At 54.1% G+C, this 139,342-nt stretch overlaps 3 protein-coding genes and 2 long non-coding RNA genes across 12 annotated transcripts; 3 read left to right on the top strand and 2 right to left on the bottom strand.

Moving 5' to 3' along the window:
- Window positions 1-21,833: 21,833 nt before the first annotated feature.
- Window positions 21,834-23,674, bottom strand: CEBPB (CCAAT enhancer binding protein beta). The gene has a single exon (XM_044748432.2). The coding sequence runs from the start codon at window positions 23,471-23,473 to the stop codon at window positions 22,430-22,432; it is 1,044 nt and encodes a 347-aa protein (XP_044604367.1). The 5' UTR covers window positions 23,474-23,674; the 3' UTR covers window positions 21,834-22,429.
- Window positions 23,675-39,043: 15,369 nt separating this feature from the next.
- On the bottom strand, window positions 39,044-54,487 carry LOC106825701 (uncharacterized). 3 transcript variants are annotated; one of them, XR_006514151.2, is made up of 4 exons: window positions 54,003-54,487; window positions 50,841-50,962; window positions 45,349-45,524; window positions 39,044-39,498 (listed from the first exon to the last, which is right to left on the bottom strand). It is a non-coding gene; the product is annotated as an uncharacterized lncRNA (long non-coding RNA). The 3 variants fall into 3 exon arrangements; XR_011494677.1 differs by lacking the exons at window positions 39,044-39,498; window positions 45,349-45,524 and adding an exon at window positions 49,949-50,375; XR_006514150.2 differs by lacking the exons at window positions 39,044-39,498; window positions 45,349-45,524 and adding an exon at window positions 49,949-50,241.
- Window positions 39,408-45,348, top strand: LOC106825696 (uncharacterized). 3 transcript variants are annotated; one of them, XR_011494676.1, is made up of 5 exons: window positions 39,408-39,500; window positions 39,906-40,032; window positions 42,652-42,732; window positions 43,015-43,042; window positions 44,821-45,348. It is a non-coding gene; the product is annotated as an uncharacterized lncRNA (long non-coding RNA). The 3 variants fall into 3 exon arrangements; XR_011494675.1 differs by lacking the exon at window positions 39,408-39,500 and adding an exon at window positions 40,747-40,879 and having other exon boundaries at window positions 39,836-40,032; window positions 44,821-45,347; XR_011494674.1 differs by lacking the exon at window positions 39,408-39,500 and having other exon boundaries at window positions 39,836-40,032.
- A 92-nt stretch (window positions 54,488-54,579) lies between the features above and the next one.
- On the top strand, window positions 54,580-77,996 carry PEDS1 (plasmanylethanolamine desaturase 1). The gene is made up of 6 exons (XM_014832655.3): window positions 54,580-54,863; window positions 62,738-62,857; window positions 71,518-71,609; window positions 72,825-72,969; window positions 74,363-74,575; window positions 76,589-77,996. Exons 1-6 carry the CDS (start codon window positions 54,740-54,742, stop codon window positions 76,708-76,710), a joined length of 816 nt encoding a protein of 271 aa, XP_014688141.1. The 5' UTR covers window positions 54,580-54,739; the 3' UTR covers window positions 76,711-77,996.
- Window positions 77,997-87,039: 9,043 nt separating this feature from the next.
- On the top strand, window positions 87,040-115,701 carry UBE2V1 (ubiquitin conjugating enzyme E2 V1). 4 transcript variants are annotated; one of them, XM_044748542.2, is made up of 4 exons: window positions 87,040-87,170; window positions 103,110-103,258; window positions 112,573-112,698; window positions 113,941-115,701. In XM_044748542.2, exons 1-4 carry the CDS (start codon window positions 87,149-87,151, stop codon window positions 114,085-114,087), a joined length of 444 nt encoding a protein of 147 aa, XP_044604477.1. In that variant the 5' UTR covers window positions 87,040-87,148; the 3' UTR covers window positions 114,088-115,701. The 4 variants fall into 4 exon arrangements, with proteins under 4 accessions (XP_044604477.1, XP_044604474.2, XP_044604476.1 ...); XM_044748541.2 differs by lacking the exon at window positions 87,040-87,170 and adding an exon at window positions 87,400-87,578; XM_044748539.2 differs by lacking the exons at window positions 87,040-87,170; window positions 103,110-103,258 and adding an exon at window positions 87,396-87,578.
- Window positions 115,702-139,342: the final 23,641 nt, after the last annotated feature.

Here is a 139,342-nt window from a genome sequence, read left to right as displayed (position 1 = left end):
TAGGGTTTCCAGGCAGCCGGCATACCTCCCTCGCCCCGGCCCTGCCCCACTGGCCCTGTGGGGCACGGACGGGACACAAGCTTCAGACCCCTCCAGCACGTGTGCCCTGTCACCAGGGCCACGATTCCCACCACCACTCCAGGCCATTTATAGGCCAAAGGAGGCCACGGGGTCAATGACAATCCCAGAGTGATGGGTGCCACGGGACAGTCCCGTGAAAGAGGGTCATTTACCCCATCCAGCAGAGGCGGACGCCAAGCCAGAGAGAAGGGGACAGGGACGTCACTCCCACCATGACGGGCCTGACTGTTCAAGGCACTGACGCAAGGCCTTCCTGGCAAAATGTCTGTCTCTCCCCGTCCCTGTCTCCCTCCTCCCTCTTTCCCTCCGCGTCTCTCGGCCTCTCCGCTGCGTCTCTGTCTCTCCCTTGGATCTCTGGCCCAGGCCCCTTTTCCGCACACACACCCTCGGCCGCCTACCTCCTCTCTGCTCCTGGCTCTATAAATATTTACTGAGGTGAAGGGGTCTGGCCACCTTCTGTGCTCGAAACCCTCACGCAGCCCCACCTCCCTTCCCACAGCCGCCACCCAAAGACCCCCCCCCCAGGAGGGAAGGCAGGTGGGGGTCCACAGCCTCAGGGATGCCGGGAACGCCGGCACAGGGGTCCACAACCCTGGCCCCAGCTGGATCCCCTCTTACTGGGGAGGGCAGACTCCACCCACGGCACCCTGAGGGCGAATGCTGATTGGCCCAAGTCAAACGTCACCCTCTCCCTCCCCTCGCAGCGATTGGCTGAGGCTGGACAAGGAATGCGACTATGGCAGCGAGGTGAGGAAGTCTGCCAAGGGACTTCTGGGAACAGTTTCTTCCTAAGGGGACACTTGAGGGCCTTTTCTTGCCTTGGCCATGGCTGTGTAAGGAAGAGATGGCAGGAGCTTTGGCAGCTGTCATGGAGCTATGAGGAGCTAGGCTGGGAGGAGATGGCAGAATCACCAGATGGAAAGAACCTGGGGCCTCAGTGATGCCCAGCCCCGACAACCTCCAATTCGCCCAGCCATTATTCATTCAGTCATTCAACAAGTATTTATTGACCACCTACTGTGCTAAGCGTTGTGTTGGGCACTGGGGACGCAGCCAGGAGCAGTCGATATGATCCCTGCCTTGTATTCTGGGGTAGAGGACAGACCTCAGACGCATAATCATCTGAGCAAGTGTCAAACAACGGCCACAATGAGGCCTGCGAGGAGAGCTCCCTGGAGATGAGACCAGAAGGGGAGCCGGGGAGGCGTCCCTGGGGCTGTGTCTCAGGCCCGGGTGCCCAGCAGAGCCTGAAACGAAGGCTGGAATGCAGGTGACTCACTGAGGAATGCTTGCAGAGAAAAGGAGAGAGCGATGCAGGGCAGGGCCTGGGCCAGGGCTAAGCTAGGATGTGTCTCAGCGGCGTCCAGCTTCAGCCTGACCCCACGGGGAGCTCTGGCATGTGAATGGCGCTGCGGAGTTGATCCCACCTGGAACCAAGAGGGTGGAGGTTTGTTCCCCTGATTTAATCTGTCATTGGCTGTGTCTGCCTCTGATGTGGGGGTGAGAGGACCTCCAGGATGAGGCAGTCCTGTTCAGTGAGGCAACTCTCCAGAAAAGGGCTCCAGCCAGGAGCACTGAGCTGCCGACACTGCATGGCAGCTGGGAGCTGGGAGCTGGGTGCAGGGTCCAGTGTAAGGGAATCTGAGTGGGTCACCACAGCACCCACCACAGGAGGTCCCCCTCCTCTGAGATCTGGGCACTAAGTGAAGAGGAGAGAGGAAAGCATTCTAGTAGAAGAAACAGCATGTACAAAGGCCCTGAGGCAGGCATGAGTCAGACTCACTGAAAGGAAACCAAAGCAGCATTAACAGAGGGAATGAGGGAGAGAGTGGGGGTGGTTAGGAGAGAGGGCAGCCATCTTGCAGCACCTGCAGGCCATGATTCAGAGGTGAATCCATATTCTGAGGGCGGTGTGTGTCAGGGGAGACTGCTGAGCCAGGTGGGATGGCGATCCTGCTCACACCATGTAAGGCTCCATCTGGCAGCGCATGGAAAGTCGACATGGGGCTGAGACTAGGAACAGGAGACCACCTGGAGGCTGTTGAGATCGTGCAGGTGGATCCCAAGCCTGAGCGGTGGGGAGGGAGGGTGCTGGGAAGGGCCAGGGCCAGGCAAGGCTTCAGGAGGTGACGACAGCGGCAGTTATCGATCACTCCCCGTGAGTCAGGCGCGGCTCCAAGCCCGTCACAGACAGTAACTTATTTAAGCTCATCCGTGTGAAGGAAGAACTTATTACCCCTGCTGCACAATGAGGAAACTGAGGCATGGTGGGATCGACACCCTAGAAATGGCTCAAACCCTCACTTGCCAGAACTTTCTGTCCCGCCCCACTGTGCCCCAGGACACTTGTAAACCTCAGGCATCCAGGGCACCTTGGGGCAGGTCAGGCACCTGGACCCCCTCCACCCCCAGATGGGGACATGTGGGAATCCACCATGTCACCAGTCACTTTCTCATTTCTCCCTCCTGGAGACATCAGTGTGGTTATCATGTCAAGGTCTCCAGCCACAGACCCCATTTCCACCCAGTTCCTCGTGCTCTCCTCTGGGGCGGGACCCTACCCCCGACCCCGTGTGACCCAGCAACCCAGAGGCAGGCAGGGACTTGCCCGAGGCCACCCTGCATGTCCCAGGCGCAGGTGCCTGCAGCTGAGGCGAGGTCACTGGGGCCTGTGCTGTTATCTGTGGCCGGAGGCAAGGGGTCCGGTGGGACACCTGGGGCCAGTGATACCGTGGCCTGTGGTCCCGGGCTCCGTGAGGACAGGCGGGCCATGACCAGCCCGGAGATTATCGAGAGCAGATTCTGGCCAGTGATTCATTACGACATCACAGCCATGGCTGCCCCGCAGGGTCTGCAGACTCTGAGGCAGGATCTTCCGGGACTGGGACCGGGGGAGGGGTGGGGATGGTGCGGGGAGACCCCGGGTCAGCAGAAGGCCCTTCCTCGGAGGCATCCACACCGCAAAAAATGTCTGGGCCACTTCGTGATGGTCACTGGCTCACTCGTGGAGCCCGGGCTGTGCATCAGGCCCTGTGGGACACAGTGGTGACCAGCAGACATGGTGCCTGTCCTCAGGGAGCTGACACTTGTGTGGAGGAAGCAGGCAGTGAATAAGGAATCCCATTAAGAGAATGGAGAATGCAGAGTGCTGGGAAGGAGAGGTTCACGGGGCTGCAGGGGTGTGTACCAGGGAGGCCTCCCCACTGCGGGGACTTTGAGCTGAGGCCTAAAAGATGCACAGGGGAGGGCTCTGGGAGGAGGTGGAGGAAGAGCATATGGGAGGGGTTACAGCATATGCAAAGGTCCTGCAGTAGGCCAAGTGCGGAATGCTTGGAGGTAAAAGGGCAGAAAGGGAGAGCCAGAGTGATGAGGTAGGAGCAAGAACAGATCAGCAGGTCCCCCTAGGCCGAGGTAAGGAGCTAGGATTTTAGCTTACAGGCCATGGGGAGCCATGGAAGGCTTTCGGCAGAGGTTGACGTAGAATTGATCAGACTGGAGTCCAGTGCATCAGCTACACAGGGTGGCCTGGAGGGGCCTGAGTGACTACAGGTTCTAAGACCTGAGAGTCGAGGCCTCCTGGGTCTCCCCCTTTCCAATAGTCAGCACCCCAGTAGTCAGCAGGCAGAGGCCTGGCTGGGCAATCCCAGGCACACCATGGCCCCCGGCTGCCCACCCTCACCTGGACCTCCCAGGGAACATTCCAAGCAGCGATTATCTTAGTTCTGAGCACTAATTAGCCCGGTTCCACCTCAGGCCTTCCTAGCTCTGCTCCGAGGGGGCCCCAGGGAGGCCGCCTCTGGGTCCGAGATCCTGAGGAGCCACTGCAGGGGCAAGAAGTCAGGAGCCTGAGCTGGCTCCTAGGTCCACTCAGAACTGTAGCTGCCACCCGGAGGTGTGGGACACGCCCTGCTGGGGACGCCTCCCGCACCCTCTGCCCCCGCCCCCGCCCCTCCCCGGCGTTCCTGCCCCTAGCCACTACCCGCCCCCCTCCCCAGGAGCTCACTGCCTCCTACCCTGCTCTGGTCTCTGCCTCTCTCAGCCTGAATCCGGCTCCGTGTGTGTCTCTCTTTCTCTTCCCCTCTCTCGGTCCTTGTCTCTCTCTCTCTCTCTGCCTCTGTCCCTCTGTCTCCTCATCTCCCTGCCGCCCCACCCCCGGGCTCAATGCCCAGCCTTCCTCCCCTCCCCCCAGCCCGGGTCGGGGGCTGCTTTTCTGCTCCCAGCCCCTCGGGGGTAAGGCGTGGGGGTGAGTGTCCCTGAGCAACCTCCAGGTGGAGGAGTGAAGACGGTGCCCACACCGCTCCAACCCTGCCGGTTTTTCCAGCTCAGCCCCGCCCCGGACTGGGCCACCCCCTCCCGGGGACCCACCCTCCCTGAGCCAAGCAGGGCTAAGGCAAGGTGAGGCCTGAACGGGAGCGTCCTGGGAAACGGAAGCCAAAGAAGGATTAAGGGCCCGGGCCCTCTGCACCCGTCCAGGCTCCATTTACATAGGGGGAAACTGAGGCTCAGAGAGGGCTTAGGGTCGCATAGCTAATTACAGTCAGAATTCGAACCCAGGACTTAGGAGACTCAGCCATAACCAAGGGTCTCCCTCCCGCTCCCGGCCCCCCAGTCTCCTTGCCCAGAGGCCACGCTGGTCCCAGTGTCTTATGTGTCCTTCCAGAATTGTCCGTGCATTTCCATATTCCTCTCCATGAATGTTCTAACACAAGTGGAGGAACAATAGGCCTCGTCCTGCACCTGCTTCTGCGCTTAACCACATCGTGGAGGTCTGGTCTTATCAGAGCCTTCTTCCTTATTTCCAACTCCCGCTGGGTCCTCCAGGGAGGGGACCAGCCCCGGAGGACTGAACCAGCCCCCCAACCATGAACGTCCCGGTTCTTTCTAGTCTCTTTTTTATGTAGAAAATGTCGCAGTGACCCCCAAGCCCCTAACACACAGGCACATACGTGCACCCACACACACGTGCTCACACATGCGTGCACACGCCAGGCTGCTGGCCTGCAGGGTCCAGTGGCCCTGGAAGGTGGCGGTGAGCCCTGCCCAGGCCGAGCTCAGGATCACAGAGCGGAGCTGGTTCAAACCGCAGGTTTCGGGGCCTGCTCTACTCGAAGCGGAAATGTGGGCCAAGGAACCCCGGAATCTGCATTTTTAACAAACGCCCCCAGAGAGGGAGTCAGAGCCGGGTGCCATGGCAAAACGGGGGGCTGTCCAGCTAGATTTTCAAGCGGTGTTTGCAGCTCCCAGGGCTCCAGGGGGCCGCCCCCCATCTCAGCAGCTCCCTGTTGTTCCGTTCACGTGCTGAGGCTCCAGAAGAAGTCGGGGGGCAAATAAAAAAGGTTACACAGTGAAATAACAGCGATAACGAAGCTGAAAAAGCAACAGATGGGGAAACAGAGGCAAAGAGAGGCCATAGGACAAGCCCGAGACTCCACGGCCTTGGTGTTAACATGCAGCAAGGCTGAACTTGAACCCAGGCCTCCTAACTCGCAGGCCAGTTTTCTATTGCATTCCGTCCCACCCTGGGCAGTCTCCCGTCAGTCAGCCGGCGCTCCTCCACCCCCACCTGCCCCTCCCCCCCCTCACTGCTCACGCCGTCATCCAGCCCACCCCCACCCGCCTAAGTCCATGCACCCGTCTGTCCATCCATCTCTCTGTCCCTAGACACAACCACTCACCCAACACCCATCCTCCACCCTCATGCAGGATTCAGGGCACCTACTATGCGCCGGGTGCCATGCCAAGCGCTGAGAACACAGCACCAACATGACAGCCCTGTTCCCACCCCGGAGCTCAGCGCCTGTGGGAGGGACCCACCGCAGCAGATAACCACACAGCTGTGCCCCCAAACGGGGGTCCTGGCTGTGAATACTGTGCACAGGAATGGAGAGGAGCAAATGGGGCTCTGGGGAGCCCTCTCCTCTGAGAATTAAGTAATGAGCAGGACTGAATCTGGTAAAAAGGAAAGGGAAAGGCGTTCGTTGAGGAGGGAACAGCGTGGGCAAAGCGTGGAAGGAGGAATGGCAAGTTGCAGGAATGAGAGAAAGTGGGGGGAGGGTTGAGGTGCAGGTGTGAGCAAGGACACTGGCCGTGCTGAGGACCTGTCTGATTGGAGCCCCAGCGACAGGGAGAGGGGAAGATCAGAGGGGCCAAGGGGCGGGGTAGGTGCCACAGAGCAGAGGCCACCAAGCCAGCAACCAGGCTCCCGGAAGCCCACGTGGGAGACCGTCTGGGGAGCTCCCCTCAGGACCGGGTCCTGCCCCCTGCCTCTCTCCCCGGGGGAACCAGCCCCGGCCTGCCCTCCTGGCCGGTGGGAACGCTGTCTCCCTGGCCCCCCGCCAGCTCCCAGCTCCCTGCCTGCCCCAGCCTGGCTGCCGCCTCCCACTCACCTGCCATCCTGCCCCACTGCAGGGGCCACCCCCTTCCTGCCCAGCTCATCTCGGGGCACCAAGCCCTCCATGAGGGGAGGCTGGGCATCACCCACCCCCAGGAACCTCATGAGAGCTTGGCAGGTCACTCCGTCCAACGCCTCCCTCTGCATACCCTCTGCACTGACCCGATGCTGCTTAGTGAGTGCCTACTGTGTACGAGGCACTGGGCTTAGCATTTCCCACCGGGTTCTTTCCTTTTGTGCTCTCTGCTCCCAGCTGCCACCACCCCTTAACCCCAGGAGGAAGAAGTCGAAGCAAATCCGTCCTCTGCTCAGAACCCCACCGACCCACTGCCACATATACACGCCACCTTCTTCATCTCCTCTCCTCCTTCTCTCCCCTGGCTCACAACAGTCCCCGACACCGGCCTCCCAGAACGGAGAGAGCACGATCCCACCTCAGGGCCTTTGCACTTGCTGTTCCCTCTTTCTCCAGACATCCCCATGGCCCTCTCCCTTAATATCCTTCCACATCTTTGCTTAAATATCGCTTTTTCTCAGTGAGGCTTTCCCTGACCTCTGTAGTTAAACGCAACATTGCACGCACACACACACACACACACACACACACACACACACTTCTTCTCTCCTTCCTTATCTTATTTTTCTCCACAGCCCTTCCCATCTGACCAACTGTATCCCCCACAGTGAGAATGGAAACTCCATGGAGACAGGCTCTGGGGCTGTCTTATTTCCTGCTGTATTCGCAGGCTGAGCACCATGCCTGACACACAGTAGGGGCTCAGTGAAGTCATTCGTGGAGCCCATCTTTGAGAGTCTTCTCTGTGCCAGGCTCAGGGTCACAGACACAGCAGAGAACAAAATGGAAACACTGTGGGACGCGGCCTCAGAGGCCCCGGGTCCAGGACGGCACGCAGCCACTTCCCGCCCGTGGGACCTCAGAACAATCCTGGAGGGCTGCGGGGCAGCCGGCCCCCGTGCCGCCCCACTGGCTCCCTCCATGCACCCTGGGCCATTCAGTGTCGTTATTCTTCTCGGGCAAGTGCTGGGCACGGTTATGGCTGATGGATACGGTCGTGCTCTTAGAAGTTTCACAAGGAACTCCCGTTGACCAAAACCCACCTCAACCGGACCCTCAGTTACCCAGAACCGGGTTTTGTGGCTGTTTGTTTGTTTTTGTCCTTTGCTTCCCTTGGTTCATTTACCAGCCATTTATTTTCTGGGCACCGAGCATGTGGATGTCACGGAGGGTCCTGGACCCTGACGTCCAGGCAGGACTGACACACAGGGACTCAAATAAGGAGAGAGACGGGCTGGCAAACGGGGAGGGGGCGTGAAGCCACAGGAAGGCACACTCCCTTCGTGGGCGTGGGTGGGGGGTGGTGAAAAGGGACCCGCTCTTCTGGACTCAGGTTATAGTTCCGTAAAAAGTTTGTTTTAAAAAGTATAACAGAAAAAAAAGAAAGGCAGGAAGGCAAAGACGCGTAGGCACAGAGATGAAGGTAAAGCAAACGCCTGCAGGTTGCACCCAGATCGTAAAACCGCCCTCGGCTGGTGAGGGGGGAGGTCCCGGCCGCGGTCCCAGATCGCCTGCAGCCTGATCAGAAATGTCTTCATGTTTAAAAAGAACCGATGTATTACTAGCATCCTTTTAAATCAAAAGTCAATCGTAAAAAAGGCCAAAAGGCCAGCCAGGGCATCAAAGGGCAGCTCCACCACGTGCTCCGGGGCCACACTCGGGCCTGGCCAGTCCTACTTCCCGGGTCTCAGCCCTGCTCGGCCGCCGATGGAAGCCAGGCCCAGAGGCCTGGCTCCTCTTTGGCTGCCTGTGGCCTTGCACAAGGCACGGCTTCCCACTTGCCAGGGGAGGAAGGTGAGGTCAGCGAGGTCCCCGGCGGGGACAGGGACACTCAAAGAATGTTCCTGAACGTCTAAGGGGTGACCTCACCAGGTGCCACCACCCTGCCCAGGGCCAGCGACCTGAAAATGCAGAGGCCCTCACTCTGAAGTCATCAGAACTTCGGGACGCAAGAGCACAGCATTAAGCCGGGAGGGGGGCCCCGTGCGGCGGCCCAGGTCGCGACCCAGGAAGCCATCCCGGGTCCTGCCTCAGCTCTCCAAGACCTTTTCCAAACCCAGAATGGAAATTAAGTTCCTTTCTCCAGAACTTTCCATTCCGTGCTGGCTGCTTTAACACGCTGGTGTTTTGAGGTCTGAGGGCAAAAACAGGCCGTCCCCCATCCCACAAGCAGCAATAACAACAGCAGGTATTATTACTGAGCGCTTAGTATGCGCGGGCGTTGTGGCGAGTTTTGCACACAATTAACTCCTCCACTCTGCCCACTGACGCTGTTGTAGATGCTCTCAAGGGCAGGCTCTGGAAGTGGAAACTGAGGCACAGAGTGGGGAGCCGCTCACTCTAGGTCACATAGCCAGATGAGGGCAGAGCTGGGATCTGCACCCAAGCCTGTGGGGCTCCGCAGCCCACGCGCTGGCCCAGGAAAGAAGGTAAAGGCCACAGGAGGCGGGCGGAGGCTGGCAGAGCCACCCCAGGCCAGGGAACGAGGCTCCGGGGAGGGGAGCAGCCGGCTGGCCGCCCTCTGTCCCACTGCCTCCCCTCCCCACTTGGAGCCCCGAGCTCTGGGCTGGAAAGGGCTTTGCCAGGCGGTGGTTTCACCATCCCTCGCCAAGCCCCGGGGAGCTTCTGGGAGCTGAACAGGGCTATCCAGCCCGGGGAGTACAGGCCAGAGCACTGGGTGAAGAGTATGCCCCAGGGTCACCCAGGTTCAAATCCTGCCTCTGCTACCCACCACTGTGTGACCTCAGACAAGGTAATCCCCCTCTCTGACCTCTTGCGTCCTTTTTGGGTTTTCCTTTTGAACCTCAGGTACAAAGGGCCGAGTTATCCAACACCTCAATTCACAATGTGTCATCATCATTGTCCACACAAGGCTCCACTCTGGTTTTACATATTTATTCCCTTTGACCCCACTCCCTACTCCCTGCCCACCTTATTCTCCTAAGTTTGGTGTGTATCTTTAGTTAATTTTTTTTAATTTTTTACCTTGATTTTGAGTTAAACTTTTGTACCATAAAGTGCAGAAAGAGAACTCATCTCGGTGAATTTTGTTCTCAATGAATACTTAGAGATGTGTAAATCCACGTGACCGTTGCCCCGGTCCAGACAGGACCTCGGCAGCAGCCTAGACGGCTCCCCCACGCCCCTCCCCAGGCTATAACTCCTCTACCCACAACAGGAGCCACCGTCGTGACTTCGAGTTTCGTCTGACCTGTTCTGGAACGTCCCGTCAGAGGAACCGCACAGTCTGTGGTTTTCCGTGTCTGGCTTCGGGGCCCCAGCGTCGTGCTTTTCAGCCTCATCCATTGTGTGCGGGAATCGATCGCCACGCCGTGTTGTCGCCGAATAGCATCCCATTTATAGCCGTTCTACGATTCTCACTTGCTCAAAGACGTTTGCGTTGTTTCTAGTTTGGAGCTCTCGTCAATAAAACTGCTTTGGAGATGCTTACAGATCTTTCCGTGACATATATTTTCATTTTTCCTGGGTTTATTGAAGGTCAGATGTTTGGATTTGTTTCTTAATTTATTTGGGTATAACTTTTGAGCTTACAGAAAACTTACAAGGGTTACAAGGAACTCCAGGATATCCTTCGCCCAGATTGCTTATATTTTGTCCCACTTACTTCATCATTTCCCCTCTATATTTCTCTCTTGTCCTAAATTATTCGCGAGTCAGTTGGAGACCCGGTGGCCTTTGATCCCTGAACCCTCCAGCGCATATCTCCGGACCCCCCATTGCCCACAGAGGACTGTTATCAGACTCAGGACCCATCGGAACAGCACCGCCATCGAACCCACGGGCCTTATTCAACATTCTGTGCTTGTCCCCACAAAGGTCTTTATGACTGTTTTCGGGCCCAGGATCACACCGGCTCCCTTCTGTCACATTCAGGCCTCTCAGCAGCTCCTCCGTCTCTCCTGGATGCTCACGACCGTCACACTTCTGAGGACGAGGGGCCAGCTGCTCTGCCGTGTGCCCCTTCTTTGGGTTTGTCTGTTTCCTCGTAGACTCGGGCGGTGCATCCTTGCAGGGGTGGGACAGGAGCGAGGCTGTATTCTTCCTGCGTGTCCCGTCGGGTGGCATACAATTGTGGTTTGTCCCGTTGCTGGAAAATGGGCATGAGAAAAGCCCTCCCACCTCACAGAGCCCAACAAGGATCAAATGAGATGCAGCCCAGGGCCTGCTTTTGTAATGACCCTCTCTCCTGCCCCAGGAGGGAGGGTCTGGCACGGGGGAGAAGAACAGATACAGGCTGTCCCCGCCCAGACCTGTCCCCTGGGCCCAGATCCTCGTCCTGCCTCCTGCAGCCTGCAACCAGGATGCGAAGAGAGACAGGAATGCACCAGAGCCTAGAATTCTAGTCAGACCGGGCTGGGGGCCCTGGATGCTGGCTCAGCCTGACCCTCTAACTGAGTGATGGGGACCCGAGGGCCACACGGGGAGCCACTCACCCTGCGGGGTTCAGCCTGGCTGCTGCACCCTCCACACCAGGGGTTTTCAGCTCAGGGGGTTCTGCCCCCCCAAGCCACTTGGCAATGTCTGGGGACATTTTTGGTTGTCACAACTGAGGGGTGGGGATGCCACTGGCATCTAGTGGGTGGAGGCCAGGGATGCTGCAACGCGCAGGACAGCGCCCCACAACACAGAATGATCCCGTCCCAACGCCAACAGTTCCGAGGCTGAGGAGGCCTGGTCCACGCTGGACACGCAAGAGCAGGTGACAGGCAAGACCCCGGCCAACCCACGCTGCCGCTTCCTCCCAGGGCCCAAGTGGCTGCAAGGAAAAGGCAGTTCGCACCTTCAGCAGCATCTAGGGCTTAAGAAGGGGGGTCCCCGGGATTGCACAAATGGGGTTCTCCTGCCCGAGTCTTTTCTTCTGAGTCCACAAGGGTTCAAGCCAGTGCTGTTAGAGAAGCTTTGAGGATGTCACGACCTCTGGGGAGCTGGGGGTGGGGGCTGACAGGGCATCAGGAACCCGGGCCTGGGATGCAGGGGTTGGAGGACCTTGAAACACCCTTGGCAGCCAGACTGCTGGGCGGGGCGGTTACACCCCAAGATCCTGTCTTCTTTTCTGGGCTCTGATTTTACAAAACTTGAGTTTCCAGGTGGTTCTAGCTGCAGGCAGGAAGAGATGACTAACCCCAACACATACCGATTCTCGGTAAATGATTTGTTGAAAAACCATCTTGTGATCATAGCTGATATTTATTGAGCATTTCCCATCTGCCAGGCACTACCCTAGCACCCGCCATACCTCTTCATTTCATCTCGCCACACCCTATGAGACAGCTACTGTTATTGCCATCCTCATTTTGCGGAAGAGGAAACTGAGGCACAGAGAAGTTAAGCCACTTGCCCAAAATCACAAGCTGTAAAGAGGAACCTGAGTGAATGAAGGAAGGAAGGAATACCAGTCCCCACCTAGATTAGCATTTTCCCTTCAAATGTTACTGAATCAAAAGTCTGCTTACAACTCTTCTTGGGGCCTAACAACCCCAGCTCACGCCCCCTGAGTCCCCGGCCCTCTCCAGGTCAGCCCCTCCCCCTGTCACAGCCTTAGGAGGACCGTGTCCCCAAACCTGGGCCCAAAGGAGAGACAGCCACAGAGCCCTGGGGCCATGATGTAATGGACCCTTTTGTTTATCAAAGACTTACTTTCCACAAGCCCTACAGCGCACACCAGTCAGGCATGCGAGCAGACCCGCTGCCCAGAGGAAACTGAGGCTCAGAGGGGAGGTCACTTATTCCAGATCAAACATCTAAGTGACAGAGCTGGGATGGGAACCCAGCCCACCTGACCCTTGTGAGCCCGACAAGGGGACAGAACAGCAACAAAGGGCGACGAGGAGAAACTGCCTGACACCGGCAGGGGGATCGTGGAGAGTCAACCTCAGCCCATCCCTCCATCAGTCTCTCCCCAAACTCTGGCTCAGTGTGCAGACCACCTTACCCGTGACAGAGGCCCATTCAGTGACATTGGTCATGGCAGCGTTTGTGGCTCCAAGGACTTGAAGGATCAGTGTCCATCGCATGCGGAATCGTTCATTAAATGAGGCAGATACACACAGAGGAACACGGTGCATCAGAGGAAAAAGCAATGAATTAGAGGGACACAGAGCAACACGGCGGCAGCCCTAAACACAGCCTTCCAGGAACGTGTGCTCTCCTTGTGCAGGATGCCACCTAATCAATATGGCTGTCCATCACAGTATCATGTGAGCTAGAAAAGGTTGGCAACAACCTAAATGTCCATCAAAAGGGGACTGGTTAAATAATTATGGCACAGCAATGCAATGGAATATTGTCTGAGCCTCAGAGAGAGCAAGGCAGCTCTGCGGGACTGACGTGAGCAAGCTCTAAGACACGTCATTCAATGAAAAGGCAAAGTGCAGACCGTGTGCAAAAGCACTACAGCGTGTGATGTGTGTAAATGTCACATGCGTGTCTGCTCACACGGACCACCTGAAACAGGAAAACTGCTGACAGCTGTGGGACCTCTGCAGAATGGACCTGGGAGCTTGAGGGCCCGAGTAGGAAGGAGACCAACTTTTCACTGTAAACCCTTTCAAACCTTTGAATTTTGAACAATGAGTATATATTATATATTCAAATTGAGTAAAAAATTAAAAAGAAAAATGCATGGAGGCCGCGGGAGAGTTGAACTGAGATTATCCACAAGAAGGGCGGCAGGTGGGAGGGCAGAGCAGGACGCAGAGGGGATGGGCAGGGTGTGTGCGGAGCAGGAAAGTGGTCCCATCCAGGGGATTGGTCAAATAAGTAAATATATTCAGAATAATGGGAGCCAATTTTCTCACTGTCAGAGTTCCAGATATGGGAAGAGAGAAGATGAGAATAAAGTCTGTGGTGCTCAGTTGGAACTGGAGTTATCAGTGTAAACTCAGTTTTCTAGACACGTGATAGCTGCATACATACATACACACACAGATAATTGTTAGATACAAAAATAATACAGATATAAACACGCGTCTCTGTGCACACACACACAGTCCTTAGCTCTGGCCACGGAGAGGGCCTGGGAGCAGTGACAACCCAGTAGCAATGAGCACACTTCATGCCAAGACCTCGGTTTCTAAACACCATCCTCCACTCCAGAGAGGCAGGGCTGCTGGGCGAAGTGGCTGATTCCAGGGCCGAGGCAGGGACAGCACTGGGTGAGCCCCGAGAAGCACATGCCCGAAAGTAAGAAAAAGCTGGAAGAGTGATGGCAACATGTCAAAAGGGCACGGAAGCCAGCTGGGGGGCTCCCAGTGGCCATATATGGGAAAACATGAGCATATAAATAATTAATAATAATACGCCACAACCCATTGAATAAAATAGAAAACCATGAGTCCATTCTGATAAAAATAGATGAATCATTAGAAGTTTGTTGAGGAACGGGATATTTACATGGTTTCAAAGTACCTCCCAGGAAACACCTGCTATTGCAAAGGGGGAAAGGTAACCTTACAGACTGACGTCTGGCAGGTGGCTCTTCAATCAAGAGATCCAAGCCAGCACCATCATTCTCATTGCAAGGAAAAACATTGTAACTATGGGACCCGACCATGCTAACTAAACTTACTGAGGTAATTTCATAACATATACAATATCAATCATTATGTTGCACACCTTAAACTTATACAATGTTACACACCAATTCTATCTCAATAAATCTGTAGAAAAAAAAAGCGAACACTAGCAACGATGGGACAAAGAGAAGAGCACATCACTTCTGTGATTTACCTGCCAAGATGCATCACCTGAATCTAATCATTGGGAAACAACAGACGAGCCCAAAGTGAGGGACACACTACAGAATAGCCAGCCCGTCACCCTCAAAAGTGCCGAGGTCATGAACGTCACGGAAGACAGGAGCTGTTCCGGGTTAAAGGAGACTCAAGAGATACGGCAACCAAATGCAACACGTGGTCCTGACCTGTACCCTTTGACTGCACATCATTAGGGCAATTGAAGCCTGAATGGGTCTGAGCAGGGAGTGGTAACGGATCGTGTTAATTTCCTGATTTCCGTGGTTATACTGTGGGCGTAGACAGCCCTTGCTTGTAGGAACTGTATATCAAAGTATTAGGGAGCGATGAGGCAAGAGGTCAGCGTTTTATTCTCAAATAATTCAGGGGGGAAATGTTCTTTGTACTGCTTTTTTGACTTTTCTATAAATTTGAGATCTTTTTCAAAATAAAAAATGCTATAGACTGAATGTTTGTGTCCTCCAAAATTCATGCCTTGGAAGAACCCAGTGTGAGGGCATGAGGAGGCGAGGCTTGGGGAGCACTTAGCTCCTGAGGGTGGAGCCCTCATGCACGGGATTAGCGCCCGTATAGAGGAGACCCCAGAGAGCTCCCCCGGCCCTTCCGCCGAGTGAGGACACAGCATCTGTGAGGCAGGAGGCAGGCCCTCACCAGACGCAAGTCTGCGAGCAAGTTGATCCTGGAGGTCTCGGCACCCAGAAGTGCGGAACAGCAACTTCTGTTGTTTATGAGCTTCCCAGCCCACGGCAGCCTGAACGGACTGAGACACAAAGTTTTCTTTAAAACAGAAAAAAAGTAAGAAATCGAATAAGATCCAGGGTTGAACACCATTAACTGGAATTGAAAACACATACTCACAGCATTTCCTATGACTCAGCAAGGCCCTCCTGGGTATGTGCCCGACTGAAACATGTGTGTGTGTGTTCACCAAAAGACATGTGTTCTAGAATGTTCATCACAGCCCAATTCTAAACCTAAAAGCTGGAAACAACCTAAATGTCCCTCAGTAAAAAAAAAAAACGGGTAAACGTTGTGGTCTGTCCACGCAGTGGACTTCTATTCAGCAACAAAAGGAACGAACTCTGATACGCACAACAACCTGAATGAATGTTATAGTCACAATATTACGTAAAAGAAGTGTGACTGCAATTATGCAAAGTGCAGAAACAGGCAAAATGAACATTTGCTGTTAGAAATCAGAATGACGACTACCCTTAAGTGGGGGGGTGGGCTGGCTAGAAGGGGCATGAGGGGCTCCTGGGGTGCCGATTGGTTTGTTTCTTGATCTGGATGCCGGTCACATGCATGGGTCCACACGAGGCAAAGCCACCGAGCTGGAGACCTCTGCTGTGTGCGCTCTCCTGTGTGTGTGTATTTCACTAAGAAGAAAATACCTAGAAGAAAGAGATGCGTGTGCAAGGACAGGTACCAACCACACTGGGCGGGGGCTATGAAAAGTGGGTGGAATGGACGTGGGGAGCCGAGATGAAGGGGGAAAATAAACCAAATGCAATTCAGGCCTTGCAAGGACTGACGGCAGCCCGTCCTGGGAACCAGGAAGCACGATCGGCTGATGGGTGACCTGGGCAGCTTACTCAAGCCAGGCATCAGTCGTCACGTGCCTGATGGGGCCGGCCCCCAAACTCACCTCGCTCACCCCCCGGGGACTGGTGAGGGACATATGGACAACGGGGCCCCTTTCCCTCCTGTGGCCAAACACCCAGACTCCTGCCCCAGCTCTGTCTCCTCCACAGCCTACCGACCCCCACCCACCTGCTTCTCCCAGGAGCCTTCCTCCTCCTGCTATCTCCGTCCCCACCAGGACACCAGGGACCCAGGAGGCACGGATCTGGTGACACCTATAAAAATAAAAGCTCCCAGCCTCCAGACTCACTGTGCAGAGATCCCAGCTGGGCCCGCCCCAGGCAGGCTGGCAAAGGCGACTCCCAGGCCTGGCAGGCCGGGGGCCGGGCGCAGCAGGTGGTGGCAGTGGCCGCGTGAGGTTACCCGGGGTGGTGTGGGGTGTGTGGTCCTAGCACGCTGGTGCTACGTGGGTCACATGTGGAGGGCGGGGAGCAGGATTTGATCTCACTGGGGTTAGCAGAAGAGATTCCATCCATTCCAAGGGCCTGGTTCAAGCCTGTCCTGATGCACACTGAGATTTCAGAGTCTCAGGGGAGAAACCTGAGGACAGGCGGAAAATTTTCATGGCAGAACATCTTCAGGCATGACCTCTGTAATTAAAATGAATTGAAAGAAGTCCTTCCACCATATCTGAGGGCAATTATTCTTCCTAAGCAAAGAGCAAGCCCCTCGTTCTGCACCATGTGCAGTAGTGTCAGTGGAACGTTCTCAGACGAGGAAGCACTGGGACATCACTAAGAAATGCAGGTCACAAAACAGCTCACACAGGTTGATTCCGTTTTGGCAAATGTATCAGTTAGAAATAGATTCAGCTGCCAGTAACAGGAAGCCAAAATGACAGAGGCCTCAATAAGCAGAGATTTATTTTTCTATCATGTAAACAAGTCCAGAGAAGGCACAGAGCAAGCAAGGCAAGGACTGGGGTGGCTATTCCACCACCGTGAAGAAGCCAAGTGCCTTTATCTACTGGTTTCACCACCCTCAGTATGCACCTTCCATGCTTCAGTGTTTGCCTCATGGTTCAAGATAGTTCCCAAAGATCCAGCCATCACATCTGAGTTCCAGGAAGGAAGTAGAAAGAGGCAGGGGGAGTGTTGCAAAGGAGGGAGGCAAAAGAGAAGGTACCTCATAGCTTAATCAGCCCCCTTTAAAGAGTTTTCCTGGAAACCTCACCTATAACTTCTATTTATATCTCATTGGTCATCCCTGGCTACAAGAGAAGCTGGGAAATGTAGTCTCTTAGTAGAGCACTTGCCCCCAGCATTAGAGGGAGGGTTCGCCAACGCAGAGCATGAGTACAGGAAGGAAATAAAAAGCACGCAAAATGCCACTACCCAGAAATAAACCCTGTTAACACTTGCTGTGTGCCGTGGGCAAGTCGCTTTACCTCTCTGCGCCTCAGTTTCCTTGTTCATAAAATAGAACAGTAATAGTACCTGCCGCATAAGGTTGTTGTGAGGATTAAATGAGTTAATCCGTGCAACACACTGAGGACACGCCAGCACACAGTCAGTATTAGCCCTCCCACCACAATCAAGCATCCCATGGGAAATCAAATAGAGAGAAAACCCCCTCCTAGGGCCCAGCCTCCTGCCTGCCCCCAGGGCCCCCCACCCCGCCCTGGAGGCCGCAGGGAGGCGGGCACCTCCCCCGCCCCCACCCCAGCAGCCTGGCTCGCTGCCTCCTGTGCCCTCTCCCCTGCAATCTCGGCTTCCCGGCGCACTCTCCCTCTCTTGGCTCGGGCCCCTGCCCCGCTCCTGGCGCATCCTTCCCCTCATTCCTGCCTGGTGAGCAGCTCCCAGGGCTCCAGGCCCTGGGTCAGAGGCTCCTCACCCACAAGGCCCCTGGGCGCAGGCAGGCAGCCCCCCTGTGCCCTTCACCCACTGCCCTTGGCCTCCTCCCAACGCCGAGGGGCCTGTTTCTCCCCAGCGACAGACTCGTCAAGGGCTCCCCAGGTGCCAGGCCCTGGTGGGGTCACCCACTCATTCATCCTCAAAGCGGCCTCTCGGAGCCTCAGCCTGGCCTCCACGGCCCTCAGAAGGACCTGCCACCTCTCTGTCCCCCTCTCCCCACTGCGCCCCAGCCGCCTCCACTCTAGCCGTGTGGTCCCCTCACCCCGTCCCCAGCACAGCGAGCTCAGCCTGCCAGCTCCAGGCCTTTGCACCTGCTGCCCCTTGTGCCTGGAATGCCCTCTGAACCACCCCCCAGCGCCCAACACCACCGCCTCCACTCTGTTTTCCTGAAGGCCTTTATCGCAATCTGAAGTTGGCTTGCCGGCGTCTCCTGCCCCAGAACATCAGCTCCAGGAGCCAGGGACCATTGCGGGCCCAGAGGAGGCCCTCGCCTGACTAGGTGAATGGCAGCCCAGGCCCAAAGACGCCAAGCTCTTGCCGGCGGCCATCAGCAAGGAACGGACTAAGCTCGGAGCGTTCCTCTTGCCCTGGGGTCTTACCCTCGGTGGGTGCAAACTCGAGCCTCACCGGTGTGTCCCCCACAGTGCAGTGGCTGGCGGGCAGGAAGGTGGTGGGCTCAGGGCTCAGGGCTCAGACACACACAGATTCAGTACCAACGTGCCTACTTCCTGGGCAGGGGGCATCCCTCTCGGAGCCTCAGGACACACTCGGTGAAATGGGACTCCTACCTCTTGGCCTCAGAGGACACCCAGGAGGGGCTCCGACCCTGACAAGCTGGGGCCCCTGAGTGCCACCCACCCTGGCCTCTCCCACCCCTGCTCGTGGGCACAGCCAACACCAGGCTGAAAACCCCAAGGAGAGGGGGCCCACCAGCAACCCGGGGCTGCTGCGTCTCCATCCGCAGTCACCCAGCAGGTCAGCCAGGCTGAGAAAGGCTTTGGGGTGGGGGTCGGGGAGCAGGACAGGAAAACAGAGCAGATGAGATGTCAGGGCCACGGGCTGAGGCAGGAGGCAGCCTCTCAGGTTCAGACATAAGGTGCAAATTCATTACATTAGTCGCTTGCCAGCTGTGGGGCCAGTGACTTTGTCTCTCTCTGCCTCAGTTTCCCCAACTAGGGAAGGAGTGATAAGCAGTCCCAGAGCCATGGGTTATTTGAGGGATAACAGACACAGAAAGCACACACGAGAGCAGCTGCTGGACAGAGAGGGCCGGATGACCAGACGCCCGGCCCTCACACCTCACCTGCTCAGATGCCGCCTCCCAGGAGGCCCTCCTGCCTTCCGGCGCCTCCCTGCCCCACTTCCCTTCCTTCAGAGCCCTTGTCCCCACCTATCATCATCTTGTTCCAGTTACTGGACCCTGAGTGTCTGTCTCTCCCCACAAATTGTCACCTCCATCTTGGTCACCACATGTCCCCAGCACCCAGAATAGGGCCCGGCATACAACAGGTGCTCAATAAATACTTGTCAAATAAATGAAAAAAATACCTGGCCCAGACAAACAAACGTCTCAGACACCAGGACAAACAGTCCCAGGGAGGTACGGACAGGACTCTGGCGGAGGACGACATATGCTTCAGGGGTTTTGATGGGGAAGTCCCTCTTCTCTTTCTTACCCAAATTTCCACTATTCTTAGCTGTGCAACCTTACACAGGTCACTTCCCCCTCTGTGAGCCTGTTCGCTTGGCAGGAAAATGCCAATAACGAAAGCCTTGGAGCTGAGGGGCCGATGACCCTGGCGAGACCCCCAGCGCTGTCCGCCCTGCAGTGTCTCCAGCTTCAGTTTCTCACACCACTTTTCTCTTTGGTAAAATCACCAGGCCATGGGGCCACAGCATAAGATCATGCGGTGTGAATGTGTCTTGTCAACTCTCCCATTCCGAGCACACACTGCTTGGGGTTCCCGGCCAGCCTCAGTGGTCACCCCGCTGAATGAGTCTGTGGTTAACACCCCCAGCCTTCTGGGGAAAACGGAAGGATCCAGCAGGTCCATCTGGGCCAAGGCCTTGGAGTGGGGCTTTCTTCGTGCATGATACACACTGCACTTGCATCCAGTATTGCCACTCTTCCTCGAGGCTGTCTCTGGCCCCTGGGCCCCCTGGTGCCCCTTCGCCCCCTCTAACTCTCGTTTCCCAACTTCTGAACGGTCTGGGCCCTGCTCCCTGCAAGCTGTCAGCCCTCCCAGCCTAGTGACCCATGGGCTGGGTGTCCCCTCACCAGTGATGTCTCCCCACATCTTCGGGCACAGCTCTGTCCCCAGTGCCCCCACAGCAGGCCACCCCGACTGCCACCAGAGCCCTCAACCTGTCACCATTTCCCCAGCCTTCCTCAGGGACAGTCACACGGGCTTGGGTGCAAATCCTCTTTCTGTTGCATCCAAATTGTGACACAGTGTGCAAGTCACTTAACTCGGGTGCTGGGGGTGCCTGAACTTGGGGCCGGGCATGGAGCCCCCCCAGCAGGGCCCAGGATGGGGGCAGGGGCCGGATTACAAACCGGACTCCGGGCCCCAAGCTCTCCCCGGAGACTCAGGAGTCGGACCAGACTCTACCCCAAACCCTGATCCCTCTTCTGGGGGCTCAGTCCACGCTTGTAAAGTGGGCGTAACACCTTCCACGAGGTGCTGACGCAGATTCAAGCGGGATGTGAGTGTGTGGAGGGTGGCACTCGGGGCAGGCTCCGAGGCAGCACCAGGGGAGGGGAGCACGGGGGTTGCTGTTTGGCCAGCTGCTCCCGGCTCACCTCCTTTGGGATCTCCCCAAAATGGGTGAGCGGCAGCCACGAGCCAACTCTCGGCGACAAAGAGGAGAGCGGGGACTGGAGAGACTCCTTCCTAAACTGTGGCCCTCCCCACGCCCCGAAGGGCACGGCCACCTCGCTCCCCAGGTCGGGCCCCAGCCTGGGCCCTTCAGGTAAATCTACGGGCGGTTGAGCCGATGTGCTGTCGCTGGTACTGGACCGACTCCCAGCGAAAAATAACAAGAGCAAAGGCTTATATAACACCTCCTGCGTGCCAGGCACCGCGGCCGCCGTGCGTGGATCCACCAGCCCCTCCGTCTGCACCCTCAACTCTCAGGAATGCCGTCCAGGGCGGGAATGGCGGTGGGGGTGCAGCGCCGGGGGGCGGGGAGGGGAAAGCCTCACCGGGAGCCGTGTCTGTCACAGGGAATCAGGGGCAGTGGCCCCGGGTTCAAATCTGAGCTCAGCCACCCTGAGCAAGCCGGTGAGGCTGGGCCTCGTGTCCACATCTGGACAGGGGGGACAAGCGGTAACTGTCCTACCCTAAGGAAAGGGAGTACCGTTCCTCCACCTCCCTCCACCTGGCCCAGCTCTTCCCTCCTCCACGGGCCAGGGACACACACGCCAGCCAGGGACACACAAACACAAGCTCGCCCACACACCCAGGCTCCTCTCTTAAAATACACATATACACACACACAATGCACTTTTTAAACAGCCCGCCCCACTACACTTACCAAAAGAATCTGCCTCAACTTGGGCAGGACGGAAACCTGTACCCCTCCTCCTACATAATCGGGCCTGCCTGACTGGTCCCCACACACTATGCAGAGGTCGCAGACCTTCAGGGCCCCCTGAACCCAAGTCCAGCACTCAGGTCCAGCCAGAGACCCCGGATCGTTCCCCAAACAGGGCTCCCAGTCACTCCTCCCCAGCACCCAGGGGCGCTGAGTCACCGGGTAAGCCTGACCCAGCGCTCCTCCGCCCCTCCCCCATCCTGGCTCCCCCATCTCCAAGCACAGACCCTGGGGGGAGTAGCAGAGGAGGAGAACCAGCTGTAACACCCCCGCCCCACCCCCACCAAAAAAGCCAAAAATACCAGCAGCTCACGCACACACACAACAACCCCCGGCACACCAGCAAAGCAAAAATAAAACCATATCCATCCAAAACAGAGAAAAAAATCAAAAGCCAACTACTGCCCCCAAAAGGCTTTTTAACCATTCTCAAAAAAAAAAAAAAGTTTATTAAAAGTGTTCTTAATGCTTGAAACGGAAAAGATTCCCAAATATACAGACGCCTCTTTTCTCATAGAAATAGATTATTTTTTTATAATACAAAAAAAGACCAAAAAAAAAACAACAACAATAAAAACAACACAACAGCAACAACCCCGTAGGAACATCTTTAAGCGATTGCTCAGGGCCCGGCTGACAGTTACACGTGGGTTGCGTCAGTCCCGTGTACACACGCGTTCAGCCATGTTTAAACCGATTGCATCAACTTTGAAACCGGCCCGCCCGCCGGCGCCCGGAGAGGCAGGGGGAGAGGCTGAGAGTTTATCGTCCGTCCGGACGTGGACGTCTCTTCTTTAAATAACACCACGGGCGGGCGCCCCATCTGCACTGCGGTTGGTTCGGACAAAAATATAGATAGATATATAATAAAATATTAAAATTACCGACGAGCTCCCCGCGCCGCCAAGTGCCCAGTGCCAAAGTTTGCCGGCGCCACCAGGGCCGGGGCGGGCGCGCGGGCGCAGCCCGGGAGCGCGGAGGCCGGCGGCAGGGGCCGCGCGCGGGGGCCGCGCTAGCAGTGGCCGGAGGAGGCGAGCAGGGGCTCGGGCAGCTGCTTGAACAAGTTCCGCAGGGTGCTGAGCTCGCGCGACAGCTGCTCCACCTTCTTCTGCAGCCGCTCGTTCTCGGCCGTGAGCTCCAGGACCTTGTGCTGCGTCTCCAGGTTGCGCATCTTGGCCTTGTCGCGGCTCTTGCGCACGGCGATGTTGTTGCGCTCGCGCCGGATCTTGTACTCGTCGCTGTGCTTGTCCACGGTCTTCTTGGCCTTGCTCTTGACCTGCGAGGGCGCGGGCGCCGCCCCCGCGTAGCAGGCGGCCGGGGGCGCCTTGGCGTCGGCGGGGCTCGGCGTGCCGGGCGGGCTGGACGACGAGGACGTGGACAGGCTCCCGCTGCTCCCGCTCGGCACCGCCTGGTAGCCGAGGTAGGCGCGCAGCGCGTACGGAAAGCCCGCCGCCATGCCCGCGGCGCCGCCGCCCGGCGCTCCGGCCTCCTCCTTCCGCTTGCAGTCCGCGGGCTCGAAGCCCGGCTCCGCCTTGAGCTCGGCGGGCGGCGGCGGCGGCGGCGGCGGCGGCGGCGGGTGCAGCGGCGCGAAGCAGCCGGGGTGCAGCGCGCCCTTGGCGGCCCCCAGGCGGCCCAGGCTCACGTAGCCGTACTCGGCCGCCTTCTTGCAGTTCTTGCCCCCGTAGTCGTCGGAGAAGAGGTCGGAGAGGAAGTCGTGGTGCTGCCCGGAGGAGGCGGGCGCGGGGGCGGGCGCGGGCGGAGCCGCCTCGAAGGTGTCCGTGGCCGTGGCCGGCGCCGGGGCCTGCGGCGCGCCCAGCGTCTCCAGGTACGGGCTGAAGTCGATGGCGCGCTCGTGGTCGCCGATGCTACCCAGCTCGCCGGCGGGGGGGCGCGGCCCGGGTCTGGCCGCGGGGGGCGCCACGGGGGCCGCCTTGCCGCCGTACGCAGCAGCCAAGCAGTCCGCCTCGTAGTAGAAGTTGGCCACTTCCATGGATTTAAAGGCAGGCGGCGGCGGCAGGGGCAGACATGCTGGGTCCCAGGCCACCAGGCGTTGCATGAACGCGGGTGCCCGGGGAGGGGGCCTGGGGCTGCCCGCTCCGGCCGGCCCGCGGGTGGCGCGGCCTCCCGGCTCCGGACTGTCGCCGCTGGGTCTCTGCTGCTGCCGCCGCCGCTGCTGCCGGGGTGGCCGCTATCAGTGCGGGGGCTGGCGGCTGGACCCTCGAGTGGGTCCCCTTCCCGGTCCCGTGCGCGGCTCTGACTCGCTAAAGTTTCTCCCGAGCCCGGTTATTTATAAGGCGGACCATGGCAACGGCTGCGTCACGCCTGGCTGACGCCCCGGTCCCTCCCGCCGCCGCCGGGACGGGGAGGCCACGGCCGTGGCGGCCCGAGACCCCCGGGGGAGGGGCGGCGGGGCGCGGCGGCCAGACCTGAGACCTGGGACGCGCCCTCCGGAGTCCCCCGGCCCCGGGGGGCGGCCTCACGCCCCCGGCCCACCCCCACCCGGCGGCCCCGGGACTGGGAGCGAGAAGGGGCGGTGCGACCCCGCCCCCGGACCGCCCCCTCCGGGCTGGAGGCGGTCCTGGAAGGGCGGGGAGTCGGGGAGGGGGCGCTGCGGTCGCCTTCTCCGACCCTAAACGCGGCCGCGGCCCGCCCTCTGCTGGAGGAGGCGGTGGCTTCAGGATCGGCGGCGCCCAGCCCCGACGCCCCACGGAGGGGGCGCCCCGCCGCCGGATCCTGGACACCCCAACCCCCAGCTCTGGCTCCCGGGGGGTGACCCATCTCCACGGCCCCTCCCCGGCGCGGCCCCGCCCCTAAACTTGTCCCATTCCCCAGCTGCTGGAAGGAGGGCATTCCGCGCCTGTGGCGACTTCCCTCGGTGCGAGACGGGGTGGGAGGGCAGGTTAGGGACGCGCGGGGGCCTCTGCCCGGGTTGGCCGCGCCCCTCCCCTAGCCCCGCCCACCGCACCTGCCCGCCCCCTTAGGCCACACCTGGGTCCTCTCCAGCCCCACCCCGATCTGACCTGGGGCGCCAGGACGGTGGAAGGGGGCCCGGGGTGCTCCGCTCTGCCACCCTGTGTGACCGTGGGCGAGTCACTCCGCTTCTCTGAGCTTCGGTCCATGAAGGCGGCGTTACTGTTAGCGGTTGCGTTGCTGTCTGCACCACAGACCCACACATGAGGCTGAAGTTTTAAGTCCACTCTGGGAGGCACGTCAGAAAGAAGGGCCCCCCAGAGGGTACAGAGAGGCTCAGAGGGGGCATAGCACACCCGAGGTCACATGGCCTCGTGTCGCCCATTAATCTCAAAAGAAAAGCACTCGTCTGGACACCCTAAGACCTATTCGCCAACCCGAGGCCAAAACACCTGTTTGTGAGGCTGGCGCAGGAGAGCGGGGGCCTTGCCCATTTTTACCGCCTCCCGGCCTGGACCCAGGGCTCACTTTCCACCCTGCCGGGAGGGTGCTATCACTGGCGCGGTGTCACCGACGGGAAGGTGGGCGATGGCCCACCCTGGATTTGAACCTAGGCTCTCCCCGCTGGGTGGCTTCAAGCCTCCCCTTGCACTCCCGGGCGCCATTCCTGGGCCATTTGGGCAGCTCCTTGGGGCCCCGCTCCCACCACTCCTGGCCCAGGCCGCCCAGGCAGGAGCTCCCAGCCTGCCTGGGGCTGACCCCTGACCCACTGACCCCAGCCCTGGCCCTGGTGGGCAGGCGGGCATTGCTCAACCTTCGGTGTTATCTGCTGAGCTGGGGTGACCTCCGCCCCGGAGAGTTGGAGAAATGACCGCTCCGAGCGCCCTTGGGGGTGGGGGGCAGGGAGGGACGGGATGGAACCGTCCTGGCCTGCTGGCTCTCTGCGCCTTCCCGGCAGCCTCTGGGCCAGGGAGGGATCCGAGGCCCCAGGGCCACCCAGCCAGGCCTTCCAAGCTGCAAAGTGGGACACTCAGGGCTGAGCTGGAGGGCCCCCGCCTCCCGGAGGCGCTCCCTGCCCCACCTGCTGGTGAGCTTCCTTCCCAGCCCGCGTCTCCAGCTCCCATCCTCCTGGTTGTCTTGTGACCTGGGTCTCCCCGCAGACTGCTCGCTCCGTGAGGACGGGCCCTCGAACGCTGGAGCTCCCGGGCTGGGCATGCCTAACATTTACCAGTGAATGAGGCATTTGCTGTTCCCTCTGGACTGAGAACACTGTTCCCCCAGCTCTGCCCAAGGCAGAACCTCCTTTGGGCTCAGCCCAAAGGTTACCTCCTCCAAGAAGGCCCCCTGACTTCTCCATTGGAAGTCCCAGGCCTCAGTCACTCCTTTCACATCCTCCTGCTTTATTCCCTTCACATTCTCATTACAATCGAAATTATCTCATTTACTCCTCTTGCTTTCTGTCTCTGTTGCCCCCTCCCCATGGCAGACCCACCAGGCAGGGATTTTTGTCATTTTTCTTCACTGCTCTTCTCCTCGTGCCTGGCATACAGATGGTGCTCAATGAATGGAGGAGGCTGAGGAGAAGGCAAGGTTCCCCCATTAGCTGGGCTGTGTGACTTCAGGCAAGATGGCTGCCCTCTCTGAGCCTCAGCACCCCCTCACCTCTCAGGATTCTGGGGAGATGCAGTGAGACCTGGGGAGTCTGAAGCTTATTGGAGAATTTGCTGTGTGTCCTCAAGCCAATCTTCCACCCTCTCTGAACCACATTTTAAGCTCTTTGCATGTATTAACTCATTGACTCCTCCTGATAATTTGTAGGAAGCAGGTCCTATTATTATCTCCACTTGACAAATGAGGAAACTGAGGCCCAGCAGGGCTGTGTGTGCCTGCTTAGGGTCACAGTAAAGGGGTGAGAAGATTGAAGTCTTGCCTGACCTTCCCCGTTGGGTTTGCAATAAATCATAGCAGGTGTGGCGACATGAACCCCGTTTTCTGAGTGGAAACACTGGAGCCCAGAGAAGGGTGGCCCGGGGGTCACACAGCGAGTCAAGGGGCAGCCCAGCGCCTGGGGACCAGCCCCAGGGACCAGACTCGGCCCCATCAGGCCATCTCGCCCTGCTGGCCGCTCGGGTGGGGCTCGCCCGCCGGACCCTGCGCCTCTGCTCCCCCCATCAGCCTGGCGGTGAAATCGTGGCGGTTGCCACCCGGTGCCACCCCGGGTGCCCCGCAGGCAGGTGCGCGGTGACGTCAGCCTTGTTTTTCCAGGGCTCCTTGCTCAACAGGCCGGGCCTGCCGCCCCGCCGGCGCTCCGCGTTCGCCCGGGAGGGGACGACGGCCGCCGAGGCCTGTGGCCAGTGGCCCTGCAGGCGGCGGGGCGCAGACGCCGGGCCCTCCTGCAGCCACCACGACGACCTCCCCCGTGACCGTCCCGCGTGGGCGGCCGCGGGCACCTGGGCGCGCCGGTCTCCATCCGCAGCCAGCAGCCAGATCCAACCCACGGGCGGCGCAGTGCGACCCCGGGGTGTTCCGCTTTGTTTTTTTTTTTTACTGAATTTATTGCCAACATTTAAAAATCAGGAGGCTTCACACCAAAATTCAACTTCCCAGCTTCTCTTTTCAAAGCGGAAGGCGCGGGCGGGGCCCACGTGGCGCGCGGCGGGCAGGAGCCAGAGGGGGCTGGGGGCACCGGCGCCCTCCCCGGGGCGCGCCCCCCTCGGCCCCGCGCTCACCCTCCCGTCCCCGCGGCCGCCCCTCGGCCCGACCTCGGGCGGAGACCCAGGCGGCTGCCCGTCCCACGGCCGCTCTTGGGGGCGCGCTTTGCCGAGGGGCCTCGAAATCAGCCAGCGGGTGGAGAAATCGGGCTGATGGGGAGCCGTCCGAAGTGGGCGGTGCAGGCGCCCCTGGTGGATTGGGTCGGGGGGTGCAGGGGCTGGAGTTCTGCTCTGCTCTCTTCCCTCCTGGCTGTGGCGCTCGGGTCCCCCTAGACCGCAGGCCTTGACGTGTAAAAAGAGGGGGACGCTCTGCCCCTCTCTCGGGGTTCTGGACCGGCGGTCCCCCCTCCGCTGGCCCGCCGGACACATGGAAGTGAATCACACCTCCCTTTAGCCCCACAAAGGGCCTGACTGACCGCAGCAAGTGATGAAAAACACCCAACGCAGGCAGATGGGAAACAGGCCCAGAGAGGATAGGACTTCCCCCAGGGTCACAGAGAACCGGTAAGAGAGTCGGACTGAAAAGCCAAATCCCAATTCCAATGTCTGAGATTTTCCCCCACCTCGCCTCTTCTTTGAGGCCTGACTTTCTCCGTCTGCCAAATGGGGCCAAGATTCGATCTCTGAGGGCTGCCAGACCCCGGTATCCTGGGATCCCGAATTTTGGAGTCCTGGGGGGCGCTGGCTGGTGAGATTTGCCTGAGCATATGCTGCCACCATGTGGCCGGATCTGGGAATGCAGGCATGATTTAAATGAGTCTTGATCCAGCACCCCACTGGGTACCTTGCCTTGGGTTACAGGGGTCAACGCTGTGGATACGAGGGATGCTCAAAGGACACGAGCAGGCCACTGAAAGAAATAAAAGTGTCCAGAAGACAGGCAAAAAGTGCTCTCTTTCACTTAGTCATTCAAACTTTTTGGCATCTGCTGTGGTTCACGCCCTAGAGATATATTCATAAACAAGACAGAGCGATTCCTTTTCTCCTGGAGTTGACATTCCCCTTGCGGAAGACAAACAGTAAACAGGATAAATGAGTAAAGTATGCATTGTGTTAGATTCTGGTAAGCACCACGGAGGAAAATACAGCAGAGGAGGGGATGGAGCGTGCTGGGGATTTGATTGTAGCTTCGCGTTAGAGTGGTCTGGAGAGGCCTCATTGGGGTGACATTTGAGCAGAAACATGAATGCATGAGGGAGTAGGCCGTGGGTATCTGTGGGGAGAGTGGACCAGGCAGGGGTAACAGCAAGTGCAAAGGCCCTGGGGTAGGAGCATGCCCGGCCCTGTGTAGTTGTTGGAGTGGAGTAGAGGGAGAGTGGCAGGAAATTATCTCAGAAATAGTGGGGGCCCTATCAGGCAGGCCTTGGTGGGCCACTGTAAAGACTTTGGAGAGTTCTGAGCAAGGGAGAGACAGGACCTGACTTAGGTTCTAACAGGATCCCTCAGTCTGCGTGGAGGGGTGGGCTGTACTGGAGGTAAGTGCAGAAGCAGGGAGCGCAGAGAAGAGGGAACGGCAGTCCTGCAGGAGAAGATGATGGTGGGCTCCACCAGGGTGGTGGCCACGGAGGTGGCGAGAAGTGGCCAGATGCTGAATCTGTTTTGAAAGTAGAACCTTCAGGATTTGCTGATCGATCCAATTGATGACCGATAGAACATCCACATAATAGACCACTGCGTAGCCATTTAAAGGGACAAGGTATATGACACCAGAAACACTGGCCACAAAAGACAAAATAGAGAAATTGGACTACATCAAAATTTAAAACTTCTGTGCATCAGAGGATACAATCAACAGGGTGGGAAAGCAGCCTAAAGAATGGGAGAAAATATTTGCAAATCACATATCTGATAAGAGATTAATATCCAAAATATATAAAGAACTCCTACAACTCAACAACAACAACAAAAACCCCAATCAAAAATGGGCAAAGGGGGGCCAGCCAGTGGCGTAACAGTTAAGTTCACGCGCTCTGCTTCGGTGGCCCGGGGTTGGCCGGTTCGGATCCCAGGTGCAAACCTATGCACCACTTGTTGAGCCATGCTGTGGCAGGCGTCCCACATACAAAGTAGAGGAAGACGGGCACGGATGTTAGCTCAGGGCCAGTCTTCCTCAGCAAAAAGAGGAGGATTGGCGGCAGACGTTAGCTCAGGGCTAATCTTCCTCAGCATAAATAAATAAATAAAATGGGCAAAGGACTTGAACAGACATTTTTCTAAAGAAGAGAGATGAACGGCCAATATGCACATGAGATGATGCTCAGCATCACTGATTATCAGGGAAATGCCAATGAAGCCACAATGAGAGACCACCTCGTACCTCTTCGGATGGCTCCTATCAAGAAAGACAGAAAATAACAAGTGTTGGTGAGGAGAGGGAGAAATGGGAACCCTTGTGCCCTGTTGGGAATGTAAAATGCTGCAGCCACTGTAGGAAACAGTACAGCAGGTGCTCAAAAAATTCAAAATAGAACTACCGTATGATCCAGCAATTCCACTTATAGGTCTAGACCCAAAAGAATTGCAAGCAGGTTCTGGAAGAGGTATTTGTACAGCCAAGTTCATAGCAGCATAGTCACAACAGCCAAAAAGTGGAAGCAACCCAAGTGCTCATCGCTGGATGAAGGGATAACAACACATGGTACATCCATCCGATGGGGTGTCACTCAGCCTTAGGAAGCAAGGAGGTTCTGGCACATGCTACATCACGGACGAAGCTTGAGGATAGTCTCTTAAGTGAAATGGGCCGGTCACAAAAGGACAAACACTGTATGACTTCTATGAGGTCCCTAGAGTGGTCAGACTGAGAGATGGGAAGTAGAGTGGTGGGTGTCAGAGGCCGGGAAGGGGGCCTGGGGAGCTGTCGTGTAAGGGGTGCAGAGCTCCAGGTCGGGAAGATGAAACAGTTCTGGAGATGATGGGGGGGATGGTTGCCCAACAATGTGAATGGGGCTTAGTGCCACTGAACCGTGCACTTAAAAATAGTTATGATGGTACATTTTATGTTACGTGAATTTTACCACAACTTTTGTTGAGGACAAGGTTGGTCTTCGTATGATGGCGTGGAAGGATGCCCCCTGACATTGTCACGTGAAAGGAGAGCGTGGCACAGCAGCGTGCTGGGAGGGTCGTGTTTGTCTTGAAAACTTCGCCATTAGCTAAAAATCTGTGTAATTGTGAGTTGTACGCTGTTGATGAAGGGGTGGGAAACAGGCATGCTTAGTGGCTGTGCACAGTAGTACCACCTCCAGTTGTCACTTGGCCACGGCTCTCAGAGTGGGAACTGTTGCTGGGCATTTCTACGACAAAGACTCCCACCCCTGCACAAAGACCAATGGACGTGGGAATAGCAGAAGCTCACAAGAGCACATCATGGCTGTCATTACCAGGAAATAGGATGCAGCCGCTAGAAAGACCGAGGCAGCGCTGTGGGAGGGGATCCAGACCAGCGCCGTCCCGTAGAACTTTCTGGAACGGTGGGGATAGCCTAATCTGGGCTGTGCCATCTGGGAGCTACCAGCCGTGTGTGGCCATTGAGCGCTTGAGATGTGGCTAGCGTGACTGAGGAACTGAAGTTTTTATTTCATTCCATTTTAATTAAATTTCAAGAACCTCCTGTGGCTGGTGACTACTGTGTGGAACGGCACGCATCTAGCACCATCTCCAAGATCTATCGTTAAGAGAAGAAAGCCAAGTGCAGCCAGAATGTGTGGCGTGCCAACCCCCACATAAATGAGGGGAGACATGGACATTTACGCATGTGTTTGTCTGAAGATGTGTCTCCCGCTGGAAGGGACACAAGGAACTGGCCACAGTGCCAGCCTAGGGGCAGGGCATGCTCTGAATATTGTGGTGTGACAATGTCCCCCATAACTTGGTGGCTGAGAACAACCACTGTTTGCTTTGCTCATGATCCTGTGGGTCAGGAATTTTGGACAGAGCCCAGAGGGCCAGCTTGTCTCTGTTCCAGTGCTGGCTGCTGGCTGGAACATCCAAGGTGACTTCTTCGCTCCCATGTGTGGCTCATCCTCAGCGAGCGAGGATGGCCGCAGTGGCTGGAGCATGTGTCTGCCCGCCTGGTTCTCCGTTCCTCCATTACGTATTTTCTCCCTCCTCATGTGGCCTCTCCAAGTGGCCCCTGCACATGTGGCCTCTTCACATAATCTTTCCACATGGCCCCTGCGTGTGGTCCAAGTTGTCTTTCCTGGTGCTCTCTCCATGTGGCCTTTCGACGTGGTCTCCCCACGCAGTAGTCACACTCCTTACACAGCAGCTGGCTTCCTCCAAACACAGAAGTAAAAGCTTCTACGCCTTCTTTAGGCTTAAGCCCCAAACTGGCACACCACCATTTCCGTCACATTCGATTGGTCAGCCCAGCTGCAAGGGCAGGGGACGACACAAGGGCATGCACACCAGGAGGCTGGTTCACTGGGACCACTAAAGGAGGTCTACGTGGGGGGAGGGCTGGGGGCCTGAGGTGAGAGGAAGACCTACATCCTTCTCTAACTCTAAAATGTACCCCGTGGATATGCATTACCTTGTTATTTGTTGGGTTTAGAAAGTCTTTCATCGCACGGTCCTGCCTCCACACCTTGCTGGTGCTGTTCCCTCTGCCTCTAACACCTTTCCCTTCCACCGCCAGCAGAGAAATGCCCAGAGGAACTTTCCCTGAATGCCCAAGTCCAATTACCCTCCGCTGCCTCTATGCTCCCTGCACTCGGTGCCTCCAGGATCTGATTCCGCCCCTGCCGGAGTGAGTTCTGTGTGATCTCCCTGGCCTAGGAGCCCCTCAATGTCGGCCCAGTCTAGGTCATCCCCGTACACGCACACAGGGGAATGGTGCCGGTGCTGGGGCTCAGGGGCTGGGGGGCCCAACCCAGGGAAATGCACGCTCGCCTGACCCACAATCTTCCCCCCGAGCTGGGCCCCGCGCGGGCACCTGTCGTTGCACCTTCTGGAACCGCCGCCAGGGGGCGCGGGAGCCCAGCCCCCACGTGCGCGGGGCTCAGAGCCGAGCCGGCACCGGCGGGGGGTCACCTGGCGGTCAGGCCCGGGCGGGGGCTCCGAGCCCAGCTTCGGAGAGAAATCTCTCATCCTCACTGCCCACTCCTCTCCTCGACTTCGAAACGTGCTTCCTCCTCGAGCAAATTGACTTTCATTAGAGGCCTGCCGACCGCTGATAACGCACCAGCCTGCGCGCATCTCCAAAACCTCGCGCCGGGTGGAAGACGCCAGACACGAAAGAACACAGCTGCGCGGTTCCGTGTATACGAGGCCCCAGCATAAGCCAATCGATCTCCGATGGGAAATATCAGGACGGCGGTGGACGCAAGCTGGGGTGGGAGGACCGACCGGGCAGGCGCACGAGGGTGCTCTTGGGGTGATGGCGAGTGTCCTCTATTATTTTCCCAGGCTGCTGTGACCAAGTACCACAGACGAGGCAGCTTAAAACAGCACACATCTGTTCTCTAACAGCTCTGGAGGCCAGGAGTCTGAAGTCAGGCTGTGCCCGCTCTGCAGGCTCCCGGGAAGAAGCCTTCCTCACCTCTCCAGCCCTGGGGGGGCCGGCCACCCTTGGCCTGGGGCTGCTCCACTCCAGGCTCTGCCTCTGTCTTCGGTGGCCTTCTTCCCCCATGTGTGTCCGCGTCCAGATCGCCTTCTCTTTTCCCTTATAAAACACCTGTCGTTGGATGTAGGGCCCACCCTAATCCTGCCTGACCTCATCTTAACTGGGTACATCTGCAAGGCTCTATTTCCACATGAGGTCGCTTTCACAGGTGCCAAGAGTCAGGACTTGACTATATCTTTTTGAGGGAAACAATTCAACCCACTTTGTGTTCCATATCTTGGAAAGAGTGTTTGAATAACCCAGGGAGATGCACTTGCCAAAAATAATCTAAAGTACACCTAAGATTTGTGCATTTCACTGAATGTAAGTTGTACAGACAGAGAAACAAATGTTGAACCCTGTCCCTTTGGTCTCCTTTTTTTTTTTCAAGATTGGCACCTCAGCTAACATCTCTTGCCAATCTCCTTTTTTTTTCCTTCTTCTCCCCAAAGCCCCCCACTGCATAGTTGTCTATTCTAGTTGCAGGTCCCTCTAGTCCTACTATGTGGGACGCCGCCTCAGCATGGCCTGACGAGTGGTGCCATGTCCACGCCCAGGATCTGAACCAGCGAAACCCCAAGCCCCCGAAGCGGAGCAGACGAACCCAACCACCCGGCACGGGCCAGCCCCTTGGTCTTCTTTAACTGGGAACACTTGCTCAGTCTCTCCTCTTTAATGACCTTGACACTTCTGAAGAGGACAGGCCAGTTATTTTGTAGAACGCCCCTCCCGTGAGTCTGTCTGAAGTCTCCTCGTGGTTGGACACAGACCATGCATCTTTGTCAGGAACCACCCGAGCGGTGGTCTGTCGCCATCAGGAGACACCCGAGAGCTGTTTGTCCTGTTACTGGTGACGCTAATAGTGATCTTGGTCAAGGTGACGTCCGCCAGGTTTCACCACTGTCACGTTACTGTTCTTCTCTGTGTGAATAAGTATCTTACGGGGAGATGGACTGTCTAAATATCCTGGTACTCCTCAGCCTTCACCCACTGATTTTAACATCCATTCCTATGCTTGCTTCAGTCTATCTACTGCTGTGTAATAAATGACCCCGAAACTTAGCAGCTTAAAATAATAATCGTTCATTTTATCACTGTTTTGTGGGTCAGGAGTGGTTTGGCTGGAAGGTTCTTGCTTCCGAGGTGAGTCTCTCAGAAGTTGCCAACTGGGGCGTCAAGGTGTCAACTGGGGTGACAGTTATCTGAAAGCTCAGCTGGGGTCGGGGCTTCACTCCCCAGGAGAAATATACTGTGAGCCATCAATGGGAACCACATGTTTAATTTTAAATCTTCTAATAGCTACAGTTTAAAAACGTAGAAAAGTATACAGGTGAAATCTATTTTAGTAATATATTTTATGTAACCCAGTAGGTCTAAACTCTTCTCATTTCAACATAGGAGAGTGTTGAAGGATTTGTGGACACCATGCCCCCATTTATTTATTCATTTATATCTGTAGGGACTTTATTTTATCCATGGGTTGTAACTCCATCCATACCATTATTTATTTTGGTGCTCAAATTGACCCAGATTTGGCCAGCGTAAGCTCCTTTCAGTGGCTCCTGTGTTCTTTCATCGTTTCCATATTTTCTGGCACAATAAGATGTTCCAGGCTCCATTTCAGCTTCTCGTACCCCAGCCTGGTTCCTTTCCGTGCAGAATGCCATTCTGAAACCATAATCTGCGTGCTACCCAACTTTTTGATTGTTACCACTCTGCTAGGTGTGGAGTGACGTCTCCTGGCTGTTTTCATTTGCATTTCCTCTGACGGGTGAGTTTGAGCCTTCTTCACAGCTTGTGGTTTTCCTCTTCAGTAAATTGCTCTTCTCATCCTTTGTCCTTTTTCCACTGGGCTGCTGGCCCTCTTTGGTGTTTATTTGCAAGTTTCCTGCATATTCTAAGCTTTGCAATCTTAGGCAATGAATATCTTCACACTCTGACATCTGTTTGCTTCCTCCATGGCATCCTTTGGCTAGAATTCCTTAATTTGGATGTAATCAAAATAACTGTTGTAATGGTTTTTTGCCTTTTAACTTTTGTGCTTTTTTGATTGTGATATAGATAAATATAGATAACAAAGTTTACCATTTTGGTTGTTTTTAAGGGTACGATTCAGTGGCATTAAATACATTCACGATGTGCAACCAGCACAGCTGTCCATGTCCAGAACTTTTCCATCATCCCAAATAGAGACTCTGTGCCCATTAAACAGAGCCCCCAACCCCACCCCCTGGAAGCCTGTGACCTACTTTCCGTCTCTGTGACTTTCACTCTTCTAAGTGCCTCATAGAAGTGGAATCATATAGTATTGGTCCTTTTGTGTCTGGTTTATTTCCCTTAGCATAATGTTTTCAAGATTCATCCATTTTGTAGGATGTGTCAGAATTTCATTCCTTTTTAAGGCTGACTAATGTTCCACTGTATGCATGTAACGAATTTTGTATGTCCACTCGTCTGTCAATGGATATTTGGGGTGCTTCTGCCTTTTAGCTATTACGAACAATGCTGCTATGAACACGAGTGTACAAGTAGCTGTTTGAGTCCATTTTCAACTTGCTTAGGTATATACCGAGAGGTGGAATTGGGGATCAGATGGTAATTCTCTGTTTAACTTTTTGAGGAGCTGCCATGCCCTTTTCCGCACCAGCTGCAGCATTTTACATGCCCACCAGCAGTGCACAAGGCTTCCAATTTCTCCACATCCTCACCAATACTTGTTATTTCCTGTTTTGTTTTTTTATATGTATATGATAGCCATCCTGGTGGGTGTGAAGTGGTATCTCACTGTGGTATTGATTTGCATGTCCCTGATGACTAAAGATGCTGAGCATCTTTTCGTGTGCCTTTTGGCCATTTGTATATCTTCTTTGGAGAGATGCCCGTTCAAATTCCCTGACCGTTTTTGAGTGGCTTTCTTTACAGTTGTGCTTTTGAAATTTGATTTAAGAAGTTCTTTCTCACCTCTAGGCAGAAAGATACTTTCTGACTTTTCTTCTACTAATTTTGGGGTGGGGGTAAACCTTTTGTGGGTGTGGTAAAATGTATATAATATTTTCTTTAGCCGTTTGTAGGTGTCCAATTCAGCAGCATTAATTACGTCCACGGTGCTGTGTAGCCGTCACCACTATCTGTACCCAGAACTTTTTCAGCATTCCCAATAGGAACTCGGTTCCCATTAAACCATGACTCCTCATTCTCTCTCCCTCTGGCTTCTGGCAACCACCATTCTACTTTCCACCTCTGTGAATTTGCCTATCCTAGGTACCTCGTATGAATGGCATCATACAATATTTGTCCTTTTGTGTCTGGCTTATTGGACTCCGCATAATGTTTTCAAGGTCCATCTATGTCGTAGCATGTGTCACAATTTCATTCCTTTTTATGGCTTGAAGAGTATTCCATTATGTGGCTATAACATCTGCGAATTTCATAATTTTGCGCTCCACTTCCAGTCTTCGCTCCATCTAGAGTCCACCTTTGTTTGCAGTGTGGGGTAAAGGTCCAGTTTTATGGAGGCCGGTTCCCCAACACCATCTCCCGAACGGCTGTCCTTTCCGAGGTGGGCTGTGGGGCTGCCTGACTGGTTTAGTTCTCACATGTCCAGGGCCTGCTTCGGGCCACTGCTCTGCTTCTGACCTGTTTCTGCCTGTGCCAGCACCCCGTTGACTTTATTATAATGGGGCATGCCTTTCCACCACTGTAGGGCAAGTCTCCTCTTTCCTATTCTTTTTTAAGGCTGTGGCTAAGTTCTTTCCATGCCACATCTCATCAAATCCTCAGAGCAACCCTGAGTCGAAGGCACGATCCTTATCCCCACGAGACAGGTGAGGGAATTGAGGCCTCTGGGAGGGGAGGTGACTTGCTGAAGTTTACAGAGCTGACAAGTGGCAGAGCTAGGACAAAAGGAGACCTGCCTGACTCGAGGGCCAGCCTTTGATCCCTAACACCCAGCTGATTCTGCCATCTGCAGGCCGCCCGGCTTTTATCTGTAAGAAGGACAAAGGGGCAAGAGAGGCCTTCTGGGCTGGCCGCTTGCCAGTTAGCTCTCAGGTCCTTTCCTCATATCGGGAAAGGAAACCACTGAGCGTTTACACAGACAGACTTTCCAGCAGAGAACGCGGTACCGAGATGACGGAGGGGCCCAGAAGCCAAACAAGAGACGGTGAAGCAGCTCAGAGATTTCAGCAGAAAGCCATTGCCACCTTGAAGCTGGAGGGATGGCAGGAGGAGGTAACATTACAGTAGCCCTGTGGTCACTCTGCGAAGCTGGAAGCACTGTGGACTGTCCTGCAGGGGCTGGAGCCCTGGGGGAGACACCACGGTTGATGGAGATGCAGCCCAAGATGTCAGAAGAGAGGGAGAAATATTCTGCTTCTTCCTTCCTCCAGCCTCCTGTCTCCCATCAGGACCACCTATTGGCCAATGGGAAGTCAGCCGACCCGGAGTCTGGGCAATGCAGCCGGCAGAGGTCAGCCCCTCTGTAATTCAGTGAAGAATGGAGGAAGGGTGGGCAATGGCTCTGAGGACAGAGAGGACCAGCCCCTGCCCAAGAGGCCCTCCCTTCCTGGTCCCAGTTCCCACCAGGCAGCCCCCATGTGGTTCCAGCCCTGGCTTTTTGTATCCAGTGACACCACAGCCTCCTTCTGTCCCTCTGGCCTCCGGCTGTGGCCCGTTCCAGGGTGCCTAATCCTGCCTTTTTGGCGTCTCAGCTCTCCCATCGTCTGTATAAGCAATTCCCTGTATGCCATTCCTTCTGTTTGAAATGCCCAGAGTGATCTCTGCTTTCCAGACTGGACCCCAGCTGATGCACCCGCCACGCCATAATTTACAGAATGGCCGCAGGGGCACCACGTGAAGTTTGTGGATTGATGGAGTAATGAACCAGAGGGCAGGGCAGAAACTAAGTGAGCTGGGTCCCCAAGGCTAGGCAATCCAGAGGCACACTGGGCCCAGCTTCAGAGCAACCGCGGCAATCTCGAGACTGGCCTGGAGTCCGCAGAGATGCTGAGGGTTCACGAGTCGGGCTCCAGGGCAGCCTCTCTCGAGGGCCCTGTGTGCCTGTGTCCTACGTCACCCGTACTCCCCTGCACAGCTGCCATAAGAAAGGACCACAGACCGGGCAGCTTAAACCATGGAAGTTTATCGTCTTGTGGTTCTGGAGGCTGGAAGTCTAAGATCAGTGTCAGCAGCATTGGTTCCCTCTGAGGCCTCTCTCCTTGGCTTGTGGATGGTTGTCCTCTCCCTGTGTCTTCACAAGGTCATCCCTCTGTGTGTGCCCGTGACCTCATCTCCTCTTCTCACAGGGACACCGGTCCTAGTGTATTCGGGCCCACCCTCATGACCTCATTTTACCTTAACCACCTCTTCAAAAACCTCTCTCCAAACACAGTCCCACTGGAGGTCCTGGGGGCTAGGACTTCAATACATGGATTTGGGGGGACACAGTTCAGCCCGTAACAACCCCCAATATCACAGGGTGGGCATTATTGGCCTTGTTTTCCGAAGGACGAAATGGAGGCTTAGACACTTGTTTGCACAAGGCCTCCAGAGCTGGGGCCGCTCGGTCCAGGGGCTGCTTCTCCCCCTCCAGGCCCCGGGAATCTTCTCACTCTCGTGCCTGCCTCAGACCCCAGGAGACGGATTCCAGTCTCCCTTTAATTCCTTTCCCGCGTGATGAGACAATGACCCAGCGTTTATTGAGATTTGCTATGTGCCAGGCTCGTCCACTGGCGTCTTATATGTTGTGCTCCAAGATGCAGCTCCTTCAGGCCTCTGCTCACACCCCCTCCGAGACGCCCTCCCCGAGCCCCTGTCTGTAATGTGCCTCCACCCCCAGACCCATCCCCTGCTTTATTTTCCTTTACGGTGTCATCAGTACCTGAAATTACCTTGTCTGCCCGTTTACTTGTTGATTGTCTCCCCCACTAGACTGAGAGCCCCATGAGGGCAGGACCGGGTCCTGGTGCACCCTCAGTGCCTGGAGACTCTCACCAACCACTGACATCAGAGGGGCTCAGTGTTGGTTCAATAGATGATGAATGAATGAATTCTCTCTTTGAATCCTCATCAGACATCTCATTCTCTAGAAGAAGAGACTGAGGGTCAGAGAAAGTCCCTAATCTGCCCAAGCTCTGCCGGCTAGGAAGTGGTGAAGCTAGAGTTCACACCCGGGTCTCTGCTCTCGACTTCACACCCTGGCCAGTCACCTTGCCTCAGCCGTCCTCCCAAACCTCCCCCTGGTCTATGGCTTCCCAGACCATCCTCACAGCTACCCTGAGCCTCTCTGGTTCTGGAAATTCCCAGTGCCTTGCTGAGCTGGGCTGCAGTGTCATTCTGTGCCAGCAAGTGTCACCAGAGAATTCCTCGCGGCCACAGTCAGCTCTCTAGCACTCTAGAACATGAATGTGCCACAGTTTAATTAATCACCTTTGAGGATATTTCCAGGGTTTTACTCCACAAACCAAGCTACATCCTTGTACCTGTGTTCATGGGGTGTGAGGTGAGAATTTCTCTGGGAATGGATTTCTAGAAATAGAATTGCAAAGAGCAATGAAAATCTTTAAATTGCACAGAGTCCATGAATTTGCTAAGCCTGGTTTGCAACCAAGGAGTGTCAGGCCCAGAGAGGGCACGTGGGTTATCCAGGGGCACACAGCAAGCGAGGAGAAGGGCCAGGTTTGGAACTAGTTCCTCTGGCCATAAATTTTTCCACTGCATTTGGACGATGCTTCCACCCAGGCTTGAGTGTGGTCTTTGTGCCTTTTTCCAGGTGCAGGGCTGGACCTCACGGCTCCCCATCATGCACTCATCCATACGTTCATTTAAGAGATGCACTGGCGAGATGCAGGCTCCATGCTGTAAGAAAGGCTCAAATAACAAGTGTCTCCTAGACACGAAAACAGTTAGTTTTCCCTTCTCACATCAATCTGAATGACAGCAGTGCAGGTCTGGATGGTGGCTTTGATGAGGATCAAGGCTGTCCCAGGGAGAGAAGCCCAAGGCATCCTGCCCTACACACCAATCTGTCATCCTCTGGGAGGCATAGGACGTCCTGACCTGATTCATAGCCAAAGTTATAGGACCACAGGAAAACCAGACCCGACCCGCACTGCTATCATTTTAATGACATTTTTACATGATCTTTCCTTTGTCTTGTAAAGAGATAACTCACATACCTATGCCTTAAATTTAGCCCTGCCCTCAACCCATTGCAGCCCTTCACTGCCCGTGGGTCCTGTCCCCATGCTATTCTCTGAATACAGGAGCACTACTGCCACACCCTGAGAGTCCAAGAAATCTTTCTTTCGACTCCTTGGCTCACCGACCCCACATCATTTCTGGTGGCCCGTACAGGGATCTTGCTTCACCGGCTTGTGAGCTCAAGTTCTGGTAAGTACCGTTTTTGCTTTGTGCCTTTCTCTTTTCGAGGATGGATCTAAATTCACTTCTCCATCGGAAACCTTCTCAGACAGCTGTATCAATCCATGTTTGCTGCCCATGGCTACTCTATGGGGCAAATCTTGGCATTCAGCCTGAAAAGAATCAATACCTTAAGCCTGAGGGTGATGAAGAATGAATTAATCCATTCCTTCCTAATCCTATTCTAAAATATAAATTTCACATGGGCAGGGGTGACCACTTAAGTCATTAGGACGGTCGCCAATCTCCAAGACTCCCTGGCAGGTTTCTTTTCCTAAGACTGGATGGGTATCCCTCCCTATGGTTCCTGACCACACTCTGAACTGCGGGAAAGTCCCAACCGGGACTCCAGTTGAAGGAAAGTACCAAACTTTAAACTTTGGTTCAATATGGGAACCCCTTCTTGGGAGAACGGCTCCAGGATGTAATTGGGTAAAATGTCCCCCAGACCAGCGGAAAATTCCTCACTGTTTTTCTCTATTTTTCTTTTATCTCTGGGACCATTCACCAGGCACCTATTACTGCCAGGCATAATAGGGAAAGTATACAAGGGATGCAATGCTGGGGGACGCCCCCATTACCCCTTGCTATAGGAACCCCACAGGAGGAATGATGGGTAGGATGCTGCCCTGGGTTCAGGGGGTTGTCAAGGTAATGGACCCTTTTCTTTCATCTCTCTTAAAGTTATAGTGGCCATTTTGGGCTCCTTTTGAGCTTTGCAACTGAGAAACAAAGGAATCTTTAAAGAGTCAAAGGCTCCACCCCGGGAGCTCCCCCTACCCCGGTTTCCAAAATTAAGAGCTCTAATTGGCTTAAAGTAAGTGCTTACATCAATTCTAAATGTAGTAGAAATTAACCCAGGGTTTTTCAAGTTAACATGATGTGAATTAATCTTTGGTAACTGAAAAATTATTTAAGTTTGTTGGTTTGGTTGAAATAGGCATGTCCTCAGAGTCGTCAGTATTTGGACATGATGCGGACATGTAGCCTGGGTGTACTAGTCGAATAAGCTCATGTTGTCTGTTACAAATCCATCAGCAAAATAATAGTTTTAAATGATAGCTAATTTTGTCTAATATATCATGAAGTTTTCATAGGTAATCTGAACATAATTGTTGGAAACAAGTGATTTTGATAGATGAAGATGGGCAAGAGTTTTTGGGTACAATAATTATGTTTTATGGTCTGTATACTTGGGAACAAACAGCTTCCAAATTCTTTTTGGTAACAAACTTTAGAGTTTTGCCAAGTTAAGTTAAATGATAAAAATCTGTTGAGTATCTGGGTCATTTTTGGATAGGATAGACCACTGAAACATTATTGCTACTTTTGGCATCTTATTGCAGAGAGGCTAAAGGATGTTTGGGTCCATTAGCAAACACACCTTGTGTTTTATTACTAAGAAGTAGCATGTTTCTAGAAATTATGAAAAGTGTTAGAATGCTGATATAAAAGACATGTCATAGTTGCTTAGTTTTTAGTTTTTTGCTAGGGTCTGTAAAGGTTAAAAATTCTAATTAATATATGTAATTAAAGCTACTAAAAATTAATAATGAAAACAGCTCTATATACAAGGACAGTAAAATATGTTTTCAGTAAAGAAGGTATAGAGAATGGAGGTATTTTCGTTTGTTGGGTTAAGAAAGATAAATTTGTCCTAAAGTACTAGAAGGGAAGAAAGTAAGCATGGGACAAATTCTGAATGTAAAAGGAAAGTTGTAGAAGGTTTGTGAAAGAGAGGATCTGAGACAGTTTTACGTCTGTTCAAGTTGGCTAAGATTAAAGTAAATCCAATTAAGTAAATGAGTTTTAATATAAAAAGTAAGCTGGCACAAGAATTAGAATTTGGTTTTCTCTCTCAAAAGGATAATTTTCTTGAACTTTTGGTCTGCTCTTGATAAAGAGGAATAAAAGGTGTTTCTTTGAGTAAGTCTACCTACAAGACAGAAAATCTAGGTTTTGTTAGAATAATTCCCTGTGTTCAGAAGGACTGAGGTCTCTCTATTAAGATTTTTTTACTGTTTCTGCTGTCATTTTGAATAGATACCCAAGCATTGTTTCATAGTGAGTGTTGTTTCCTATTTGAGCAAGTGTTTTAAAACCTTTTGATATTTTTGATAAGCTTCTCCCTCAAAAAAATATTCAAACCCTGAATGAAAGCTTTCTTTTGACCCAGAAGAAGGAAGAGAATTTCTCCGAGGATTTTCAGAGGGCCCCTGAGACTTCTCAAAGAAATTTGCTCTCTCTTCCTATAAGAAGGAAGATACTAATCTTATTAGGCTTATTTGGTATGTTAAATTACATGGGAAGCAATGTCAAATAAGTGATGATAAACTTTCTTAGGTGGTATTATGTGGATAAATGTTATGAATATAAATGTTTTAAAATTATATAACATTCCTAAAATTCTGATCTGTCCTGGTTGTCAGCTATAATTCCAGTTATTATCTTGAAGTGTTGTACGTCACAGAAGTAGCCAAGTTTCTTTGTCAATTGCCCTTCTGAGTCTTTCATCATTTGCAGATGGTTGCTGTTTATTGCTGTTTTACTCTGATACTTTTTGCCTTTGCAAATATGTTTCATCTTCAGAGAAATTCATGGAAAGGATTCTGACACAGGATTCAAGAAAACACTTTTCTGATAAACTTTCAGATCATAATACTGAACTGGGTAAGAAATTACAGAATTCTAATAGAGAAACAAAGCTCATAAATCTGCTAACAGAAGATTAAGATCAAGAATCAATTATATAAGACTGAATGAACTGATGAGGATGATTATAATTTTTTATGAATTTTTTTGAAATATTGTTGATTTCTTGATGTTTTGTTTCATTTTCTCAGATTTAAGGAAATATTTTTCTCTTTTCTCTTATGCTATGACTTGTAACAATTTGGTGAAATTATACCTTTGTGAGCATAACTGAAACATTTATCTTTTTCTCCCTATCAGATCCCTCCAGATTTTGGAAACTTAGTGAGTGAGTATGGTTATTTCATGGCAATGTAGTTACTTGCATAAGTTCAATAAGAATCTGTTCTCCTTATAACAGGACACATTTGGAAACATTGGTTATATAACCAAGGCCTTGAATGGAATGTCATATTTGAGAGAAACATATAGGCTCAGATATGACAAAACAGCTTTTGAGGGGAAAAGGGTGACTTTCTGGAATAAAGCCACCTGGAAATATTGGCCTGGTACCTTGTTTACAGGGATTCCAACAATATTACTTGGCAAGCAAGGAAGGTGACTTATCTGGCAGGTGCCTGGAACCCCAAATATTTTGGGGGACCTCGAAGAGAGGAGTCCACCCAAATCTGTAGGTACTGCAGGAAAAATCTGATGGCAAGTCCTTGGCTTGGCTTTCCTGGCCTCAAGAGGCGTTGAAAGTTCAATCTGAGATTCCTCATAAAAAAATCCAGCAAAGCAGATTTAAAAGAGCCTATATGACCAATTCTTGCTGCACTTATGTAAATAATTGGACCAAGTTTTATTGAAACTAAACTTATTTTGCAAACCAGTTAATCTTAATTTGGCTATCTTTTGTAAAAATGAGGGTGATTTTAGAGAGAAAAATTGTTTCAGTAGAAGCTATAGTACACATTCATGGGTATTAGATTCCAGCTCTTCTCTTCTACAAGATTCATCTGTTACTAATCATAATGTCTCCTTGTGGCCATCCGTCTCTGATACCTGGGAGTTCCCTGGCCACAATCAAACCTTTTCCTTCAACTCTACTGCCCAAATTCTAACTAGATTTGCCTTGTCACAGGTGGATCATAAACAATGAGTTTCCTAAGGTAAAGTCCCCAACCTATCAATACACACAGGATGGACTATATCAAATTTGGGACGAATATATTTGGCTCACTCCTACTAGTGGTCAACTCAGTCAAAAGGCCACTATGTTGGGAACAAACCAATCACACCTGTGATATATGGCCTAATAGCACCCAACCTATGGGGAAAATTCCCCATTATGTGTGTTCTCATATCATAGCCTTAAGAAATACTGATTGGTTTGGGACTGACTGGGATAGATGGCCCAGCGTACATTGGTTAGCCCCTAATGGCACTCAGTGGCTATGTGGCTCCAACCTATGGCCTTGGCTGCCGCCTAGATGGCTTGGACAATGCACCCTAGGTTTCGTCTGGATGCAAGGCAGAACTACATTTACTATATCTCCTCCTGCTAACCTACCCAAGCTGTGACAACGCTGGACCCATTCTGTCTTCCACTGATGTGATCACCTTGCCTCAATTTTCTTTCCCCAATTAGGAATTGAAAGTGTCATCTGGCACATGGAAGCCCTAGGCCAACTTAGCATGAAGGCATTAAACGATACACAACATAGCCTTTCACTGCTCAATTTAGAAGTATCCCAAATGCGTAAGGGGGTCCTCCAAAACCAAACGGCACTGGATGTCTTGACGGTGGCACGGGGGGGCACTTGTGCCATTACAAAAACTGAACGTTGTGTCTATATTCCTGACTACCATCAAAATATCTCTGGCTTCCTATCTGATATGAGCCACCAAATTAAATCCATGTCTGACCCCACCCTGTCCCTAAATGCTTGGTTGGACTCCTGGTCAGGTCCAGGTCTCTGGACTACTATCAAAGCCTCATTCATTGGGTTAGTCACATTGCTTGTATTTCCTATTATAATTTGTTGTCTGTTTCATTGTCTTCCACATGTCAACAAAGTTTCGCCTCCTGGACCACCTCTCATCAAATGATTCTCTCATCTCCAGGGGATCTGTACACCTTGTCAGCCTTGGACTCCATGGATGCAACCTTCCAGTCCACTGAACGTCCTGCCTGTACCCCTGTGGTCCCCATTTAGGGACAGCTCTACGACCTTGTACGGCCGGGAGTAGTTACAGAAGACTGACCATTGTCCATATCGCCAAAGGATTTCCAGGCCAAATGGGTTCAGGGAGGACTTCATGATGAGGATCAAGGCTGCCCCAGGGAGAGAAGCCCAAGGCGTCCTGGCCTACATGTCAATCTATATCACCCTCCAGGAAGCATAGGACATCCTGAACTGATTCGACCTGACTCATATCCAAAGTTATAGGACCACCCAATAACCAGACCCCACCTGCACTGATACCATTTTAATGACTTTTTTACATGATCTTTCCTTTGTCTTGTAAAGAGATAACTCATACACCTACACCTTATAAATTTAGCCCTGCCCTCAATCCATTGCAGCTCTTCACTGCCCATGGGTCCTGTCGCCATGCTATTCTCTGAATAAAAGAGCACTACTACCAGACCTTAAGACTCCAAGAAATCTTTCTTCTGACTCCTCAGCTCGCCGAGCCCACATCAGCTTCGTGGTATCAGGGACTCAGATTCTTGCTATCTTACAGCTGCTCTTCCATCTTCAACCGGCAGTTTCCACCTCATGGTCCAAGGTAACTGCTCTGGCACTGCCATCACGTCTACATTCCTGCCAGTGGGAAGTATAGAAAAGGAAGTAGAATTCAACCCATTTAGGGACACAAACCAGAATGCTTTGTGCCACTTCCCCTCTCATTCTTTTGGCCAGAGTTAGTCAGATGTCCTACACTGCTGCAAGGGAGGCTGGAAATGGTGGTCAGTCCTTAACTGACAGGGCTGGGCAGCCATGTTCTCTGCTAAAACTAGGGGTACTGTTACCAATGCATATATTGTCTGTTCTCTGCCACTCATGCATTTTCTGAGCGCCTACAACGCACAGAGAAGATTCAGCAGACTGGAAAGAGCGTGGACTTTGGAAATTGACTCATCTTAGGTCTGAATCCCAATTCCGCCTTCCCCAGCTGCGTATCATGCCCTCTCTGAGCCTCAGTTTCCTCCTTTATAAAACGGAAGCAAGAGAGTAAATGTGCTCATCCCCGTGCGGGAGCGCGAGAGTCACAAAGCAGCCTCAGCACTCAGCCTGGTATACAGCTGGCACTAAAGAAATGGCAGTTGCTTTTAAAATGAGCCAGACCCTGAGCTGGGCCCTCAGGGGCCAAAGGTGGCTCGGCAGCAGCCCCCACTTCGATTCCAGTGGAGAGACATTCTGGCAGCCTCGAGACTTGTCAATAAAAGCCCGAGACATGTCAGCACAGAATCCTAATGCATCAATCACGCATGAGTCAGAAGGAGTTATGCACATAAATCGTAAAGTAGCAGCTGGGCCCAGGATTCCTAGCACCCCTCCAATCCCCCCTCCCCAGCCCCATTTTACAGAAGAGCGGCAGAGTCGGGGGAAGAGCTGCAAGCACAGTTTTATTCCATCAGTCTTCTCCTAATGGGGCATGTGGGTTGGTTCCAGTTTGGAGCCCTGTAAACAGACTTGGCTGGGCCTCCCTGTGCCTGTAGGAGTGGGGCTTCCCAGGGCAGCCTGAGAGCAGCAGAATTGCGGGGGTGAATTTAGATCCGTGGGGTGCTCCAAGTGCAACAGAGGAAAGCGTCTCTCCCCAGTTTCCTGACCGATTAGTTTCTCACCCTCAGCTCGATTGTCATGTGGGGCTGGAGAACCCTGTGTTTGTGGGGCTGTCGTGTGTACGGCAGGATGTTCAGCAGCCAGGAGCATGTCACCCGTGGTGTGACAGCCACAAGTGTCTCCAGACATTGCCAAATGTCCCCCGGGGGCCCAAAATATCCTCAGTTAAGAACCAGTGCTTTAGCTGTACAGCGCCTACAATCGGGACTTCTAAATACAAATTCCTTTTTTTTTTTTAAGATTTTATTTTTTTCCTTTTTCTCCCCAAAGCCCCCCGGTACATAGTTGTATATTCTTCACTGTGGGTCCTTCTAGTTGTGGCATGTGGGACGCTGCCTCAGCGTGGTTTGATGAGCAGTGCCATGTCCGCGCCCAGGATTCGAACCAACGAAACACTGGGCCGCCTGCAGCAGAGCATGTGAACTTAACCACTCGGCCACGGCGGCAGCCCCTAAATACAAATTCTTTCAGCAGATTTGTGGATGTTACTGATTTTCTTCTCTTTGGGAAGGTGCATGTTTTATGTCTTTGGAATGGGTACAATGACCTTGGTAGTCATCAGTTTAATAATAAAGATGTTAGGGGCTGGCCCGGTGACACAGCAGTTAAGCTCATGCACTCTGCTTCTGTGGCCCAGGGTTCACCAGTTCGGATCCAGGGCACAGGCCTACGCACCACTTATCAAGCCATGCTGCGGTAGGTGTCTCACGTATAAAGTAGAGGAAGATGGGCACAGATGTTAGCTCAGGGCCAGTCTTCCTCAGCAAAAAGAGGAGGATTGGCAGCAGATGTTAGCTCAGGGCTAAATCTTCCTCAAAAAAAAAAAAGCATAAAGATTTTGGGTCATTATTGGGACAATTAGCAAGATTTGGATATAGACAATAAAAATTATAACATTGTATCAATGTTGAATTTCCTGGTTTTGAAAACTACACAGTGGTCATGTAAGAGAATGTTCTTGTTCTCAGAAGATGCACATTAAAGTATTTTATTTAGGAGTAAAAGGACATTGTGTGTATAACTGACTCTCAAATGGTTCAGAAAAATTACACATAGAAAGAAGGATAAATCAAGGGTAGCAAAATGTTGACAATTGGGGGATCTGAGTAAAGGAGAGATGGAAGTTTACTGTGCTATTCTTGCAACTTTTTTGTAAATTTGAAATTATTTAAAAAGGGATTTTTTTTTGAATCACCTATGTTTCATCCTAGTTTTTAAAACATGGTCTTGGGGCCAGCCCCAGTGGCCTCGTGGTTAGGTGTGGTGTGCTCTGCTTTGGGAGCCCAGGTTCACTTCCCAGGGGTGGACCTACACCACTCGTCAGTGGCCATGCTGTGGCAGTGACCCACTTACAAAATAGAGGAAGGTTGGCACAGATGTTAGCTCAGGGCGAATTTCCTCAGCAAAAAAACCACAACAAACCATGGTCTTAATCTGTTATTCCCACCTGCTCCTAGGAAGAGGAAAGTCATTGCATGATTTTGCCCAGGATCCGTGGTCCCCATTCAGGTCACAGTCCCAAGAACATCCCAGAAAGTGTTCTCAGTGTAAGCCTGGCGGCTGGGAAGACCCTTCGCATTTTTTTGGGTCTGTAAAATGCCTGGAAAGGAATTCCACCCAACATTAACAGTGGTTAGCAATGGCAACTCCCCCACCCCCCCAATCAGCCCAGGTGCCTGGGGGAAGACACCCCATCCCCGGGTCCTTGAGAGCACTGATGGGTCTAGGGGTAATCTTATCCCCCTGCTAATGATTGGTCCAAGAACGGGCATGTGCTGCAAGGAGCCAATGAGGAATGAGGAGGCTCCAGGCTGGTCTTTGACTTGCTTTGATCAAAAAATGAGAGGAAGTGACTTTATCAGACTTCTGAGCCTACAACTCTTGGATGCTGCCCTGAGAATGCCACGTAACAAGGCCAGTCTAGCTTGTGGAGGTTGAGAGGCCACCCACAGAACCGCAATGCCCCAGCCAACAACCAGCACCCGCTGCTGGACGTATGAATGAGGCCACCTTGGGCCTTCCAGCAAAGCTGCATGAATGAGCCCAGGGGAAAGCAGCAGAGGAGCCACCGGCCAGTCCACAGATTGTGAGAAGTAATAAGTCAGTGCTGTTTTCAGCAACCATTGGGGGATGAATGTGATGATTCAGTGAGGTTGTAACATGACCTGGCAGGCAGAAAGTGCTCAATAAATGCTGGTCATTATTGTTGACCATGCATGTCTGCTCTCATCCCCTCTGCCATCACTCCCTCCGTTTTCCCCATCTAGTGAAGCACTCCCTGTCATTCTCCACCCAGCTCTGCACCCTGCTTCATTTCTCCACGTCATTGGTCCCTCCCTGACATTAATTATCTTTATCTGTTTATTATCTGTCCCTCTTGCAACTGTGAGGGCAGGGACCTCATCTGTCTTGCTCACTGCTGTACTGCCAGCATTTTACCCAGAAGCCCGCCCACAGCTGGTCTCAGTAAAGATCTGGTGAGTAAATGAATGGGGCAATCCAGATCAACACGATTTGAGGCAAGTCATGGGGGGATCTGTCTCCCAACACTGTGACACCTTGGGAGTGTCCATCTCCGGCAGCTCTGTAGCCTGAGTCTCAGAGCCAGGAGGAGCTAGAGAACAGAGACCTGAAGGAGAAGGGGCTTCTCTTTCCCTCACCCCCTCATCCCATCGACCAGCAAATCCTGGCCACCGTCAAAATGCATGATCTCTGGAGAGCACATGCACCGGGAAGCAGGTACAGTGAGTGCAAAGGCCCTGCAGTGGGTTGACAATGGGAGATGTCAGGAGACAAGGCTGGAGAGTCAGCAGGGCCCAGATTAGCAGGGTTTTGAATGTCAGGTGAGGGTGCGGACCTCATCCCCCTACCCTTCTTAGTCAAGTGAAACAGACGGGGAAGCTGACAAACATTTCTGCAGCATCTCCAGCCTACCAGGTAGCCCACCTCTCACTGTGCTCACTGTGAGCTTTAAAACAAACCTATGAAGAGTATTTCTTCCATTTCATGAAAGGAAAATGGACCCTTATGGCTCAGAAACACAGTGTGAGGGGCTGGCCCCGTGGCTGAGTGGTTAAGTTCGAGCGCTCCGCTGCAGGCAGCCCAGTGTTTCGTTGGTTTTTCTTTGGTTCGAATCCTGGGCACGAACATGGCACTGCTCATCAAACCACGCTGAGGCAGCATCCCACATGCCACAACTAGAAGGACCCACAACAAAGAATATACAACTGTGTACCAGGGGGCTTTGGGGAGAAAAAGGAAAAAAATAAAATCTTTAAAAAAAAAAAAAAAGAAAAGAAACACAGTGTGAGACCCCAACCTCAAAGGCTGAGCCCCTCCCACTGCCCATCACTGCTCTCGACCTTCACCCTGTCGATGCAAATAACCCATGACCACTCTATAAATGAAAACTGGGGTGAGTTTATTCTGAGCCAAAATGTGAGGACCATACAGCCCGGGGCCTTCCCTCCCCAAGGAAGGAAGGGAACCAAAGAAGTGGGGTGTACGGAGTGGTTAGATACCCTCAAAGGCCATGTTTCACATATGATTGAAAAGTCCCTTTTACAATAGTCACGAGACCGCTCTGTCGGCACAGCAATGGATGGACACAGCAGGGAGCAGGTCTGTTGTCTCCAGCTGGGTGGTCACAGGTGAGCTGGGTGGTCACAAGTGAGCACAGCAATCAGTTCCTAGCCTAGGAGAGATGCTTATCCTCAAGGAAATGCCAATGTGGGAGGAGTTGCACCTTTATCTTAAGGCCTTTTGTTCTTGCCATAGGAAATGCTTAAAGCGGATATACAATGCGTGCTCAACAGCCACAATCAGGCCCTTTTGGAAAAACAAGGTCAGGCCGAATTAGGTTTACACCAAATGGCTTCCTCATATACTCCACTCTGTCTTCTTACATGCCATTTCTATCTGTCAGCCTCCATCTTAGGTGTGTGATTCTGCCTGTTCTCTCCTTACTGGCTTTGCTCTAACTTGGTGACCAAAATCACATGTCATTCTCTAGGCCAGAAAAATGACTTGACACCCACTTGACATCTCTACTTGGGACGTCCAACCTGCATCTCACACGCAGTATGCCCAAGACAGGACGCCTGGTCTCCCCGCCCCCACACCTGCTCCTGCCCTGTCCCTCCCCAGCTGAGTCAGTGCAGCTCCATCCTTCCAGTGGCTCAGGCCAGAAACCCGGGGGTCATCCTCGACTTGTCTTTCCATCACCCCCCACCCCACCAACCAGCAAATCTTGGCCACCTTCAAAATGCATCCAGAGCCAATTACTTCTCCCACCTCCGTGGTCACCCTGGTCTGCCTCCATCCTCTCCGACCGGAACTATCGCAGTCACCGCCTCCCTGGTCTCCTGCCTCTGCACAGTCCCTGAGGCCATCGCCCACCTGCAGCCAGAGGGGTCCTATTAAAATGTAAAGTGAAGGTCACTGTACATTCTTTACCAGACTGCCCAGTAGAACATTCTGTGATGGTGGAAATGTTCCACATATGCACCGTCCAATTCATTAGCCAGCGGCCACATGTGACTATTCAGCACTTGAGAATAACTGAAGGACTGAATTTTTAATTTTACTTACTTTAATAGCCACACTCTGTTGGCAAGGCTGCGGGAAACAGGTATTCTAGAACACAGTCGGTGGGAGTATAAATTCGTATATGATTCCAATGGCATTATCTACCCACCTACCTACCAACAGGTTTGTCTATATCAACCAAATGACAAGCATTTAACATTTGTCACAGCAATCCCACTTCAAGAGTGTGTCCTATTGACCTACCTTCACATGCAAAAATGACATTATGTAAAAGATTTATAACATCCAAAGACAGGAAACAACCTAAGTGTCTATCAATAAGCAACTAGTTAAATAAATTATGGTCCAGCCACACAGTGGAATACGATGAAGTTGTAAAAAAGAACAGGGAAATATGACGCCTAAGGCACAAAGAACAAAACAGTTAAGTTGGACTTTATCAAAAGTGAAAACTTTTTTGTACATCAAAAGACACTAGCAAGTGAAGACAACCAAAATAGTCAGTCTAGTGTCCAGAATATGCAAAAAATTCTTACAATTCAACAATAAAAAGACAAATAACCCAATTTTTAAATGGGCAAAGGATTTGAAGAGACATTTCTCCAAAAGTATGTAGAAATGACCGATAGGCACATGAAAAGATGCTCGACGGTCATTAATCATTAGGGAAACATAAATCAAACCCACAATGAGATGCCAGTTCACATCCATTAGGATGGTGATAACCAAAAACACGGAAAATAACAAATGTTGGCGAGGATATGGAGCAACCGAAACACTTAGGTTGCTGGTGGGGACGTAAAATGGTACAGCAGCCACGGGGAAGACTCTGGCAGCTCCTCAGAAAGCTAAACCCGGAGTTACCACTTGACCTAGCAATCCCACTCCTAGACGGAGACCCAAGAGAAATAAAAACGTATGTCCACACAAAAAACTCGTACCTCACCGTTCATAGAAGCATTATTTACAACAGCCAAAAAGTGGAAACAATTTAAATGTCCATCAATTGAATGTACGAACAAAGTGCCGTCTACCCAATGGAATGGTATTTGGCCATAAAAAGGAAGTCCTATGACATGCATGAACCTTGAAAACATTATGCTAAGTAAAAGAAGCCAGACAAAAAAAGGCCATATATTGTATGATTCCATTATATTACGTGAAATAATATACATATAATTTTAATGTTCAAAGCATGTGAATGTCCTACATATTAAAAATAAAATTGTTTTTTGAAATATAAATCAGGTCGTGTAATTCCTTTATTCAGAACTCTAGAGGGAAGAGACTTCTCAGCTCATTTTAAGTAAAAATCAACCATTCTCTAATCCCTTCCAAGGCCCTGCCCCCTCTGCCCCTTCTCTCTTGCCCTCTGACCTCACCTCCTCCCACCTCCCCCTCTCTAACCTAGTTCCTGTCTCACTGACCTCCTTGCTCTTCCTGGACATGGCAAGCATGTTCCTGCCTCAGGACCTTTGCACTTGCGGTTCCCTTGGCTTGGAACAATTTGCCCCCAGGTAATATTTGCACAACTGGCTCCCCCATCTCTTTTAGATCTTGGCTCAGATGTCACTTCCTTTCTTTTTTTTTCTGGTGAGGAAGATTGGCCCTGAGCTAACATCCATGCCAATCTTTCTCCATTTTGTATGTGGGACGCCACCACAGCATGGCTTGATGAGCGGTGTGTAGGTCCACACCCAGAATCTAAACCGGTGAACCCCGGGCACGAACCTGTGAAGTGGAGGGCACGAACTTAACCACTACACCACCGGGCTGGCCCTCAAATGTCACTTTCTTGAACAGGCCTTCCCTGACCCCGACCCTCACCTCCCAGGAGACTCTGCCATGTTTGCTGCTGTTTCCCGAGAACAGTGCCTGGGCCAGGTTGGTGCTCAGTCCATTTGTGCTCAGTGAATGAATGAATGATCTCAGGCAGTCTGTCTGTCCATTACCCATCTTGTGCTGGCCACTAGGGAGTCTCCAGACGCCAGCCTTGTGGGCCATCCCAGCCAGCCTGGAGGTCTCAGACACAAGCAGAGGGCTTTGGACGGCGTTCCCTGCAATCTGAGCTCCAGTCCCCACCACGGCAAGCTGCCTTAAGTTCCCGGGTTGAAAATCCAGCTGCGTAAGTTAATGAATGACACGAACCCAACCGGTTTCTCCAGAATCCACCAGGACTTGGACTGCAACCTGTCCCTGTCATCACAGCCAACTTTCTCTCCCGGGAGGAGGTGTAGGAGGAAGCAGGGAGGGAGCAAGGGCCTGGGTGGGGACAGTGGCCACCCTGGGCAGGAACACTCAGGAAACAGACGTGGGTGACCAGCTTTTCCTAGCAGCTGAGGAATCCAGAGCTTAAATCCTCAGGAAACCAGGGCAGGGTGGAGCCTCTAAAAGACATTCTAGAAGAGCTCTTAGCTCCCCCCACCCCGCCCCCGCCCCGCCCAGCTCCCCCTCAGGCACTTCCTGGGTCCTTCCATGGCCTCCAGAGCAGCTCCCATTTGGTGACACTGTATGGAATTTATACGAGCAATTGTGTACTTTGTAGTCAGCTAAACCTGCGGTAGAAGCCTGCCCCGCCCCTGTTATTTACATGCTGAGACAGTAAAAGAGCTGGGCTGAGCCTTCATTCATTCCGCAAGCTCTTACTACCACGCGCCCCATGCTGATACGGACATGGGGGTTCAGCCGGGAAGTAAGCAAGTCCCGGCCCTCAGGAGCTTGTTTTCTGGTGAGGGGACATGAACTGCAAGTTCTCCGCCCAATCCAAGGGCTCTGGAGACAAAACAGGGTGACGTCACAGTGACTGGAGGAGGGGCCTCCGAGGAGGCAACCTCATGGGTCACTCAGAGTAAAAAGATGCTGCTGTCTAGCGCTTGGCCCCCGGCCTAAGAGATATTAAGCGCTCACCAAATCTTACAGTGACTCTTAGGGTCATTCTCATCGGTTTACTGTCCTCTCCCTGGGGAGAACAGGAGCTCCTGGGGGTCAGGCTCGACGTTTCTCCTCCCCAGGGCGCACAGCACAAGCCGGCACCCAGTAGGTGTACGCACGGTCCTCGTCATCTCTGCAGGCGGTGAGGCTCCATAAGGCAGCCCAGCGCAAACCGGCCCCAGCTAGGGAGCACTATTCAAAGAGTCCTCCAAGCGAGGGCTCCCTGCCCCCGGCCCGGCGCCCTCCGCTCGCGCTCCTTGCACACAGTAGGCGCTTGGCGGTGCGGGCTGAAAACAGGCCCGTTTCTGGGCGCGGCGGCGCACGACTCCGGCCCACTGCGCAGGCCCAGCGGCCGAGCCCATGGTGGGCGGTGCCGGCCCGCGTCTCGGGGAGGCGGACCGGGCCGGGCCGGCCCGGGGGCGCAGGGCGGCCCGCAGAGATGCGCTTCCGCGCCCAGCTGCGCCCAGCTGTGGCCCTGCCCCCCGCGCGCCGCGGTTGGCTGCGGCTCGGCGGCCGCTGATTGGCCGGCGCGGCCCCGGCGCGGGCCCCGATTGGCTGTGACGCGCGGCCGGGCGAGGCGGCTGCTGGCGCCGCCGCCGCGCCCGGCGCTGGGCAGTCATTGGGCGGCGTGATCTCGCCGCGATTCCGCGGCCCTGCCGCCGCCGCCGCCAGCAGCGCTAGCGGAGCGTGCCGGGCGGGCCGGGCGAGGGGCCATGGCGGGCGCCGAGGATGGGCCGGGCCAGCAACCGGAGCTCGACGAGGACGAGGCGGCGTATGGCCGGCGCTGGGGCGCGCAGCATGCCGGGGCCCGCGAGCTAGCCGCGCTCTACTCGCCAGGTAGGACCTCCGGGCCCCCTCCGGGCCCCCCTCCGGGCCTGCCGTCACCAGCCCAGATTGCAGACAGCGACCCCGGGTCCCGCAGATCGGAGCCCCAGCCTCAGGCCCCGCAGAACTCCAGCCTCGGCTTCTAACTTGCAAATAGCACCCCCAAGTCCACCCCAGAACCCCTTCCAAGACCAAGCCAGAACCCCAGCCCCGGGGCTTTCTGGATGCAAAGACAGTCCCCCCATCAAGGAACTGCCATATCAGGTCCCTGGGCCACACACAGAGCTCCCATCGCACCCCCAGATCCGGATCCTAGCCCCGGGGCACCCGCGCCTGCAAAGACTGCCCCTAGACCGAGGGAGCCCCACCCCAGGACCTGGTCCAAGCCGGAGGCAGCCCCTCGGCAACATGCACTGTCCCCAGCCCGTTAAAAATCACACCCTGTCTCAGGTTCCCCAGATCCGAAATGCACACCCTAGGGCCCCATCTGTGCCCCCAGCCAGGACCCTGTGCTGCAAACAGTGATCTCACCCTCTAAATTTGGGCATGTCATCCCCCTGCTCTGGGAACCCCAAATCGGGAGCCCCCAGCTACCGAGTGCCCCAGACGCCCCTCCCCTAGAGCCCCGTCCTTGCTATAGCTTCAGCGGCTGCAGACCACCATGCCCTCCCTCCCGTCCTCCTGGCTCCTCCCCCTCCGCAGTGAGGAGCATCGCCCGCACGCTGTACTCAGGAGTCCCAGGTGGAGAGGGCACGGCAAATCCTCCGGTTTCAGCTCCTCCCATACACAAGCCGCCACCCCAGCCCATGCCCCTCCCCCACGTGCATATATTGGCCACCTCCACGGGGACTTTGGGGTGGAGCCCCCATATTCTCCGGACCAGACTGCTGTTTAAAGACACCTGCTCCGGTTCGGCCCTCAGGCCAAGATCGCTGGCTTCCTTCCGCTGTGCCTACCGTTTATGCTCCCTCGAGCACCAGCCTCACCCCCTCTCTGACTTCCACGTGAGCCTCGGGAACTTCATTGCCCAGCCCCAGGAGAGCCAAATGTCCCCAGGGGTTAAGGAAGTGCCTGTGAGAGCTCCATAGTCAGATGACTGGGAGCTGTGGAACGCCCCTCTGCCTGGATGTCACCATCACGCTGAGCTCTGTCAAACATTCTTGACGTCTTTCCTCTCGCCAGGGAACAGCCACGGTGCACAGCCCCACCCTGGGGTGGGCATGGGTCCACTGCCACCTTTGGCTTTCTGCCCTGACCTGCCTGGGTTTGCATACCATCTCAGCCATAACTGGCTGCGTGACCTTGGGCCATTTGCTTTCTCGCTGAGTCCTAGATCCACAGAGGCCTTTCGGGAGTTGCAAGTCCATGCTGTGTGTGTGATTTTTTTTCAAACCTGACTTGGTACCTGGCCCATGCTGCCATGGTTTCTTCACCCTGTTCCTAAAACATCCAGCCTGTGGACATAAAACCTCCTGTGCTCCCTGGGGCAGGCTGGGCTTGGCATCCTGACTCCGCTTCTTAGCTCTGTGACTTGGGCCAGGCGACTTTCCCTCTCTGAGCCTCAGTTTCCTCACCTCTAAATGGGGACAAGGCAAAGTTTGTCTGCTCTTGAGTGTCGCTGGGAAGAGGAAGTCAGATCATGTGCTTTGGTGCCTTGCCTGCATACAGTAGGCGCTCCCTGTCGTTAACATGGTAGGCTGACCTTTCCTGTGAGTCTTGGAGTCAGCTGCCTCACCTCTCTGGTCCTCAGACTCATCACCTGGGAAGTGAGGGTGAGGATTCGCAGATTTCTCCTTCGGTGTCCAGCTCTGCCCATTCAAGTTTAAACCCTACCAGCTTTCAACCAGATCATACCCGGGCATTCCGAGCCTCCCCCGGGGACCGCCACCTCCCCGTTCCACGGAGACTCCGTCTTTGTCTGCTTCTAGTTTCCCCAGGTGTCCCTCACTCTCTGACTTACAGCCATGAGGGGATCTGCAGACAGCTTTCTCATGCCCCAAACCTGCAGTCTTATCTCCTCCTGACCTTGAGTTGTGGGGGCCGGGAGTGGAGGAAGGAGAGACTGGCCAGACTGGTTTCTCCAAATTCCCTAGGCCTCCCTCTGCTTGCCCCTGTCCCTGCCCTGTGTGGCCTTGGGTAAGTACCTTGACCTCTCTGGGCCTGACCTATAAAATGAGGGACCAGGCTCAATACATATTGAGCACCTTTGTCCCAGTCCCTGCTGTAGGCCCTGGGGTGAACAAGACAGGAAAAAGGAGCTGGCATTTCAGTAAACGCAGTCAGTAAGGGAAATATCTCACTTGCCGAATGGTGGCAGGCACTTTGGAACAAATATCTAGCAGAAAGGGGGAAGTGAAATATTGGGGGTGGTGACATTTTAGAGAGGGGGCAATTAAGGCCTCACCAAGCAGGTGACATTTGAAGAGACCTGAAGGGAGGGAGACACGAAAATAATGGAGGAAAGATTTGTCCAGACAGAGACACAGCAGGTGCAAAGGCCCTGAGTATTTGCGGAACACCAAGGAGGCCTGTGGGTAGAGTGAGCGAGGGGAGAGTAGAAGTTGCTAGGTTCCAGGACTGAATTCTTGAGATTCCTGGGGCCAGAGATGGGTTGGCACTGTGACAGCTGGTGGGAATAATAAGGCAGCTAACAGAGTTGACATTTATGGAGCACTGGCTGTGCTGGGCATTTTCCTCACGTGCTCTCATTTCATCTTCACCACGATTGTCCGAGGGGCACCCTGCTGTTAACTCCGTTCCGAGACCCCCAGAGCCTCCTCATAGCCCACCCCCCCATCTGTGCTCTTCCTAATGCCTGTCCTGCCCGGGTTAGGCCTGCTTCTGCCCCCACCCGAGGGGCAGGTCCAGGGCCAGCATCCGTTTGCTTTCCCTGAAGTGCCTTGCACGTCCTGAGCGCCCCATCCGTGTTACAGTGTCTCCTGAGGCTTAGCAAAGGGTGACCTGCCCACGGTCACACAGCCGGTGAGTGTCAGGGCAGAACCAGAACACTCAGTGGGGGGGTGTTCTAGGTTCTGTGTTCTTAATCTTCACCGTGGAAGTGAGCCAGCGAGGGTGACGTGCAGGAGGGAGAGCCGGGTCCCGTGTCAGCGGAGCAGCATGCATGCTGGTGGTGGTGGAGAGCGCGGGCCTGCTGTCTGTGGGGAGCTGTGAGTGGCCAGTTCAGGGCAGTGTCGGGTGGAGGGAAGGGCGAGGGCCAATCCTGGGGGCCCCGAGTGTCTGCCTGAGGAGCTGGGGCCTGGTCCTCCGGGTCTGGGAGCCACAGAGGGGCCCACAGCCCACTCCACTCTGGGTTGGGGTTTTGCAGCAGCAGCCGGCCCTGTCCCAGGTGCCAGGCTTTGCGACGGGCCTGCTGGTCTTGGCAGGCCTCCCCCAGCCTCGTGGGCAAGCCTTGGGGTGAGGCAGATAGTCCAGCTTCCCAGCAGGCGCCACCTGAAACCTGGCTATGTGTGCGCCACTTCTCAGGTGCCCTGGGCTCCCGGGCTGGATGGATCCTGAGGGGTCACTCGAGCCCGCTGTCCACCCACCCTGGCTAACTATAGATGCCCCTTGCCCTGGGGGACACAGGGACTCTCAGCGTGGGGGTCAGCGGAAAGGTGGAGGGTGTCAGGACTGCTGGGTGGGGCTCCTAGCCTGCTGTCCAGAGCTGAGCCAGGTTCACTCCCCAGTGAGCGTGACTGAAGCCAGAGGACGGAGGCCTGGTCCCTGCCACGCTCCGGCCCGAGCTGTCTCCCTCCCTCACTCTTGTTGCTTTTCCTTCTCCCTGGCCATGCTTTCTCTTGTTCTCTATTTGTCTCTCTATTATCTCTCCCTGTCTTGGGTTTTCTCTCCTTCTGTCTGTTTCTCATCTCTCTGCATCTCTGGCTCCTGTTCTCGTCTCTGTCTGTCTCTCTTCCTCCCTCTCCGGTCCCTACCTTCTCCCGACCTCCTGTCCCCCCACCTCCCTGACGCCGAGGGGCTCCTGGTGGCCCCGACTGTCAGAAGCGTAGGTGAGTCAGGGCTTCTCTGACTGAACTTCCGGAAAGAGTCGGCCTGAGGCCAAGCTTTGCCTGTGGCTGGCCCCGAGGAAAGCAGAGACGGCCCGAGGCCTGGCGCCTCCAAGCCCTCCACACCACCACCCCCGGGCCAACAGGCTGTCCCGGCTGTCACTCGGCCCAGACCACGGACCTGGCCAGGCCACGGCCTGCTCGGGAACCAAGGCCCCAGCGCTTTGCCAGAGGTGGCCTGAGCTCTTGTGTCCTGAGCAAAGCCCATCCCCTCTCTGGGCCTCAGTCTGCCCATCTGTAAAGTGACACCATTTAGACGCCTGACCACACAGCCCCTGCCAGGTTGACTGTCCACGCCGTGACTTTAGACAAGTCACTTCATCTCTCCAGGCCTAATTCTCCCTCCGAAAGATGGGGCACGTGGTCCCCAGCCCACAGCGTACAGCGAGGGCCAACTGAGATGGTCCCGGGCTCTGTACCTGGCCTGTAGCAGGAGCTCAGTGAAGGCCACTTAGTATACAGATGTATTTTTTATGGATCAAAGTTGAGGCACTTGGTCTGTAGAAGGATCTGGATTCCAGAGGTCAGAGCGAGAGTTTAGATGGGAAAATATTCAGATTGCGGGACATTCTCCATGGCATGGGGAGAGAGCTGGGCTGTCTTTGGAGTCAGGACAGCCCCGGACAGGCTAACGTGTCCCATTTAGGAGCCGGGGATCCAAACCCAGCTCTTCACTTTCACCCTCTGGATCTCAGTTTCCTCCTCCGGAAGCAGGATGCCACCGCGCCTCCCTGGAGAGATTGAGCCTTGGATGAGAGACTGTGCTCAGAGTCTCAGATGACTGCAGGCGCCCGGCCAGGACTGCCACCGGGGAAAGCCACCCAGTGTGAGGCAGCGAGGAGGGCCGGGGACCTGGGTGAACCAGGACCTCTTGCCCCATCTGAGGGGGCAGCCTCTGCTGCTCAGGCCCGGGGTGACCAGAGTCCTGTGTTCTCAAGGGAAGTGGGAAACTAGGAGTTTTATGTGGTTTTGTTAAAGGGTAGCTAATTTTGTTAAAACTGAGAGCAAAATATGCTGGAGGGAGAGGGTCTGCAGCATCTCTGATGTGGGACACACCTGGCCCCCAGCCGTGCCAGGCCTCCCTGGGTGTCCCCGCAGCTTGGGGGTGGGCAGGCAGGCCGTGGGCACTGAGGGATGGGCTGTCCCTCACCCCCTGCCGCCCCCTTCCCCAGGCTTCCTGCAGCTGAGCCCCAGGCCCTGGCCAAAAACAGGAACCAGAAAGGGGAAGGCCCCGGGGGGCCTGACTGGGGTGACCCCAGGCTGCTGCTGGTGGGGCATCAAGGCCATGTGGGCCAAGAGAAACAGCCCCTGACTAAGAAGTAGGAAGTGAGGCACCCTAGGCTGCTTCTGCTGCTGTGTGACGCTGGTGGGGTCCTTCCCCTTCTGGGCCTCAGTGTCCTCATCTGTGCGAGAGGGGGCCAAAGGGACCCTGGGTGTGTCCCTTCCCCCCTCTGAGCCTGGATCTGTTCTTGGGGCGTGGGGAGGATGGCTGTTTTGATTCTGACTCAGGGTGCAGCGTGCTCTCGTGTAACCTGGCAAGGCCCTTTCTCTCTCTCTGAGCCCGTTTCCCTGTCAGGAATCATGGGACACCTCCTCTTTCCTTCCCAAGGTGCTTTGGTGAGGGGAGCCCCGGACACAGAGCCTGGCAGTTTTCCTTTAGGATCATGGTTGGGAATTTGCTCATCCCACAAGCATTTATTGAACCCCAACTGTGTGCCAGGGCCCTGGCGAGCAAGCCAGACACGGTGCTGGGCCTTCTGAGTTCACTTTTGGGTAGGGGAAGACGCACGTTATACAGGCAGTGACAGTCCGGCATGATGGGCCCTGTGTTGGGAGAGCCCAGGAGTCAGAGGAGGTAATCATGGATGGCTTCCTGGAGGTAGAGGTTCCAGGTTGAGATCTGCAAGAGCAGTACCAGAGTCAGCCAGGTGCGGAGGGGGTGAAGGGAACCACAGGCACAGAGCAGTAAAGAGAGGAGAAGACAGACGCAGGAGGGACTCTCTTATCTGTCCTGGCCCCTTCTGGTTGTTAATCACTCACAGGGGCCTGCCTGGCCCTGTTCTTTAAGGTGAGCCTGACCCAGAACATCCTCAGGGCCGTAAGGAGGGAGAGACCGGGACAGCAGGAGCAGGACAGGGTTGGGTGAGAGCAGGGTCTCAGGAGCCAGACCCTCTGGCCATAGGATCCTGGTCTGTAGCTAACCAGATACAGTGGTCTTGGGCTGCTTCCTTGGGACCACTCTGACCCTCAGATTTCTCATCTGCAAAATAGCATCACCTTGGCGGGTCCCGGCACAAAGTAACTGCTCAGTAGATGTTAAACACTAATGATAAGAAAATTCTTATTATTAAGGGTCTTCCATGCCCTTGGGACCAGCTGCCTGAGAAAACAATATTCCCAGGGGCCCTGTCACACATTCTGTGTCACCCACACAGGGTTTTAATTTCCTTTTATTTTTTTTTTAATTTTAATTTACAATTACAAGAAGAGATTTTTGATGGAGTAGTACATTCGCAAATTTTAAATTCAAGAAGGAGTGAGTAAAAAGCCTGTCTTGACTGTAAAGGCCTTTTTCTTTTGTACATAAATGGCTGCCGTTTGGCACTTAGCTTTTTGCCCTTTCCTGTACGTCCTGGGCATCCTTCACATCCACATGGAAACACCCGCCCAGGCTTTGTCCAGGCTGCAGAGATGCCATGGACTCAATTAACTGGGCTGATCCCCCAGGCAGCGGACACTTGGTGATTTCTGGTCTTTCGACACCTCGGACAAACTGCAGTGGGTGAATCAGCTTGTCAGAGCTCACGTGCCTGTTAAAAATGTGGCAACGTTTAAAGAGGAGGTTTCCCACCCACGTCCTGATGTCCAGCTTCTCTCGGGAGTTAGCAGCTCCAGCCCCCCGGGCGCCCTCTCCCGGCAGTAGTGGGCCACTCAGTGGCCACTCCCTTAGAAAGGGCGCACGTGCTTCAGTTTCCCACTGTCCCCACCCAGCCCGCCTCACCTGCCAGCCCCTGGAGACTTGGAGAGTTTGAGACCCTTGTCTGCACTGCCTCTTCCCCACAGCTTGCTGCCAGACCCCCCGCTCCTGGCAGAAGCCCCAGCAGTGGTACCCAAGGCGCTGTTTCTCCTGAATTCCTGACTCGTTGCTGGAGCCCTGCTGGATGGAGGTGGGGCAGGGTCTGAACCTCTGGGATTAAAAGCTGTTTGTAGCCTCTACCTCCAAATAATTACCTACAAAAGGGGACAGGTGATGCCATGATGCCAGTTTGAAAAGCAGGACGTTGGGGCCAGCCCACTGGTGCAGTGCTTAAGTTTGCATGCCCAGCCTTGGTGGCCCAGGGTTCACAGGTTCAGATCCAGGTGTGGACCTACACCACTCATCAAGCCATGCTGTGGTGGCATCCTACATAAAATAGAGGAAGATTGGCACAGATGTTAGCTCAGTGACAATCTTCTTCACCAAAAACAAACAAAAAAAAAGTGCATTAAAGTTCCCTCAGGTGTCTCCAGAGGGAGCCCAAAGGACCCCAGGATACCAACATTTTGGCCTATGTGCCAAAGAATTGGCATGTGCCAAGCCGGCTTCCTGGGCATGTGAGCTGTGCAGAGGGACCTGTGTTCAGAAGGGCCCTGTGCCTGGTTTAATGCGGCCAGTCCCGAGTGTATGACCTGGCCAGGCCCTTCTCCTTCTCTGGGTCTCAGTGACACAGTGACATCATCTGTGAAGTGGGTAGGTTAGGGCCTGTCTGTCGTGCGGCCCCGCCCTCTGGCTGTGGGCCTCCGCTCGGGCGCACACTCACCTCCCGCCTCCTCTCCCTGCAGGCAAGCGTTTCCAGGAGTGGTGCTGTGTGGTCTTGTGCTTCAGCCTCATCGCCCACAACTTGGTCCACCTCCTGTTGCTGGCCCGCTGGGAGCACACGCCCCTCATCATGCTGGGTGTCGGTGAGTGCCCATGGCCCCTCTGCCTGCCTCAGTTTCCCCTGGGCCGGGGACCTACCTGGTGTCTGCGCCACTCTGATGGCACCTTGCATGCATGTGTCGTGTGTGGGTGTGCCTGCTTGTGTGCCTGCCTGCGTGCGATGGAGCCCATGCTGGGAGCCCGCCTCCCGTCTCAGTCAGGGGCACCCGTGGCCTTCCTGTCACTTGGGCCAGAAACCTGGGTGTCAGCCTCCGTTCCCCTCTCTCTCTCATTCCACGTGTAAACCATCATCAAGTGCTCTTGGCACTGCTTCCAAAATGCATCCAGAATCCAGCCTTCTCTCCACCTCCACTGTCCCCACCCTGGCCCAGCCTCCGTCCCCTCCCACCTGGACTATTCTCTGCCCTGGTCTCCCTGCCTCCACCTCTGCCCCCCACTGTGCATTCTCTGCCGACGGCCGGAGAGATCCTGTTAGATACCCAGTGAGGTCACGCCACTCCCCTGTACACATGGAATAAAACACCAACCCCCCAGCACGGGCTGGCCCGGCTCCTCCTCAGACCTCATGTCCCTTGACTCTTCTCTGGCTCCCTCTGCTCCTGCCACACTGGCCTCATCACTGTGCCTCCACCGTGTGCTGTCCAACACACTCCCGCCTCAGGGCCTTTGCATATGCTGTTCCTGGGCCTGGAAGTCTCTTCCCGCAAACACCTGTATGGTTCACCCTCTCATCCAGGTCTCTAGTCAGAGACCACCTCCTCAGGAAGGCTCTCCCTGATTACCCCTTGAAGATAGCAGCCCCATCACAGGCCACCCTTCATCTGCTCTGTTACACAATATCTTTCTTTGTTCGTTATCTGTCTCCCTGCACTCAAATGTCAGCTCCCTGGGGTTAGAGATTTTTGTGGTTCACTGCCGTGTCCCCGCCCCAAGCGCCAGGCCTGGCGCGCAGCAGGTGCTGGATCAGTATTTATGGGCTCAGTGAGTGAAGGAATGAGCAGGCTGCAACTTACCAGTCCCCGTGGAGCGTTTCCGTCCGTCCGTCCTCGCCCATCCACAGCCTGGGAGGTAGATGCTACACTTGGCATCCTATTCCAGGTGAGGAAACTGAGGCTCAGAGAAGGGACCAGCCAGAGTCACACCTCAGGCCAGACTCACAATGTAGTTCTCAATTCACTGTCTCCACTCCCAGGTCCTGGGGTGACTCCGTTTCCTTCCTCTCCGCCCACCACCTGCCCCTCTTCCCTCTAACGCAGGCGCACATCCCCTCCCTGGTCCCGGGCTCCGGGCGGAGGGCAGCTGTGTCCTTGGTCCGCCCGGCCCTCCCTACGTGTTCAGCTCCCACAACCTCATTAAAAGTATTCTGGCTGCCTGCGCCAATAGTGCTCAGGCCGCTAGGGAGCCTTCTGCGTCCGGGCGGGGTGGGCGTGTGCTGGGGGCTGGACCGGCTGGAGCAGGGGAGGCTGACGCATGCAGTGCTGGGGAGCCTGGCCCTGCCTGCAGGAGCCAGACGCACCCCCTCCACCCAGGGGTCAGAGAGACTTCCACCTCCGGCCTCTCTGCCCCGGAGCATCACATTCAAGGCCAGTAAGTAGACAGTGTGAGCCCTGAACCCCATCCGGGGACAGTTACCAGCAGGCCCCTGCCGACCTGGATTCCGAGCTCCACCACCTCCTGGCTGGGTGGCCTTGGACAAGTGTCATTGCATCTCTGAGCTCATTTACCACATCTGTAAAGCGAGGCTGCTCACAGCACCTGCCTCCCAGGGCTGCTGTGAGGGCAAAGTGCAGGCATGCATAACCGCTGAGAGGGCCAACGACAGCAGAGGTGAGGGGACCCCGCCAGCATCACGCACCGGGGCTTGGACCTTCCTTCCGCTCAGTGATCACTTTAACAATGGCTGTTTCCCAAACTCCTGCTGTGCGTCAGGCCCCACGCTGGGCTCTTTAACCCTTGGCGGCCACCCTGAGGAGGTCTGTCACCATCCTCTGCGAGGCTGGGTGACTTGCCCATTGGCCCTCAGCCGCAGCGTCTGGGGTCACGTTTCCAGACCTGCCTGGCTCCCAGACCACGGACTCATCCCAGGGGCAGTACAACCTCCAGTTAGCATTGGAAAAAAGGGGGTTCCAGGTGGCGGGCCCGGTTTGGGAAAGGGTATGCAGCTTCAGAGCCCAGGTGTGTGTTTTCCAAACCAGGAGAGGGGGCATCCTGAGCAGGGCACCACGTCCCTCCCTGGTTAGGACCAGAGCTGCCAGCCCTGGCCCAGGAGATTCCTGGCTGTCTGGCCACTGCATGTGATGCCAGCCCCCCCACACACACACACACACCTTGCCTCTGGGCTGAGAAGGGCAGACAATCCTGATAGTGGTGTTTGCACAGTCCCTAATCCGTTTAAGTAGCCGCCCTGATTTGTGTGCTAACATGCGGGCGGGAAGGCATCCTGCCAGCCTACAGCACCTGCCCCAGCCCAGCACTATCTCCCCAGAGGCTCCGGTGCTCCCGGCAGGCCCTGGAAACCGGGGCGGGGCCGGGGGGGGAAGCATGAGAAGGTGCCCAATTAATAAGTTCAGACAGATGAGGCAGTGCTGGGAAACAAATCAAGATCAGGGACCAGCAAGAAGAGGTGAGAGGTCAGGGAATACCTCTCTGGAAAAGCGACATTTGCATAGAGACCTGAAAGAGGTCGGGGAGGGAGCCAGGCACTCATCTCTGGGAGGGCCATTCCAGGCATAGGAAACAGCAAGTGCAAAGGCCCTGAGGCTGGTCTGTGCCCCATGTGAGGGGCCTGGAGAGGGGGCCAGTGTGGCTGGAGAAAATTGATCAAAGGAGAAGTAGCTGGTGGCAGCTCCAGGAGGCAGTGGGGACAGATCACGTGGGGCCTCGAATGCTGTGGTCTGGACTCGGGGTTTTCTTCTCTAGACTGTGAGAAGCCACTGGTGAGTTTACCAGGGGAAGCTGACGTCATCTGATGCTGCAGGGAGGAGGGAGGAGGGATAAAGAGGTCCAGAGAGGAGGTGAAGAGGGTGGCAGACCCGGGCGGGCAGTGAAGGTGGCAAAATTCGTCCAATCCTGGGCGAGCTGTGCACGGTGAGCCGTGAGGGAGGGGTCAGCGGCCACTCGCAGGCTTCGGGTTGAGTGATGGAGGCGGTGGGGCTGCTGATGGCAGAGACGGGTCACGGTCTGAGGAGCTGGCTTGAGGGGAGATCCTTGAGGTCTGGCCTGAGAGCCAAAGGGAGGTGTCGACCTGGCTTGGAAGTCCCAGACTGGAGGCAGGGGCCGCGGCTGCAGGTGGGAATCTCAGTAGCGATGGCCTTTGAAGCCCAGGGGCTGGCGGAGTGCCCCCAGGGGCTGAGTGTGCACAGAGGCCGAGGCCTCCTGTCTTCCGGGCTGGGGAGAGGAGGAAGAACCCACCAGGGAGCCAGGAGGGGACGCGGAGGCTAAGAGGACAGTGTGTCTCCAGAAGACTTGGGGGTCAGCTAGGAGCAGCCACCGAGCAGACCAGTGAGATGGGGTGGTGAGGGGACCACCGAGTCTGGCCACGTGGAGGTCCTAAGCGACCTTGACAAGGGCAGCGTTGTCGTGAATGCGTGAGTGACTGCGGTGAATGCGTGAGTGACTGCGTGCTGTTTGCTGCCCTCTGGGGAGGTGGAGAGAAGGGTAGGGGCTGTGAGCTGGTCCTGGAAGGAGTGAGTAGGAGTTTTCTGGCAGGCTGGCGGAGGGGCGGAGGTTCAGGCAGCGGGGCGTGAGCGCAAAGGTCGGTGATGAGGTCAGCAGTCACAGGCCTCTGGTCACGGCCCGCCCCGCCCAGTAGGTCAGGTGAGGAGTCTCCGCGTGATTCTGAGCGGAAAGGTGGCAAAGATGGGGTTTGGCTCCCGGACCACAGGGACCAGCCCTCAGCACTCTCCGCTGCTGTCTCAGCCACTCTGTCTCCACACCAGGCCTTGAGGTGGGCAGGGGCCAGGGAGGCCCAGCTGGGTGACCTGTGACAGCCCAGGGACTGTCTGAGGGTCAGTGAGTCATCCCCATCCCCACACAGTGGCCTGCAGACAGGGCGGGAACCAGGCTGAAGCCGCCCTGGGCAAGCCAGAGCCACGCTGGGACAAAGAAGCTTCTGTGTGGCTGCCTCCGCCAGCCCTGCCCCCACTGACGCGGCCCCAGGCGGCAGGCTTGGGTCCTGGAGGCCTGCTCTAGAAACAGCCACCCGCTGCTCCCCAGGACAGGGAGGCTCCTCCTCTCCCATTCTAACCTCTGTGCGAAGCTCACATCCCTCCCCACGCAGCAGCCTGAAAGGACCAGGTGCTGGTCATTTGACGGATGACAAGGCTGAGGCTCGGAGAGAGGAGCAATATCTAAGCCACCGACCATAGCAACGTGGGGGCGCGCAATGTGGGACCGTGCTGCAGGCTCTGCCCACGCCCACCCGTTTCCTTGATGGATGGCAGGTGACTGAAGTCACTGCCTGTGCCCAGACCTGGACAGGAAGGCTCCGTGGCCGTGCAAATGGCCCTCACCGGCGGCCCCCACCGCCCCGGCTGCCACATGACTCTGCAAGGTCCTTATCCTCCCAGTGTCGCTTCCTCTCTGGGAAGTTGGGTTGCGCAGGGCCCGTCACAGTGGACATGGAGTGAGATAATACCCTTTTTAAAAATAGGCTTTTTTTTTTTTAGAACAGTTTAGGTTTACAGAAAATGAGCAGAGTTCCACATGCCCCCTGCCCCCAGTTGGCCCTGTTAACATGTCACACCTCGCATTAGTATCCTGCACTTGTTACAGTTCACGTGCCAACATGGATACATTATTCTGAACTGAAGTCCACCGTTTATTCAGGTTTCCTTAGTTTTTACCTCACGTCCTTCTTCTGTCCCAGGATCCCATCCGGGACTCCGCATGACCCTGAGCTGTCATGTCCCCCATGAGCCTTCCCGTGACAGCTGGAGGCAAGCTGCTGCTGGGTCGGGTGCCCTCTGCTGGCGCCTGTCTGGCGTTGGCCCAGCCTGGTTGTGTGCTGGGGAGGAAGCGCTCAGAGGTGGGGTGCCGCTTCCGTGACATCACAGCGAGGGGGGGTGTCAGCAGCACTTGCATGTGGCGCTGACCTTGACCGCTGACCCTGGTGGTGTCTGCCGGGGGTCTCCACGACCCGGTCACAGTCCTCCGCTTCCATGCTGTGTGCCCTTTGGAAGGAGGTCACTGCGCAGCCACAGTTAAGGTGTGGGGCGTTATGCTCCCCAGTGATGCCATTTTTAACACCTTTGACATAGGGCCTGGCACACAGGAAACACTCCAGTGCTGACCTTTATCACGTATGTTATCTTTATAATATTGTTCTTATTATCATCGTTCTTGTCATCTGTAAGGATTAAATGCTTAGGACGATTAAGGAGATAAGATATGTAACCGGCTTAGGACTGGCCTTGGTACAGTTTAGGGATTAAAAGAGATAAAACATTTAAGGTGCTGGCAGGGGGCCTGGTACTAAGTGTTCAATAAATGTCAAGTAAAAAATAGGTAAATAAATAGCTGATGTCCGGACCAAAGGTAGCGAGGGTGTATGTCTGCACACAGGCCTGTACCTGAGTGTTCACAGCAGCTTGAGTCCCAACCTGGACACAACCCAGACATCCAGCAACCACATGGATGAGCGCTGTGGCACGTCCAGGGAGGGGAATACTACTCGGCAATGAAAAGGATGCCGTCCTGATAACACACAGCTCCACGGATGACTCTAGAAGCATCGTGCTAGTGACGGAACCTGGATCCAAGAGCACATACCACATGCATCCATTGATAGGAAGTTCCAGAATAGGCAAAAGCGGTCTCTGATGGGAAGCAGATCCGTGGTTGCATGGAATGGGGGGGGGTGGGAGATTAAGGGGCATTAGGGTGCCTGCTGGGGGGCTGCCTTCTCGTGAAGGCAGTGTTTAGGCACGGCATTAGTTACAGCTATCAGGACAGGGCCTCAGGAGGCACCTCAGCTGACCCCTCACTATGCAAGTGAAGGTGCTGAGGCCCAGAGAGGGCAAGGGGCTTGCCCAGGGTCACACAGCAATATGGTAGCAAGAGATGAGGCCCCCGACTTTTGGTCTAGGTCCACCTTAGCCCTTGGCCATGTGGCCTCTCGTCCCTCCTGCTAGACAGCGTGTGCACAGCATCCTGTGGTATGCAGCAGGAGCTCTGTTAATGCCCCTGGACCTACCGAGGTGCCGTTTAGGGCGTGAAAGGGTGCTGGTCTGGGAGGCAGGGTGACCCTCCTCTTCCCTACCCACGGCTATCACTTCCATGCCATGGGTCTGGGGGGCAGGTGATCCAGTTCTCTGAGCCCCGCCCTCATCCAAGAAGTGGGGACAATCGATGAGGCCATCCCAGGTGGTGACAAGTGTGACAGAGAAAAGCAGGGAGATGTGACCGAGAGCACCTGCCTGAGAGGACGGCTCTAGCCAGGGTGTTTGGGTGCTGGTTGCCCTGAGCTGGAAGCTGAGGAGGAGCGGGCGCCCGGGGTCTGCAGGGAGGGGTGGGGGGCAGGTGGAGGAACAGCAAGTGTGGCAGCCCTTGGCCTCTGTCTCCCCAGCCTCCCCCAGCCCTCAGCCTGGGCCACCCTCCCAGCATCGTCACCGAGGAGCCCAGCCTCTCCCCAGCCCAGCCACCTGTGCCTTGTCACCCTACAGCCTGTCCTTGGGCTTCCACATGCACGTGCCCACCTGCCCACCAGCCCCTGTCACAGGAGCTCGCAGGTGCCTGCATATTGCTGTGCCTCCCACCCCCCCGTCCCTCCCACATTTGGCATCCGTGGGGCGGGACATGCGAGGCCTCTGGAGAGTCTCTGGTCACAGCTGCCCTCACTGCAGGCCCGGCCATCGAACTGCACGTCTGCATGACCCGCACGCTCCCCCTGCCCCCTTGCTCTCGAGCCCTGGTCCCCTGTCACCCTGTCACAAGCAGCTGAGGCCCTAGCGGAACTGAGAGAACCTTAAATGGCCCAGCTGGGCCTCGGACATCAAATTCACACCAGAAAACCGAGTCTGGGGAGGGAAGGAAAGGGTCGGCCTGAAGTCACATGACCCAGCCGGCACTCACCACTCGGAACCACTCCCCCCCACCTCCACCCCTGGATCTCTGCCCCTGGAGATAGTGAGCTCAGTGTCTGTGCATCTCTGGCTCTAGAGCTTGGCACACAGTAGGTCCTCGCAGAATGTTGCTTGATCGACTAAATGACTGAGTAACAGCAAGAATAATGTGTCCTGAGGGCTCCGTGTGCTGAGCACCGGCCGTGGTGCTGCACGTGATGAATTCATCAGATATCTACTGAACCCCAGTGAGGGCCAGGAACCGGATTCGGCCATCAACAGAAGACGGAACTCCCTGCCTTGGTGGGGCTGACATTCTCGTGGGGACACAATAGACAAACAAAAATGAAGTCCAGGGTGACAGGTGCTCCGGAAAAGGAAAGACGAGAGATGGACGCACTGGAAGACGGGAGTGGCCACAGTTTTAGATCAGGGGTCCCCAGAGGACTTTGAGCAAAGGCCTGAAGGAAGTAAGGAGTGAGCTGTGTCACCTTTGGGAAAGAATGTTCCGGGCAGAGGGAGCAACAGTGCAAAGACCCAGAGGCGTGTAAGGGTGTGCGAGGGGACTGACAGGGGATGGCTCGGGTGTGGTACCTCTGGCAGGTTGCTGGCCACTCTGCCTCAGTCTCCCCAAGTGTACAAGCGTGGCAGCATCCTGCTGTGTTCGATTTGGATCTCAAGACAGGTTAAGAGCCCAGCCCTGCCCCTTGCCGTCTATGCCACCTCAGTCTGGTGGCTTCTGTTCTCCAAGCCTGTTTCTTCCTCTATAAAGTGAGAATAAAAATTAAAATGGTACCAATTTCCAACAGATTGTGGGACGCCTCTGAGATCGAGCATGTAAAGCACTGGCGTCTGGCACTGAGAAAGTGCTCAGGAATGGTAGCCACTATGTTTTTTAAATCATCATTCCCATCTATCTAGAGGAAACTAGGGCACAGAGAGGTTAAGTAACATGCCCAGTGTCACACAGCCAGTGAGTGACAGCTGGAATTTGAGTCCAGGCCTGACAGCTTTTAACCTCTGTATTATCCTGAGCCCTCAAGTGAGTGAGTGGTGTTGGGGTCTCGGAGGGGACACCACCCAGTTCTGAACAAACTGAGAACAAAGATAAGGAAAAGGCTACTGGAGGCCAAATTATCGTGTTTATTGTTGATAAAAGCCAGGTTGGGGAGGGCATGGCTTCTGTCTGCACAAAAGATGCTCTGACACCCACCCTGAAAGGAGGTTTCCCTCTAGTCACCGGCCGTGCTGGAGCAGAGCAGGCTTCCCCATGTGGGGCAACTGGGGCTCAGGGACACGGGACAGTCAGCGCCTGATAGGGGAAGGGTGGGCTGATCCCAGCATCCAGTTTATTCTCTCTAGACTCACCAAGCAGGTGAGTCCCTGCGGCTCCCCTGAGGCAGAGCACGTGAGGGGACAGATGGAGGCCAGGGGTGTCACACCGGGGCTCCAGTCACAGGGCAGAAACATGCAAATAGAGAAGGGACCCTCTCCCCTAACGAGTGAGTGAACGCGCAGGTGAGCGGGTGAGTGCGTGCGTGACTCCTGATTTGGGGCGGGGAGGTGGGTGGCCGTCCCTCTGTGTGTCCCCCCACCCCGGCTCACCCTGCCCTTGTCCACAGTTGCAGGAGCCCTCATCGCTGACTTCTTGTCTGGCCTGGTGCACTGGGGAGCCGACACCTGGGGCTCCGTGGAGCTGCCCATCGTGGGGAAGGTGTGTATGTGGACCAGACCCGCAGCCCAGCCTGGCTCCTCCAGAAGGAGGTCAGGCTCTCTGACCTTGGGCCAGTCCCCTGTCCTCTCTGGGCCTCTGATTCCCCATCTAAAAGATGGGAACCATCCTTCCAGCCCCACCCCGTGCCCCTCCTCCGAGACTAGCACAGGAATCCCCCGGGATTTTCTGGAAGCAGAAGCATCAAGCATAGGACAGTCAGAGAGCTCTGCGCTGTGTCTGCCTCCCCAGGACCCCGTGAATGTGGGGCCACGTCTGGTTCTCTTTGCCTGCCCTGCCGCACCTCACTGCCTATTTATTTGTTTGTTTTAATTGAACCTTATCTTATACCAGTCAGACTTTTTTGGTTGTTCGTTACACAAAATCCATTACAAACTGGCTTAACAAACAAAAGTACTAATTCTGTACTGAAAATTTCAGTAGAGCCAAATTAAGACGGGGCCAGGTCCGGCAGGACAGACCGTATTCTCTGGACGCAGTCTCTCTCCACGGCCGGCTCTGCCGTCGCCTGCAGGCCTCTCTCCGGTGTAGGCTTCCGCCAACGAGGCGGCCGGGAAGGCTGTGGCTGCCTGGCTTCCATCCTCTCAGCTCAGCCCCCAGTGGCCAGAGAGCTCTCCCCTCCGGCAGTCACAGCCAGTCCCATGGCTCACTCCCATTGGTCCAGCTTGGGTCACATGCCCATCCCTCAGCCCGTCACTGGGGCCGGAGGGGTGGGATGCTGTGATTGGCCAGGCCGGGGTCACGTGCTCACTCTTAGGTGGAGCTGTGGGGGGTCAGCCCCATCAGAACAGCTTGTACTAAGAGAAGAGGGGGAGCTGGTACCAGCAGGAGGGGCTTGGATGCTGGGAAGAAACAGGGTCCTGCCTGTCACTGTGAGGCGTCTGTTCAACTGTGTTAGGGTGGGGAAGAAGGGCGGGGATGGTCTCCAAGTCCCCTCACAGCCCAGTAGGGAGACTGAGGCCCAAAGAGGGGCAGTACCAGGCCGAGGTCCCCACCAGGTCATTTTGACCCATCTTCTGCTGGAGCTGCTGGACCTAGGCCCTGAAGGCTGGGTGGCATCTGTATCAGTGGCATGGTGGAAAGTTCTGGCATCCCGAAGGCAAGGAGGTGAGCCCAGTCGAGCGTGTGCAGGGGGTCATGGAGAGTGGCTGACCAGCACGGGCTGACTGGTCGCATGGATCCCCACCCCCACCCCAGGCCTTCATCCGCCCCTTCCGGGAGCATCACATCGACCCCACGGCGATCACACGGCACGACTTCATCGAGACCAACGGGGACAACTGCCTGGTGACACTGTTGCCGCTGCTGAACATGGCCTACAAGTTCCACACCCAGAGCCCCGGTGAGCACGCCAGCTGGTGGTGGGCTCCAGGGGCCACAGGGACAGATGTGCACACCCCCTTCAGGAGCCTCCTGTGGCTCGTGTGTGTGTTTGACCCCTCACAGTGTTATAAAAATTTTTAGTTAGTTGCCTTCATATAAAAGGGGGACATTTGACATAAAGATCTGTGTTTCCAGCTTCTCCCGAACAATCTGATCTGGCCACCCTGGGTCTTTGTTCCCACTTGGCTTCCCTGAGCTGGAGATGAGCTGTGGCCACCTTCTTTAGACAGGACACATGCTCTCCTATTTGCCACAGTCCCCACTACTCCCTGCTGTACTACACCCAGCCCGCCTTGCTCATTTGTGTTACCTGCCTGACCCTGAGGGCTTCTGGTTTTGCTGCCTTGGCTTAGTGGGAAGAGTATAGGCTGTGACCTCAGACAGTCCGGAGTTCAGATCTCTGTCCTGCCTCTTTTGGAGAGGGAATTTGTCCCAAAGCAAGTCCCTTCATTGCTCCGAGCCTCAGTTACCTCATCTGTCACGTGGTGGGAAGGTGGGTGGATGAGTGCTTCCTCCGTGCCAAGGATTTCTCCAACAACTCGACACCCGGGTGCGTGTGTGAGTTTGGGTGGTACAGTGGGTGCTCTGGTACCCCAGCACATCCTCTTCCCCAGGGGCTGCGCCAGCCCCCAGCTGCTGAGAGTGGTGGCTGCTAACGGCTCCCAGCTGCCCCTTCTGAGAGTGGCCAGGACAGGACCCGCCTCTCCCCTTGGGATAAGCCTGAAGCCAGTGACAGGAGAAGCCTACGAAAGGCCAGCCCCCTCGTCTCTGCTTGGGACCAACTCTGTGGAGCCATTGATGCTCCATAGCGCCCCCCAGGATCCCACTGAGACGAGACTCTGCCCCGCCATCTTTGCTCAGCTCGTCTTCTGCCCTGTCCTGCTTCCCTCACTCCCTCATGCTTTTCCAGAAGAGAGGATTCCCCCCCAGGCCCAGATAAATCACGTGCATGTGAATCCTTGTCTCAGGCTCTGCTTCCAGGGAACCTCGACCAAGACTTATTCCCATTTTATTGATGAGGAAATTAAGACTCAGAGAGGCAGAATCACCAACCCAACCACAAACAGCCAAGAAACATCAGAGCGGGGATCTGAACCCAGCTCTGCCGACTCCGGAGCCCACGTTCTTAATGATTGCTTGTGCTTGCTCCGCTGTCTGCCCACTGCAGAAGGGGAGGCTGAGGCCCAGAGGGGAGTCTGAGCTGGCTGAGGCCCTGTGGGAGGTGGGAGGGGGCCCCGGTGCTGTCCTGGGATGGGAGCTGCCCAGCGAGTGCTGAGGGCCAGGCTGATGGTGGCCCCAGCCTATGTGACACCGTGTGGGCCCTGTGGGCACCCACCCTGTCCCCCCTGCAGAAACCCTGGAGCAGCTGTACCCCTGGGAGTGCTTCGTCTTCTGCCTCGTCATCCTCATCACCTTCACCAACCAGATCCACAAGTGGTCACACACGTACTTCGGGCTGCCACACTGGGTCACCTTCCTGCAGGACTGGCATGTCATCTTGCCACGTAAACACCATCGCATCCACCACGTCTCTCCCCATGAGACCTACTTCTGCATCACTACAGGTGCGGCTGTAGGGTGGCGTGGAATGAGCCGCCCCTGCTGTGGCTGCAGATCTGTCTTCAGGGTCAGGAGGGCAGAGGTCACATGGGAGGTCATGCAGTCCTTGCCCTGCCAGAACATTCTCACAGAGCACACATTTATTGAGCACCTACTATGTGCTGGGCACTATTCTAGGTGCTGAGGACACAGCAGTAAACAAGACAGACACCCCACCACCACCTCATGGACCATCCCGTCCCTCCAGCAAATATTTACTGAGGACCTACTATGCGCCAGACACTGCTCTGGGCTTAGGACACAACACTGAACAAAACAGGCAAAAATCCCTGCCTTCGTGGCATTCACCTTTAGTAGGGGACATTCCAGACAATAAATAAATAAGTCCTACACCTGATGGTGCTAACTGCTGTGGAGGAAGATAAAGCAGGGGGCAGGAGAAGGAACTGGGGGCCTTCGCTGAGCAGGTGACATTTGAACAGAAAGAGTGATGCAGAGCTGGAGGAGGAGCCCTCCAGGCAGCAGGAACAGTAGGTACAAAGGCCCTGTGGCAGCAACATGCATGCCTGATTTGTTTGAGGAACAGCACAGAGGCTCTTGTGGCTGGAGTGGAGGGCGTGAGGGGAGAGTGATGGCAGAGAGGAGAGAGGCCGCCAGCCCTGAGAGGTGCTGTGAGGAGACAAAGCAGGGGGAAGGGCAGAGAGTCATGGCGGCCGGGGCAGGGGAGGGAAGCTGTTCACACAAGGTCTTCAGAAATCTGAAGAAGTGTGGGCGGGGCCCTGCAGATAAATAGGGACAGATGGTCCAGGCAAAGGGAACAGCAAATGAAAAGGCCCTGAGGCAGGAACATGTCAGGAGACCCACATGCCCTTGGGAGGAAAGGGCCAGTGCCAAAGAGGTGAGGGGAGCCAGGCAGTTTTCTGGGGCCTGAGGGGGTCTTTCAAGGTTAAGTATATCTGGGGTGCTGTCTAGTCAGGCCAGCTCAGCTTCACTTGTCGGCTCCTCCATATGTGTCTTGAGACTCACAGCCTCCCTGGATGTCATTTTTTCATCCACCAAATGGGGCTGCAGCCACCTCCAGAAACCACCTCCCCAGGGCTGGGGTGTGCATGGCAAGATGGCAGATGCAAAGTGCTTGGCACATAGTAGGTACTCCTTGAGCTGCAGCTACTTGTATTTTGGTTTTTGTTGTGTTTGTTTTGTTTTTATTTTGTTCTTTTTGTCTTTCTGGAGATACAACTTGAGAGCCACAAAAAATATTTTTGGCCCGTCCTGAAATCACACTCTGAGGGCAGATGGAGGGTTTGAGTTGAGGCTGTTTCAGAGATCAGTTGACTGCTCAGCAGGCCTGGGATCAGTCTTGGTTTGGCCGCATAGTAATCGGGACACCCCCCACAAGCCTCAGTCTTCTCGTGTGGAAAATGGTGGTTCAGTGGGAGGCTGTAATACAAGGTAAATAGGACTGTCAGCAGTATTTCGTGACCACCTACTATGTGCCAGACACCATTCTAGGCGCTGGGATCAACAGTGAAAGAACATGGGGTTGTGCTGTTAGGAGCTAACATTCTAGTTGGAGGCTGGAGAGAAAAACCCACACAAAACAGGGAAGTGGTGAATGAAAGAGAATGGTTACAGGTTATCATAAAGGCTATCAGGAAATAAAAGGGTGATGTGACAGGCCTGGAGTGCTGCTGAAGTGGTGGTCAGGGAAGGCTTCCTGGAAGAGGTGGCATTTGAGCCAAGGGATAAGAAAAGCTGCCACCGTGCCTGGCATGTAGTGAGCGCTCAGTAAGAAAGGAATGAGTGAGGGGATGAAGGTGTGTCTGAGCCGCCCCTCACTAAGCCCCTGGTGGGAGGCCCCCATCCCCAGATGCCTCCGTCACTCTTTGTCCCCTGCCCTCTGCAGACTCACTCCCCATCACGTCACTCGTCACTCGTGTCCCAGGCAGGGCAGCTCTCCACCCCCTCGCCTGCTGCTCTCCCATTCAACCCACCGCCCTGTGCTGTTTCCACCACAGGCTGGCTCAACTACCCTCTGGAGAAGATAGGCTTCTGGCGACGCCTGGAGGACCTCATCCAGGGCCTGACGGGCGAGAAGCCTCGGGCGGATGACATGAAGTGGGCGCAGAAGATCAAATAGCTCGTCCGAGCCTGCCACCTTGTTGCCAACCCTCCCCAGCACCCCCAGACCGAAGCCATCTGCCAAATTCCAGCCTCCTCTCGCCGGCCCCTCCAGGTGGAGAGGATGCCTCCTGGGCTGGGCCCGGGCACCCCCAGCCCACCCCTAGTCACAGAGAATACTTGAGCCACTGATTTTTCATTTCCTCTTTTTCATTTTCTTTCCTCGGCCCCTCCTGGCCACCCGAGCTGCTCTGTCTGCCAAGCCTGACTCTGCAGAAAAGGATCCCCACCCTGCCAGCCTCCCTCGGTGGGGGGGCTCCACTGCTCCCTGCACCCCTGTGGCCCCCTGCCCCGCTGGGCAGCCCTGCAGCACGGCTGGCCTTGGGACCACCGAGTTGTCTTATCGTTCCTCCTTGTCTGCCTGCAGTGGTCTGGGAGCTCCCAGGCGCACCTCAGTGTCCCTGGAGCATGGCCCTGCCATGGCTCTGCAAACTGACCCCAAAGGCCTGGATGGGTGACAGCCCCGGCCACCACCTTCAGCCTCGCCTGTCCACCCAAGGATGGCAAAGCGCAGCAAGAGTCGAGGGCAGCCGGCCAGGAAAGGCCAGAATTTCCTGCCCAGGTCTGGACCCCCGCCCCCACCCGCCCCCGTCTGTCAGAGCTGATGTTTCTAGTCAGGAGGATGTCTTCCCAGGGTCTTGTCCTTTGAAAGGGGGACACAGTGTCCCCTCTGGCCAGGGGTATGCCAGAGAAGGAAGAATGGGGCTTTTTTGTTTTAGTTTTTTTTTAAAGGTGCTTGCTTGTTTAATGTAAATAATAGAAAGCCTTAATATCTTTTCTGTAACACGGAGTAATATTTTAATGTCAGGTTTTGGATGTACATAATATATTTATAACAAAGCAGCAAGAGTCTACTTACCCTCGGCTGCCTCGTGCTTCCTGATTGGCTGGAGAAGTGGGGAAGGAGCCGGAGTGTGCGGCCCCACCCCTACCCCCGTTCCCAGCTCCCCCCAGCCCTGGACCCAGGATGGGGGGCTTTGTCACCTGAGCAGTGAATTAATGTTGGCATCTGCTCCAAACACTTGGAGGAGAGCCACGATTTGATGAGGAATCGTCCTCATGCAGCAGATTATGTTGGCTGATCCCCATCCGTGAGTGCGTGATGTTTACTGCACCTGGTGTGTACCAGGCTCTGGCCTGGACACTGGGGCACAGCGATGAACAAACAGACAAAGACTTACCCGGGTGGAGTTGACCTCCTGGGGAGAGAGACAATAAACAGAAATAAATGCACATGGACATTCAGATGGTGATTTGTGAAGAAAATCAAATAGCATGGAACCACATGGGAAAAGCGGGTCTGCTTTGGCAGGGTGGTCATTGGGGAGGGCCTCTCTGAGGAGGTGACAGTCCAGCTGAGACCTGGAGGAGAAGATGGAGCTAGCTGGGGAAGGAACTGGGGGAAGAAACTGCATGACTGGACAGCAAGTGCAAAGGTCCTGAGGCAGGAACAGGCTTGGGGGTTTAAGAGACTGGCTAGACTGGAGTGAACAAGGGGAAAGTGGAAAATGAGGTTGGAAAAACAGAGAATTGTTATGGAGCCTCACAGGCTGAGACAAGTGGGGAGACACTGAACATTTTGGATAAATAATAAGTATCTTGTTCATTTATTCGTTGACAAATAATTATAAGGCACTTCTTATGTGTCAGGCACAGATTCAGTACTGAAGACTACAGACTTTACAATCAGTCTGGGCTAGATAGTTTCTACAATATTAGCCAGGAAAAAGATAAGAAAATGCCTGTTGGGGACAGAGAAATGATAAGACTCTAGAGCAGTCACAGATAAAACACTTTTTTAAATAGTAATAGTTTTTATTTTTTTAAAGATTGCCCCTGGGCTAACATCTGTTGCCAATCTTTTTTTTCCCTCCTCCTTTTTCTCCCCAAAGACCCCCCGTACATAGTTGTATATTCTAGTTGTAGGTCCTTCTGGTTGTGGCATGTGGGATGCCACCTCAGCGTGGCCTGATGAGCAGTGCCATGTCCGCCCGCAGGATCTGAACCTGCAAAACCCTGGCTGCTGAAGTGGAACTCGTGAACTTAACCACTCACCCACAGGGCCGGCCCCAAAACGTTTTTAAAATGTGACTCATAAACTCATTTTCCTTAAAGTTTGTCCACCACTAGACTTGATTAGTGACTGAGGGGGCCACAAAAGGAAGGGGGATTAGAATTCATTAACTCCTAACTGAGAGAAAACTATAACTTAAGCAAAAGGTGGTTTTGGTTTTTTTTAAGATTGGCACCTGAGCTAACAACTGTTGCCAATCTTTTTTTTTTCTACTTTTTTCTCCCCAAACCGCCCCCCAGTACATGATTGTATATTTTAGTTGTGGGTCCTTCTAGTTGTACTTGGGACACTGCTTCAACATGGCCCGATGAGCGGTGAAATGTCTGCGCCCGGGATCCGAACTGGTGAAGCCCTGGGCTCCTGAAGCGGATTGCACGAAGTTAACCACTCAGCCACGACCCGCCCCATTAAGCAAAAGTTAATAGCTAAAAGAATTTTATTAGCTCTTACAACGGAAGTTAAGAGGCGGGTCTGACTTCTTAAGGTTTGACAGGACCTGGGGCACAGGTGACTCATCAGCACTTGGTCTCTCCGTCTAGCTGTTTTTCCCTGAGTTGGGACATTGGACCAGCTCAGCAATCCCAATAGAACAAAATCTCCCCTCCCAGCAGTTGCAAGGAGAGCTCGGGGCAGGCTCTCATTGGCCTGGATTGGGTCATGTGCCCACCGCTGGACCAATCACCTTGCGGGGAGGGTGCTGGTGAAGTGTTCTGATTGGCCAGGGCTGAAACATGTCCACCTGCAGTTCCCGGGGTGGGATCAACACACTTTTCAAGCCACAGGATGAGGGGAAGGAAGGATGGTTCCCAAAAGAAAGATTAAGGTGCTATGTACGGAAGGCTGCCATGGATGGGGCAGATGACCTAACTCTTCGGAGGGGCCAGAGGAGCAGGCTTGGGGCTGGTTTCCTGTTCCCAGGCCATGCAGGGGGCATTTTCCTGGCCCCACCAACCTGTGTCAGTTCCTTTGGGGCCAGCAACAGGCTAAGTCCAGAGAGGAAGTGACTTGCCCAGGATCCCACAGCTAGTAAGGCAAAGCCCGGCTTCACACTCAGATCTCACTGCTCCTGAATCCCAGGGGCTGCAAAAATACTTTTCAAAACCAGAAGGAGGTGTGTATTTCATCATAGCTGGGACTGGGGGTCATTTGTGAGATGGGGGTGTTACGATCAAGTGCTTATGAGGGCCGGGGAGGGAGAAAGGCTGACTCATAATATCTACTGAATGCTTACCTCGTGCCAGACTGCAGACAGCTCCCTGCAGCTCTGAGAGGTGAGTACACTTAGTCCCGTTTGCCGATGGGGAAACTGAGGCACAGAGGTCATGTAACATGCCCAAGGAGACACAACTGGTGGGTAGCAGGGCTGGAATCCGAGCCCTGATCTGACCCAGAGCCTTCGTGCTTTAACCCCCACCTGCAGCCTCAATGAAGGGAGGGAGGTAAGGAGGCAGGTGACGAGGGAGAAATGTGTCCCCTATGAGAAAATAGCAACACAGCAGGAAGAGAAACAGCTGCCGCTGAGGAGTGAGGTGCCCTGGAGACATCAGGCCCCAAAGGGCAGCTGCTACTCACATCAGCCGATTAAAGAGGAGCCAGAAATCCAGATTTTTAAATGCTAGCTCCATTTTTTAAACATACTGTGAGCAAAATAAAACAGGTGTATGGGCTGCCTTCCGCCCGCGACTTCTCAGCTGGTGCAGGGGTGACTGGTTTCGGTGGATGTGTGCTGCTATCTGGCGGTGGAGTCGGGCAGGTGGCAGCGTGGGGCGACAGATGGGTTTCCAGCTCCACTGGGAACATCGTGCATGCCCCTCTGGGCTTGCTTCTCCTTAGAGGTGGTCTGGGTAGGGCGCCTGCCCCCAGCTTTCACCCTGTGCCCTTCTCATAAATCTAAAAATTTCAAGCTACCCTTTTAAACATTATTTCATGACAGGCAATGTATGCATAAGGTAAAGAATAAGAGTCAGATGATACAAATGGGTTTAGAGCAGAAGTCAGCGGCCTGCGGCCAGTGGGCCAAATCCTGCCCAGCCGTGTTTCTATGGCCCCACGGGCATTTTTTTGTTTAATGGTTGGAGGGAAAAAATATTTTCTAACACAAGAAATTCAAATTTCAGTGCCGGTCCTAAAGTTTTTTGGCGCACGGCCACACCCATCATTTGCATACTGCCTACGGCTACTTTTTTAACACAGCAGCGGAGTCGGGAGACCAGAGGCCTGCAAAGCCTAAAATATTTACTATCTGGCCCTTTGCAGAAAAAATTTACCAACTCCTGGTCAAAAGTGAAGAGAAATTACTCCCATTCATGTCGCCCCAAGCCCTCAGTTGCCTCCCCAGAGGCCATCATTTCGACAAGACCCTTACAAGTGCCATGTCTGGGAATAGAGACCTCCCTGTCCCCACTTTTCAGACCACAGGTAGAGCATTATATGCACACTTCTGCACCTTGCCTTTTCCCACTTATATTTTGAAGACTGACTTGTCCATGCTTCCTTATTCTTTGTTACAGCTGTGTGGCGTTGCAACCTCAGGCCGCACCTTCATTTGCTAACTCGCCTCCCGTCGAGGTCGTTTTCAGTCTTGGTAATACAAACTGCTGTCATGTGCATCGGGGAACTTAAGTCTTGCTCCTTGGGGCCAGTAGAGCCGAGGGGTCAATTCCTAGGAATCGAGTTGCTGGGTCAAGGGTGTGCGTGTGTTACATTTTGATAGCTCAGGCCAGACTGCCTTCCACCAAGGCCTTGCCCATCTCTCTCTCTCACGGCCTTTGAAAGTACCTGTTTCCTCACAACTTTGCCAGCACGGCATGTTCTGGAGTGTTTTGTACTTTGCCAATCTGATAGGTGGTTTTAATTTGCATTTCTCCTACTGTATTTCATTGAATCTAAGATGTCGTTGACTGTAAGACACACCCTGATTTCAGAGATGTTTGAATGTAAAAATTTGCATCTTAGAATCATCGAAATACAATATGTTGAGTGAGATTGGCTATCTTGTCCTGTTTCCTTACCACATTTCCTTACTCAGTGCGTGTCCTTTTCCTTTTTTGGTTGGGGGGAGGCAGAGTAGTAGTGTTGAGAGCTTGGGGTTCAAATCCCACCTCTGCCACTTATAAGCTTGTGACTTTGAGCAAGTTCTTAACCTTTCTGTGAGTCAGTTTCCCCATCTGTAAGAGGGGATAATAATGGTACATACCTCAGAGGGTAGTTGTGAAGATTAAAGGAATTAATACATGCAAAACACCATGTTTCTGGAACATACTAAATGCTCCATAAATGCTATGATTGTCATCTTTCTTTTGGGTTATCTTTTTTCTTTTCTTTCTTTTAAAGATTTTATTTTTCCTTTCTTCCTCCCAAAGCCCCCCGGTACATAGTTGTGTATTGTTTTAGCTGTGGGTCTTTCTAGTTGTGGCATGTGGGACACCGCCTCAGCATGGCTTGATGAGCGGTGCCATGTCTGCGCCCAGGATCTGACTGAACCCGCGAAACCCTAGGCAGCTGAAGCAGAGCACGTGAACTTCACCACTTGGCCACAGGGCTGGCCTGTGGGTTATCTTTTTTCCTTAATGAGTTGCAAGGACTCTTTATAAATTAAGGAAACTCATCCTTTTGATCCTCCCACTCCGCACCCAGGCCCCTGGTTTTTATTCCTTTTTCTCTGACCACAAAAGTAACAGATTATACAAAATTAAGACATTATGGAAATAAATCGTACAGGAAGAAGCCAATTCTTGTTGTTGTACACCTACACTGGGTTTCATAGGAACAACCCAGAAGTCCACCAATGGAGGAGTGACTGAGTTCTCCATGGCCCCCTGCCCACCCATTCCCATCCCTTTTTGGTTGTATATTTTAGCAACTATATCAAATATTAAATAAAATACCAACGCTATACTCCAGACACACCCCAGGGGGACACAACTCCATGTGAGCGCCATGAAACACCACTAGCAAATGTGTCACACACGCGACCAACCAGAGACCCCTCCCCAGAGAACCTACTCTGTCTTGTGGGCGCCCATGACCCTTCCTGTCAACAGTTTGTCAGCTTCACTTCTGTAGTTTGTATTATAAAAGCTATAGCATGAGGCTGGGGTTTTTTCCTAACTGTAAATTGGAAATACAAACAAAATTATACAAGGTTATCCACCATCTTGCTACTCAAAGAGTGGTCTGTGGATCAGCACTGGCATTCCCTAGGAGCTTGTTTGAGAAATGCAGCATCTCAGCAGCCCCCACCGCCACGGAATCAGATCTGCAGTTTAACAAGATTCCTAAGGATTTGTGTGCACAGAAGCGTTTGAGAGGTATGGCTCTAAAAAATACCATTGTGAGTTCTGTAAAGCATATTGCATTTTTTACATTTTGAATACCCTTTTTCAAACTATTCATGCCTTTCACATCTCAGAGATTCCAAAACTGCCTGGATGCTTTCCCACCTTGTTCAGAACAGAGTTTTTGTTTTTTTGTTTTTTGAGGAAGATTAGCCCTGAGCTAGCATCTGCTGCCAATCCTCCTCTTTTTGCTGAGGAAGACTGGCCCTGAGCTAACATCCTTGCCCATCTTCCTCTACTTTATATGTGGGATGCCTGCCACAGCATGGATTGCCAAGCAGTGCCATGTCCACACCCAGGATCCAAACCAGGGAACCCCAGGCCACAGAAGCGGAGTGTGTAAACTTAACCGCTGCACCACCGGGCCGGCCCCAGAACAGCATTTTTGAATGAATGCTCTGGAACTGTCCACATCTGTATATCTCTTGACTGCAGCACTGTGCTAGCTTCCTATCAGGTTTTGGCTACAGATAACAAACTTTTGGCTGTAGATAACAAAAATTTACCTCTAAGAGCAGCTTAAGCAATAAAGACACTTATTATCTCATGTCTTAAGGAGCCTGTAGGTAGGCAGCTTCAGCAGCTCAACCACATCATCCAGGTCCTAGCTCTTTCCATTTTTCTCTGCTAGCATCTTCCATGTGTCAGCTTTCTGGCTTCAGGCTTGTGCCTCTTGATCTCATTCTGATTGCCACAGCTCCAACCATCACAACCTCATATTATAGGATGGAAGAAAGGGAGCAAAAAAGGTTTTCTTCTCAGCTATTACCAGGGGAGGAAAACTTTCCAATTGTGCCCCCCTCCCCAACTCAGTGGCCTGAAAGAACTAGGTCACAGGCACAGCACTGGACCAATTGCTGGCAAAAGGAAATGGCAGTGCCTGTGACTGGCTGGGATTCACACCTGGAAACTGGGCCTTTAGCCTCCTGAAAACCAGGCTTCTGTGAGCACGGCATGCCCTGGTGACAGGCCTGGAGGTCAGCAGTGTCCCACACACCTCTTTCCTGGACTCCCCACCTCCAGTCTCGTGCCCCCAGTTCAACCCTTGAGGGTTTGCATTTTGTAAAAATACAAACTCGCCCACATTTTGCTTAAAACCTCCCAGGCTCCACCTCCCTCACCGCAGAGGAAACAGCAGGTACCCCAGCGTTAAGGGAGCTGCATTCCAAACCTGACTTTACTCCTTCCTTGTTGGGTGACCCTGGGAAAGCCATCTGACTCCTCCGCGCCTCAGTTTCCTCATCTGACAAAAGGAGATGATAATAGCTACTTTGCAAGAGTCACTGAGGATTAAATAATAATAATCGTAATAACAACAGCTAATACTTATATAGCACTCGCTGTGCGCCAAGCCCTCTTCTAAATTCTTTAGTTCCATTAACCTTTTTAATCTTCCCAACAATCCGATAAAGCAGGACTCTCAGCCGCTTCAGCTGAAGCCACCAGCTCAATCACAGAGCGGCGATGGGGCGCAGGCGCCAGGGGAACTCCGCTCTGGGGACTGGCTGCGACCGCTGGGGAGGGGGCGGAGCCTCTCCAAGAAAGCCTGAGCACAGGGAGGACTACAACTCCCAGCAGGCTCCGCGACGCCGCGGGCCTATAATAACCAGCATGCCCTGGGCCGCTGCCACTATTCCTCCTGCTAGGCTTTGTGTAGGAATTCGCTTTGTCTGTTTTGCTTGCCAGAAATTCCCTAGGAGAACCAAGGAATCTATGCGAGGAAACATTTATTAGCATCATAGATAAGGGGCTTGTGTTTTAATCCTCACTCTCCCACCTGGTAGCTCTGAGTCTCATCTCTAAAATGGGGATATTCCTAAGAGTTGCCCGTCAAATTATTATGATGATTGCTTGGTAAATGTCAGCTCTTCAGGCGTCCCCTCCTTCCTCTGTGTCAAACGGTTTTATCCAAGCATTTCATCTCCATAGCAACCCTATGAGGCTGATACTATCATCCCCTGGGAAACTGATGCCAGGAGAGGTTCAGTCCTCTCGCCTAGACTCATACCACCCAGTGAGGGGTGAGGGAGGACTGGAACCCAGAACATTCCACTCCGGAGTTGAGTCCACCTTAGGAACCCAAATGCTTCCCACTTGCTACCTGACACTTTACGGTGACTCAAAGTCCAGGGCAAATATTTTCTGTGTTCAAGGTAAACTTGAATCACGTGACATGTGGAATACCATCAAGATGATTACCTGTTGCCAGTGCTGAGACGGAGACACACGTGGCACTTGGAGAGTCAGTTACAGCTGGATTTTACCTGGTTGGAGAAATCAGGGAAAGCTTCCCGGGGGGGGGGGAGGGGGTCATGCTGGATCTGAGAACTGAAGAGTGGGAAGAGCACAGAAAAAGGCTGTGAGGAGGAAGAAGACATGTGTTCCAGAGGCCTTGAAAGGGGCCAGGGAAGCTGGAGAGGTACAGCGAGTTTCAGAGGTGCAGGCAGAGCCAGGGAGGGGGAAAGTGAGGTGTACCCAGCGTGCAAGTTTTCACTCACAGGGTTGGAACCTGAGGGTAAAGCCTTCTTAAATTTGGCACCCCATACTAGTCCTGGCCCTAAGTGCAGGGCCTTGTGGGTAGGGTGGCCATCCATCCTCGTTTGCCCTGGAGAGTCCTGGTTTCTGCTTGTTGTCCCAGCAAGATTATATTAGGCCCCCTTTCAATCTGATGATTGTCCTTGTTGGATGATAATTCTGTGGCTGTTCAATTTGTAAAGTCTGTATTTTATCCCAAGGGAATGGGGAGCCACTGAATGTTTTAGCTGAAGAGTATTTTGAGCAGACATACGGAGAAGGGACCATGGGGGCAAGAATGAAGGCTGCTGGGGTCATCCAAGTGGGAGACAAGGGCAGCCTACCTTAAGGGGGAGACAAGGGCAGCCTACCTTAAGTGGGAGAAGTGGATGGAGTTGAGAAATGCTTAGGAGGCATTGCTGTCAGAACAAGGGGATGAATTGGATGTGCTGAGTGAGGGCTTCCAGCTTCCTTGTTCCTCTGTCCTGGAAGTCCTGGTCCTTCCTCTGCTGGTGTTTAGCTGTGTGACCTTGAAGCAGTCCCTTCATCTCTCTCAAACTGTTTCTACATCCAAATAAGAGCTTCTCAGACCATTTATAATAAAAGAGAAGTCTTTTCTTGGGTTTAACATTTATTTGCAAATATATGTCCCCGGGGCCTTTGCACATGCTGTTCCCTCTACCTCTTCCTCATCATTCAGGTCTCCTTTGAAATGTGACCACCTTAGAAGGTCCTCCCTGACCACCCCGTGCCGCCCCTTTCCCAGTTTACTCTCTATCATATCATAGTTATGTTCTTTCCTATTTATTTGTTTACTTGCTCTCTGTCTCCGACTAGCATATAAGCCCATAAGAGCAGGGACTTGCTTTACAGTGCCTGGCACATAGTAGGGGCTTACTAAATATTTGGGTGAAAAGATAGATTGATGCGTGAATGAATGAGTGAATGTTTTCCCTGCCACCCAAATCATTTAGCCGCCCAGCTACAAGCCTCCTCTAGCCCGGGAGCATCGACCCTGGAAGCAAGACGATCTGGCCTGGGTTCAAATTCTGACTCAGCCATTTAACAGCTGAGTTTAGATAAATCACTTAACCCCTCTCAGCTTCACTTTTCACATTAATTCCGAGCTGGGAGAGATGTGAAGACCCAGCTAGCTAGGAAAACGCCCGAAGCGAAACAGGCGCTTTTTAAAAACTTTTTCTTCTTCTTTCACCACCCCGGCCCTTCTCACCACGCCCCTCAGCCCCTCCCTGGCACCCGGGGCCGGAGCGCCCTGCAGGTTGCCGGGCCCTCGCGCACGCAAACACTTCCTCTCCCTTCGGCCAGAGATCGCCCTTGCCGGCCGCGGGGCGCGCGGTCCGCGGGCGGGCGTCAGCGGCGGCGGCTGCGCCTGCGCGCGCGCCTGCGCAGAAGGGGCCGGGGACGGGCGGGGGGTGAAGAAGGGGCCGGCCTTCGAGCGACAGCGACGCAAGATGGCAGCCACCACGGGCTCGGGTGAGCGGGGGCGCCGGGCCCGGCCAGCCGAGGGGGCGCGGGCTCGGGCCGGGGGCCGGGGACCCGCAGAGGGCCGTGCGGCGGGCCGGGGCCTCCGCGCCCCTCTGTCCGCTGGGCTGCGCCGCGGCGGCTCGGGCGACCTGAGCGGGGAGGAGGAGCAGGCGGCGGCCGGAAGCACGGGCGGGGGCCTGGGGGACTGTGGGCGGCGCGGCGAGGCCCCGAGGCGCCCCGGGCGGCGGGAGGGCCCCGCCGAGAGGAAGGGCCGGGCCCCTAGGCGCTGCGGGGCGAGCCCGGGGTCCCTGCCGAGGAGCCCGGCCGGCGGCTCTTTGGGGGAGATCGAGGGTTCCCTGGAGGATGAGAAGGTTCCCAAGAGCGGACGGAAGCCCTTTACAGGGTGCTGGGGGGCCGGTGAGCCGTGGGATGTCCGTCTGGCGGGGACTTAGAGAAGCCTCTCAGGATGGATAGGGGGAGGAAACGGGGTCCTAGGGGTGACTGAGGGGGTCCCCCATTGGTGAGGGGGACAGCTCCAGCGTTAGCTTCGGGGGTGGGGTTAGCTGAGGAGATCTCTATGTTGATTGGAAAGGGGGACGCTTGGGGTGGCTGCTCTAGGGGGATTAAGGGCCTTTCCACAGGGTAAGCGAGGAGGAGAGCATCTCCTTTTCCGGAGGGACGTGGTGGGAGCGGCCCGTGGGGAAATGGCCCCGTCCTTCCCGGGCACCTGCTTGAGGAGACAGATGTTGGGGGGCAAGCTCTCAGTGAGGCACTTGGCGGGAGCTCGCGATATTGGGGGAAGAACAGGTGAATTGGGAGCCTTGGAGGTATCTGGGGTGGGGACGGCGGGGGGGGGGCGGGGGGGCGGTCAACCGAGGGAAGGCCTGTGCGGTGGGCGGAGTGGGAAAAGGTCAGGTTTCAGAGATTTCTGTTCGAGAAGAAAAGTCTCCTCCTCTATTGGGTGAGGGACGCCTGCCCTGAAGTGTCTGTCTTACGGAGACCGCGTTGCCTTCCACTCCTCTGGATGTTGGTGATAGATGGTGGGCTTCGCTCGGGAGTTCCCCATTGGCTAGATGGGCATGGGGAGAGGCACAAGTGAAATGAGAGCTCATGGGTGGGCTTTGGGGAGGCTGAGCACACCCCCTTTTTTCCAGGATGGGAGTGGGGGCTGCATTTTGCAGAGGGGGCCCGGGGTGGGGGGGGGTTCTTCCAGGCCTTTGTGGGTTCAGGGAGGCAGCATTTATCTTGAGGTTGAATTCCCTGCTCTGCACTCCTAACATGGGCCAGAGAATCAGACCCTGAGGGTCTGTTTGAGTTAACATTCTACAGTTGAGTATGGGCGGCAGTGGGGGGGGAGGGCGGATTCAGGTGGCCTTCTTGAGGAGGCAGGCTGAGGAAGGGCCCCCGGACTGGCTGATGAGGCAAGAGAGTCAGTTTCTGGAAGTGCAAGATTTGGGGGGACTGTGTGTCCCCCTTTTGGTGAGGAGCCTGTACCCTGAGGTGCCTGGCAGTGACGCTGGCCAAGCAGGTCCTCCCAGATGGGGTGACGGTGGGTGACCTCTGATGGAGAAAGTAAACTGGGACACCAGGTGGGTACCAAAATTCTCCAGCTGTTTAAGGCCACAGCAGCAGCACTGTTAGGAGAGGGTTGGTGACCCAAAGTGGACAGGGTGAGGGGAGTCCATCTTTCCAGGATGCTGCTCCTCTCGTATCCCAAGGAGCCATCCTCGGCTGACCGGCGGCAGGGTGGGGAGTAGAGGGAGTTGGATGCAGGAGACGGGGCTGAAGTGACCCACCGCAGGCTGCCTTTTACACGTAAAGCAGCGGGGTCTTCCTGGAGGACAGAGACCACACATGCTTTTCCTAGATTTTGGTTTCATCTGATCAGCGCTGAGTCAATTCCTGTGCCAGGATACTGCCAGAGATGCCGTCAGAGGAGAGGCTGAGTCAGGCCAGGCTGCCGTGGGAACTTCTCCGCAGAAGAACACCCCCGCCAGGTTGCTGTGAACTGGGGGTAAAGTGTGTCCGTAGCAGCCAGCATTATGGTGGCATTGCAGCTCAGCCCTGCTGGCAGTCACTTGAGGTTGGCTACCTATGATCCAGTTTAACACCTACTTAATTCTAACCTCTCGAGGCCCTGCCAGTTGAGGAGCGCTTCATAAATACTCTGGTGGTCAGAAAAACGTCACCACCTGCTGGCTGGCGGCGCACAGGAGCTCTCGCCATGGTGCACGTGATGCGGAGCAGCCTTTGAGGCGCCGTTAAATGGGCTTCCCCAAACCCTTTTGTTTCTTTATTCAGTAGCTACTTATTGAGGGCCTGCCATGTCCCATTGTGAATAGCGAATGAGGTGGACATAGTTCCTGTCCTTGAGGAGCTTCTGTTCCAGTCAAGGAGAAGGCCATTAAAGAAGTACCTAATTAAGACGGTGCCAGACAGCAGTGACTGCTCTGAAGGAGACTGTGTGATGTGATAAAGGGCATCTGGAGAGGTGGGCAGGGAAGGCTTCTCTGGGGGAGGCATTTGAACTGAGGCAAATGATGGAAGGAGCCAGCCCTACAACATGGGTCACAGGCGTGTCACAGGCAGGGGAGGGGGAGACAGTGAGTGCAAAGGCACTAGGGCGGGCGAGCTTGGCATGTCGAAGAATAAAGTAAAGGACTTAGGGAGCTTGTTGAGGAGACAGTTGGAGGGATATGGCTTTGAATTGTCTTCAGTGTGAAGGGAAGCCGTTGAGCAAGTGCCTGGTATGAAGTAGGCATTTAGTAAATACTTGTTGAAGGAATGAATGAGACTCTCAGATAGAGGGGCATGGCGAGATGGGGCCCGTGCCCCAGGCAGGGAAAGGAATGTAGAGTGTGAAGAATGGAAGCAGAAAGACCTTAATTGGGTTAAACTAAAGTGAGTGTGCAGGCCTCTGCTTTCTAACCCTGAGAGTCTTTCAGGTGTGGTCCGGGGCCTTCCTTAGTCAGGTGTAGAACAAGCCTCTTGATTCATCTGTGTCCCTGGTTGCCGGGAAACAGCTGTGAAGCCTTTGACTTCCTGTAAGGGCTAAACTTAGTTTTTTATGGTTACTGCTTTCAGCGCTTGGCTATGACACCTCCCCACCTACCTTGGTTCTGCAGCGTGTCATTTCTGCATAGATCCCAAAGGGTGGAACTGTGAAAAGCCCACTAATCTCTCAGGATGCCTGTGCTGGGACAGGTGACTTCCTCAAACAGTGGCCCGTGGCTGCCAGGTCCTTCCTCTCACCCAGCACCCAACAGGCTTCCCTGACAGTTAACCAGAAACCGAGTGCCAGAAGGGGAAGCCCTGGCTGGGCCTGATTTTAAATTTGCATACATTGGAGTGGCCTCGTCCACGCCCTCGGCGTGTGGAAATTTAACTGTACGGGCAATGGAGGTTAAGTAGTCTTCCACTCCCTTCATGGGTGTTCCCCTGAGAGCTGGAGGTGGCCAGTGAGAACCTGTGGTCTCTGGTCTGGTTCCCGTGTGTCTCACCGTGTGAGCCTCTTGTGCCGGTTGTAGCCAAGTGCTTTTTGCACAGCCTGGGCCCTGCGTTCAAGAGGCCTGCCTCCTGTGCTCAGCGGAGGAAGCCGCCATCTGCTCCGGCCATGGGGGAGGCCCTTAGTTGGGCCACTGCTCCTGCTCTCCTTAGGGATTGCCAAAGCTCCTTCTGGTGACCGTGATTTCCCCCTTCTCAGTAACGTTAAAACCACCCTCTTTCCCCCAGCACGTTCTTCTCCCTCCCCCTGCCTCTCACCTGCAGTGTAGCTCTGCAGTAATTTGATGAAAGGCTAATACACAATGTAGAGTCAGGAGTCCTCTGCTTAATTCTGAAAGGCGCAGTGAAGTCCAGAGAGCACATGTGGTGAAGTGACTCTTTTAACACTAATGCTCTTACCTCACGTGTATGCTTTAGAGTTCTCCAAGTGCTTTGACTCACCTGTTGTCAGCTCATCCAAACTCTTCGCAACCTGGCGAGCTGCCAGGAGAGGCGTTGGCCCCCCATTGTTGCTGAGGGAGACTGGTGGCTGAGGAGTGGTGACAGACCAGAGCCCAGGGGTTTTGACTCCAGTTCCCTCCCCACCCTGCTCCAGTACCTTAGGAAGGAAATGGAAAGGCGTCGTTTGGGCACATGCTCTTCCCAGGTCTTAGAGTGTCTAATCTTGGTGAGAGAAAGGGCTTTACCGAGAAACATCTGCCAACTGTAGCAGGGACCCTTCTTGTAGCATCCCTGGCTGCTATTGATCCCGTTCTGGGTAACGTGCTGTCTGACGAGAGTGAAGTCCGTTTTTAAACAGCTCTTGCTTATACCTTGTACTCAGTAACTCACACTCAGTGGGCTTGGCGCCCCCTCATGTCATGTGCATAGTAGGTCCTTGTCTTCATTTACGTGCAAGCCCTTCAGACTTCTTTTTAAGCTAGACTTCTAGGCCTTACTCTGTGCTAGACGCAGTATTAAATACGTCATCTCATTTCTTACAGCAACCCTTTGAAGCAGGTATCTATTTTGAAGGTGAGAAACTGAGGCCTGGAGAGCAAAACTGACTTGCCTGAGGCTCAGAGCCAGTGACCTGCAGAGCCAGGGTACAGAACCAGGGCAGTGCTGCTCCAGGACACCTGCTCTTGGCCACGTTTTCATTCTTCAGCCCTGTTGCCTCTGCTCCAGCTAGGCATCTCAGGGTCCTTCAGGCAGTGGCAGGTCTGCTGACGCCTCTGCCTCGGCTCATGGGTTCTTTCATGGGTAGACAGTAATGACTGTCAAGGAGGGTTCTTTCTTCATCCTCACATGCACCCATCACAAGTCCGGTAGGTGAAACCCCAGAATAGATGCCAGGTCCTCCTCTCCATCGGCGTTATTGTCGTTCCTGTCCAGCCAGGGCAGCCTTTCTCTTGCCTGGAAGACTGCAAAAGCCGCCTGCCTCCAGCCCTGCCCTTTTCCAGTCCATTCTCCGTAGAGGAGGCAGAATGATCGCTTACAGATGTGAAATGGAAACTGCACCTCCCCTGCACCAGGCCCTTCCCACTGCGCTTAGGAGGACATCGGTTTCTTTTCTGTGGCCCGTAAGGCCCTCTGCTGGCCCTTGACCTCGCGCGATATGACACACACGTGTCCTCTTGCTCTTCCCCTTTCAGGAATCCTCTGTCCTAGATCTTCACGTGACAGACTGCTGCTCGCTCTTCGGGTCTCAGCTCTCCAGAAAGGCCATCGCTGACCACCACATTCAGTACCGTCTTCTCGGTCGTTATCACGTCTCTCTTCTCATCTCTTCTAAAGTGCTTCGCCTTATCTGAAGTTTTCTTATTTTCTTTCCTATTTGCTGTGTCTTTCCACTAGGGCAGGATTCTGTCTTGTTCTCTAAGTCCCTAGCGCCCAGCATAGTCCCTGACATGTAATAGGTGCCTCATAAATATTAAATGTTGCAATGAATTAATCCAGGGTCTCACCTTGACGTAGGCAAATAGATAAATTTGACATATTTGGAGAAACTGTGCATCTGATAGGGCAGAGGCAAAAGTGGCTGCTCAGCCCCTCAAGACGAGCCCTCATCCTGATAGTTGGTATTTCTGGAGGGCCTTCAGCGTAGAATTCACGCTGCCCTCCTTCCCTGGCTCTCCTGACATACTTGCTGCGTGCTATTCTTCGTCTCCGCCCGTCCGCGAAAATCTGACCTTTACCTTGTCACCACCCTAGCAGCAGAGAAACACAGGGCCTTGCCTTTTGTGACCAGCTGTTTGTTGTCACATTGTCTGGACTGTGAAGAATGATAGATTGCCTCTGTTTCTTCCCCGAGATGGGTGGTTCTCCAACTAGCGTGCATCAGAAACACCTGGCGGGCTCGTTCCGCTGCAGGCCCCTCGGAGTTTCAGATTCAGTAGCTCTGTGGTGTAGGGTAGTGCTCTGGGATGCACCTGAGAATTGACGTTTCTAGCATTTGCCTGCAGGGCCGCAGGTCTGGGGGCCATACTCAAAGAACCTTTGCTGTAGAGGAGAGAAAATATGCTCCCCTGGGCAGGCACTAACTAGGCAGCCAGGCTGCACTGGCCTGTTGCTGAGGAGTGAAAGTTACTACCCCTGGCTTGATGGCCCCTTTTCAGGAACGTTGAATCTAGGTGCATCACCTTCCAGGCCTCGTTGTTTTCCGAAATAGGAGCAGCAGCAGGCCCCCAGCTCACTGCCTCCCTTGGATGGGCACCCAAACCAGTTTTAATTAGCAGCGTTCAGGAGCCGCCTGTGAGGCTCTGCCATTTTAACTCAAGACCCAGGCCAGACCAGGGTTTCCTGAGATTGGCATGCTGTCAGAGCTACTGCTCTGTGGCCATGATTTTCCTAAAAGATGTTGATGTTTTAAAGGGCTTCAAAATCCTTTTTGTACCACAAATATTTTAGTATGTTGCTGTGTTTCAAATGACTGCATTAAATGTTTTATTATTACATGGTGTAAAACCCTGTCAAGTATTTATGCCTTTTCAACCTGGTTGTCGTATTTTCTGTGTAATGTCCTGCAGCTGCTGACTTTTCAGTTTATATTTAGCCAAGAGAATAACTGGCTGACTTTTTATACTGACACAGATCCAGGAAAAATCCTTCTGGAAAGAAGAATTCTGAAGTAACAGGAACAGATGTTTTCTTTTAAAAAGTCTTGGATTACTGTGATATTTTAGCACCTTGGTGAAGTTATCTTAACATTTGCATAGGTAACTTCTTAATAGTTACACTTTATTAAGATTAACCAGAGTCCATTTTGACATCCGTTACATTGTCATTTGAAGCTGCCTTTTAGGGGTCAGATTCACACAGAAATATTAGGACTCTTAAGATTTAGGTTGATTTAATGGATTCAAGTGCCGTAGGAATAAAACACATGTTAGCATTCTTGAATCTTTCTGATCTGTTAGCTTCTGTCTGGGGGCATATGTGGATTTAGTTTGTTAACGTATTCACTGAAATCTTATGTCTGAATTAACCTGCCACGACTTCGAACTTGTTCTCTCCATTTGGGATGGGATGACGTCCTCACTTAGGACAGATGCGCTCTCAGGGTCTGCAGGCCTCTGAACTTGACCAGCGTTTGGATCTGTGTCCCTGGACAGCCCCTGAAGGCCTAGAACTAGGGTGTGGTCAGGCCACTTGGAGTTAAACGCTCCTGCTTTGTAGAAAATATTGATGTACTAACTTTATATGCAACTTCTAAAGGGTTTGGAATGTCGGTAACTTGCTTTCGTGTATGTATTTTGTGCATCGGCTCACTTTGTAGTGAAGAATCCTTTGACTCGTGTGGTTTGGGTGCACAACCAGGTTTCCCTCATTTTAAGAAGAAAGTAAGTTTCCCTAAAAGTCTTGATTACACTTCATTTAAAAAAAATGAAATTTTAATTATCTCAAAATAAAAAGCCTTAGGTGGCTCAGTTATTTGATATCGGTCTCCAGTATCTTGGTCACAGTAGACCACATTAGAGTTTACAGTAGGAGAGGCAGAGAGACTGCCATTGCTTCAATCAGGGAGCCTGTATTGAATGTCATTAGATGCCAGACGGCGGACCAGATTCTGGGAAGCAGGGCTGAGTGAGTCACAGCTCTAACTTGAGAAGCTCAGAGAGTGAGTCAGACAATAAAAAAGAAAGAAAAGAAAATTTAAAGAAAGTAAAAAATACAGCACAGACGTTATGTGAGAGTGAAGGTATATGGGGGAGGGGGAGCTCTGAGGAGACCTCTGAAGACTGCCTGGCTTCTGAGTTAAGATTCATATTTCTTCTTAAGATCATTATATTCAGAATTTAATGTATGACTTGTCTTGGGCTGTTTAAAATCCATGCTAAGCCCCTCTGATAGCCTTTATAATATTAGACTCCCTTGTAATAGTGCTGTGCATGTTCTCCTATATTTTCAGAAATAAACCTGTTAGAATTTTGTGACATGGAGCATTATTCATTCTGAAATACCATCCCCAGCTGACACCCAGCCACCCATTCGTCCATTCAGCAAGCATTTGAGTGCTCACTTTGGCAAAGGACTCTTTGAGTTGTTGGAAATTCAGCAGTGAACAGAACAGATGAAGTCTTACTCTCGTGGAGCTTGTGTTCAGATGGGAGGGACAGACAGTAAACAACAAATGAAGTGGAAATGAGTAAACGTAAAATGTCAAGTGGTGATGAGTGCAGTGAAGAAAAATAAAGCAAGATAAGGGGATGGGAAGTGAGACCTTAGATGAGAACTAAGGGAGGCAGCCAGCCCTTCACAGCTCCGCACAGAATGCGAGGGTGAGGGAACGGCGAGTGCGAGGGCAGAAGGTCGGCTGCCTGCTGAGGAACCTAAAGATGGGTGCGGTGGCTGACAGAGGGTGAAGAAGCAAGCAGAGGGTGGTAGGAACTGCTGTGGGAGAGGCAGGTGGGGCTCTGTAGGCGAGCTGAGGAGATAGACGGATGCTGCTTACAGGGGGAGGCCGGCGAGGGCTTTGAGTAGGGGGGCGACGGGCTCTAACATACGTTGAAAGGCTCACTGGCCAACAGGCTGTGGGTAGAGACCACGTGCACTAAGAAACCACTGAGGAAGCTGAGGCGGCCGGAGTGGAGATGGTGCAAATGGTCGTATCTGAGATCTCTTTGGAAATGGGTTGGATATGGGGTGTAAGGGAAAGATTTCATATCATGACTCCAAGATTTTTGGCCAGAGCAATCTGGTAAATGTTCGTGCCATATACTGAGGTGGAGGAGTGGGTAGTTTTTGTCTTTTGAGGAGTGCAAGGGAGTTCTGGTTGGAAGGGTTTTAAGTTGGAGAGGCCTATTTGGCATCTGAATAGAGAGGTCTGGGAGGCTGTTAATTGAAAATGTACATTGGAGAGTCAGCAGCTTCCTTGGTCTGCGTAAAATCACTTGGGGAGTAGAGTGGACAAAAACGCAGTCTGGGGGCCGTGCCCTGAGGCCGGCAGCCAGTGTGTGGGAATCAGGGAGGCGAGGCCAGCAGCGGGGAGGGAGCAGGGAGAGACGAGGTGCTGCTCAGGCTCAGAGCTCCGGGACCGGGGCCGGGGCTGAGGAGAGGGCTGCCTGACGGGGGCAGTTTTGTGAGTGACTGGGTGGGAAAGCCTGATTGGAGCAGGTGCAGGTAGGGTGAGGAAGTGCAGGCGAGGCGTCTGGACAGCCCTTTTGAGGGTTTCCTAGGAAGGAACAGAGACAAGATGGTAGCTAGGAGGGGGTATGGGGTCGAGTGAAGGGTTTTGTTTCTTATTTCATGATGGCTAATACAATGTGCTGATGAAGGTGCCTCAGTACCCTGTGCTAGCTGTTACACCAGGTGCCTTACAGGGTCTGCCTTATCGATTCCTCCTTGCCATCTACAGAGACGGTATTGGGGTCCCTGTTTTGCTGAGGCTCGGGGCACCTTGCGCTGTCACACAGTAGATTGCTAGGGAGTTGCAGAGCGAGGACTTGATCCCAGGCCTGTGCTCTGAGCCCTCTGCTGAGAGATTACAGAATTTTCCCTGAAGCATACTCTGATTCTTATTTGTGGGAGGTGTCTTAGCCATTACTCTGACCAGCCTTTTTAAAACAGCCTGGTAGACCAGCTGTCCTTGTTTGTGACTCTCTGTCTGTGGCATCTGAAGATCATGTGTGTGAGCACACACAGGGAAGCACGGATTGACTTTGTGCTTATCTTTATCAAGTGGAGTACGCATACCTTTTTATCCTTTGCTCAATTTTTTGAGTTTTCAACAAATATTTGTCTAAAGCCTACCATGTAAAGGCCAGTTGTTTTTGTGTCACATTGTAAAAATGGGAACTACCACCATAGTCATGCAGATTAATATGTGCTGCCTCAAATCTCTTAGCTTCCTTCTGTTTCCCACCATCTAGGCCTATCAGAAGTCCGATGACGTGTCCCCTTAGGGCATTTGCTCTAGGCAAGTGCTCCTCACTGTGGATCCCCACGTGTTAGTAGTAGCACATCCAAACGTGGCCTCCAGTCCTTCCATCCCATCCTGGACGTTACCCAGGAGATTTGCCTCATCTCTTGCCCTACTCAGAGACTTTTGCAGCTCCCCACTAATTACCCACAGGATAAAGTCCACTTCCTCTTAGCAACATGGCCCCACCTCTATAACTTTCATCAAATTCAGAGGGATCTATGACCCCGTCAACGGTTAAGAAACATTGTCCTATGATAGATTATATTTCTTTCATATGTTTTGATACTGTTTTGTTTTATTAAACTTTTTTTTTTTCGGTGAGGAAGATTGACCCTGAGCTAACATCTGTTGCCAGTCCTCCTCTTTTTACTTGAGGAAGATTGTCCCTGAGCTAACATCTGTGCCAACCCTCCTCTATTTTGCATGTGGCTTGATGAGCCACAGCATGGCTTGATGAGCAGTGTATAGGTCCATGCCCAGAATCTGAACCCACAAACCCTGGGCCACTGAAGTAGAGCATGTGAACTTCACCACCACACCACTGGGCCAGCCCCTGTTTCATGAAACTGTATGTGTGTATCTAGTTTCTATAGTGAGACTTTATACTCTGATTGGGAGGCCTCTATTTTTGTTTCTTTTATAGCCCCTGCAAGGTCTAGCATGGTCTTGGATAAGTGTTGGATAATTCTGGTGCTGAAAGAAGATGTGTGTACATGTCTGTTACTGCCGAATTTATGTACAGGAAAATTTTGACAAGCAGGTAAAAAGCTTAGCAAATTTCTTTTTTAGTTGCAGTCCTGAAATGTGTGGGGTTTTTGCATGTAAGTGCAGAGTGAGCTCAGTTTTACATTAAACGTGGTGAGCCCAGAGTGGACCCTGACCTAGGAGAATGCAGTATGTCAGCTAACCGGGTGTTGATTAGCCACTTCTGTTTAATTACCAGAAAAAACTAAGTGAACCACTCCATGATTTGTAAATTTTTTGTAATTCCTGATTTCTCTGAGATATTGTTGTTCCCTAAAGTTGACTTTTAATCAATTTTTGAGTGAAAATAAAGTTTATGGCTTAGAAAAAGTGAATTAAAAAGTAACAGTTTCCTTTAGAAGCTATCCAATTTGTGGACTTAAATTCTTCAAGATTTAGCTAAGTAAAGGTTAACAGAGTACTTAACTGCCCAACGCTAGATTAGCCCAACATTTATCAATCTTTACTGCCCTTTCTGACGAAAGACGGGGTTTAAGCCAGCCTGAGCTAAACCTAGGATGTTAGGGCTCATGGATTTTTGAGAACAATTAGGTGACGCTAGATGTTGCAAAGTGGTGGTCCAGAAGCAGAATCTGACCTAGAGACATTTGGCCAGAGCAAAGGCGTGACTGTCCCCTTTAGACAGGACGTGTGTTCTCCAGCTCACCTCAGTTCTGAACACTGCCAGTTGTTTTAAGCCAGACATTAAAGAAATATGCAAAGCCGTACCACTCTTCTCACTATTTTTCTTTTGTTCTTTGGAAAATATAGTTATCTCATAAGGTATGTTATCTGTCTTAACAGGTAATAGTTTATTGTGGTTAGTATTAAATGAATTAAATATTTTTAAAATTTGTTTTAATTTCTAATTCGGTAAATATCAGTAGCTGTAATGTACATAAACAAAGGCTCTTTGAAATCTTCAGTAATTTTCAATAATGTAAAGGGGTCTTGAGACCAAAAAAGTCTGAAAACTGCTGTTCAAATAGAATAAATGCTTATTGTAGTTAATTGGTATATAGCACAGTTATTCTGATATTTATGTGTATATTCCACCTCTTGCTCGGAATATTTCTAGACTGCCTAATAGATATTGGCCAATCCAAAATTTTTCATTTATTAAACTGTTTCTGATGCCTATTTTGTCATTGAATCACCCTATAATGTCACTACTGCAAAAACAACAAAAAGCTGACTTTGCCCTCTGGAGCTCAGGTACTGTTGGACATGCTAACCTAGACACGGTGAGGCTGATGGAGCTGCCTGCTGTTTTGTGCAGTGGTGTGTGTGGGCTTTGCACACTGTTTTTTGGTAATTGCGTGTCTGATCCAGTGGAAATGTCTGTGGGAAGTGTAGGATTCTCTACTAACAGAATATTCCCCTGCTTCACAAGTGAAAATCAAGCCTCGGATAGAACTTGAATTCACTCCCTGTTGTGAAACCAATAGCAAGGAGCTTGTGATACGTGGATTAGGATTTCTTAATCAGATCTGGCTGTTAGAGGAAGAGGTAACCCTTCTAGCCACAAGGATGTTCTTTGCTAAAGTTTATGAGAGGAATAGTCATACCAGAAGTACTTAGTCCAGCCTGATTTAAGTATCTGACGCAAGAAAGTAGCACATTTTTTATCTTGTTGAAAACAGCAACTCGGAGTAGAGGTCACACGTGTGACTTCCGTTGAGTAATGATGGGAGCTGCGGTGCTTTGCCATGTTCCTTTGACTTGAACAAGTTTTGGTAACATTAAAGAACATGGGCCACTTAAAGTTAGTCCCTTAGGGAATACCTTTCTAAGACTCCCAGTCTTAGAGAATCCTTGATCCTTGTTGCAGTCAGTGTCATAGAACTGAAGACCTGAAGAAGGTGAGAGAGCATGACTGATGGATGTCTGGGGGAAGAATGTTCCAGGCAGAGGGAATAGCAAGTGCAAAGGCCCAGAGGTAGGCCCTTGCCTACAGTGTGGTTGACAAGATTCCTAAGTTGTTTTGTTTTTTATGCAAATAACATGAGATCATGGTAAATGAAATCAAAATATAGGCAAAGGGGGAGAGGAGGGGATCACCCATAATCCCTGCATCCAGAGATAGCCACTGTTACCGTCTTGGTCTCTACCCTTTCCAATTTTCTTAAGTTTCTTCAGATGTCACTTAGTATCTGTATTGGCTCACTAGGGCCGCCATAACAATATACTACAGACTGGGTGGCTTCACAGAAATGTACTTGCTTACAGTTCTGGAGACTGGAAGTCCAAGCTCAAGGTGTCGGCAGGTTTGGTTTCTTCTAGGCCTTTCCCCTTGGCTTGCAGGCGGCTCCTTCTCACCGTGTCCTTGCATGGTCCTTCCCCCATGCATGCTGCTTTCCTGCTGTCTCTGTGTGTCTGAATTTCCACATAAGGACACCAGTCCGCTTGGATCAGGGCCCACCCAAGGGCCTCATTTTAACTTAATCCCCTCTTTACAGGCCCTCTTTCCATATATAGTTGTATCCTGGGGTGCTGGGAATTAGGGCTTCAACATACGGGTTTGAGGGGATACAGTGTAGCCCATTATGCCATCTGTGAACAAGCACATCAGATACTTGTTGGTCTTCCTTTCACTGATTCTGTGCTCTTAGGGTAGTCGTTTTTTACTAGTGCAGGCTTATAAATTAACCAGTAGTAATAGCAATAGTAATGCACAGTGATTTTTTTTCCCCTAAGCCAAATTAGTTAGATTATTAAAGATTTAGATTTAACTCTTTCTGAACAAGACATTGTATTGTCTGGCTTTTTGCTTATAATGTCACAGACATCCTTCAGTTTTGTGTTTGCTGGAGGAGACTTAATCCAGTATAACTGAATAATCCAGTTGGCTATTCTGTGAATGAAAAAGGCCAGTGTTTTCCAAATGAACCATTCAAATGTGCTTTCAGGTGTTTGCTGCTTTCTTTCAAGTACCGTCTGTGCTATTTAATATTTTTCTTCAATCAACTGACTTATATTTATTTTGAAAGGAAACTTGTACCATCGTCATAAATGGGAAGTTAGTATAATATTACTTGCCCCAAATAAGTTGTTCTTAAATCCATGACTGTACAGTACAGCGTCCGCCATGCACCGCCTGCGATCATCAAATGCGCCGCTAGCAACTCCATCCTTCCGGTGGCTCAGGCCAGAAGCGCGAGCGCCATGGCGGCCTCCTCACACATTTCCCAGGCACCTAACAGCAGATCTTACCAGCTCAGACCTCTCAAATATCTAGGGTTGTGTTACTTCTCACCATCCGTACTGCTGTCACCTTGGTCCAAGCCAGGATTATGTCTTGATAGGGTTGTTGCAGTAGTCTCCCAGCTGTTTCTGCTCTAGCTCCTTCACCATATTCTTCCCACAGCAGTCAGAGGGAGCTTGTTAAAAACAAGTCAAGGGGCCGGCCCGGTGGTGCAGCAGTTAAGTTTGCATGTTCCACTTTGGTGGCCCGGGCTTCACTGGTTCGGATCCCAGGGGCGGACATGGCACTGCTTGGCAAGCCATGCTGTGGCAGGCGTCCCACATATAAAGTAGAGGAAGATGAGCAAGGATGTTAGCTCAGGGCCAGTCTTCCTCAGCAAAAAAGAGGAGGATTGGCGGCAGATATTAGCTCTGGGCTAATCTTCCTCAAAAAAAGAAAATGAATAAATAAAAATAAAAAAATAAAAACAAGTTAGGTCCCGTCACTCCTCTGCTCAGAACTCTGGTGGCTCTTCGTGTCACTCGGTAACAGCTGGAGTCCCGAGTTTCCTGCTGCGCTTCCATCTCGCAGACTTGGTTTTAGCTAAATTGGCGTCTTTGCTGTTCTCTGACACGCTGGGCAAGGCCCTACTTCAGGGGCTTTGCACTTGCTGTTCCTCAGCCCGGGATGCCCCACTCACTGTCCGCAAGTCAGGCTTCGCCCTCTTCAGGTCTCCTGTCGTGACGCCTGATTGCTGTGAGGCTTTCCTTGACTACCTGTTTAAGATTGTGCCGCCTCTCCCCCATTACTCTCTGCTGCAGGCCACCACCAGCTGTCACACTGCACAGTTTGCCTATTTTGTCAATTATGTATTTCCCACTAGAAGGTAAGCTCCGTGAGGGCGGGCATTGTTCTGTTCCCTGCTTATTCTGCAGTGACATGTAGAAGTACCTGACATGTAGAAGATGCTCAGGTATTTATTGCAATGGAACTAATAGTAGCGTCTGCCTCACGCTTTGGGAAGTACTGAGATATACTGCGAACAGGGCCTCTCCCGCTGTCCCGAGCCCCTCCCGTGGGTCTGTCTTCACAGTCATATGTTGAATACTGCTTGCCTCTGAGAATCTGGCCATTTGGCAGCTCAACACTTAAGGCAGAGAAAGCTTGTAACTTGTCTAGATCCTGAGATATTTCCAAAGGAAATAGTCCAAATGCCAGGGAAAGAGGGAGAAGGAGGGAGAGGCCGGCAGGATTGGGTCGGAGAGCAGCCTTAGGAGTGCTGCTCTGTGCCCAGGTGCTGGGTGGGAGGCAGTCGGTCCCCTGCCCCCCACAGCCTCTCCGCCCTCTGGCCCCAGGGCCCAGCTCCATTCTGGAAGATGTCCAGACCCAGCTCAGGCCTCGGCCTGAAGTCGGGTGTACTGGCTCCAACCTGTGAGATATCTTTGTGTGCTTGCTTCCGTGAGCTGCTCACCAGGCTTTGGGATATTTGGAAACAAGTAAATGAGAGAGCTGGCTGCTCTCTTTGAGCTTTTGCACAAGTTAAGAGAGAAACTATGGCTTAAATAATTGTAAATTCACCTTCATTGACTTAGTTGATCAAGAGGACACCGTTGTTATAATTTAATACTGCCTGGGCGGCTGTTCTTCCTAAGGTAGTTTGAGAGTCACTCCAACAAATTAGCATACCCTAGCCTCAGAAATGTGTAATAAGAACAAAACAAAAGAAGTAGCCTCTGTTCTTCCAAGACACTTTTGTTAGCACTTGATATTGATGGTTTTCATCATAAACTGGTGGACCCAAATTATTCGACATGTGAACCCTTTAAGAAATTTGTCAAAGCCGTGGGATTGGGGGGGGGAGTCTGTCTCGGCTTGGTTGTCTAGCCCTGCTTTAGTCATCATTCACTTGTGACAGAACCGTGTGCCCGCCCTTCTGGTTGTGCGTGTTGATACAGATAGCTTTGTAAACAGCAAGTTTGAGGTACAGGAGATATCAGCAATTTTTTGCATGTTAGCATCATTATTCCCAGGTAGTGATAATGAGCAGCTAGCTCTAGGCTTACAGGTTCCCCTGGAGTTGCTAGTATCTTGAATTTCTTTCCATTTATTTTAGGAGTAAAAGTCCCTCGCAATTTCCGACTGTTGGAAGAACTCGAAGAAGGCCAGAAAGGAGTAGGAGATGGCACAGTTAGCTGGGGTCTAGAAGATGACGAAGACATGACACTTACAAGATGGACAGGGATGATAATTGGGCCTCCAAGAGTAAGCGTCGAGCTACGGCTATAAATGTCAATGTCTTAAATTCACTGTGCCTCCTTTTAAAAAATATTAGCCTTATCACGGAAAAAGCTCACCAATGGTATATTTTCTGAAATGTGGCTATTCTTTTTTGACCAGTTTCAGTTTATATATTTGAACCTCCTCTGATGCTGTTTAATCCCTCTATATGGTAAGCAAAAACCTGTTTAGATTCCTAGTGTGAGTTTACATGACAATGTAGACAGTGAGGTTTGAGGTAATTGTACCCTCAGGTGTAGTTTAGAACACTCTTGGGCTTATGAAACAACAAGGCTCCGGATAAAGCCAACGTTCCTGGAGACAGAGTCCACGTGAACTTTAATGCCTTCATGGTTGTGGTTTTCATTCATTGTTCCCCAGTTCTGCCGTGCATCTGCAGCCTAATCCATCGGGCCATTCAACAGAGCATGACCGCCTGCCTGATCCGCTCTGGTCTGTTCCAGGCACTGTTAGGCCCAGAGACCTTTGCAAAGAAGATGAAGACAATGGGGATGGGGAAAGTGACCTCTCTTTTTAGGGCTTTATGATTTGTGAGAGTTCCCAGTCTTCGTAATGCCAGATCACCTTTTTTTATGGCACATAGTAACCCCCACCCCCAATGTAATTTAATTCTCAGGAGAACCCGTTGTTACATGCTACTGCTCTGTGGTTGCACTGCATTTACAGATGAGGGAACAGACTCAGAGAAGTGAAGTTACCTGCCCAAAGTCCCATCGCTGGTAATTCCCACACCAGCTCTGACTCCAGGGCCTCTGCTCCTAGCCAACTGTGCTATGTTGTCGCCCTCCTGGTTATATTTTGTTTTCATCTGTTCCCATTATAGAATTTTCCAGAGTGTTAAGTAGTAATTTGATGTAGGAGTGAAGAAGTAGATTCCCATAATGCGACTCTTACTTGAGACAAGCAATCAGAGATTATCCTGAACGTAGGGGAACGTTGCTGTGTCTGCTTGTGCTTAAGGATGGTGAAGTTCATTCACTCTTTTCACTGCAAGCAAGGTCCGAGGTAGGAGGACACGTAGGACGTGGCCCCGGCTGAAACAAGGAAGAGCATCGTGCTCATTGTTAGACAGTCTGTCGTTCATGTTAGACTGTCATGAACGCTCATGGTGAACAACTGGCTTTGCCATTTAATGTTACTTCCTGAGTCATTTTTGTGACCCTGTAGTTTTGTTTTTTGGATTTTTAAAAAAATATTCAATCTGTTTTTACTCATTTCTAGATCTTTTTTTAATCCCTGAAAGCCAGGATTTCCTGTATCTGTAAAATACTGGGGAGAAGCTGCTCTGGAAGGCTTGTTCACAGGGATCGTTTTTCTTGCTGTCTCTGAAAGTCATGTGGTGATGACCTCCTTCACTGCGTTTCTTCTCTTCCCAAGAGTGGCTTCGGTTTCTTAGGGAGGAGAACTATTCTTCCCTCCTCCGTACTCTCCAGAGCTCCTGGAAATGACTCAGAATGGAGTAGCAGTTAATAGATTTGTTAATCAAAAGACTGATTTTCAGGTTCTAACAAATTAGGAACGAACCATGGCACAGCGTTGTGAACACACTGAATACCACTGAACTACACACTTGAATAAACGAACAGATAAAATGAACCGCTGAGTTCTGTTGAAAAATTCTATTCCACCTGAAACACGTTAGATTACCCTGAGTTTCAGTTTATCACTTTCCAAAGAAGGCTACTTTCAATGACTAGCTAGAGTATGCAAGGTACTTTCCATACATCCTTTTTTTTTTTTAATAACAGGTTTATTGAAATATAATTCACATACCATAGAATTCACTTACTGTGGAATACACTCTTAAAGTCTACAGGTCAGTGATTTTTTTTATTCAGAATTGTACAACGATCATTAATTTCAAAATGTTTTCATTACCCCCAGAAGAAACTTCACACCCATTGGCAGTCACTCCCCTTCTGACCTCTACCCCTCACCCTTGACAATTACTAATTTGCTTTCTGTCTCTATGAATTTGCCTGTTATGGACGTTTCCTATAAATGGAATGATACAATATGTGGTCTTTTGTGACTGGCTTTTACTTAGTGTCTTCAAGGTTCATCCATGTTATAGCGCTTGATCAGTAGTTCACTCTTTCCTATGGCGGAGTAATAGTCCATTATGTGGATATACCATATTTTGTTTATCCATTAATTAGTTGATGGGCATTTGGATTTTTTCCACTTTTTGCCTATTATGAATAGTGCTATTATTCATAGCAAACATGCTATACACATTTTTGTGTGGACTTGTTTTTTCAGTTCTCTTAGATATATACCCAGAAGTGGAATTATTGAATCATATGGTCACTCTATGTTTAGCATGTTAAAGAACTGCCAAACTGTTGTCCAAAGTAGCCACACCATTGTGCATCCCCCAGCACGGTGCGAGGGTCCAGTCTCTCCACACCCTCACCCATACTTGTGATGATCTGTCTTTTTTACCCTATAGTTTTGATTGCCCTGGCTCCCCAAGGTTAAAAGCAAAGTCATAAAAGGAACTGACTGCTTCTGGGTGCTTCCTGTGACCGACCTAGTTTATGAATAGCTGCAAGGTATATGCTGTGCCTCTGGGACATCAACACTGTCATTAAAGCGTCTACATGGAGCGCTTGAGTGACTCAGCTCCCTGTTACATTTTTGTTACTGTATTACCCAAAAGGAAATCCTCCATCAAAATTTTAAAGGTATATGCCATTATGACCCAGCAATTCTGCTAGGAATTTACTCAGCTTTTCTTGAATGTATTGCCCAAAAGCTTATATGTACAAAATTTCATGCAGCGTTTTCAGTTGTAGCAAAATATTGGGAGCACCTCATTGTCTTTCAGTGGACCATATTATGTCCTGTTTAGCTGTTGAAAAGAGAGAGACAGATTTGTGTGTGCTGAAATGGAATGATCACCATGATGCTTAAGTGAAGAGGTGAGGTTCAAAGCGGTGTACAGAATATGCTGCCGCTTGGGGTTGGGGAGGGGGAGAGGAAGAGGCCATGCATGCACTCGTGCTTCTGCGTGCTTAGAATACTTTTGGCAGAGCATAAAAGAAGCTAGTGACAGTGGTTGCCTTCTTCAAAAGGGATTTGGCTGACTGGGGCCAGGGTAGAAAGGAGACTTACTTTTTACAACCTTTTTGTACTCTTCGAGTGTGCTTCGAGTGTATTTATTGTTTGAATACTTTTCTTTTTAAAGAAAATCAAGTCTTCCGAACCTAGAAGTAAAGCTTCCCATCTGAGTACCCCTTGCAAAATTCTAGCAAATGTCCAGCTGTCCACAGCGTTAGGTGGGGAGTATTTCTTCCCCGCCCACAGAGGGGTTCCCGGTAGCCAGGGTGTAGAGCAGAGTTTCTGAGCCTCAACACTAGTGACGTTTTGGGCTGAGTCGCTCTTCATTGTGGGGCCGTCCTGTGCATTACAGGATGTTTAGCAGCAGCCCTGGTGTCTGCTCGCTAGATGCCTGTAGCCCCTCCCTCCCCTACTTGTGACAGCCTTAGCTGTCTCCGGGTGTTGCCTGATTCCCACTGCTCCTCAGCAGGTGGGTGGGGGGTGGGTTGTGCAGAATTGCCCTGGTCGAGAAGCAGTTGTGCCTCTGTGATCCCCAGATCGTGTTTTTATGTGGGGGTTAGAGCCTGGGTGTGTGTTAATACACATATCTAAAAGGACTGAATGCTTTCTTAAGAGCGGAGCATAATTGCAGGAGTGTGAAATAGAAGGAAAGGATCCTTGCCCTGTTTTATTATACTCCCCACAGGATGAAAACTGGTCACTTGGCGTGTGGGGTGTTTCTACTGGCTTTTGCTGTAGGTATGCAGACATATATACATATCCTTTTAATAAAAATGGGACCTTGCTGTGCATAATGTTTTGCAGCTTCATCTTTTGCAGTTCAACAGAGGGTGGACATCTTTCCATATGAGTGCATAGTGGCCTGTCTCTTTTTTAGAAGCTTTAAGTTACATGTCTAATATATGAATGTATTCTCGTAAAAATTTTCAAACAATGCAGAGTAGGCAGAGTAAGAAGTTCGCTTCGTTCCCTTAACTGTCTGTGTCGGTCAGGAAAGGAGAAACCACACTAGGTATTTGAGCAGAGAGAATTTAATGTAGGAAGTTGATCAGATAGGTGGACTGAAGGCACACTGTGGGAACACAAAGCTAACACTCCAGGAAACGGGAACCACCCCCGGGGCTGGGGCACCAGAACCCAGCACCTGGAGGGAGGTCCCCTCTGCTGCTGGCCCCGTGGGGGTGGGGCAGCCTGGCTGGGGAGCCCTCAGAGACCGGAAGCTGCTCCTGCTGCCCAGGTGAGGAGCTCCTGCTGGGGTGAGCTGGCGGGAACAGACAGCACGTGGGAGGAGCAAGGGTCTCCTCCTCTTACTTTATGTTAGGATTGTGCAGTTAGCGCTTAGTCTTTGGGTTGTAGACTATTCAGGTGGCACCAGGATTGAATTAGAGAAACGAGTAATTGATCCTGCTGTGAGATGGGTCCTGTGGCTCACCCAGAAGGATACCGTGACTGGGGGGAAGAGGGGAGTTCTGTACAAAGGAAAGTTGTGTCTTGTCGCTGTCTAGAGAGGTGAGTGCAGCTGCTGCTTAGTGAGCTCCAGGCCCACCTTTCTCTGCTCTGCCTTGGCTGCTGAGGCTGGCACTCCGCACTTCCTTCGGCAGCGGCTTCCTGTGAGGTTCCTCCACTCAGGGACACAGGAAGGAGCCTGAAAGGCACGGAGAAGGGACTTGCTCCTTCCTGTTTGCCTCTTGTTCTGTCTGCGCCACTCTGGAAGTGACCCTTCATCCTGTCATCAGTGGGTTCCAGCCTCCGTTTGGGGCCACTCCCAGAACTGCCTTTGCGGCGCCCCCTCCTCAGAGGTCTGAGTGCCGCTCGGGAGACATTTCTCTGAGCCTCTGGGGCTAACAAACTGTGACTTGTTCCCTTCGCTCCCCCGGCCTTAAGGGTCACCCCCTCTCCCTGCAGTTACTACCTCTGCACTAGCGCAGGTTCCCTTTGTAAAGCTTTTTTCAGTCCAGTGACCCCTGTCTCACCAGCTCCATATACTGAATTCTCTGTTAAAATACCTAGCATGGTGTCTTTTTTCCTGGCTCATCCCTACCTTCCTCTCCACGTTGCCTCTGAGCAGCAGTTTGGTGCGTCTCCTTTCACACCTCTTTCTGTCATTTACCTACCTGTCTCCATCCTCAGTCACTAAGATCTTCTCAGGCTCCACACAGTCTCACTTTTTAGAGGGCCCGCCCTTGTTTCTGACACAGCATATGCCCACACTGTACATTAAACGTAATTTTTATATAATTTTTAAATATAATTTTTATATAATTACATAAGATTTGCATAGAGTAGCAGTCAACTAGTTGACCTGTCACCTTTTTATATATTATTTTAGATTTTGTAATTTTCTTTGCATATTTTTGTAGTCAGTACCTTTTTCCTTTTCTCATATCTCATTTTTTAAATAAATTTTTTTTTTTTTTTTTTTTTTGAGGAAGATGAGCCCTGAGCTAACATCTGCCGCCAATCCTCCTCTTTTTGCTGAGGAAGAGTGGCCCTGAACTAACATCCGTGCCCATCTTCCTCTACTCTATATGTGGGACGCCTACCACAGCATGGCTTGCCAAGCGGTGCCATGTCCGTACCCGGGATCCGAACCAGGGAACCCCGGGCCACCAAAGTGGAATCTGTGCACTTAACTCTGCGCTACTGGGCTGGCCCCTTTTAAATAAGTTTTATACTACTTTTAGATTTACAGAAAAGTTGCAAAGGTAGTATAGAAAGTTCCCGTATACAACGCCCCCCATTGTTAACATATTAGTATAGTACATTAGTCACAACCGTGAACCAATAGTGATACATTGTTATTAACTATAGTTCATCGTTTATTCAGGTGTTCCTAGTTTTTACTCATAAGTCTATTTCTGTCTATTTTCTGTTTCAGAACCCTATCCAAGATACCACATTATATTTTGTCGTCATGTCCTGGGCTCCTTGTGGCTGTGACAATTTCAGGTTTTTCTTGTTTTTGTTGCCTTGGACGGTTTTGAGGAGTGTACTAGTTAGGTATTTTGTAGAATGTCTCTCTACTGGAATTTGATGGTTTTCTTCATGATTAGGCTGGCATTATCTCGTATATATTTCAGACCCAGGAAAAGATTGTCATCTCTACACTCTGGGCCTGTGGTACCTATTGGATGAAGTGGCCTGTGTGCACGTACGTACAGCCGAGTCGCAGGGAAGTGTCTGTCTGCGTTTATAGGTTGTCCATATTCTGCAACTCACTGGCTCGACCAAGAGCTGTGTTTTGGCAGTCTGTGTGTGTCTGGACCACAGCTTTTGAAAAGGCTACAAAGTACCTGATTATTTGAATATGCCATATTTGTTTAGTCCCTTGCAGGTGGACACTTAGATTGTTTACAGTTCTTTCTGCTTTGCGGACACTGCTGACGTGTTTGTGCACAGGTACTCCATCCATAGGAAATTCCTAAAGACGGTCTCGCTGGTCTGAGCACGCCTGGTTCACGTTTTGATGGGCGCTGCCAATCACCCCATGAAGTTCAAGCCATGTCAAAAAAGAGGAAAGTGTTTGTTTCATGATCAAATATTGAATCTTAAGAGCTGTGTTCCTCAGAGAGACAGAATGTTCCAGCAAGTCTCCGTCAGGCACATTTCCCTTCCTCTTCTTGAAACCTTTTCAGCAGCTCCCTGGAGCATTCGTAAACAAAACAAAAGAAGCAAACCAAAACCCTGTTTTCTATGAATGGCTTCCTTTGGGCTTTTTGATGACCCTTCAGGTGTCTCTGTTCTCATGACCTGAGGCATTTTTTACTGTGTTCTGGTGAAATTGGCAGTTGAACGTTAGTGGTCAGAAATTCAATATTTATTTTATTCTTTCTAAGAAGTTAGTCATAGCATGGGTATTTCTAAGTTAGACTTCATAGTGTCAAGAGCAATGTTAGGATTTCAGTTATCAAATCTGTTAGCCATGCAGCTTCGTAACCATTTCGATGCTGTTGTTGACAGAATGATCGTGAGATTTTATCAACTCTGGTAAGCCGCAAAACCTGCCAGCAGATGAATAAATTGGTACGTCAGAGCCTCCGAAATGTGGTATCCGATATTTTAAAAGACTGATTTGGGTGATTACCACAAGCCCATGCCCCCAGGGACGTTTCTGTGTAAGAAATCCTGCCTTTGGATTGTGTGACGGCCGCCCCGAGTGTGAGTGCAGGACACAGCCAGAGGCGGGTCTGGGATCCACGCGGTCAGCAGACACTTAGGGCGAGGGTGCTGCTGGAGACCACGCTGGGTGCTGAGGACGGGCCTCGGCTGCTGTTTCCCACGAATCTGGAAATCGTGCCCCTGTTTGCTTCCTACTTGTTATGTTTACTCAGTGAATTTGTTTTCTCTGAGGAACTCCTTAACTGCACCAAGATGTTCATTGTATGTAAGCATGAAGCGCAGCGCTCATTGGTCAACAAACGTTTGCATACCAGTCCTGCCTCCGTGGTCCGTGTTTGCTGAGGGAGGTCTGACGCCAGGCAGAGTGTCAGTCTTCAGATGAGGGGCCAGGAGGGCTCTGAGAGAGCACTCGAGCCGCTGAGGACGCAGGGGGCGGCTGGCGTGGGGCCCCCGCTAGAGGGATCTGGGCACCTTTGCAGGTAGGAAGGAGGCCAGAGGGGCTGGGTCGGGGGGAGAAGAGTAAAAGCAGAGAATGGCAGGGGTGTGCTGGGTCCAGCCCGGGAACTTGAAGGAACTTCCTGCCCAGGTCACCGGGGAGCCCTTGGAGGGGTTCAGCCGGCAGGACAGTTTCCAGTGTTAAAGGGCCGTCAGGCCGCTGTGTGGAGAACGGACTGTCGTGGAGCTAGAGAGAGCAGGGGCCAGGGTGACTCAGGTGCGGTTTGGGGGTGGAGGGAAGGGGCGGGTGTAGGACCTCTTGGAGATCGAAGCTGGGACTTTTTCATCGGCAGGGGGTACGAGAAGGGGCTTGTGGCTGGCGGCTGTTTCTGCTTGAACTAGCGGCTAGGTGGCGGTCTGCTTCCTAGGGAAGGAGGGAAGAGGAGCAGGTTGAGGCTCGGTGGAAATCCAGAATTGAATTGTTTTTTATAGTTTGGGGTCTCTGTTAAGTGGATGTGAAAGGTTTCTATGGGTATAGTATGAATGCCTTCTGAATCTTAAAATATGTCCCAGCGTTTTTTATTAGGGGCAGGCGAGTATTTAGACAAAATGTTTCAAGGATTTAAATCACAGTCTGTGATTTATTCCCCCCAAAGACCGCTAGATGTCGCTGTTTACTCAGGAACTCTTACTCGTGCATCCTGCACTGAGGAAGGGACACGGGTGCCTGCGAGGGGGACCCGTAGGAAGGTGGCACCTGCCTTCTAGGGGGCCAGTATGATGGGGAGATGTCACCCTTTGGTGTGGTCTTCAGACGCAAGTGATAACAATGTGACGTCATATAGGACAGAAAACTACAGACTAGCCTTCTGTCCTGTCTGGTGTTTGAATGGGGTCTTAAAGGTTGTGTGGTAGCGGAGGGGTGGGCAGGACACTCTAGGCAGAAGGAACAGCCTGGCAAAGGCAGCACATTTTGCTCCCTGGCGGGGGTGGCTGGACTTTGCTATGTTTCTCAGCAGAAGCGTGGTGGCGTTTGAAGAAGGGCTGCGGTTCTCTGTGCGGGCCTGGCGTCCTTGGCCCCCACCGCGCACGCGGAATGCTGGCGGCCTCTCGGACAGCGGGGAGGCTGGTGCCTTCCAGCTGAGGTCTCTCGCGCAGTGCACAACCCCAAGTGGAGATGAGGGGCAGGCAGCTCTCCTGTCGGCGCCCCACCCCACCTTGTGCTGCATTTGCAAGTTCCCTAGAGAGTCGCCTGCCTGTTCCCATAGTGGCATTTCATGCACCGGGTGATGATGCTGGCATGAGCAGACATGTGCTGTGGCCTTCCAGAGGGAAGAAGGCCCCTTACACGCCTTCTCCGGAGTGCGGGACAGGTTTGCCAAGGAGAGAAGTTAACACAAAAACAAGTCCGTCGGATGGGACTGAATATACAAGCTTAAAACTGCAGCGATCTTAGCTTAAGTTTTCTGTCTTCTTTTGATTCCCACAAGGCGAGAATTCATGCAGACTAGTGTAGGGACTAGTTACTGCTAACCCAGCAAATAACAGGTAGACTTTGTGTAATGGAGCACGTGCGCAGGAATAAGTAGGATTTCTGAAGTTCTGCCTTTTTGAATTCTTTGTTTCTAATTGCCTGACATGTCTGTACCCTTTTTTTCCAGACAATTTATGAAAACCGAATATACAGCCTTAAAATAGAATGTGGACCTAAATACCCAGAAGCACCCCCCTTTGTAAGATTTGTAACAAAAATTAATATGAATGGAGTTAATAGTTCTAATGGAGTGGTAAGTTGTTTTTTCTGCCCCTACTTGCTCCTCGGGCTTGAGAAATGCTTTATGCGTTACCTAACCCTTTGGGCCTGATCCCGTGTGTTCCTTGCTTGCTTGACAATGGAATACACTGCAGTGCGAGTGTGTGGACTCGGGCTGGAGGCCTCTGCTCGGTTGTGTTTAACCGTCGCTCTTACAGCACTTACTCTGGGCCAGTCACTCTGAGCTGTGAGCTCATTCAGTCTTCCTGATAGACACCCATGAGGTAGAGATGGGGAAACTGAGGCACAGAGGTGAAAGAACCTGCCCAGGGTCATACTTTTACCTCATGGGCCTTCCTTGTGGACCACTGGTACAGAATAGTTTTTTCCTTTAATGGCCTTGCTTTTTTAACTTACTTTTACTACCATTTTCACTACCATGAATGGAAATGAGTCTCACTTGTCATTCAGGGCGGCAGCGATGGCAACAATAGATAGTACAAAACAAAGCCAAGTTACTAAATTCCTCCTCACCTGTCGCTTGCCAGAGGCCCGAGCCTTTGAGACCTGCTCTCGCTCGGAGGGGAGACCCGCAGTGGTCCAGGGCATTGCACGCTGGCATCGCGGGGCATCGCCTTTGTTTTGAGGTATTCAGAAGATTTGAAAGAAAACTGCAAAGAGATTAGCCTGTTCCTGTGTGTTCAGTGTTTAGTGTTGTGTCTGAGCTCCACCTAAAGTCCTGAACCCACTCGACCCACAGCTTGGGGATTTCTTTTGGGGAATGCTGCACTAACTTGAGAGAGTGTGACAGTGAGGCAGGCAGGCCCTTGTCACTGTAGCCTGGGTCTGGGCCACCTGTTGCCTCTGCTCTCCCTTCTGCCCTGCACATCTCGATCGTCCGTCCCTGGGTGTAGAGTCAAGAAAGTACAGGCCCTGAGCAGAGGCAGCAGCTGGCCCGGGAGCAGGGCATTGTTTTTAGAGCCGGTTGGGTTGAAGCTCGCCAAGTGTCAGGGCCACTTCTCTGAAGGTGGCTTTACTTATCCATAAATTCCTTCTCTTAAACGGTGAGGGGTTTGGACACAGAAGGGGAAAAACGGACCAACCAGAGGGAGGGAATCATGCAGGTATTCCGTGTGTCAGACGCCATTGTGAGGTCGCGTGTTCAACTTGAAAAACGCGTTTTACTCCAGTTTGTTCTGTAGCTGAACTCCAGCCTACAGCTGTTCTTTTGTTTGAGAGCCTGGCAGTAATTTGGGTTTTGTTTGCCCTTTTGTAGGTGGACCCAAGAGCCATATCAGTGCTAGCGAAGTGGCAGAATTCCTATAGCATCAAAGTTGTCCTGCAGGAGCTCCGGCGCCTGATGATGTCTAAAGAAAATATGAAGCTGCCCCAGCCACCGGAAGGACAGTGTTACAGCAATTAATCACAGAGAAACCGCAGGCCCTCCCCCCGTTCGATTTAAGCAGTCTTCATTTTCCACAGTAGTAAATTTTCTAGATACGTCTTGTAGACCTCAAAGTACTGGAAAGGAATCTCCCATTCAAAGGCAATTTATCTTAAGATACTGTAAATGATACTAATTTTTTGTCCATTTGAAATATATAAGTTGTGCTATAACAAATCATCCTGTCAAGCGTAACCACTGTCCACGTAGTTGAACTTCTGGGATCAGGAAAGTGTATTTAAATTGGTTCCCATCATCGCCGGTGGGCACATCTAACTCAACTGTGAAAAGACACGTCACACAATCACCTTGCTGCTGCCTCCACGGCCTGGGCCTCTGCCCCCACCCCCACCCCCGCCTCCCCCGCCCCCTGCAACAGCCCTCCAGCTCGGGCGGCTGGCTAGAGCAGGTGTGAAGGTGTCAGGTCACAGCCTGTGGGACTCCTGCTGGGCGTGGGTGCTCATCTGCACCCCTGGTTTCTTTTTTTAAGTCTTAAATGACGCCCCCGTTCCGAGCCATGGTCCTTTCCCCACTCTCCACTACCACCCTTGGCCGAAGCATAGATTGTAACCCCCTCTGCTCCCCTCTGAAATGGGTGTTTGGTAGGGAATGCAGGGCTTTCCTCATATCTTCTCCCCCCACCTTTATCGAGGGGCGCTGCTTTTTCCTTCCTCCTCCTCAAGTCCCTTTTCTCACCGTACCCACCCAGCACTTTCCGTGACACTTCCTTGCTTTGGCCAGAAGCCATCAGGTGAGGTTGGAAAGCCTCTGGCCTCCCTTCTTTAGTTTGGAACCACATTTACTTACTCTCCCCCACCTGGGAAATGAATATTGGGTCCTCAGCCCTGCCGCCCTCTGCTGTCATCAGCGGATGCGTTTTTTTTAGCTCAGGTTTTGCTAAGGTGAAAAGAACAGTCACCAGGGTTGCTCAGACCTGCCGGCTCTCCAAGTCCTTGGTGGTTGAACTTGGAGAGGGGCCACAGAAGACGCTTGTAGGCACACACGGTCCCTCTGAATGAATTGTTTCTTTGCCTGTAATTGCTTTTGCTTTTAAAAATGGAAGAAGTTTAAACAGGGCTCTCGTTTGGTCATCCTTGCAATCCACTTGGGTCTAGTGTGGAATCTGACAACTGGAACAAAAAGAACCTTGAATTCGGTGCATACTTTGGTTGTGGTGCTGCCGCTTCTCACGGTCCTCAGCGGGGATTAAGAAAGAGCTCGGTGTGCACGGCAGAGCCCCGACGTTGGCGGGCGTGACTTCCTGGCAAATTGCTGCGTTTTTCCACTTTTCTGTTCAGGACCACTAAATGCTGAGATGTGGATGCATACCGAAATAAAAGCAATTCATTGTGTTCTAAAGGTTTTCTTTTAATTTAGTGTTCGTGTAAAACCACCTTTTGAAGCAGCAACTATCAAGTCCGAAAGGCAGTTGATGTTTCCATTCATCTTTTTCTGGGGAAAACCTTAGCTCTAAGGATTTACCATCCTGTGAGTAAAGTTTAACATAACAGTATTCCATAAGGAGCCTTTTTATTGTCAGACCATTGCCTGATTTTAATATAATAAAAAAAAGTGTGCATTAATATTTAAGAAGCTGTGCTCTTCTTCCTCTTGACATATAATTTATTTAGAAACAAATTTAGGGGCCGGCCCGGTGGCACAGCAGTTAAGTGCGCATGTTCCACTTCTCAGCGGCCGGGGGTTCGCCGGTTCTGATCCCGGGTGCGGACGTGGCACTGCTTGGCACACCATGCTGTGGTAGGCGTCCCACGTGTAGAGTGGAGGAAGATGGGCACGGATGTTAGCTCAGGGCCAGTCTCCCTCAGCAAAAAGAGGAGGATTGGCAGCAGTTAGCTCAGGGCTAATCTTCCTCAAAAAAAAAAAAATTTAATGTTTTGATGCTTTGGGATTCAGACTGACACCCTAAAACAGGGATTGGCAAACTTTTTCTACAAGGGGCCTAAGTTAGTAAATATTTGGGCTTTGTGGGCCAAGAGGCAAAACAAAGGTATTACGTAAATATTTATTTAACAGAAAACAAATTTTTTTAATGGTAAAATTCAAATTATAATAATTGAGTATAATTTTTCGTAATGGTGCAGCCCTACTAATGAGAATGGAATCCTTTTTTTAGGGGATAGCAAACATTTTGCTTACTTGGGATTCAAAGTTGGTATTGCCTGTTAGCCCATGAGCTGCAGATGTTTGCCGGCACAAACCGTCCTTCACCTGAGGAGCTGCACGGGGCGGGCGGTGGGCCACATTTAGCCCGTGACCGTAGTTTGCCAGCCCGTCCTAGAAGACTAGCGGGGGAGGGGAGGTCCTTCCTTTGATTGAAGTAGCTTTGTGGGACTCTAGCTGTTAAGTCGCCACTAGCACCTATTTTTTGGCGGGATTTAGTCTGTTGGGGGCGGCGGGGAGGATTTTCACATGTATTTCTGGTATTCGAGACGAGAATTTTGATCTGATGAGTGACAGTTTGCCATCTACTGTGTGGGGAATGGGAAGGCTGTGCCTGTTTTTACCCAGGATTTGAACTTCCTGCTGTGGGCCCAACTGCCAACAGGCATGACCTTGGTGTCCTGTGGCAGGAGCCAGGCCGTCCCCTTGGGCTGCTGGGGCCAGCTCGGATGTCAGAACCTGGCTGCCTGGAAAGAGCCAGGTGGTCCTAACAGCCCACCCCCCAGAAAGCCCTGCCTGACTTTTTGCCAGAAGGTCCTCATGAACCCTCTGGAAGGAGCTGCCGCCTTCCAGCTCCCCTGGAAGGGATCGGGCCAGGGACATTGCGGCTCTGCGCCCTCAGTCATCTCTCCCGAGGGAGAAAGGCAGGGAGCGCCTAAAATGATTTCAAAATCCTGCTGGAAAACCCCAAGGCAAATTCAGGGCTAAGTCTGAAGGCGACAGCTCTTCTGTCTGAGTGGCCTCCAGAGAGAGCGAGCCCCGTCTGAAGGCCCACAGTGTGCCCTTTGCCTTAGTGGGCTGCGCGCAGCTAGCACCTTCTTGTGACGACAGTCTGGTCCGGGTGAGGATGTTCCACAGGTGTTGCTGGTGGGCTCGCAGGTGGCCTGGAGTTGAGGGCAGGAGCTTAGGCCTCAGCTCAAGGCAGGGGAGAAGTGCTCGCCCGAGCTTCGGAGAGAGGCCGCTTTGGCCTGGTGGCCTCCCTGGGTGACCTGCCTTGGGTCCCCGGCTCCTGGGAGGTCCCAGGTCTAGCCTGAGAGAAGGTACTGGCACTGCTCCCTTTCACTGAGGAGAGCTGCCGGGCGCGGGGCTGCAGGGAGGTCCCCATGGTGAGCGGACAAGGTCGAGAGGGAAGCACCCTTTGGCCATCAGTAAGCCAGTGATGGGCTCCGCTGCCCTGTGACCTCTGACCATGATCTTGGGGTGAGGGCAGGTCCCTTGAGCTGCCCTCTGCCGAGGACGTTCCTGGGTGGGGCGCCATGGATGCACTGCCACATTTAGTTGTGACGCAGCAGTGTGATGGTGTCAGGCAGACGGCTCAGCGCCCGCCGCTCATCTGCTCCTCTCTCCGCCCTGGCCGCCGGCCGGACCCTGCTTGGCCTCACCCTTTCGCCCTTACCCCCAGGGGCGTGAGTGGACACAGTCCTGTCCCCTTTCCTGGCCCGTGCCTGCTCCACCTCACACCCTCGTCACAGAAGCCAGTGAGGGACTCGGCCCTGGCACTTGGGACATCCTCCCTGTGTTCTGCAGAGGAGGAAACCCCGAGAAGCAGGGCAGCTGGAGAAGGCGGGTCCTCCAGTCCGAGGAGTAAGGTGCCGGGGGTGGGCGGTGGGCGGCCCGCAGCTCGGAGCGTAGGGACCGTAACGGACAGGCCTCGGGCTTCCTTGCAGGGATTACGTGAGGTCACCTGCTGTTCTTTTTAGAGCTGTCACACGTAGGCTGAAGGTGGTCTTGGGAGAAGGAAGATCTTAGTGCCACAGCCGACCTTCCTGCTGTGCTGGTCCCATCGCTGTGACCAGAAAGGTGCTGGCACAGCTTTGGGGTCCAGCATGTGTCTGATGACGGGACATTGGGAGGTGCTACTCAGTGCGAGGGACATGGACTCAGGGAACACCAGACCGTCCTGATTTCCAAGCAAAGCTGTGACTGCAGATTGTTACGTGAAGTCCCCGACACTGCTGTGTCAGCTGACCAACTTCATTCCTTGTGTGGAACCAAGTGTCCTCAACTCGCAGGCCACACTGAGACCTAAGGCTCTGTCCTGAGCAGCACTCCCAAGATTGCAGCCTGGTGGCCTTTGACCTCTGGGAGGCTTGTGGTCCTGGAAGCTCTGCCCAGGGACGTGCTGTGGGTCCTCTGAGCACGGGCAGCCACCTGTGGCACAGGTCCAGACCCGTAGGAAACAGCCCGAGTTGCGCTGAGTGTGAGACGCCATCCGCCATGAGACGGACCGCTGGTTTACGTCCCTCCAAGAAAGCTGCTGCCACGTGCAAGTGTGAGACGCTCTTGATGGGAAGGAGCAGCCCGATTCCAGAACATCAGCCTGTGAAAGCGGGTCCACTTTAGGGTTGGCGAGAAGCAGGGTGTATTGTGTTAAGGACGGAGGTGGTGGCCACGCTGGCGGTGGACAGGGACCACGTCACAGCCCCTGTTCCGATTGACCTGTCCCTCACACTGTGGTGGGCACAGCTGGGCCGGAGACCCTCTTTTTATTTTTACTAAATAGAGAATGCATGAACCTGGAAAGGACTTCACGTGGCAGAAAGGGACTAGTGTGGACGCAGGCGCTCCCTCCCTCTGCCCTGTCCTCTCGAGGCAAGCACCGGCCATGGGTCCCTCCGAGACTGAGCCCCACGTGCAAGCCCATGCCACTCCCCGTTCCTTTCCTTCCCACCATTTTTTAAGCATAACTGGGAGTGTGGCCTCCACTTTGCTCTCCTCCCTGATAGCACCTCTCGAGGTCCCCACAGAGCAGCGCCTAAGGAGCTGCCCTGCACCCTTAAATGGCTGCTGGGCACCCAGCCCACAGTGCGCCACCACCCAGGTGACCAGGGCTTCTGACGTCTTGCCGCTGCTCGCCAGCCTCAGCGTGTGTGCGTGCGTGTGCGTGCATCCATGGAATAAAGTCCTGGGCGTGGGCTGCTCCATCCAGGGACGTGGGCATTCTTGACTTTGTCATTTTCAAGTTTCCCATCAAAAAAAGGATCCACTTACGCTGCCACCCACGCTGAAGGTCGGGTTTGTCCCCTCCCTTTGCCTGTTGTCGTTCTTTGCCCGTCTTGGAGCTGAACGTGCTGTTTCCTAGTTTTCATGTGTGTTCTCATGTGTAAGGCTGAGTGTCTTTTCTCAAGTTGAAAAGCCATGTTTTTTCCCTCTCAACTGTGTCACTTCTGTTACTTTTTCCTACTGATTTGTAAGAGTGCCTTACGTAAGGAGTCCCTGCTATCTGAGACGGTCATTTGAAGCATAAACAAATGGCTCTTGTACAGTTCGGCGGGGCTGACCGATGGGTCCACCTGCATCAGCCGCCGAGGGCCTTGTGGTACAAGAAGCTCAGGTCAGAACCCCTGCCTTTGTGGTCAGTGGGGACATCTTCAGTACCCCCTCGAGGCCTGTCCACCTGGGAGTCCCGTGGGTGAGCAGGGTTGAAGGCCGGCATGTAGCCGGCAGAGCAGCGTTCTGACACCCGTGGTAGCTTGCTGGGTGAAGCGGTGTGTGTTCTGATGTGGACACAGGAGATAAGGAGGTCTCCTGCCCCCAGGTGGTGCTTTGAAAAGCGCAGACTCCAGCCTCAGGCCAACAAGTGGGCACGCTAAGTCCATACCCTAGAAGCCTCTTGCTTCCAAAAGCCGGCTCTCACGTCCCCAACTCCCTTCCTAGCCCAAGTCACTGTCACCCCCCTGGGCTGTCCTCAGCCGTAGGCCACGCCACACACACAGCTGGAGGGATCCTGTCCGCCTGGCCTAGGATGCGCTTCCCTCTCCTCTCTGCGTGGCTGGCTCCCCATCACCGACGGCAGCTCCTGTGTGCCCTGCGGGAGAGGCCGCACCTGAAGCAGCCGTCCAGCCCGTCTCCGTCCTCCTCGTTCCTGGCAAGCACGAGTCTTGACGGTCTGATTCCTCGGCTCCGCTATTCCTTCCTCCCGTGCTGGGACGGGCCCAGGCGGCGGGCCGCCTCGTCTGGCGTGTTCAGGGCTGTGCCGCCGGCGCGGGGAGCGGCGCCTGGACCACAGTCAGGACGGTCCGAGGAGCGCACGGGTTACTCCAGCCCCGGGCCCGGGCAGTGATGGGGAGGGTCCCCGCGGCCGGCAGGGGGCGCCCGCGCGCTGTGCACCGAGGCCCGGGATGGGGGACGGGACGGGGATGGGGACGGCGATGGGGACGGGGACGGGGACACCGATGGGATGGGGACGGGGATGGTGGCGACAGCTGTGGCCTCGGGGCCGGGCTCTCGGGCTCTCGGTGTGCGCCTTTGGTGCAGGGGGACCCTGCGGGAGGGCGCGCCCCCCCAGGAGCTCTCCCCCTGGGCCCCAGAGCTACAGCCCCTTTTTGTGTTAGTTTTTACTGAGGACCAAGAAGAGCGCGCCCACGGTCACGCGTCCGGGGGTGGGCATGCTGGGGTCCCGCCGCGACGCCAGGGCGGCCTCTGGCTGCGGGGGTCGCAAACTCAAGCGCTTCAAGGGCCTGACGGGGACGCTGAGACCCGGAGAACCGCCGGCCGTTCCCTCCGGAATGCGGCTCAGCACGGCCACGTTTTCTGATTTTTCGAGAGAGAAGCCAGACGTCGGGATGCCCTAATCTCAGTTTTCATGGTGGCTTCATTTTTAAGCGCAGTGGCCACCTCTGAGCTACGTCTTAGGCCCCCCACTCCGGGGGAGGGCGTTTTGAGACAAAACCGTCTCCTGGCATCCTCCACCTGCCGGAGCGCTGCCCCTCCCGCAGCCTCAGTTCCCAGGCCACCTTCTCCACCTGGGTTAGGAGCCACCCCATCCCTGAGCTTTCCCAGTAAAGCTTTCAGACATTGGTTCATTCACTCAGTTGTTCAGTCATTCAACAAACACTTATTGAGTGCTTTCTCTGTGCTGACCCTGGTGCTGGGGACACAGCAGGAAACAAACCAACCAACCCCGGCCTTGGTGGAGCTGACATTGGAGTGGGGGAGACGGACAGTAGACAGAGGGAATTCACGTCCTTTTTGAAGCATGAAGCACGTCCCCAGTAAAGGAACCGAATGGGCAGGCAGCACTGGGAAAGGAGAACCTCTCTGAGGAGGTGACCACAAGGGTGCAGAGGATCTGCCATGCCCAGAACCTGGCAGGGTGGACAGTTCCACATGAAGGGAACAGCAAGAGCAAAGGCCCTGGGGTGCGAAGACACATGTCACATGGTCTCATCAAAAGTCCACAGCGCCTGGCACAGAGCAGGCACTCTGAGCAGATGGATAAATGGACGCATGGACGTGCTGTGCCAGGCCCTGCGCTGGGCACAGGGTAGGCGACACCTGATGAAGGAAGGAAGGAACAAATAAAGGAGCAGCTGCAGGCTTTGCAGAGCTCAGTGGCTGCTGCCTCTTTCCCTCGACTTGATCCCAGGCCTCTCCCTGCATACACAGCCCGGCCAGGAATGATCTTCCAGTCCTGCCTCTGGCTGGAACGGTCCCTGCACCGCCCCAGACTCCCCCAGTCTGGCCTGAGCCCCCTTCTCTGTGGCCTGGAAACTGGCTTGGGTCCACGCGGCACGGCCAACGGCGAAGGGTGGAGAGGGGAGCCGAGCTGGCCCCAGCGTCATCAGCACCTCCTCAGAGGAAGGCCTCGATCTGGGGCCCAGGAGCCCCCGCCCCGCTGCCAGCCCGGGCTAGAGGCCAACCTGGAGGAATGAGAGCTCTCCCGGAAGGTGGGCTGGTGGCACGGCCAGTCATGATTGGTACAGAGAGTGGACATATCTGTCTGGCTGGCTGACTGTTGCTCATTCAACAAACATTGTGGGAGCCCCCTCTGTGCCAGGCACTGGGGATGCAGAGGTAGACAGGGCAGAAAAACCTCCTGCTCTCACACTGCCATCTGTCCAGGTGCAGAGACAGAGAGGACAGAAATAATGAAGAAACAAGATAATTTCACAACTGGATCGGTGTAATAAAAACAGCACAGGGAGCTGATGTGATGGACAGGAGAAGGCTAGGGGGCTGCTTAAATGGGTGGTCAGAGAAGACCTCTAAGGAGGTGACATCTGAGCTGAGTGCTGAGTGGAGAAAGAATTGTCAGAGGGAACAGCAGGTGCAAAGACCCTGAGGCAGGCATGAACCTGGTGGGATGGTGGAACAACAAGGAGGGCTGTGTGGCTGGAACAGAGTGTGCAAGATGTTGCGGTAAGAGTGAGATGGATGAGACGGAGGCAGGCCCCTCAGGCCCTGGAGGACCCCTGTGATGGGAAGAATGATCGTGAGCTCCTCATGGGTGATGAGAGGGCTAAATGAGACAGCACGAGAGAGTGGGAAACACAGTATGAGCTCTGATTCTCACTATGTTACCATCACTCATCCTCTCAAGGTCTGGCCCTCGGGCCCATCCTAGCAGGGCCGCCAGGTCTCCCAGGTTCCATCTGTGGCTTTTAGCGTCAGCAGCCCCCTCTGTTGACCTGATGCCCCCCCCCCCCGCCCAGGGTCTGGGCGACGGGAGTGGACACTGCCTGGCTGAAGTGGTGGCTCAGCCAGCTCCAGGGTGTTCCTGAGCCGCACCCCAGAAGAGCACATGGTCCCCCCTCCCCGGGAGCTGTGCCCTGGCCGCCACGCCCCAGCCCTGTGCAGTCGGGGCCCCTCTCCCAGCCTGGTCCAATCCTCGCCCTTCTGGGTCCCTCTCACTGATGATTTGACCTCTCTGAGCCGCAGGCAGGGCCGCCACCTGCCTAGGCCCGGGCGGCCCCCCCACCCACCTCCCACCGCCTGTGCTGCAGCGGCTCCAGCGCCCAAGCCGCGGGCTTCTTGGCATGTGATTATTTTTCTTCCCAGATAATTCAGGTCAGAAGACTGGGCCAGCCACTTCCGGCCACGCTGTCCGCTCTGCCTCCCTGCCCCTCGGCTCCACAAACTTGACCCAGTGGTCAGAGGCCTGCAGGGCCAGAAGCCCCCTGCCTCCCCCCTTTCCCTGGCCCCTGGCCAGCGCCAGCTCTAGGAAACTGACCGGAAACACCCAGGACCCTCAGCTGCCCCTTCCCTGCAGACTCCAGCTGAGAACATGCTGACCCCGCCCTGGCAGCCAGGGGGTGTTGCACTCTACAGTTTACAGCGAGATTCCAAATCATGGGGCTCCCTAGAGGCTCCTGGTTAACCCAGGGACGTGTCAGCACCCACATTTCCAGATTCATTCAGGTGACACGTATTTAGTGAGCACCTACTATGTGCGGGCACTGCCCTAGGCCTGGGGGATGCAGCGGGGAACCAAACAGAAACAGCTGCCCTCCTGAAATGGACATTCTGGGGGTGATGATGGGCAGTGGAGGGGGGTAGGGGGTGGGGCTGATAGGAGTGGGGCTGGGGAAGCCTGATGTTTGAGAAGGGGGCATTTGAACAAAGACCAGAAGAAGGTAAGGGAGTGAGTCCTGTGGACAGCTGGGGGAAGAAATGCCAGTGCAAAGGCCCTGAGGCAGGAGCATGTGCCTGATTTGTTGGAGAAACAGCCAGGAGGCCGGTGTGGCTGCAGCAGAGTGAATGAGGTGGAGGGGGCGCTGAGGTCTGGAGACAAGAGACAGGCCACACGGGCCTTGCAAGGACTTGCCTGTTTCTCCGGGGGAGACAGGAGCTGTGCAGAGGAATGACAGGCTGTGACTCCGGCTTGCACGGAGTCTCTCCTGCTGCATGTGGAGAGCAGGCCAAGGGGCAAGGGTGGAAGAGGGGACCAGGGAGGTGACAGATGGACGGGGGGGTGGAGGAGGATGGGGCTGCCCCAGGCATTCTCAGGAGAGCCAGCAAGAAGCCGTCGGACACTGGACCCCGCATTTCGCTGGTTCCAGGATGCACGGTTTCTCAAATCACACTCTGTGGCCTCTTCGAGGTGGTGAAACGCAGACCGTGCGGCCAGTGGGGCCCGCGGGACCTCCTCATGCGACTGTGGGGGGAGGGGCGGGGCGGAGCGGGGCCCAGGCTCCTGCCTGAGCCCAGGAGGCCCGAGCGCCCTTTCCTGCCCCGGGGAAGGCCTGGCAGGAGCTGGTTTGGGGCCGTGCCGGGTGCGAGTGCGTTACACCCTGTGCCTGCGGAACCCCCAGACGGAAGGATCAGAGAGGCTGGCGGGTCCAGAGCTGAGCCGAGAGCTGGGCTGGGGACCGACGCCAGAGCGGCCAGCGTGGAAACAGAGTCTGAGATCCCCAAGGGCGGGTTGGTTGGACACAGAAAGGGGCCCATAAAGCCTCTGCTGCTTGTGGCTTTCAACTTAGGACCAGGCCCCCCTCCTGCAGGCCCAGCCGCCTGAGCAGGAAACCTGGGAGCCGTTGGCACCCTCCGCTTCTCCTGGGGGGGTGCAGCCTTGCACGGGCACACAGCACAGAGCACAGCCAGGGCCGCACTCTAGGTCCCACTCAGCCCTCTGCTGCATGACTTGGGGTCTTCTGATGTTAACAGGATAAAACGGAGACCCAGAGAGGCTGAGTCACTGGCCCAAGATCACACAGCTCTGAGCCACAAAGTGAGATTCAGCTCTGACCAGTGTGGGTGGTCTCAAACCGGTCACACTGCCCTGACTCCCCGCCCCCCATCCCCCCAAGACAATCAACTGCTACTTACAGCCTGGCAAGGTCGGTTTATCCAGGGCCGACTGAATGAATTCAGATGTGTGAAATACGTCACACCCACAAGCTTGCTTTTCTTCCCAACCATCCCGCGGTGTTGCTGGTGCCCCCATTTTACAGATGAGGTCAGTGGGGCTCAGACAGGTTAAGTCACTAGCCTAGGGTGACCCAGCAGAGCTGGGATCTGAACCCAGGAGTGCCTGAGCCCCCTGGGCGGGAGTGAGGTGGTGCAGGGACTGAGAACAGCAGTCGAGCCTCATGGAGCACCTTCTGCATGCTGGGCGCATTGCGGAAATGTGTCCCCAGCCCTACAAGGCAGCAACTATCAGTCAAACCCATCTTACGGAAGAAAACATTGAGACCTAAATGATAGTGCGCTGGAATCCGTTGGGCCCTGCAGCTCCCGGTGCGCCACAGACCCCATCCCTCCCAGAGGCCCCAAGGTGGTGGGAGAGGCCGGTGATGCTGGCTGACCTGGGCCAGCTTGCCAGTCCGTGACCTTGGTCCCCTTGGCCTGAACATGGGCCACAACTCAGAGCCCTGGGCACCCCCGTCCCCTGAAGAACCTGGCCGCAGGGCCGATGCTCCAACCCCCTGCTCAGCCCGGCCCAGGACCAGACCCACTAGGCTGACCCTGCGACGTTCACCCAAGGCCAGCGCTGCCCATGAAGGCGTAAATACCTGGCACTTCAGCCTGGCAGAGCAGGGACCGGGTGGCGGCCCTGAGCCAGGCCTGGGGAGGAGACCCCAGCCAGCCAGCGGGGCCAGATCTGCACGGGCTGTGTGGGGGTCACTGCGTCCACCACAGTTCTGTTCAGATAACTGGGCACTTGGCGCCACCAGGCACCTTCCGGGTCTGAGTTCCAGAACGCGGCCCAGCCCTGCCCCAGTGCTGGGGAGGCCGAGGCGCCGGGAGGGGGCCCCCTCCTGCGCTGAGCTGGCTTCAAAAACCTCGGATTCGCAAGTGCTGCTTTGATTTCAGGCATTTTACGGGCATGAAATCCAAGCTTTGGTCCTTCTAAAGATACGGAGCCCCTTGGGGGTGGGGTGGCCTTGTGGGGTCACTGGACAGGACACGGGGCAGGGGTCGCGGCCTTGAAAGGACCTGAGGCCGGGAAAGTCTAACCCGCCTTCAGGATGCAGGGCTGCGTCCCAGAAAGCGGGACCCCGGCCCCCTCCTCTCAGCGAGCCCATAGGCCGGTTGGTGCTCTGCCGGCCCGACCGGCTTCATCTCACCCACTCACCATAAGAGCTTCTGCGAAGCTGGGTGTCTCTCCCCCAATTACAGGTGGGGAAACTGAGGCTTAGAGAGGAGCAGCCCCTCACTCATCACTCAGCAGCAAGGGGGGTTTCAGGCTCCTTCCCCTGCATCCTGTGGCCTCCTGACCTCCAGAGGCCACAGCAGGAGGGACTGAGGGCAGATGATGCGGAGAACTTCCCTCCCAAGGGCCTGGGCTCTGGGCTCTAACTGACGGCGATGGGAAACACTGGGGTAAGCGTTGTGGGGAGCAGCCAGGACTGGGGACAAGCCCTGGCTGCAGCTTGTCTGAAGGGCGTCAGGCCCGGGGGCGTCCAAGCTGGGCGTGGACTTGGGCTTCTGGGGATGGGGTGACATCTACAGAACTGATTCCCCTGTTGTCTCAGTGGACAACCCCAGCAGCTCCCCACACCCCGCCTCGCTGGCTGGACAGCCTCCAGCTGCCGGGCCCCCGGCCGCAGCAGGCGCCCCAGGATGCAAACGCAGCCAGAGGGCACGAGGCCGGTCGCCTCGCCACACACGACCAGGCCTGGATGGCCACCGGGGCAGACTGCTCTGTTGCTCCTTCCCTCCCTCGTCTATCCGTATGAGTGAAATCTGTACGCGCGTCCTGTCGCTGCTGGAACAAATTGCCACGAACTTGGTGGCTTAAAACAAGAGAAATTTATTCTCCCACGGCTCTGGAGAATTCCGAAATGGAAGTGACAGCAGGCCCAGGCCCCCCTGGAGGCTGCCGGAGAGAGCCTGCGCCTCCCGTTCCGGCTCTGGGGCTCCCGGGGTTTCGGGCTTCCTTGGCTTGTCGACACGTCACTCCAGCCCCTTCACGTGGCCTTCTTCTGTGTGTCTCCGTCTCCTCTCCTTTTAGGGACACCAGTAGTTGGATTTAGGGCCTCCCCAATCCAGGATGATCTCAAAATCCTTAACTAATAACATCTGCAAAGCCCCCATTCCACAGACGAGCGCATCCCGAGCTTTACGGTGGACGTGAATTTGGGGGGACACTCGTCAACCCACTCTAAGCACTTCCCATGGGCTCCGGGCCCTGGGACAGGTGACGAGTGAGCCGGGGTGGCTCTGGCCTCGTGGGGATCCAGGCCAGGGGTGGGCCGGGGAGAGACAGACACAGATAGTTACAGAAACGAGGCCGCAGCGAGCACCACGAGAAGCACTGTGCTCAGGGACACACCGCAGGAGGCCCGGCTTCCCGCCGGGCTGGGGGCCAGACCATCGGACCTCCCGGCTGCCTCCCCAGGGCCGTGGGGCCTCCGCAGGGTCCTTCCTCCCACCCACATGTCCTGGGGTCTCAGCTCAGAACTCACCCCCTCCTGGGAAGCATCCCCAGCCCCCACAGGTGCCGCTCTGGGCTCCCAAGGTCCCTAACCCTCCTCCCAGCCTCGGGAGGTGGTTGGGTTGTATTTGTTCTTACTTGAGAATTCTTTTTTCCACTTATTTACACAAAGAATGCTTTCTGCAGAAAAAAAAATTTTAATTAAAAGCATCGACAGAAAAGCGCACTGACGTCCCCCCTGCCTAAATGCGCTGTCTGGAAATTCTCTCTCTCAGCAGGTCGATGCACTGAGCACAGTAGCTGGCACACAGTAGGCGCTCCGTAAATGTCTGACTAAGTGAGTGGCCGGTGCTAGGCCCTGGGGACAAGGAGATGACTAAGTCACCACCCCTGGTTCCCAGCAACTCACTAAGGTACAATCTCTATGCTGCCCAGTCCAGAGTGGGGCATGCAGTCAGTGCTCCATAAATGCTGGCGGGGGTTGGGGAGTCGCCGTGGGGTCCCCTCCATCTTTGCTGCTGTCCCTGGGGAGGGGAGCCCTGGTGCAGTCAGGGTGGGACCTGACAGGTGGCCCAGGAGGCTGCAGGGATGTGGGAAATTCCAGCCCATGGCCTTGGGGACCCACTGTTCCAGTGACCAACTTTCCACATCCAGGTCTTCTGTTCCATTTGCCGCCCAGACATCAGGACCTTGGGGGCCCCTGGTCAGTCCATTAGCATTAACCGAGTACCTGCTGTGTGCCAGCGCAGCAGGGACAAGACAGACTGTCCCTCCCTCCCCTCATGGGGCTTGTGTCCGGCAGGGAGACTGACACACAAATCAGGAAGACATGCCAGGGAGAAAGGGGGCCGAAGGGTTCAGAGAGCATCTGGGACAAGCAGAGGGTGGGAGGCCGCCTTTGGGTCCAAGGAAGAGGGAGGTGCTGGCGGGGCCCCAGCGAGGCGGGGAGGGAGGGTGGGAGGCGATGGGGGCGTCCTGCACCCCTGGGGCCACGGGGAGGACTCCCCTGCTCCCTGGGGGGGGGGCCGAGGGGGGCTAAGCACAGGACGCTGGGCGGGACTCAGGGCCAACACGTCGACACCGGGCCGAGGGCTCTGTTGTGGGGCCGCCTGGGCCCTGTGGGATGCGTGGCAGCACCCCGGGGCGCCCCCCACCAGATGCTGGTGCTGGCTCCCCCCTCTGCCAGCTGTGACAGCCTGAAACGTCCCCAGACATTGCCCCAGGTGCCCTGGGGGCAGGCAGAATCGCCCTGTTAGCCTTTGGGGAGAGCCTGGCGGGGAGCGAGGCTGGAAGCGGGAGACAGAGAGGAGGGGACAGGGACGGTCCAGCCAGGGAGGTGGAGGTGGACGGGGAGGGACAGGCCTTATTTCCCAGCTGCACGATTTTCTGGATTTTCTAACGTCTCTTCAAGGCCATGTTTCTCTTTTGCAATCAAAGAAACAAAACCAAGAAGGGGGTTGAGGGCTTGCTTTCAGGAGAGACGCACAGGAAGCTGTTCCCGCTTGCCCTGTAGAAGAGCCCCTAACTCCGTGCCTCAGTTTCCTCGTGTGCGGCTGCGTTGCTGGTGGGACAATACAAGGACACACTTCAGGGGCCGCAAATCAGCACGGCTCCCGGAGGAGTGACTGTGCCTGCCCTGCAGTTTCACGTCTAGGAGGTGACCTTCTGGAAAGTGCTTGCCTGCGTCCCCAGAGACACGCAGAGGGTGGCCACCTCGGCATGGTCTGCGGGCGTGAACACGGGCAGCAGCCTGCACGTCCATCACGGGGAGCCGGGGGGAGAAGCCGCGCGCCTTGGCCGGTGGAATAGTACACAGCTGTGAAAAGGAGAGAGGCCGCCGGGAGGGCCCGGGCGGGTTAAGGGAAAACAGCCAGCTACCAAACAGCGTGTCTTTTGATAACTCTTTGTGAAACAGAGACAAAATAGGAAGGAGGAGAGATCTAGATTTGTCTGTGGGTTCTCAGATAATCCTGGGAAGCAGTGAGGACACTCTTAACGGGCAGGGCTGAGAGTCAGGAGCAGGAGGAAGTCCTCGTTTTTCCCTTTTTCCCTCGAGTGCTGATTATTTATCGATACAAAACAGTTCAGGCCAACAGAGCTGATACAAAGCACCACCTCACCACCACGGCACCCACGACAGACAGTATTATGGCGACAACGGAGCCCCCGGACCCTGCCGCTCAAGGATCGCCATCCCCGCTGCGGTTTCTCCTGCCCACCAGCGTCCCCCGTCGCCGCTCACCCAGCAGCCCCTGAGTGTGGCGAGTTCTGCACTTTTTCTCTGCGTGGGTTCCCTTCCCTTCGGGGACGTCGAGAAATAAATTAAAGAGAAGTCGCCTGGCACTGTCAGCCCTCGCGATCGCGCCTGGGGCTCGGGTTTCCGGAGAAGGGAGCTGCGCCCCTCGTCCGGGCCCCAGAGGCCGGGGGAGCCGAGGGGCCGGCTGCGGAGCAGAGGGAGACCCGGGCACGCGAGCCGGGCGGCCCGGAGCCAGCGGCTGGAGCCAGGCGGCCTCGCGGCCTCCCCGCAGCCGCTTTTGATAAAGCCCCACTGTGCAGGGGGGCCCGGCCGGCTGGAGCCAGCTCACATCTGGAGGCCAGCACAGGCCCGGGGCGGCCGGCGCGGCTGACAGCGGCGCCACCCCGAGCCGCACGCCGGCCTGGGTAAACAGCCCGCGCCCACCCGGCGGCTCACCTTCCGCCACAAGGCCGCCTTTCTTCTCGGACCCGGGCTGAGGCCACCAGGAACGTTCCTCCTGGGACAGGGCGGAACGGGCCCTGACCTCGAGGCTGAGCCGCAGTCTGAATCCAAGCACGGGGCGAGGTAGGGGGGCGACGGAAAAGCACCTACTATGTATGTGCCAGGCACCGAATTCGTTTCAGGCTTCCTACTGCCCTGGGAGGGGGTCCATGTGGTCAAGAGTGTGTGCTCTGGAGCTGGGTTCAAATCCCAGCTCCAGCTGTGTGACCTTGGGGGAAGCACTCAACCTCTCTGAGCCTCCATTTCCTCATCTGTAAAATGGGAAGAACAGCCCCTCCCCCAGCGGGTTGTGTGAATATTAAATTCGTCACCATAAGTTAATTGCTTGGAAGAGAGTCTGGCCCAAAGTGCTCACGTCATGGCTCCTCAGTCATTCATTCAACAAGGCTGTAGTGAGGGAGTCCCGAGCCCGGCCCAAGGGTCAAGACAGTGAAAAACAGGGGCTCAGCTGTCAGGACCTGCCACCTTGCTCAGCTGAGCAGGAAGGGATGGTCCACAGGAAACCCCTGAGAGCAGAGGGCCGGCTTCGGCCCGCAGCCTGCTCCCCTGCGACGGGGCAACTGCCCAGCCACCCGAGGGACATCCAGGGCCACCGCAGACTCCCGGATGGCGTGGGAGCAGGCGCTCGGGCTAGGGCGCCATGCCCCTGTCCTATCATGACCCAGAGGCGGCCCGGGGCAGCTGGCCTGGGGCCTCGCCTCCTGTGCCCGGAGTTGGGGGGTGGCGGACAGAGGTGGGAGCGGCCAGGTCTCCTGACTTTGGACCAGGTGCCGCGTGCCCCAGAGACACGGTTCCAGGTGCACCCAGCTCTGCCTTTCCCTGGCGGGGGTCTCAGCACCTCCTGCTGCCTCCGCGACCCCCCATTTCTTCATTTGCAGGGGTGTGGGGAGGGGGACAAGGGCAAGGTCCTTCCTGACCCTCTATTTCTTCGTCCTTGAGGGGCAGTGGCGCGGATACCAGTCCTGCAGGGGCCCTGGGAGCCTCGGTGAGAGGGGCTGTGGGAGGGGCACAGGCCTGGCACAGAGGCAGAGGCCTGAGGGGCAGTCAGGGTGGCTTCCTGGAGGAGGCCATGTGCACTCAGGTGGGAGGAGAGGCCGGACATCAGGGAGAGGGAGAGGGGGAAAGGAGCACCTGCAGGGATGTGGCCCGCACACCATCTAGCAGCTCACCTGAGCCACAGCACCGCCTCTTCCAGCAACCCCACAAGGTCTGTGCTCTAACCATGCCCATTTTACAGATGAGGACACTGAGGCACAGAGAGCAAAAATAATTTATTTGTTCAGGGAGTAAAAGCCAGAGCCTGAATTTGAACACAGGAGACAACGATGCCTCCCTCCCTCCATGTCTTCCCTCCCTCTCTTTGCTGGGTCTTTACTGCGCCCCCACTGTGTGCAGGAGTCACAGGGATGAAGCAAACCCAGTGTCAACCCCCAGGAGCCCCCTCCTCACATCTCTGTCTCCCACCAACCTTGAACCACCCCTTGGCCCTGATGAGCCTCAGTTTCTCTCCTCTAAGCAATGGGTTCACCCCCCCACCACCCGCTCTGGCCCAGTGTCCCTGACTCAGGGCAGCGCGCAGGAGCGGCAGCCGAGGCGGCTGGCCGGGGGCCTCTCTGCCCCAGCAAGGGAGGCGGGGGTCCTCCACCTGCTGCCACCCCCCGGTCCCCCGTGAACCTGCTCGCCAGGCTGGAGCCAGCCGCCATCTGGAGCGACGGGCTGTTTATGGAGCCAGGCGGCGGCGGCCCTGGCCCTGACCCGGCCAATCTGGAAGCGATTAGCGGCCCGGCCCGGGGAGCATTTGGAGTTCTCATCAGTCGGCCGCCAGGCCCCCCCAGCCCCCACACCCCGCGCCGCTCGGAGGCGCGGCCGCTTGGGGGTCTCCGAGGAGCCCCCTTTCTTGCAGGGTACTCTAGCTCAGCCCTGCTCCAAGGCCTGGAGCTCTGCAAACCAGCGGCGGGGCCTGGGCCACACACAGGCCGGGCTGCGGGGGCGGAGGAGCTGGGGTGGGGGGGGCTGGGGGGAGGAGGTGGACTGGGGGGAGGAGGGGGGGGGGGTCTGACGGGGGGGGCGGGGCCTTCCCGAGGAAGCGCTTGCAGAATTGCTTTCTGGCACATTTGGTTCTGAATATACACACAAGTGCACAGCAGAAACACACACACGCAACTCAGCACGGAGAGGGTAGAGGGGTTAGCGGAAAAGGACGTGTCCCTCCCCTCCCCATCCCTGTCCCCATCCCGTCCCGTCCCCCCCGCCCCACCCCCAGGCTGGTCCGTGTTGCCAGTGTCTTGATCTCCTGAGATGGCGTCTACACTCTTATTATCCAGTTGGTCTTCTTGCCTTTCTCCACAAGTGGCGCCCACTGCACTCTCTGTGGCCCCGCCCTTTGCCCTCCCTCGGATTAATCCGTGTTTCCACCGCTTCTCCTGCTAACAATCCTGATGTTAATAATAACCGCAGCGGCAAAGGTTTCCAGGTCTCACTGAATGCTGGCACAGCTCCAAGTGCTTCACACGGATTAATTAATTAATCACAGGTGTGAAGTGATCCGATTAGGAGGTTCTGTTCTTCTTATCATCCTCATTTTATAGATGGGGAAACGGAGGCACAGAGCGGCAAAGCACATGCCCGGTGCCACACAGCCTGACTGGCAGAGTCAGGATTCAAGCCCAGGCCGTCAGGCTCTGAACCGCGGCACCATCCTGTCTCTCCCGAGGCTCTGGAATGTTCTGCTGTCTGGATGGGTCCCGGTGGACTTGAGGAGGCCCCAGGCATGCACCACTGGATTGTGTGCACCCCGGGCTGGTGCCCACTGTGCCGTGAACAGCCCAGTGGGACGTCACGTCGCACAGGGTCAGCGGAAGTAGGCGGTTTGGGGGGGTGTCCATTCCCAGAAGGGTCTGGCCAGTCAGAGGGGTGGGCAGGCCGAGGGCTACTTCCCAGCTGTCCTGGGGCCGCTGACGCCTGATCCAGTCCCCTGGGAGGGGGGAGGAAGCCTCCTCAGCAACCACATCCTGGGCGGGTTTCCAGGGAAACCCTGGCCGGCCGCCCTCCCACCCTTCATCTGGCTGACTTCTTCTCATCCTTCCGGTCTGAGCTCCCAGCCGGCCCCAAACCCCCGGACTGGGCCAGGCAGGTGCCTCCTCTGGCCCCCCGCCCAGCCCCCATGAATCTCAGCTTGGATCACACCGTTGTCGCATGGCTGTCTCCCCCGACAGAACGTCAGCTCCAGGAAGATGGAGATTTTTGCCTGTTTTATTCATTTCGGTATCCCCAGAGCCTAGAGCAGAGACTGGCGCACAGTAGGTGCTCAAAAAGATGTGTTGAATGCACGGACGAGTGTGTGAATGTGTGGGTGAACGAATGAGTCAGTGGGGAGCCCGGATCTGTCGGCACGATGGCTGCCCTGGGGAGAGACGGGGGTACAGCCGGGAGAGGAGGAAACAAAGAAGAGTTTATAACACACCTACTGTGTGCACCAGGCACTTTCCCCTTCCTACAGCCTGCAAGACCCATCCTACAGAGGAGGAAACTGAGTCAAGTTTGTTCACTCCATGAGCCCATCCCGGGCGTCTCCAAACCCTGGCTGGGGCTGGGGTGACAGCAGAGAACAAGCCAGGCCTGGACCCTGGTATTTTGGAGCTGATGGGGAGGCAAACTCAACAGGAAGTGGAACGGAATGAACCAGAATTAGCTCCTGGGCACCTCGGTGACACCACTCTGCCGCCAACCACTGGTGTGACTCCTGGCAGCCCCGCAAGAGAGCTTGCTTAGAAGGTCATATTCTTGACACCGCGATGTCTGTCTGCCCCTGTTCTGTTGTTCAATAACAATAAAGAGCTTACTATGCGCCAGGCCCTCATCTAAGCACTTTACACAGAGGAGCTCACTTAATTCTCACCAGTCCTCTGAGGAGGGAATATTAGCATCCCCATCGTACAGAGGAGGAAACCAAGGCCCAGAGAGGGTAACTGACGTGCCCAGGGACACGCAGAGGTAAACCCAGGAAAGCAGCTTTATGAAATCACACACAGGGCTCACGGATGTCAAATCCAGGATGACGTCAGCCCTGGAGGGAGGGCGGGGGATGCTCCGGGGCCTTCCACAGTCTCTGCCTCATTTTCTCTCTCTTTAGGAGGTGGGAACATGGATGCTCAGGGGCCATTTCTGAACAATTTTAGCAAATCAAAAATAGTCCCTAAGAAGAAGGAGCCGTGTAGCCACGTTATGTGCAGTGACTAACGGTGCACATGGGCTGGCCTTTGACCTGGCTCTGTCTGACTCGGAGCTCAAGCCAGCTGGGGCATGGGGCCCCGCCCCGCCCTCCTGGCTCTCAGTGACGCAGCTGTGGTGGTGTTTGGCAACTGGGGCTGCCCGCAGTTTCAACAACCCTGGCATCTACCCGCTGGGGCGGGGCGGGGAGGGGGGTGTAACCCGGGCCTGCCCCTGCCTCTGCCAGTGCATGCCTCCTCCCGGCAGCCCTCCAACTCTGTCTTTCCTCGGAGCTTCTCACCACCCGACATCCCGGCTGTCTGCAGCGCACAGAAGTCCTGGGGAGAGTGGAACCGAGTCTGTGCGCGTCCCCACTCTCCCCCCAGGGCCAGGGAGCCGGTGGCCTCAGTGAGCCTGTGCCGGACAGACGGCTGGCAAACCGCACAGAGGAGCCGAGACCCTCCCCCGGCCTCCCTTCCTCCCTTCCTCCCTTCCTTCCTTCCTTCCTTCCGCAGGTAGTTAGCAAGCGCCTACTAGGGGCCAGGCCCTGTGCTGGGTGCTGGGACACAACACTGAAGGAAGCAGGCAGGGGCTGCTGTCCCCACAGAGCCCACGCTCTAGAGAGCATGCCGGTCAGTACACAGCCATCCCAGCAACAAAGTGTGGAACTGCTGCTGCAGAAAGTTCCAGGGAGATGGCTCCTGGCCGCGCACCTGCCATAGAATGGCTGACCTGCGGGGGCTGGGGCATCTCCCCGGAGGTGACCCTGCTGGCTCGTCCCCTCATCAATTGGCCAAGCCGGGTCGAGGGCCGAGCCTGCGCCTCTCGGGGAAGCATGAGGCCGGGGGTTGACGGGGACACACGAGACAAAAGAGGAACCCCTGGGGCACGAGCCAGTAGCGTCAGGGCCTGACCTCACCCTCCCGGCCCGGAAGGGTCCCTGAGGAAGTGACGCGGGCACGAGCGAGCAAGAAGGACCCGCAGCGACTGCGAGAAGGGATGTTCCCGGCAGGGGCACCAGCTGGGCAAAGCCAGGAAGGCCGCCACACCCCGCGGATGCCGGTGGCTCCGCATGGGACGCTCGTCTCCTCTCGCTTTCTCCTTTGTGAAGAGGGATTGGTGCCCCACCCAGGCAGGGATGCTGGAAGGTTCTCTGGGAGCCTTTTAGGGGCTGGGCAAAGCACTTGGTTTAAATCCTGCAGGGTGGCAGTTTTCCCTTCCCTGTGCAGGGCTGTGAGCCCTATGGGGGAGCACCCAGCATGGCCTGCACACAGTAGGTGCTCAGGGCGTGTCTGTGGATTAAACGAGCCGTGAGTCTCAGTTGCCCATCTGCGTGGTGGGGTGGATGCTGGTGTGGCCGCGGGGAGGGAATGAAACGCTCCTTATGCTTCTGTGTAGACTCCTCTCCCACCTCCTGGCGGCAGGTCAGGCCTCTGCGGACCCCCTGGGGCCCACATACATGGCCCTCCCTCAGCTGCGGGAGAAGGCCATGAGAGGGTGGACTGGACTCTTCTCCACCTCCAGACTTCGAGGTGGGATCCTGAGGGGCCCAGAAGGAAATGACAAGTGGCCTCATTTACAATCGAAGGAAACTGAGGTACAAAGATAAGGGCAATAATAAAATCTCAGGCTGACCGACACTCACTCCCAGCCAGTCGCTGTGCGCAGGCCTGGACCCAAGGGTTTCCTTCACTCCTGTCAACAGTCATCGTGCAGGAAGCTCGTACCAGGGGCCCCATGTCACACGCGAGGAAAGGAAGACTCAGGGAGGTAAGTCAAGGCCACGCCACCAGCAATGGGGGACCTGGGATGGGAATATAAATATGGCTCCAGAACCAGAATCATAAACCCAGCACTTCCTGTGGGGAGGTGGGGGCGGGAGAGAAGGCTGAGGGACACCTGGGAGAGACTGGAGGTGGCCTTCGTCTCAGGGCCAAGGGCCGTGGAATAAATAATCGCAAGAGTGAGTGGTCGGGGGCAGTCCCATGTTCTTCCTGCCTGGATGGCCCAGGACAGCCTAGAGGAGCCCCAATCTCCAGCCCCCCTCCCCAGCAACCTAGAATTTACTCTGCTTCATTCATTCATTCATTCATTCAATCAGTCAATCAGTCAACAGAAAATAGAATACAGGATGACACAAGACCAGACGTAGCCATTTAAATAATAAATGTGAATGGGTTGAATCAGCCTATTAAAAACCAGAGACTCTTATATCAGATCAAAATGAAAAGTCATTTATTTATTCATGGGACAAATATTTATTAAATGCCTAAATATTCTAGGTCCTGTTTTAGATTCTAATGATAAAAATAAAATTTCTGTTAAAGAAGGGAAAATGTGGGGAGAACGGGATCTGGAGAGAGACCTGTAGGTGCAAAGGCTGTGGGGCTGGAGTGAGTTTGGAGCGTGGAAGAGCGGCGCGGGCGGGCGTGGTTGGAGAAGCACTGGTGAGCGCGGGCGTGGGGGTCCTCGGGGCCAGATGCCCAGAGCACACGCAGCACAGGGGCCGCGCACGGGGCCCTAGGGAGGGGCGAGACGCAGACCAGCTGGGTCTGCTTTACACAGAGCTCCAGGTCAGCGACTGCTCCTCACTCTCCCGGCAGCCCCAGCTGCACTCTCGACCCTTCCAGCCGGGGCCCTGCCCCCCACGAATGGGGCCAAGGAAGCCAAGCCCAGCATCCCCTCCGGGAAGACGACCTCCTGTGAACTGCAGTCCTGGGGGCCAGGCTCTGCCATCGGTGGCTGACATGATTCACTAGCTCATTTTGTCTGGCCATCAGATCAGTTTTCTCCCCATTTTGCAGAAGAGAAAACTGAGCCTCAGAGAGAGAGAGTGACCTGCCTAAGGCCACACAGCCAGGCGTGGCAGGGCCGGGGTTTGAACTCAGGGTGTCCGACACCATAATGTGCCTTCCCGGCACCACGTAGCCGCCTCCCAGGAGATGGCAGTGGAGAGAGCTCCACTGGCTGTGCCCTCACACGGGTCCCCTGACCTCTCAGCCTCAGTTCCCTGTCCCGGAAACCCCAGGTCAGGTCGGGTCAGGAGCCTGATGACTCCCTCCCCGGGGTGGCAGAGCTCCCGCGGAGCTGAGCTGGCAGTCCTGGTTCACCCTCACAATGACTCCATTGACGGAGGAGGAAACTGAGGCTCAGACAGGGAAGCGATGGGCCAAGATCACGGCCTCGGGCTCCCGAGCGCCTGGGACTTTTGCGGAGTCTGTTCATTGGGTGATAAGGATGGGGACCCCCAAGGAGGCAGAGGTTGGCGGGGGGCGAGGGGACAGGAGCCAGAACACAGACAACCAGGGCGAGGAGGCCTGGCACCCAGGACACCGGCTCTCAGCCTCTGTGCCTCTCTGGCCCCTGGGGGCAGGGGGCCTGGCCCCTCGGTCCAGGTTGCTTCCTGCGAGTGGGGAGGGACCCTGAGAAGCCTCCTGCATCCCCCTCTTGGGGTCCTGCCCCGGCTCCTGCCCAAACAAACAGGAAATGCCAGGCAGTCCCCCTGCACCCGGGGCCGTGGGAAGGCTCCCCCTGGGGTTCCAGAGCTTCCGGCCCAGCAGGGCTTCTGTGGCCTCGGGAAGGCCCTTCCCCTCGGGGGTTCTCAGTCTCCCGCTCTGTAGTCACGGGCCCAGGTCAGACACAGCTCTGCCACCTCCTGTTTTGTGTGACCTCAGGCAGGTGGCTGCCCCCCTCTGAAGCCCAGCTTTCTCCTCTGTAAACTGTGGGGACAGTGCACATGGCAGGTGCCCCATCGCTGGAGCCGTTCTTACCCCAAGCTAGGGGTGAGGGCGAGGCTGGCCTTTGGGAAGATCCCCGTGGCCTCTGGGGACGACGTCCCGGCTTCCTTGGACTCGGGACCCCCCCAGGGACCTCTCCGCCCCTCACGTTCCTAGTCTGTAAAAGAGGCAGCACTGGGACACGGGCTGAAGTCAGGGACGGAGGGACAGGAAAAGGGGTCACGGGGCAGGCAGCAGCGGGAGAAAGTGGGGTGACGCGGTTCAGTGAACGAGGTGGCGTCCCGGAGAGCGTGGCCTCCCGGTTGTCGCCCTCTCTCGCTGGTGAGGAAGGGCAGGCCTGAACCGGGCGGTGGGACAGGGAGGCAGGACTGTACCCTGTCTCTCGGGAACTCACGGAGGGCCAGTCCGGGGCAGCGTGGGAAGGAGGAACAGGCCTGGGGCAGGGGTGAGGCGGCTCTGTCCTTCCAGGCAGGAAGCAGGTGCTCCCGGGGCCAGGCCTTCTGTGGGTAGTCCTCACTCCTCCCCAGAGCCCGGCTCACGGATCCCAGCCCAGAGCCTTCTCGGCAAGCTGGGACCATGGAGGCAGTTGAAGCTGGCAGCTCAGAGACACAGCAACTTGCCCCAGGTCACACAGCAGAGTTACCACCACTGCCTCAGGCCCTCCCTGGAGAGGGGGGGAGTCCCAAGTGTGAGTAGGAAGGAAGCCACCTGCCAGTTCTACGCTGGGGGCAACATAAGCCTCAGACCCTGAAGAGACTTGGGGAAACTAAGGCACCAGTGAGGCACAAATGTGCACTGGGCTTCTGTCCTTGGGCCTGTGCCCCTGCCGGTGCCAGGCATGTCCTAGGGCAGAAGAACCTGGGGAATGGGCTCCAGCCTCCTCATTCTGTCTTATGACCGAGAGCCAAGGACCGCGTGGGGGTCACCCTCCGAAGTCACCGAGTGGCAGGACTGGGATTCGAACCCCCGCCCTTGCGGTTCCAGAGGCCACGCTATTGTCAAGACAGAGAGTGAGCCCGGCCCTCTGGAGGTTCCCATCAGCCCTCCTGTGAGACGGGGAGAAACTGAGGAGGGGACAGGCCCAGGGACGGTCCCTGGCCCCAGAGCGACCCCAGAGCAAGTCCCGGAGGCCGAGAGGCCCTTCCTACCAGCGGGCTCCGGCAGGCAGGAAGTGGCCATGGCCAGGCCCGGCCTTTGATCAGCTTTACGAGCCACGGCTGTTTACGGGCCGGGCCGCCCCTGCCGCCCGGG

This window comes from Equus asinus, chromosome 15 (assembly GCF_041296235.1).
Source record: "Equus asinus isolate D_3611 breed Donkey chromosome 15, EquAss-T2T_v2, whole genome shotgun sequence".
NCBI classification, from domain to species: domain Eukaryota; kingdom Metazoa; phylum Chordata; class Mammalia; order Perissodactyla; family Equidae; genus Equus; species Equus asinus.
This window is presented reverse-complemented; position numbering and strand designations above follow the sequence as displayed.

Coding starts and splice junctions, on each gene's coding strand:
- PEDS1 (XM_014832655.3), top strand. CDS start 54,740: ATGGCGGGCGCCGAGGATGGGCCGGGCCAGCAACCGGAGCTCGACGAG. Junction 71,610..72,824: donor AGCTGCCCATCGTGGGGAAG/GTGTGTATGTGG, acceptor CCCCCACCCCAG/GCCTTCATCCGCCCCTTCCG. Junction 72,970..74,362: donor GTTCCACACCCAGAGCCCCG/GTGAGCACGCCA, acceptor TCCCCCCTGCAG/AAACCCTGGAGCAGCTGTAC.
- UBE2V1 (XM_044748542.2), top strand. CDS start 87,149: ATGGCAGCCACCACGGGCTCGG. Junction 103,259..112,572: donor TGATAATTGGGCCTCCAAGA/GTAAGCGTCGAG, acceptor CTTTTTTTCCAG/ACAATTTATGAAAACCGAAT. Junction 112,699..113,940: donor TTAATAGTTCTAATGGAGTG/GTAAGTTGTTTT, acceptor GCCCTTTTGTAG/GTGGACCCAAGAGCCATATC.
- CEBPB (XM_044748432.2), bottom strand. CDS start 23,473: ATGCAACGCCTGGTGGCCTGGGACCCAGCATGTCTGCCCCTGCCGCCG.